Below are 127,527 nucleotides of genomic sequence, written 5' to 3'. Positions count from 1 at the left end.
TTTGAACGTTCTTGTTTCCATTTGTTTAATTTCAAGATCTGAGGTGAATTATCCATTGTTGCTTTTACAGCTACAAAGCTGGAGCACTAAATGATATTCAAAGTCACATTTCACGCTTTAACATTAAAGCACATAAACAGTACCTGAGATTATCATCGCCACACTTTGTGTTGTTGTTCCAGCGCGACGTCGCAGAAAAATAGAAACCGTTTCTAAAGTAGAATCGTCACCGTCGCAGCTGGTTAGGACAAACACTCTGATTAACATGGAAAATATACCTTTTATTGTGCGTCGTGTGTAGTTAGGACACGGTGTAAGTCTTACTTCCTGTTTCATACCTGTGTAACAATGTAACACATTTGCATAATGCCAGTCTATGGTCTTAAATCAAATCCACCTTGATGCACTCTCAAAAGATGAGATTGATATGGTAAATCCGACACCATCCATGTGTATCCAGTGCTGAGGAAAGTTGCTGAAGTTTCAGTTATGGCAATGGACCTTTGGTTTCTGACATGCGCTGTAAGCAGTCGACCAATCAAAACAAACTGGGCCTTCTGACCAATCAGAGCAGAGTCGGCTCTCGGAAAGGAGGAGTTTAGAGATCGAACCGTTTCAGACACTGTGAGAAAAGAGCTGATGCTGTAATGAACTGTATATGATGAAAAAATATGAGTGTTTTTTGACCTTAGATACATGTAAACCTATTGTAGGAAAATTGGTAATAAAATTAGGAACCTTCACGGTCAAGCTGACCCTAATGGCAGAGCTGTTGTCTAGCCTATACTGCACTGATAATACATGAGCTACCTGTTAATTACAACTGTGGTGTGCTTTACAAATGAGCTTATAATGAATCATTTTGGGAACATGAGGGAAATTACTTTAATATTATAACAAATGCTTTCTGTATTATTCACTAATCATTACTCAGGGGTAAAACATTTATAATTCTGTTTCTCTCCTTCTCAGAGCAAGATATTCTTTTCATATCCTCTGCACATCCTATTCCCAACACAGGCTTGTATGAAACCACATCCCATGAGCCAATACATCTTTGAATTTCACTGAAGCATTAACATTTACACTGTCCACATTCAAGCTTACAGCTTCTCTGAGTCATACATAATATCTGCTTGATTTGAAGGAATTCAGCCAAAAAAGTTCATCATGCACTCAATCCTCATGTCATTTTATCCCTGTATTATTTACAGTATTTCGCGATATGAAAATGAGATGTCAGAATGTCTGTGCTTTGGACTTTCTGTACAAGGAAAGTGGTAGATCTCAAATGTCATTCACACTCGTGTTCAGTTTAAAAATGTGTCACTATCACCAAACCCCAAGCTACTCATGTGTCTCAAAGCTATAGCTATCACATGACTCCGGTAGACTTATTTTTTTACCCGTCTCCTGCAAAATAACCATCCACTTCCCATCTATGAAAAACAAGACTTAACATCTTCATGTTTATTTACAAAATTTCTCTGAGAACTATTATATAGTTGGTTACACAGTACAACTTTTAGGCCCTGTTTACAGCTGGTATTGACATGTATTTTGGAGTGGACGAGGCTAATAAATACAGGTGTAAGCGGGGTCTAAAATGCTTTGAGCTTGTCCACTTTCCACCATTTCCAGAGGTAGTCAAAAACACACTCGACAGACCGGATTGCTTTCGTAGTGTAAACACTCGTGTGTTGGAACAGCCACAAAAGACCGCCTACTCTCCGCCTACTGAACTAATGCGTGAACATTATGGGAAGTGCGCTAGCCAGACGGGATTTAAACTTTGTCGGCTGAAGACCCAAGTTTGGTTTGAAGATGAAAAACATACCAAGTCAAGTCAAGTCAAGTCAAGTCAAGTCAAGTCATCTTCATTTATATAGCGCTTTTAACAATGTAGATTGTTTCAAAGCAGCTTTACAGAGATGAGCGTATAATTTAAGGTAACAGAGATTGTTTTGGCTTTATAGCGGTTCTTTAATAAAGTTATTTTCCAGCTAAAGTTAGTTAGCACAAGCACCAAGTTGCATGTTCTCTCAGCATTCCTGATTTCTAACACCTGGTATTAAGATGCGTTTTGGTTGATCCGATCACAAGAGGACGAATCTAAATACAGGTGTAAACGGGGTGTAAAACGCTTTGAGCTTGTTCACTTTCGACAACTTCCATAGAAAACACATTCGACAGACCGGATTGCTTTTGTAGTGTAAATGCTCATGTGGTCAAATGTGTTTTAAAGGCTGCAAAAGACCGTCTGCTCTCTGTCCACAGACCTAATGCTTAAACATTATGGGAAGAGCGCTAGCCAGACGGGATTTAAACTTTGTCGGCTGAAGACCCAAGTTTGGTTTGAAGATGAAAAACATACCAAGCACAATGTTCTCTCAGCATTCCTGATTTCTAACACGCACTCACAGCGTTCGGCTGGTCTTCGGCTGTCAGAGCAGAAACTAAAGCTGATGATCTCCGTGTGTTTCTGTAGTCTCTGTGCGCGTTCATATGCAAATTACGTAAGTCCTCCTCTTGAAGAAATCAGGACAGAAGTGCTTGAAAGTGGACAAAAGAAAGTCTTTAGATCCAGTTGACCAAAACGCATCTTAATACCAGGTGTAAACAGGGCCTTATACAGTTACGTAAATCCAGCTTTTAATGTTGTTTATGTGTCTATGTGGTGTTTTTAATGTGCTTTAAGACAAACCATGTGCAAATTCATAAGTCGACACCATTGCTGAGTATTTTCTCCTTAAAACTGCAGTGAACCAAAGACAGTCTCAAAAACACGCTTTGAAATCGCTGGTGTTTCTGACGTCACAAACTACCTTGTAACCAATCAGATCAACGTGTGATCGTCAACCAGTGGATCTCTGAGCTGAGTGAGTGAGTGAGTGGAGGCGGGGCTCATTTGCATATTCATAGAACCACGAAATACTAAATGAGGCAAGGGTGCAGAGTTACATTCAAGATATTTGTTTTTAAATATGTAATTTTGGTGATCAAAAATTAGTTTTAAGGGATAAAATTATTTACTACAGGGTGACTTTAATCCTCACTGTAGAAGAAATGTCTGTTTTAAGTGTCTCCTAGTACATTGGACATCCTTTGTGGATGGCTTCAAATCAGAGGCTATTTCTAGCAGTCTAAAAACAGTGAATGAAGTGTGGGTAAGAGCGAGCTAATCTGAGGTGAGTAGGTGTCTGAGTCAGAAGAAGGATGTTCAGGAACTAACGCTTGTGTGAATCTCTCACATTTCACATTCATTGCTTTTCAGATGGGAATATCAGAATGTGCCATCAGGGCAGCACATACGTGCATGATCTATATATAAAATTCATGAATGATATAACTGATATTACGGCTGCTACAATCAACATTTAGAAGTGTAAACAAGGTTTAGCCTTTCCAAACCCAAGGCACATCCATTCATTTCAGGTCATAAAAGAGGTCAATATAGCTACTTTTTTGGTCATCTAAAAGGATTTAAATGTTGATGAAATCAAATAATTTTCAAATAAAAACATACATTAAGCCACATAAAAACACTATACAAACTCAAATGCTTGGCCAACACATCGTAATTGTGGTGTTGAATGTGCTTTCTTATGTTTCTGTGCTCTTAAGAACCTTAATATGTTTGTACTATTAAACCGAATGTGTTAATATTCTGACTTAATAAAGGAAGCTATCAAATTATCAAAAGAGTACCTCATTTTCTCTTGCACGACTATGACAGTAGTTGACCGGAAGATAAAAAAATGTCCATATAAAATATTTGTCAGTGAATATCTGCTTTAGCACCTCTTGTTGCAATTGTAAACATGCAAAATGTACACTTTCAGAAAATAAAGTACATAATTGTACCTTTAGGGGTACAATGGCTTGTCACTGGGGCTGTACCCTCAAGGGTACAATATTGTACCTTAACCTTTAAAAGAAACGGTACATATATGCACCTTTTAATGCTTTTTGACCCTCAAAAAGGTACATATATGTACCTTGAGGTTCAATAATAAGCCCTATGGGGTATGTTAGTGTAGATTGTACCTTGGGGTACAGAAATGGACTCCTACTGTACCCCTATTTCTGACAGTGTACTTTCTTTAAAAAAAAATCTAATGCGTTGCATTTCTAGTCACAAATTATGATTTTCAGAACACAACGATCACAAAATCTTTAGTATTTTTGCTTACATACTTGTATGTAGGGTATGTTTCGTCCCTTACGATGAATAGCTGTCCCACACAACATATCTATATTTTTTTTTACATTGTGTATCACTAACCTAAACTAAAGCCAAGAAAGAAATAACGTGATGGACATTGCAAGATATTAAAGAAGGGCTCTCTGGTTACCCTACTCGTTTAAGATCTGTGCTGCTAAACACAAAAATTCAGGTAAAAAGTCACAAAAACAGTGTAAACCAGAAATAGTTTTGTTATTGGCCACACAAACCTGTTCTATTAGCATTGTGAATAGCAAAGTGTTTCCAAATGGCAACATTCTTTCTTGAAATAGAAAATATTGTTTTTGTATGTCTGTTTCTTCTGACAACTAAATTTTAGCCATTCTTTGAGGTATTTTTTTCTTGTACTTTCATGTACCAAGTGTTTATACCCATTCCTTATTAGCGAGGCTCTTAAAAACAGGCAGATAACGAGAGATTGCACATTAAATCTGAAAGGAGACAGAGTAAAATGTGAGAATCTGAGGATGAGGAAGTAAAAGCAGCTGAAGTTACATTAACCATCACCAATTAAAATTGAGGAGGACATAAAATTATGCATGAGGCTGATCACATTTTAACATGTATTTTACTAGCACTGAAAATCGTTTGATGGAATCTTTGCTGTAAAGCGTCCCTGGGAAGTTGGTTGTATTTTGTGGCGAAACAGGAAGGAGACAGGCAGTCTTGCCTAAAATATTCATGAGGTTGTGTGAAGTGGGAACAACGCTGTGCTGTTGCCTGCAGGTTTGAATCTCAGATCTGATGGGCTTTTTAGATCATTGTCTCCACGCAGTAGTTCCTGTACTTTCTTCTCTCACTAATAGACAACAAGAAGAAATGGAGAGGGATGCGCAGCCTCCTGCATCTGTTACAGTGGCCATTAGCAAGCAACATTAATTCAAAACTGTATAAATATATATGTTTAATTTCCTGTGTTAATTTCCTCTTTCCATTGGTTTGCATGGTTTTTGATTTTCTTGTTTCTTGTTGAGTCTTTGTAATCCCTTGTAATGTATAGCCATTTGTTTCAAGTCTTTAATTGTTGGTTCTTGTCTTTATGTTGTGTTACCGTCACGTGTTGCATTTCAATTTGTGTGGATTTCATCTTCTAGTGATCTCTAATTACGCCAGAGTTTTTAATTACATTAAATAAAGTCATAAAATATACATCCACACCTCAACTTCTCTCTCTACCGCCAGCCGTCACAGTGCAATTATAAGTGCTATCCAAAATAATTCCTGTAAATACTGTACATGTTGTTACTACACTGTAGTTATGTAATTTAAACATTGTAATTGAATTGAATTTTTGCAGTATTTATTTTCACAGCACTAAAATGGTGCACATGGTGGTAAATCACACAGTATATTTTGAAGTACCTTGCAGAACCCTGTAAATGCCATAATGCACGACTCCTTTCTATTTGGTTTCCGTCTGTTACATCACACTGTACCGTGGTACTGTCACGGGTTGTGTGATAATAACAAACGCACGACGAAGAAGATGAAGAATAACAATCCACACGGTAAATTCCAACAGAGGTATAGCAGTCCAACACAATGCAAACATTGACGAGACCCGACAATGAAAGACAAAGAAAGCTGAACTTAATGAACACAATGACAAAATCAAATGAACAGCCATGACAACAAATGAACTAAGGAAAGGTGAAAACACAAACAAAAAACAAGTACTACCACATTACCATTTTTGGATGAATGTTACAGTTACTCTAGTAATTACTATAAATTGTGCATAATTACAGGCAACTAACCTTAACCACACCTCAATCCTAACCCTAACTATAGTAGTTAATTATTATTACTCAGTACTTACAGAATTACACTGTAACACAGACACCTTAAAATAAAGTGTAACCTAATTATATATAATGTATTGTTATTACTACATGTAACAACAAGGACACTGTAAAATAAAGTGTTACCTAAAGTTTTTTTTTTTTTTAATTGGTATGACATGCTAATATGGTAAATATGTTTATTATGAACATGTGCATTATAGCCTATATAGTGAACAATTTAATGGCTTGAGTAGTCTAATTAGGCTATATGTTTAGTCTAACCAGGATATTTTTCTGATTTACAGTAAGAGTTGTGCTCTTCAAACATATTTCAATGCATAGGCTAGATGCAATATACATTAGCCCTAAATCCTACTGAGCAATACGTTAGTAGTGTGAAAGGCAAAATAGGGAGCACTGAAAATTTATTTCAGAACATGTCTAATCATGATGACTATAATTCTAGCAAGCTACTGTATCACCCAGAGGTGTAGTGCAGGGTATACGCAGGTATACGGCGTATACCCACTTCTTGTTCAGTCGGCATTGCGTATACCCACTCCTAAACCCCCTCTGATGTGGGTGTGAAAACACCCAAACTGGGCCGTACACACCATTGAGGATGTTTTTGAGTGTAGCCTATAGCCTATAATGAAAGTTGTGAAATAATTGCCTAATATTAACATTAATTTGGTGCTGCAATGATTCGCCCATCGCGACGATAACCGACCTTCTCATCTGAGCTGCTTCAGCACTCAAACACCCGCTCGTCAATGTCAAAATGTTTGAGACCAATCAAAGCAAGCGGGATTTATGTTCACAGAAGCGCGAGCCGAGCGCGAATCCCAACGCGACGCTTCACGCTTCAGTTAACGATCATACAAGTAGCTAAACTGATTTTTATTCTGGAAAAAAATGATTGTTCTCTCCTCTTACACTAAACCTATACTCTAAACCTACAATATTTGTATCATATTGACAGCGAGGGGTCAAACAGCTGTTTTTCGATAGAAGTTTTAAATGACCGACAGAAATAATCCGTTTCAAAGACACTGGAAACTATAAGCTCAATTTAACAACACAAGCACCCTATTAAATATATTTTGCCATTATTATATAATGTATAAATGTATTTGTATAACGTTACCTCGAATGTGTTAGAATATTTCCCCAGTATCAGCACTGAGACTGTGTGTATCACTGTTTGTATCACTCCGCTTGTCTGTGTTTGCGCAACTTGCATCATTAAGCCAGAAGGTGGCGACAAGTGACTGTCTTTATGAATGAGCAATTGAACCATTGATTAAATGAACAGATTAGTCCAAAAACATTGATTAATTTAGGAAAGAAAGTAGCTGAAACTGATCTTTGATGCTCATACTAATTGCTCGTATGCCTCTGGACACAGCAGGATTGCATTGGCATTTGTTTGAAATGTAACATCTAGATGCAAAATAATCCATGAATCATTTCTTATTTAAGACCATTCCCGTTTCAAATATGTGATTGTGTACTGTCAACAATAAGCATAAACATTCTGAATTTCCATTTTGTAGTGTGGATCATTCATTGCGACATTTAAACTGATTCTCATGTTTAAAAATATCTGATCAAATACTTAATGCTCCACTGACATGCTTTTAAAGCTACTGTTGTCCATTTTTTTTGGCCTTCAAAACACCTTAAAATGCACATGTCGAGATCAGGAAAATCTATATTCAAAAAATCCCTAGCAAGATAATTTTTGGGACCTCGGCATTTATAAAACCCTGCGTATGCCCCTGCACCCAGTAAAGACAGTGATGCAGTGATCCCTTGAATAGTTATCCAATTTTCATATGTGGATGGACTAAGGAATAGTCACTCAAAATTCATCATTATTTTGTATTAATAAATAATTAAAAGCCAGTATTAATAGCAAAAACTGCCCCTTTTCTGTGGCTAATATTAATTTCATAATGATCCTTTATCTGTGAAGTCAAGCAGCAAAAGTTAAGTGATAATGTGTAAATACTACTGGCCCATTTTGGGGTGAACTAATACGCAAGACTAGTATTACATGTCACTGTTTATAACACACAGCATTCATCCTTTGCTGGGCCGCTTAAAAAAATATTGGGGGCTTAAATTAAGAGTATACCCACTTCTCCAGGCACCACTACATCACTGCTATCACCATCTGAAACCGTCATTGTATTGCCACAGTACTGGTACACTAACAGTCTGAGAATCAAACACAAATAGATTTAAAGATACAAAGCAGTGAAATGGCGAACTTTATTATCAGCATTTCGAAAACTCATTACCTGGCCGTACAACAAAGGTAATGTGTGTGTGTGTGTGTGTGTGTGTGTGTGTGTGTGAGAGAGAGAGAGAGAGAGAGAGAGAGAGAGAGAGAGAGAGAGACTTTGATCCTCCTCCTCCTCATCACCTGGCTCGGATGCTTGTCTTCTTCGGTCCTCCTTCACTCAGCGCACAAAAGGATTCAGACTACAGCAGCTTCACAAGAAACTGAACTCGATAGTGTACTGTACACACACACACACACTGCAACTGAAGAGCAACAAGAGGCATTTGAGCAGCAGCGGGTATTTTCCACATAAACACTGAACGGCAGACAGCAGGAGCCGCACGCCAAAGTGTGTCGCGTGTTTAGGACATTGAGGACTACTGCGACTTCTCTGCTTTCTGCCTTTGGTTTCTTTCAGTCATAAATCGATTGTGTGAAGAATATGAAGATGTCTCCCCCGGACAGGAGGAAATACGCGCGTGATCTGGCGCTGGAGATCGCCATCAGACTCCTGCTGTTCGGAGTTTTCGTGTAAGTACACCTGCATTTGCTCAATGCAAGATAGTGGAAAATATGACGCGCTAGTTTACACACGACTTAACTAACCAAGACAACCTTCCAGTATTTGGAAATAAATATAACAAATTTAAACACAGTTGCATATCACGGTATATAAGACTGATAGGGTGTTTCATAAACATCATCCTTTCCCAGGTTTAAAGTTTTGATAGGTTATCAAATGTATTTTAAATAAACCATTAGGCTACTATAATGCATTTTTTTTTTAAAGTATTGTTAATGCATTATTTGTTCTTGTAAATAATTATACTCACACACAGTTATATCTTAATATTTTGGCTGTTCATAATTAGGCTATATAATAGCCTATTCTTAACCATGAATGGGTTAAGTGTTATAGGCTAAGTGAAGTTAGAATTATTTATTAAAAAAAGGGATGTGTAAGGGATTACAATTTATAAGATATGGAATGCATGATAATGACTGGCTTCAGGTGTTACCAGGGAGATTGAGGTTTCTCAAGATGCATGGTGCAAAGGCAAGCACCGTCACAACCTGCAGAAACAACAAGAAGATGAGAAATCCTGTCTATAGCAGGAGACAATCTTGCGCTCAGTGCAAACAGGTTGTTGGAGTACAAGTTCATTCAGGGATTTCTGATAGGAAATATACAAGCGAGCGACGCACTTTTTAAATGAATTTATAAGCCTGTGGAATTATAAGAACTGAGCTGATGTGCTAATGAGATGACTTACTGTGATAATATGGAATGATAATTATGATAATAATAATGGAATGAGAAGATGCTTGGAGGGAAATAAAGCGTGAGACTCTCTGTGTTTGGCTAGATGTCCTAGTGTCCTGCCATGATAAACAGTTCTCAGTTTCTAGAAATCTGTACTGCCAGCTCACAGAAATATAATCAGCCATGCTTTTCATTTTATTCTGCGATTTGATTGAAATCGCTGCAGATGTCCAAATGTCCAGATAAGCTTAAGCAATGTGTGCACGCCTTGCTGAAATTTATTGTGATGTTGCAATTTGAAGAGGAACATTTGGAAGTGTGTGCTTGTGTCTGTAGTGGGGGAATAAATGTGATGTTTTAGACCTGAGGAAAGCTGGCGTTATACAGTTAGGACTAGAGCTTGAAATGGTCTTGAACGAGGAAACGTTACACAGAAATATCTCACATATCATAGAATGACAGCAGAAAAAAGGCAAACGTTTCAGGGTTGAATAAAGAGCTTCTTGGCTGGCTAATGTTGATGATGATTGTACAGTAGTGTTTACTAAAACAAGCATCACTATTACTATACGCATGACTCATCCTGCAACATTTATGCTATAGGCATTATACATTTAAGGAGAAACCCAAGCCATCTCTAGAAACCAGAAAATCATTTGACACTCACATTTTCTTTTCACTGTGGTGAATTGACATTCAGTTTTGACAGTAGCCTTCTTCATATCACATACCCAATGTAGTAAACTTGAGTTAGCATGTTTATATGATACCTGTTCCTGGCACCTGATTACTTCATAACTGCCAGGTGTTGTCTGTTGCAACAAGAATCCATTGAAACCCCTCATTGTCTTCACAATATGAGTCCATTACTAGCAAAGCTGGCCTCCAAGCACAACATCTGCTGTCTGTCAGCGATTCCTTGACTGGCCCAGATTTGATGTGCCCTGAGATATCAGCCATCAGGAGACGACGTGCCTTCTGAATGCTGATCACCAGATATCATGTTCATAGTGAAGCTCAGTTGTGTGAAAAAAAAACTAAAAAACCCTAAAATTCTGTCTTCATTTACACAGCCTCATCCCAAACCTGTAAGACTGTTTTCTTCTGTGGAACAGAGAGGATGATATGCATGCCTCTTCAGGGTTTTTTTCTTGTTTTTTTCTTTCTTCTTTTTGTCCACTCAATGAAGTTATTGGGATCCAATGTTGTTTTGGACAATTTTAACAAAATGGACATAACATTTTTGGGTGAACAGTCAATTGAAGTTTGCAAAACTTAAAAAGTGTTGACATGAAATTATTACCCTAAAGAGCCATTTTACCTGATTTAACCCATAAAAATTGGGCAGTGGCTATTTACACTAAGTGAAAATACCATATTTTATTAGTGATAGCTGCTATTTACACTAAGTTTAAATAGCAATAGATTATATTTACACTATGTAAATATAGCTGTATTTTCAAAGCAATAAGTTTAAATGTTGCTATTTATACTTATAAATAGTGCAGATACTATTTGCACCTCAGTGCTGTTGTACATTAAACAGTATGCAATAATAACATAGAGTGTAAATTGTTATATTTATTGAAATTATTAAATTGATGCCACCTTATTAAGACAATAAAGCTCTCCCTGCACCTAACCCTAACCCTATGAAAGCTTGTTTTTGCCACTGAATAAAAAATAAAAAAGGTAATTGTAAGTTTTATCTCACTATTCTGACTTTTTTCTCACAATTGGGAGTTATAAAGTCAGAATTGCATGAAATGAAGTCAGAATTGCGAGATATAAACTTACAATAGCGAGTTATAAAGTCAGAATTGCGAGTTTATATCTTGCAATTCTGACTTTATATCTCGCATTCTGACTTTATAACCAAAATATGAAAAAAATCTAAATTGTGAGATAAAAACTTGCAATTATCTTTTAAATTGTTTTATTCCGTGGCGGAAACAAGCTTTCGTATAACCCTAACCAATAAACAATTTATTATTAAACACACGTTAGACACTTTATTTCCACATTTCGAATTGTTTTCTTAATTTTTATTGAAAATAATTGCCTTTCCGATCCAATATGTTATGGGAAAAGGGAGTAGAGCAAGTTGGGGTTAAATGGGGTCTAAAATGTTTTGAGCTTGTCCACTTCCAGAGGTATTCGACAGCGCATTCAACCGGATTGCTTTCGTAGTGTAGAATGTGTTCGAACAGCCACAAAAGACTACTGACCTAACGCATAAACATCAACATTTTCATTTACATAAACATAAAAGTTTTCTCTGGTAGTGTTCATGTGTAAATTGTGTGAGCTTATTTCGTCCATTAGTACAGGGGGAAATTTTTAAATATTTCCCTGTCAATCTTGTTGCTATGATGAGTTTTATTCAGTGAAAACTATATGACTTCATTATTTGCTTAAAACAACTATTGCAATTTTGCTATAGTGGTTCTTTGAGGGTTAATTTGACATAGTGCTCCGCATGTGCAAGGTCCTGTGATTGTGCCAGTTTTGCAGCGTAATATCTGATCAATAGAGTTTGATACAAAGAAAAAATCTATCTTAAATAAGATGTATGACATTAATGGTATGTGTATTCTATTTACTTTATATCAACAAGACAAGGGTCCTGTAATAACATGTGAATAACATCCCTATTCCCTGGCACTGATGAACACCATTCATAACTTGACTAAAATGCCCTGCTTAAATTATTGGTCTCTCCCTATTTAAGATAAGTGATTTAGTTGGGTGTATGGCAGTTATAAATTATCTTATGAAAAGATTAAATGTTGTTGGTTTGAAACTAATAAGAACCTTATTATGCATCATGATAAAAAAAAAATGGTAACTTAAAACTGATCACATTTAAATTAACTATAAAATAAAATTTTATTTAGTATCGCAAAATCAACCTAAATACATTAATTTCTACCAACAAAATTATTTTTGATGGGTTAAGGTAAGGTAACAATTGTAGGTTACCACTTTTTACATTGAATATCTAATGCAAATTAGAAAATCATGTACTGACAATATACTAACGGCAAGGTCTCTGGAAAGAGATTTATTATGCTTTTTCACTTTTTCAACTTAAAGGTGCTCTAAGCGATGTTGGGTGACGTCACTTCTTGTTGACGTTCGAAGTATTGTCAAACAAAACGGAGGCTCGACCCTCCCTCCTCCTCATCCCGTCCCCTCTCCCTCCCTTCCGTGCTTCCTGTTACCCTCCTGTCCAGCAAAAACAGAGCCACCTGAATGTCGGATTGGAACCTTCTCCCAGCGGAGTTCTCGCCACCTTTTGAACGCTTTTCTGATGTAAATTCGGGACTTGGCGTTCATTCTCCTTTTCCCTATTCTTTGTTATTTGTTCATCGAAACATCGTCTCTTTGGTCGTGTGTCGGCCATATCAAAATTCTCAAGAATATACAATTTTAACATTAGTCACTGTTAGGACATCTCTCCTCTAGCTAACTTCCCTCTTCATGCTTTTTTCTCCTCCACTCCCCACACCCCCCCCCCCCTTCATGTGCACGTGCACTACCCCCCCAACGCCCACCCCCCAAATCATTCTTGTCAGTTATTGGCTGGAACACTGTTTGTTATGTTTCGTGGTCCAGGCTGGGCCAGTTTGTTTTTCTTGCCGTTTGTGGAGCCTGGGCTGTCTACAGAGACCACGTTTTTTGTACAGTGTGTTCAGGGGACAGGCAGCTAGCGGATAGTGAGGAAATGTTTGCTGGATGTGACAAACAATGTTTTGGCCTAAAAAACACGTGACATCGCTTAGAGCACCTTTAAGCTATTGTGTAATGTTGCTGTTAGAGCATAAAAAGATCTGAAAGGTTACAAAGTTCGAAGTCCACTCCAAAGGGAGATGGACAACTTTTTTCAGAACCTTATGAAGTCACAATATTACTCATTTAAATAATCTGTGCCCATGGGATACACAAAAAAGGGGACGAGGCCTGGTTGAGCTGCACTAGAGAAGATGAAGAGTGTTGCTGCTATGTTGAAGAGACGCTCCCACCCTCCTTCTTAAGGCGGACAAACTTAGAGTGCTTAAAACATTTTTTTTACCACTGTTCCTGAACATTGTAACCCTAACATTTATCTGTGTGCTGCACATTTTATGGAGAACAGCTTGTTTTCTGTTGCTTTTATAAGCTCTCGCTTTTGAAAGAGGGTTCACCGCTCCTTAGGAAAATTAACCATGGTTTTGTTACCGATTATTGTTTGTATTACCTTAGTTTTACGACAAATATCACAATTAAATGGTGGATAACATAGTATTTATAATGTATAAGAAAATTACAAAAAACATACCACTCTGCAAAGTCCTGTGCATGAAATCTGTTCTTCATGATCCTCTTGTTCGTTAACATTGTCAGGGTCTGAATCGGGCTCGAATTGGTTTGAAATTGACACCATCCTTATCCATAGTTACACTAGAGAAGAACCTGTGGTTATGGAGGGGTGGGACATTTCTCAAACACCGGTAACCAATCACAGCACATCTCGTATTTCAGAAGGAGGGGCTTCATCGAAACAGGACCTAGACAGCTCGTTCGAGACAGACTGGGGAAAGAGGTGCTGTAATAATGTAAAATATGTGACAAATATGTTTTTTGAACAAAAAAGCATTAAAACATATTCTAGTACACCCCAAAAACAAAATCAAGACAAAAAAGGGCATAATAGGACCCCTTTAATGTTCCTGATCTACCAGAGCATCAAATGAGGCCTGAAGGAGCAGAAAGTCCTTATTCTGGAACATGCAGATACCTAGAAGTAAAGGTTTGCTTGCTGGAGCTTGAAATTGCAATCTGGCTTTTACTTTCATTCTGTGTTTGTTTATTTTAGATTAAATTGTTGAATGTTCGCTGGTTCCCGCCTCGTTCTTTCCCGATCCTTTAACTGAATTACAAATTCACTTCATTATTTACTCCCCAAACCACCACAAGAATACTGTACCTTTAGCTATGTTCTGAACACATCGATTCCACACATTATGGAAAAAGACTGAACTATCTTGCATGCATCCATTTGTATGTTAAAAGCTGCATTTGTGTAAACTGTTGTACTGAAAATAGATGTCATTAAGAATACTTATTTCTCTGAATAAGTATGAAGTGGATGTGTTGCAGTTTACATAAATTTTAAGGTTTACAAACAGAGCTATGAATGGATTTGGATGGATATTTGTGGCCTCAAACAACAAGCCCAAAAACACTGTTGATGATGGTTTAGTTAAAATTGCAGAAAAAAACGATTATTTGGTCGCAATATGACAGAACGTCACTTTGGTCACCAGGTTGTCAATCATCACAATTTCAGAAGTGAATCGTGTTGCTTACACACAGAATGATAATTTAGGGGACTCACTTTTTGTTTGTTCTGTAGGGTTGTGAATTGAGAAAAAGCTGACTGGCTCCATTTTTAATAAACGACATTTGGTCCCATTAACAGAACTGAATAATGGGTCTGAAAGGCTGGATATTCCAGTGTTCACATCATCAATCAAGGATAGAACATTCTGGACTCCGCTTCTCTTAGTGCAATCAATCTGACATTGTTGCGCCACCTTCAGTTTTTTTTTAAATCATCAATGCTCTTCCACAGGGTGTCCAAGCGCTCATTGTGTCACACATCAGCACTGGCTGGTCATGTGGTGCCGTCATGTTTCTCTAACAGCTTTCACAGTTTATCAAGTTTCTTTATTCAAAGACGTTATTCAACACCCTAAGACTTATTTTGTATCTCTAATAGTATATTGTTGTGTTATTATTTACTGTAAACCTTTTATCCTTTTTGTTTCTGGATTCTCCAAGAATGCATCAAGCCATTATCTGTTCTTGCAGGTTAGCTAGTCTGTTTCTCATTTACTAGCTCCCCTCTTTTTTCTTTTCTTTTCTTTTTTTGTAAAGAATCCTTAAATTAAATTTATAGTTTATGAAATCTAACTTGGCATTTATTAAAGTGCAAATGAGACATAAACAGGTTTTGTTTTCTCTAAGGCTTTCCCAAAATTAAATCTCAACAAGAGACAGATTCATGCTCCGAGACAAACATGAGAGGTAGCATTTACATTGTCGCTAGGGGTAGACACAGAAAACGAAGAGAAATTAATGACTCTGTCAGGACAGCTTTTTTAATTTAGACATCTTAGAACCACAATACAATGTAATATGGAAATAATTATTCAACCCCACACCACAAGAGTGTGATTTTACTTTTGAAAAATAGCAGAAAAAGGCATTTTGGACAAATGTTTTCCAGTGAATAAAAGTATGAGTTTGTGTGCTGTTTATATTTCTGTTCCATAATACTCCCGTTGCTTTAATAGAATCCATGCTGTTGGGCTATTTTTTTTTTCATGAAAAATATCATTACATAAAAAAAAAATAAAAAAAAAAGGTTTTGAATTGCGTGGTATCTGTTGTAAATGTAGCAATATTATTAACGTCATTTTGATATGGGATATGAATCTTGGGGGGTGGAAATGAAAATCATTACTCAAAGTGCCTGTGTATACAGTAGTGTGTTAGCGCAGGATTTTAAAAAAGCCCTCTTGATATGCTTTGACAGATACAAATTTCTCTCCTTTGTTTTTAGTTGAAGCAAGAAGTTTGTGTGGAACATAATGAATAATTTGGCCTATATTAATAAAATAACCTGCAGTCCAGGGGGCCGGTGTCCTGCAGACTTTAGTACCAATTTAGTACCAATTTAACCAACCCTTGTGTAATTTGCAAGTAATTAGGCTTGTTTGAGATGCCTCACATTGAAAGTAGAGAAAATAATATGAAATTGATAATGTAATATGTGCATTTAAGAAGGACAGACACGTCGGGCATAGTGGGATTCATGTTTATGTGATGATTTGCTCTTATCGTGGTCGTATCTCTCTATTAGTGTTACTGGATCTTAGTGCTGCATTTAATACTATCAACCTCAACATTCTTTTGAATAGAGTCAAAAATGATGTTGGCATTAGTGGAACTGCATTGGTATGGTTCAAATCATACTTATCTGACCATTACCAGTAAATGAAGCTATGTCATATTGATCACAAGTTCAGTATGGTGTACCACAAGGCTCAGTACTAGGACCGTTGCTGTTCGCTCTGTACATGCTACCCTTAAGATATCATTAGGAAGCATGGCATTAGTTTTCACAGTCATGCTGATGATTCTCAGCTCTATATTTCTGTCGAAACATACCAATTCATAAAATTAACGGAATGCATAGTTTATCTGAAAAATGTGATGATTCTGAATTGTGTGGTATCTGTTGTAAATATGTAGCAATATTATTAACATGAGTTGTGCCTGTGCCTGTGTATACAGTAGTGTGTCAGTGCAGGATTTAAAAAAAGAATCTTGATATGCTTATAGCCTATTGCTTATATAAGAAATTTCACATGCAAAATCCAGTAATTTCAAATAGGAATCCACTAGTTCGAGAGATTTCAGTTTTCAGTCATGTTCAAGTTGGTAATGCTAATTCATTGAATGACCAACAGAAAGCTGCTTGGTTTAAAAGTGACTTTGGTGTGAGCTGTGCTTTATACATCACTACATTATTGACAATGGACATGTTACTGAAATGTCTCTAATGTGACCATATACCTTTAGAGTCAGTATCCATGCGAAATCCTTGTGGTTGAGTGGTTGTTTTGTCACATCTAAAAGTGTCACTGTTGGGATGCTTTAGTTTCTACTCTCATTTTCTCAGGTCCACACCGGTGTGTGTTTCGAATAGGGCAAACCACGGGAGACTTTTGCTTGCTGCCAATTCCACACAAAAACACTTTGATACAATGTAGTATCAAAGCTTGTTCAGAGGCTGTTCAGGTCGGATATATTATTGTATTTTTCCCAGCAAAGCGCTTGAAGAGAAGCAGAGAGAGACGTATCACAGAACAAAAAGCATAAATCATCACCACATTGAACAGCGCTTATGAGAAAGTTGATAGATTTCTGGAGCACCAACCCACTGTCTGTATTAGTTTCTATCACAACTACATGATCGCTGAAGAGGATATCTCATGTAAAAGATGTTTTCAAGGCATTGAAGCTGAAGAAAGATGCTCACTGTTAGAGGAGGCCATCTCCACAATGTATATAATTGCTCCATAACATGTTCAACTCATCCAGGTCCCAAAGACCTATACACTGATCAGCCATCAGGAGATAAAGAGGTCATCAATGAGGATCTCAGTTAAAGTTACAGTGCAGGAGAAGAGTCTTTGTTACAGCCGCTGCTCTTCACCAGCATTTACTGTAAAAAAGGACTGCTTTGTTTTTCCAAAGAGGAGAGATGTAAGAGTGGTTTCAAAGGCTGAATCAGATTTTACTTTATTAATGTTAAAGGGATGGTTCGGAGTAAAATCAACCTAGGGTCCTTTGCACCATGACCTCGAGCCAAACACCCCCCAGAAGCCTTTTTTCCCTTGGTTGAACATTATTAAAGTTAGAGCTTATTTACAGATATCAGCCGGATGGCTTAGTGCAGGCGCTAATGGATCCAAGGATGTATCCCGTAAATTACCGCACTAATAATGCCCAGAATGATACCAAACTTCTACAGCAGTACAAATAGGTTCTGTACTCATAAAACGAGACATTGGAAAGTTTGTAAGTACATCAGGAGTTTATTTAAATAACACTTGCCTGACGGCTCATGCTACTACTAACCCAGACGTCGACGTCACTTCAGTGGTTTGAGAAAAGCCCATAAAAGTGTAACGACGCTTAGTTCCAGGAATGCACTAATATTTTGTTGGTAGTACCAGTTTGCAACAATTATTAGTTAACACTAAGTTGTCAACACTTCGGAAAAAATAACTAGTCGTTACACTACATCCTTATGCATCGCTTTCTGCCAGGACTTATACGTGCTTTTCTCAAACCACTGAAGTGACGACGACGTCCGGGTTAGCGGTCTTTTGAAAAAGGGTTTCAAAGTGCAAGTTTTTGAAAACGTTCTCCGTGTAAACAACAGAAACGTGAATCTCTGAAGACGATGATGTCATGCACATGCATATTACATGTTCAGTCTATAATGTTTCATCGCCATCTACTGGCCTGGCAGAAGAATACGGCGTTTTTAGTCGTTTTCATGGATCCGTGTGAATGGGGATCATTTTGACAATGTTGTCGTCAGTACGCGGAAAACTCAAAGGAAAAACGTCTCCGTTTTAAGCGCATCGTTGTTGTGTAAACATACCCTAAGTCATCTTAAGCCATACGATACCTTTGTGTGATGAACAGCCCCACGTGTAAGTTAACATTTACAACATTATTTTGAGAGTACATTTTTGTTTAAGTTGTTACTCACCCTAAGCTGTTGTCTGACTTCAGAAGGCTTGGAATATAGTGTGCAAATTGTAATATGGTGCTTTCCCATTCTTTTTAAAACAAGAGTGTCAGTGTCAATTTACTGTAATTTGTGTTCCACCGAAGAGAAAAAAGCCATACCGATTCAGAATGACACAAGGGTCTGTGAATGACTGATATTTAAATTTTCAACTTATCCTTAAAATCCTTCTGCTCCCAAAAGGAGGGTTTCCACTTTGCCAAAAAATCTGCTTGGCCACAACCTTTTGTGATCCAGCGCATTTATCAGTCTGTGCTAGAGCTGTGAAGGAAATGGTCAAATAGTGAAGTGTGCGACTCTCTCTTTCTGAAGACCCCCGTCATCTGGTGACATTTCCTTTGTTCTCCAAATTGGCCCGGAGATATTTATTCAGTCCTGAGAGAATGTGCGTTGGGCTTATTCATGATGAATTTCCAAAGGGACACTTTGTTAATAATACAAAGGAATACATTTTCATTTTTATGTACAAGGATTCATAAGAAAAGAAAGTAGATGCATTGAGATTCGTTTCAAGGAAAGGTTTTGCTTCAGAATGAAAACAATTTGAGGTGCCTAAACATTCACTGAATATAGGAGATATTTCAGTTATAGAGAGGCTCAGCTGCCTGCGGATTATGGGATTTTTTTTTTTATTACAGTACATGTTCACTGGCATGAATAGGCAGCTTGCATAGGGTTTTTTGAGATTGACAGAAAAGCACAGCGAGAGTGTCACAAGTTAGAAATGAAAAAGTCAGTCAGCCGTTAAAATGAAGGTAGTGACGTCTCAAAACATGTCACAGTGACATTTTAAAATCTGAAAATGTCTTCCACACAAGCAGACTAATATTCACGGTCCTAATCACTTTAAGACTGCTACCTTGTCCAGTATAATCCAAACACAGTAAAAGTACAGATTTTTTTAATTTGTGAAAATGATTATCCATTAGAAATTGAGCAGGGGTGCTTTTCCAAAAGCCAACTATGTTTGCAAGTACCTTCGTTACCAATAGAGTTACATTTTGCAAATAAAAGCACCATTGGTGTTTATAGGCTGTTGAAACCTATTCCTTTTGACCAAATTCGAAGGCCTCATCCCAGCTATCAGGGAATGCTCTCAGAACTGTGACTGTTATTAAGTGTTAGGAGGAAAACATTATTTGTACATCATTCATAGAAGGTTTTTTTTGCTCTAAAATATTTGAGTTAGTTTAGTTTGTCTGACATTTTTTTAATTGTTAGTTGGTATTTCCCTTGATGTATTTTGACAGCCTCTGTGACAAAAAGAGTGAAACGTGAATTATTAATAATTCCCTTAATATTAAAAAGTTTTAAAGTTGACAAAACAGTTCATCTTAATTGACTCTTTACCCAATATCTCTGTGTAACGTATTTTCATGCTTAATAGTGTATTGCTTAGCAACATGCTAACATTATTCAAATGAAATACTACAATACCTACTTGACTTGGTCACTTATTTTATGTTAGGTTACATATTATTTAGGATGCTGCCTATATAGGCAGCTGTGATGGGTAGAAAGTGGTGACTAAGGGACCTATTGTACTCTATCAATGTCACTTTTCAGGATGGAGGGTAAAGTAAGATTGAAGTGGAATTGAATCAAGGTAACCCTCCATCTGATATCGGACCACATCTGATAAAGAGGGCAATTATGTTGTCACAATCAAGGGGAGTTCAAGGCAGAAACTGAGGAAAAGTTTGATCAGATCCTCAAGTGGAGCTCTAACCCTCCCGGCACAGAGAAAATCACCCTAAACTATAAAATGAGAATGCGTAATAGCTTTCACCCAAGGTCACACAGGTATTTTCTGCAGGAATAGGATCTGTTATCTACTTTAGGTTTGGGCAAAGGGGAGTATAAGTGTAGTCTGTGGTTTATTCGCTTGACATTTTCATCCTGATTATAAAGGTGCACTCAGGGGGGTCTGGAATACCCATAGACGGCTATTCGCTAACATTCCCATTAATCTCAATGGCAGATGCTCTATTGGTTCAGGATCCTCCCGAGGTGTGCGGTTTGAAATCTTCCGTCTTTATACGGATAATAACCCAATAAGCAATAACCCCCCTTAGGGTAAACAGAACAGAACCAACATGAATGTATTGCAGATATCATTCATTAATTTTAATTCGGAGTGGATCTTCTGTCGGATAACATCTCCAAAATGTTAAATACCATTAAATGACTAGTAACCAAAAGTCCAAATCATAGTCTCTCCTGCACCAATTTAAATGATATAAATACTAGTGTAGAACATTGCATAGAAACTGTGTCTATTCCTCGTTTAGTGAGATCAAATAATAATTCTACTGCAGGATCTAGGAAAAATCTAATTGTTATTAAAACAGAAAATGTTGCTATTAGTAAACAATTTTTTTTTTAAAGCTAGGTCTTCTAAACATTAGATCACTCACACCTAAGGCAGTTATTGTAAATGAAATAGTCACAGATAATAGCTTCGATGTACTTTGCCTTACTGAAACCTGGCTTAAACCAAATGATTATTTCGGTCTAAATGAGTCTACTCCATCTGGATACTCCTATAAGCATGAACCCCGTCTGATTGGTCGTGGCGGCGGTGTTGCAACAATCTATAGAGATATTCTCAATGTTACTCAGAAAACGGGTTATAAGTTTATATCGTTTGAAGTACTTGTACTAAATGTTACGCTCTTAGATGTTAGAAAAAAATCCATATTATCTCTAGCCTTGGCTACCGTATATAGACCGCCTGGGCCTTACGCTGATTTCCTAAAAGAGTTTGCAGATTTTCTCTCAGATCTATTGGTCAATGTAGATAAAGCATTAATTGTTGGAGATTTTAACATACACGTAGATAATTCAAATGATGCGTTAGGGGCTGCGTTTATAGATTTATTAAATTCCTTTGGGGTCAAGCAAAACGTCACCGGACCAACTCATCGTCTTAATCACACACTCGATTTAATTATATCATATGGAACCGATCCAACCGATATAGATATCATTCCACAAAGTGATGATGTCACTGACCATTACTTGGTAACTTGCATATTACGTACTGCTGTAATATGTCATGCTGCGCCGCGTTATCGACCAGGCAGAACAATCCTTCCATCCACCATAGATAATTTCTCAAATTGCTTATCTAATCTGTCTCAGCTGCTGCCTGAACCCAAACAAACAGATGAACTAGAAGAACTAACTAGCACTATGAGCACTATTCTCTCTGGAACATTGGATGATGTTGCACCCATTAAATTAAAAAAGGTCAGAGAGAAAATTAAAGCACCATGGTACAATAATACTACGCATGTTCTAAAGAGAGAAACCCGTAATTTAGAGCGTAAATGGAAACAAACTAATTTAGAGGTCTTTAGAATCGCTTGGAAAGACAGTATGTCACGTTATAAAAAGGCCCTAAAAGCGGCCAGGGCTGAGCACCTCCGCAAACTAATAGAAAATAACCAAAACAATCCTAGGTTTTTATTTAACACAGTGGCTAGACTAACAAATAAACAGATGTCACCTGAACAAAATATTCCGTTACAGTTTAGTAGTAATGATTTCATGAACTTCTTCACTGAGAAAATAGAAAACATCAGAACCACAATTGTAAACGTTCAATCCTCAATCGCGCCTTATAATTCAGCCTCAATTATCACCCCGCAAGAACAATTACAGTGCTTTACAACTATAGAACAAAAAGAGTTAAATAAACTTATCACTTCATCTAAAACAACAACATGTTTATTAGATCCTATACCAACTAAACTACTGAAAGAAGTGTTACCTGTAGTGGAAGAGTCTCTCCTCAATATTATTAACTCATCTTTATCTTTAGGTCATGTTCCAAGAACATTTAAACTGGCAGTTATAAAACCTCTCATTAAGAAACCACAATTAGATCATAATAATCTAGCAAATTATAGACCCATTTCAAATCTTCCATTTATGTCTAAAATACTAGAAAAAGTTGTTTCCGCTCAACTGGGCTCTTTCTTGTAAGAAAATGATATCTATGAAAAGTTTCAGTCAGGATTCAGGCCGCATCATAGCACTGAAACTGCGCTCGTTAAAATCACAAATGATTTACTTTTAGCATCTGACCAAGGCTGTATCTCAATACTAGTTTTACTTGATCTAAGTGCTGCGTTCGATACTATAGATCACACAATACTCTTAGATCGACTACAAAATTATACTGGTGTTCAAGGACAAGCATTAAGCTGGTTCAGATCATACTTATCTGACCGCTACCATTTTGTCTATTTAAATGGAGAAAAATCGATCATAACTCCAGTAAACTATGGAGTGCCGCAGGGATCTGTGTTAGGCCCTCTATTATTCTCAATATATATGCTGCCACTTGGTAATATTATAAGGAAACATGGAATTAGTTTCCATTGTTATGCTGATGACACTCAAATATATATTTCATCACGGCCGGATGAAAACGCTAAATTATCCAAATTGACAGAGTGTGTTAAAGATATAAAAGATTGGATGACGCGTAATTTTCTTTTATTAAATCCAGACAAGACAGAGGTAATACTTATCGGTTCAAAAAACCGCCCACAGAACCTCTCACAATACAACTTTGACATCGTAGGATGTCCTGTTACTTTATCCTCTACAGTAAAAGACCTGGGTGTTATACTAGACTGCAACCTGTCTTTTGAAAATCATATTTCGTATGTTACAAAAACAGCCTTTTTCCACCTTAGAAACATTGCTAAGCTACGTAATATGCTATCAGTTTCTGATGCAGAAAAGTTAGTTCATGCATTCATGACCTCGAGACTAGATTACTGTAATGCTTTATTAGCTGGTTGTCCTGCATCCTCAATAAACAAGCTACAGTTAGTCCAAAATGCAGCTGCTAGAGTTCTTACTAGATCAAGAAAATATGATCATATAACACCGATTTTATCATCACTGCATTGGCTACCTATAAAGTTCCGTATTAATTATAAGGTATTGCTACTGACTTATAAAGCCCTAAACGGCTTAGCTCCAGTCTATTTAACGGATCTTCTATCGCAATATAATCCATCGCGCTCTTTAAGATCAATAAATTCGAGGCTTTTGGTCATACCTAGGATATCCAGATCAACCAAAGGAGGGAGAGCATTTTCACATTTGGCTCCGAAACTCTGGATTAGTCTTCCTGATACTGTTCGTTGCTCGGACTCACTCTCCCAGTTTAAAACTAGATTAAAGACGCATCTTTTCGGCCAGGCATTCATATAATATTTTTAATCTTACAGTTCAAACTACAATCCGGCCTCTAGTTCATAAATGCCAGAGGAGAACTGGCCCCGACTGAGCCTGGGTTCTCCCAAGGTTTTTTTTTTTCTCCATTAGGTCACCTGATGGAGTTTTTTCGGTTCCTTGCCACTGTTGCCTTTGGCTTGCTCAGTTGGGGATATTTTGGGGATATTTAATTTTATTCTATCAATCAATAAATTCCACTAGAAACAAACCTTGTTGTATTATTTTATTTTAATTTAATACTGTGAAGCTGCTTTGATACAATCTGTATTGTGAAAAGCGCTGTACAAATATACTTGATTTGATTTGATTTGATTTTAATATACAACATAATTCAAGAATTTAGTCTGATTCAAGGGGAATCAGAATACCAAATCCTGACTGAAGAGAGGAGGAGCTGGAGAGGGAGGAGGGTAATTCACTCCTGAGAAACTCGATAGCTGCTGATAGTACTGAAGGAGCTTATATATGAATACAGTGATAGGCGTCGTATTCATAGGTAGACGTGGATCAGCTGAGAGTCACTGATGCATGTTAATTGCAAAAAATAAATAAAAATTATTTCATCAGAATACATGTCTAATTTTAAATTACCATCAATGTAGAATGATGTATTGTGAAGTCACTGCATCTATACCAGGAGGGGCTAACGGGTCCATGCTAAGCTGTCAAACCCTGGTTTGCACAAGTTCACACTCCTCCCATTTGGTGCACAAGGTTACTTTTGGTTGCATCTGAAATCATATACTCCCTGAGTAGGTACTTGTTTTGAGCAAGTAATTACTCTGTGAGTGCTAACAACAGTATGGTCTGTCTATATATTATGAATATGTGTAGTGTGAATGTAATCTGGATATTTGCCATGTTGTCATTATCACATGACTCACCAGCGTCATGTTATTAACAAATTCTTTCCGGTGGCCTCATGGGATAGTAAAGTGTCCATCGTATCCAAACTTAAGTATCTCTCCGGAAGTAGTAAGTCATCCGGTACATTTTCACTTCACTTTTCACTTCTCCCATAGTGTACTTTTGCAGAACATTTTTTTTTTTTTTTTAATTGAACATTGGTGGAGCAACAGATTTTGCGTGAAAATAAATCATAAAAGTGGTTTGTTTTGATTAAAAATCTTACAAATGTATGAGGTGGCAAGGTGGACCTTTTACCTCACACATGAGCTAAAAGGCTCAGCATTATGGGGAAAAAAGGCACAACTTATTTATAAACTAAGTAGCCGAAGTTGCCCACACACTGACAAAATGTAATCAGACCCATAAAAAAGGTCTAAAAATGTATCTTTTTGCATTTTAAAAAAGTGCAAAGTGTATTAAAAGCAGACTAGAGAGCAAACGTTTTAGCTCATAGCTTTCTTCAGTGCTCATACGCACCTGAAAAACTGACTAGGCTTTTCTTTTTTTGAGCGCATATTTTTAGTATACAAATTATATATACAAATGCTTTAGCTAGAGTAATATGTTTTGAATAATTGGTGCCCTGGACAGAAAACAGCACTGCCTTATTTGTGGATCTATCCAAGGCGTTTGGTTCAGTGGACCATGAATTGCTTCCGAACAAACTTAGTGCTGGTTTCGGGACCAGGGACGGTGAAATGGTTTGGAAAATATTTGGCAGATTGTTCATGTGGAGGATCACAAAATCTGATTTTCTTGATATATCTAAAGGGGTCCCCCAGGGATCCATTTATATACAAGACATTCAAGCAAAAAAAAAAAACACTTTTATGCTGACAATGCTATTATTAATACACTTGCTCCATCCATAACACAGGCGGTGCAAGCGCTTCAGACTGCATTTCAGTCATTTCAAGTGCTCTGGTGAGCTTAAAATTGGTTTTAAACTCTCAGAAAACTAATTCACAAGGACTTGATAATCTTAGCATTTTTACATCAGCTGTTGAAAGGGTACCCTCTGACAATTAATTGGGCATTTGGATAGACGATAAAATTTTATTCAGTGTACATATTGCTAATCTAATCAGGAAGCTCAAAGCGAAGATAGGCTTTTATTTCAGAAATAAATCTAATTTGATTGACTATGGGGACATATTATTCATGCATGCAGCCTCCTCCATCTTAACGAGCCTTGATTCAGTGTACGTTTTTATTACAAATGCAAAATCCCATACTCATCATTGCATTCTCTATGAGATGGTGGGTTGGACATCACTAACCATACGTAGAAAACAGCACTGTAAATTTGTATCTATAAAGCAATGCTAGGTAAACTTCCATCTTATCTCTGTACCCTTCTTTCTCTTAGTTCTGGCAGTTACCAGCTTCGCTCTTCCAAGTGTTTGCTTTTTAATGTACCTCAAGCTATTACAGAACGGAGAAAAAAAAAAGCATTTTCCTACCATGCACCCATGGGCATGGAATAATCTGCTCAAAGATCTTAAACTAGCCAAATTTGTGTCTAGTGGTGAATTTAAAGGCATCATAAAGAGAGTGTTAATGGAGGCTTGACATTGTTTTTGTTGAGAGGAGACTATGTTCTAATATTTCTGTTCTATAGTCTACATGTTGTATTTTAAAATGTTGTCTTACTGTATGGCTGCTGATTTTAATCTTAATGAGATTTCCTGGTAAAATAAAGGTTAATAAATAATAGTATCTAATTAATACTTGTTCAAAACAATCACTTAAAGGATTAGTTCACTTTTCCAACGTGATGACGTAATACGTGGCACATCTCAGAGATGGTACAAGATGGGCATTTGTGGTTAAAAAGTATATATATATATATATATATATATTTTTTTTTTTTTTGAAAATGACTGATCGTTTTGTGAGATAAGACCCTTATTTCTCGACTGGGATCGTGTCGAGACTTTGAAGCTGCATTGAGACGGACATTTGAACCTTCTTTGAACATTGGTATAGTTGGTTGCCATTGAAGTCCATTCTGTGTAGAAAAATCCTGGAATGTTTTCCTCAAAAACCTTAATTTCTTTTCGACTGAAGAAAGAAAGACATGGATATCACATCGGGGTGAGTAAATTATCAGCAAAACATTTTTTGAAAGTGAACTAATCCTTTAAGCGAAGTTTGTATTTTCTGTTTATTTTTGTTCAATATACTGTCATTAAAACCTGTTCATTTAAAAAATACAGGAACAAAATGATTTAGCAAAAAGTCAAGATTCTGAAAGCATTGAATGAGATCCCATAATAATTTAATATAGCTTTAGAGTAGTAACAATACATATGATATTTTATGATATGATTAATATCACATTTTTAAATAATTATAAATATGGTGATTATCTCTAAGGTGGACACCCAACTTAATATATGATATTTACCAGCTGAATCTAATCACCATACCATACTTTTACATATTCCTACGTAATTGAAAAACTGTTGCTTTAATTACCTTGAACAAGAATGAAACAAGACCTTTGTCTCAAAATATAGTAAATTTGATCAATTCATGTTTACATAAATCTACAACATTTAAAAAAAAACATTAAATATTAGATCAAATTAGCACAGAGTCAACGTTGCTGTCCGCGATCTCATCAAGGATCTGACAAATTTACACGTGCATTATCAAATGCGTTGTTAAAGGTGATCTAAGTAACTTTTTTACCTTAACTGAACAGCTTCGGAGTCATTGGAATGGTTATATTACTTATTTCGGGTTGAATGGTGGTCGTTTCGCACCCCCCTGGTGCCCGTGAGTGGAAAATACGCACTTGCAACTTTGAGCCGGCGGGCCGCCGGCCGCCGCGTCAGGAAGTATCACGTGATATCAGGTCTCGCGATGTAAACAATTGCTTTACAGCCAAAAGAAATCTGCTAAAATGCTGTCATTATTGCGCTCCCTCACGCTGTTCGAACCCGAGTGAAGAAGACGTTTTAATGAATGTCCCATCTGCTTTGATGTCGTTGATCTACTAGCCATGGTGTCTGAGAATCGCCAACGAGTTTTTACAACAGTGTTGTCAAATATCTATTCCGAAGCTGTGGGGGGAGCTCTAGAGAGAAACCTGCGAGCAAAAAGCGAGAATACAGCGAAGAAATCCCGAAACTACTGAGCCCTGCTTCAAGAAAAGTGCTGAGCCGAAATTTTGTGCCATCTAGTGGTTGAAAAGAGAATAAAGTCAAATGCGCCTTTTACCCCAGTGACCCTTTAGCCCCGTTGTACCTGAATTTGGACATACTACTCGGCTCACATACTGTTTTTTTCACCTATAGAAGGGAAGTATTCGATTTCAGATGCCGCCACTGTTTTGCTGGGGGATATAAAAGTGATCTTGGACTTTACATAGACAGTGATTGGTGTAGATTCAGGATCACACAAAATATTTTGCTCATCACGGATGTAGCTAGACTTGGTCTAAAAGCCAAAATAACAGCCAATAAACAACCCAGAAAAAAGGAAGCTCTGGTTATAGACACAGGACGCAGTCTTTGAAACTAGACACGCGTTATTTAGATCATTCACACCTGATTCAGATCATCATCTGCTCAGTTCAGTTCTATGAACTGTGTGTCAGATACTGTAAGAGACATGCAACATTTAGTCTCCAGGGCTCAAACTGAAAACCGCTGCCCTAAGGGATGCCTTTTTAAAGGACATCAGCTGTTTCTAGGCCACCCATATAACTGGAGTATTCATATCAAGTGTGTACAACATACTTAAACAGAGTATTTGTCCAAATGTATTCATTTCTTTTCAAACGTTTTCAAAGTAGAAAAAAATTGCTGAGTTTACCTTGATTATACAGGAAAGTAATAACCCTTCATGCTTAAAGTTGGCATGAAAAGGAAGTTGCAATAATCTTTTCTTCCTTATTGTGATGTATATTAGAGTGAAATGGCTTCTGGAACAAGAAAAAAAAAATGTGGTGGGACTTGATTCTGTCCATTGGGAATTGACTGGATGGTTGTGGTTTGCTATTGGTGGATCTCATGAGAGTGACAGGTTGCCCCGCCCTCGTCATCAGAGAAGAGAAGAAAAGAGAAGAGAAGCTGCAAGAGGGAGGGGAAGTTATTCTGATTCAAGATTATGAGGGCACATTAATTTAAAAAAACTAGAAAATAATAATTATGTGCTCGGATAAATCATTTATAATAAATACTGTAATATTCCATGAAAAATAAGAATTGTCAATTTTGATTTCACAGTGACTTTAAGGAATGTGCTGAACCCTCATCTGCCTATGCACTCTTATTCATGAAATATTAGGGCTTGCTATTTTGTGTTTTTGTTTGTTTTTTTTGCACACGTTGAATAATGCATGCAGTTCTGCTCCACTTTTTAAAAAGCACTGAAAACTATTTAAAAAGGCTGACAGAGTAGTGTTCATCCTCATAAAAAGTTTGCTTTGTGTGAATGCTGAAATCATCATGTTTGACTTCCCTATCAGAATTTAAAATCAGCAAAACAACATTACTGAATGTTACTGCTACTGTAAAAACTGACGTTACAGGATATAGTCGTGAATAGCTTGTTTCCAATGTTTTCTACTCTCTGGGTTCTCTGGGTAAAGACCAAAAAATTGGTATTCTCTGTTAGGATCATGGAGAGTGTGGTAGATTTTCCCCCTGCGAACCGAGTGTCCTTGACACCTGAAAATATTATACTCAATTGAGTTCACCTCTGAACGCACGGGTTAACACCTAAGCGTAGCTATTCTTACTGCATAAATAAAATGCCTAAGAATTATAGTTACCTGACCGCAATCTAACCCCGTCTAAGAGTCTCACAAAGAGTCAAACAACGTCTCACTTGGTAGTAAGGTCTCTAGTGTTTCGCTAAATAACTTGTTCTACTGACTAACTTGCTGCGCAGCAATAACTAAACAGACTCCAGACAATACCTTTGAATTTAATCACGGCCGGAGGATCTCAGACCAATTTCAGAGAGAATCCCACCAGCAAAAATAATACAACAGTTTTTATAGAATAGGAGCATGGCAAAAATGACATGAAACATTACTTAATTTCCCTACAATTTGATTGGTTCTTCACATGCAAACCCTTCTGTTACTAGGTAGGAGCAAACTTAGATCTCAAATCATTAGAAAAATTGAAAAGGGTTAGAAGTTCAGTTGATTACTCAATATGTCATGAGACTATTCTAGATATTGTCTTTTTTGATATTGTCTAGCCAGCATCTCAGAATTTTCCACTGGTTTCGACACAATCTTCAGAGTACATTTTGTTCAAGTGGTGGAGTGTTAGGCCTAAAGGAGAAGTAAGGTTAGATGTTAGAGTTATGATTAGTTTGATATACAGTTTACTATTTTATTCATTAAAAAATCCATCACAAGAGCAGTGAAAAAGAAAATGCTGGATGCAAATTAGGATTTCAACATAAACTGAATAATCAAATTGTCCAGTCAAGTTCAACAGTATTTTAATGAAAACTCACTTGGTGATATGACCAATAGTAATATAGTATTTGCCTCAGCATTTGATGTGTTAGGCTGGTATATCACACTTATGCACTTTTGCACAATTTTGCTGGACTGATGGACTGTTGGACTGATAGACTGTTGGACTGATGGACTGTTGGACTGGACTGGACTGATGGACTGGACTGGACTGGACTGGACTGCTGGACTGGACTGCTGGACTGGACTGGACTGATGGACTGTTGGACTGTTGGACTGATGGACTGTTGGACTGGATTGGACTGGATTGCTGGACTGGACTGGACTGGACTGGACTGGACTAGACTGGACTAGATTGCTGGACTGGACTGATGGACTGGATTACTGGACTGGACTGGACTGATGGACTGTTGGACTGGACTGGACTGATGGACTGGACTGATGGACTGGACTGGACTGCCTCACTGGACTGGACTACTGGACTGGACTGGACTGGAAGTAACTGATGCAGGAATGACAATTGGGAACAGACAGTACAAGACTAACTGTAAAATATAAATAGATAGGGAGGTTAAATAGAAAAGAAACCAAGCAGGGTAAATGAAGGATGGCAGGTGAAGCAAATGAACTAATAACCATATAACAAAAGGATGATGTTCCTGATGTCAATAATCACACAACAGTGGAAAAATGGCTACGGGACAAGCAACTGAATAGGCCTATAATTCTAACGATGAATTACACATTCAGTCTGTTGGTTAGACAGTTATTACCCAATAAAAGTGAGTAAGTCATTGTGATAGCTCACTTTTAATGGGTTAGTTCACCCTAAAATGCCCTTCTTTCTTTTTTGGACTACAGAAGGAGAAATAAAAAAAATGTCCCACATGTCTCGTCCTTATGATGGCAGTAAATAACGATCAGCATCAAGCTTTAAAAAATATGCAAAAGTATCACTGAATGGTCCCATGCTGCAACACGCGTCTCATATTCCAAGTGTACTGGGGGTGTACGATCGGGTTTGGTGAAAAATAAACTGAAATTTAATGCATTATTTAAAGGTGCATTGTGCAATATTTTGGAGGATCTGTTGACAGAAATGCAATATCATATACATAACTATGTTTTCAGTGGTGTATAAAGATCTTACTTAATGAACCGTTATGTTTTTATTACCTTAGAATAAGCCATTTCTATCTACACACACCGTGGGTCTGCTTACATCGACATGTTTCTACGGTGGCCCTGAACGGACAAACGCGTTTCGTCACTATGTTGTTCTTCGTGCAGAGAAGCGAGCTAAAGTCAGCGAATAAAACACTGACACAGTGATGAACAAGTAACAATAATATTCGCAATAACATAATTTTACTGAATAATTAAGTAAACATAATTTCTTAATTATCTTTGTAAATAAACCTCATTGCTTAGCTGGCTACTCTCTAACTCTCAGACGACGAAATCACTTCCTGTCGGCCACCGTAACTTCTGTTTGGGTTCAATTCACAACCTCACCACTAGATGAGGCACAAAAAAAAAAACTTAATGCACCTTTAACGGAAATCCTGACCTTTCCAAGAAAAACATTTTCAAGAAAAAAAGTTTAAGAAATCACGATTAATAGAAACACTAAATGAAATACAATCCATGTACTTTTCTTTTTCCTTTTTTCTCATTCTGTGACACTTTTGCATCTTTTTATGAAGCTTGAGGCTGGTTGCTATTGTTTTTTTTAATTGTCCTTTTGTCTTCCAAAAAAAAAGAAAGAAGGGCATATGGCATAGAAAGCCAGGGTAAGTAAAAATTACTTAATTTTCTTTATAGGCTGAACTAATGTAACTATAGTCCACTCTACTTCCTTCTTTAATGACGTCACTAGAACCGTTTTTTGACTAACCTCCGCCCACAGGAATGCTCCCTCAACTCTACCGAAATTCGTTTATGTACTTGCGCACTTATAACTTACTGTGTTTACTCAGCTCTTACGGTGATTTTCTGAAGTAAAACTGACGCTTCATCTTTTGTGTGATGTACAATAAACTTTATTAAACTCATCAGTATATGTTTGATCATCATTCAGACAGCAGACTTGTAGGCTATTAATAAATAATGGATACATACAAGCAGATGACAAATACGTTATAATAACCGTAATTAAACTACTAAACTATACCTGTTTCATCTCTATACAGCACTCTGACTCTGTAGGCATTATTGTCAGAGTCGAAATGAACACCGTTACTGAGAGTTTCTGATATTATCATCATTCCGTGAGATGAAATTATCCCGAGAGACTGAGCGCGAGCTCATGAAGCTCCGCCCCCTGGGTCGTGCAGCAGCAGCTTATTTGCATTTAAAGGGCACACACTAAAACAGCGCGTTTTTCTGAGCCCCAAAAAATGACAATTTAAACATGCTGTAAAAAATGATCTGTTGGGTATTTTGAGCTGAAACTTCACATACACACTCTGGGGACATCAGAGACTTATTTTACATCTTGTGAAAAGGGGCATAATACGGGACCTTTAAATCCAAAAACATGACCAAATACAAGATAAACAGAGACTTGACTATAAAACAAACTCACCTCACCTAAAACTAGACAAAGACAATGAGAGCATGAGGGCTAATAATACACATGAACTGATAACTAAACAAAGAACACCTGAACACAGTGAAGCAATAAACCATTGAGGAAACACAACTGAAAAACCACATGACTAAACCAACCAATGAGTATACAACACGTGAACCAAGGGAAGCAAATAGGCATGTTGGACATCGGCTGGATGAAGCCGATCGGCGAGAGTTGTCGTGTGCAGACGGGAGGAGCTGAAAACAGAGATGTGAAGTCGGACACTTTCTGCTTCCCGTAGTGAAGCTCACGTGGTGTTTGCATACTTTACCACAGCTGAAGTGAAATAAATGCAATATTTGTCAAATAAACAGATGTTTCAGATACGTTTCCATTTAATATAAAAAAGTAAAAGACATCCAAGCATGAACATAAACAAAACCCAAAACCTAACGTGACAACTAACCCTTTAAATGCAATTCTCTCTTGTCAGATTCGGTGATCTCTACATGGAATATCTTCAGTACCTATAAAACCTAAAAAAAAAAAAAGAAAAAAGAAAAAGATTTATCTTTCAACTTTTACATTCAGTATCAGCAAACTTCCAGTTTCTAACCTTGAGCCCCTGGAGCAACTAAAAGTAATACACCTTACCAAACTACAGTTACCAAACACTGTCAGATTGAGTAAGGAGTCTTTACACAGGACGTGCTCTTGCATTCAGAGAAGCCCAGTGTGATGGAATTGACTTCAGGGGTCTTCTGATGCCTATTTTAAAATTTGGACGCATTTTAACTTCACACCAAGCTTAAAAAAGATGTGACAACAGATATACAGTGGAGGTCTGCATTTGCCACAATTTTTTAATTGAGGATGGGAGAGAAAATAATAAATGATTTCTGGGACAGAAATCAAAAAAAAAAAAAAAAAATGTTTTATATATATATATATATATATATATATATATAGTAATAATAATAAAATAAAAATAAAAATAAAATAAAAATAAAATAAAATAAAAATTAAAAGTTACTCAAATGTATATATGTTTGAAGGTACCTGCCGTGACAATGCAATGGTCAGAAGCGTTGTGTGGGAACTGGTAAAAATAGCCTATGACACCACAGTGAGGCAGAATCTTAAACGGGACTGAAAAATCAGAGTAGATCTAAACATAAAAGTTGTGGGTGGGAGTGGGAAGAAATATAACTTCTACAATATAACAGATCTCTACTGTGTGGGCTACATCAGTCTGAATGTGTACATAGGGCGAAAATTAATAAAAAATAATGCAGATAGAATGGAAGATTGTGTCTTCTCCTGCAAAAGGGATTGCAGTGGAGTGTAGGTCAGTCATGGACTTCTGGTCAATGATTTTGTCTTTTATTCAGCCTTCTAAAACCACTTACGGTACAATACATTATAAGTCATGGCTAATGGTTAGAGAGTCAGACTGGTAACCCGAAGGTCACGGGTTTCATTCTCAATAACGACAGGAAATGACTGAGGTGCCCTTGAGCAAGACACCTAATCCCCAGTCGTGTGTGTGTGTGTGTGTGTGTGTGTGTGTGTGTTCACTATTCACTGATCCTAATGTGTGTGCACTAACTTGGATGGGTTAAATGCAGAGGACAAATTCTGTCACTTTTCACTTTATATACAAATATATAAGTTAGTCAGTTTATTAATCATTATATTAATATGATATTATTACTGTATGTCATTACAACTCATGAAAATATTTGTTTAAATGTATAAACATTTTATTTAGGAAGTGGCTGCATTAGGAGCAGGCTCAGTTAATAGGCCTTTGTGAAGAGACAGCTAGTAACTTAAGAAATAGCTTTACTTTCTGTCATCCTTGTGTAGGACATTTAAGTGTCACCTCCCGTCAAGCTAGTGGTGTGATCACAGCCGTGACTAAAGCATACTTGATAATTTCCATTAGAATTAATGAAGCAGAGCAAGTGTGTGACTGTGGCTTTGTGATTATTATTGATGCAATCTAGTGTTGCGTTGAGTTACAGCAGCGACTGTGGCAAGATAGAAGGACAACAAAGAGGTTTACTGTGAAACTAAGGATTTGAGCAATTACTTGAATTTCTCTCAGGATGGGAGACAAAATGACCAATGACGAGCCAATTTGATCCAGTTTGGCTCAGGTAATTGTACACTGTTTGAGTGACTGTGATTCAGCAACTACAAATGAACTGTTCGACACTTGCTGTAATTTTGGCTGAAAATATCCCAGCAGGGTGAACCCAGCTAAAAAAGCAATAACCCAGCATGTAATTAAGTTGATGATGATTTTTTAAAAAGTCGATTAACAACCCTAGTCTATTGTAAACACGACTCAGCACATGTGGAGTAAACTCTAGTACTGCTAAAAAAAAAGTGTTCTCGCATTTTAATTTGTTGTCGTACAACGCAACTTTTATGATGTTCAGCATCATTTAACAGATGGTTTAGTGGCTAAATGATAAATTAATTCTTAAGTCTTCTTTTTTTTTTTCAGAGATAAAGTGTGAAAATAGGCCATGCATGTTGTGATCTGTCAAATATAAAGAGGGAATTAATCTATTCAAGAATGTCAAACGGGTGCATTTCCCGAACAACGGCGTATAACTCGCTGCTTAACCACAGTACGATGCACCGTTGAAGAAATCAACTAGCTAGTCACGACTGTTTCCTGAAACCATATTGTCGCAAAGTGGTCTTTCAACCACGTTGGTTTATGACGTCACGCACGTGATGGAGTAATAACTTCTTTTAATGAATCAGTTTGAGATCGAATTAACGCTAGATGTTTTGATATAAATTGACATGACATCTGAGGACTATTTCTCATTTTTCTTAGTTATTTTTCTTCATTTCCAGATTCAATCATAGGCTCGTTCTTAGAGCATGTTCGCACATGCGCACTCTTCAAAAACTACGCTTTAAATCTCTTGACAAACTAAAAGACGTAAATGACATTTGTATTGACATCATGTATTCTAAATAAGAGATATAGATTGTACTGAATGTCAGCTTGCTTATTTTGCTCAGGATAAGGATTTATTGAGTCCACATGTCATGCAAACTAGAAACTCTGCTTCTAACCACAGGTCGAGAGCTGTCGCTCCAAACACACAACTTTGCGATGCTGTTTGCGGATGTTTGTTAGAACAATGGTTTCGGGAAACACAGACTCGTTGAACTATACTGATAACGACAGAACTTGCGAACACAGTTGGCTAACGATGCTTTCGGGAAACGCACTCCAGATTAACATTTTGAAATAATACAAATTTTTGATTCATCAGTTGCTCATTACAGTCACATACATGCAATTTCCTGCTTCCATTTTTGCATTCCTTACTCAAGCCATTTCCTTGAGTGCTTGCACTCTTTTTATACTGTGCATACTTCACATAATGACTGTCTTATTTATTAAACAGTAAAGATGCAAGAACCTGTCATTTGTTTTTGGGAGCACAGAGGAGCAAGCAAACCAGAAGTAGAGCAGCAAAAAGAGAAATAAACTCTTTTATGTGTCAAAAAATATTAAATGGGATATTACTGCAATTAAAAATTCTCTATAAACACAGCTGGAGTTTAGGTTAAAATTTAAGTAGGCTTTTTCTGGCTGACTCTCATAGCTTACAGTACATCAGGCAGAAACTGTTTAAAGTAAAATAGGATGCGTGCTCTACTTTGCGTTGTGCCTGACAGCACACCTTAATAATAAACTAAAAAGTAATACGTTTGTCTTCATCCTGACTTGTTTGGGGAACATTCGCTCTACTTTTTTACATTACATAATGCTTCTCCTTCGCTCTCATGTGTGACAGCAGTCCTGCCCACTGAGAGCCATGCAGAAATATATACCTTGCTATAAATCTCTTCCTGCTGACATAATTTGCTCGGATGGACAGAAATGCAGATATTTGTATATTCATATTTGTTTTGTTTTTTTATTAATTTGTGTAATTAATGTAATTTAACAGATGTAGGAGAAGCTGGCTTTCTGCTGCTTGCAAATGGTGTTTTTTGAGGAGACAGCTGATCGAGCAATTCATTTGCAGCTCTGACTACACATCACTCACGCTCGTGTTCAAGGTTAAGTCATTGCTACTGTCATGCCATATATGTACCTAATATTTACTGCAGCCAAGCCAATATTCTCATCTGCATTTGTAGCAATGGCAAAATCATTTGCAAATGGGTGGGGCTTTAACCGGAAGTTTGTCAACCGTACATTAAAAGCCCATTTTAAAAGTAATTCTGTTCCATAGATTCTGTTATAGATTCCAAGTATTAGAAAATCTGACATAAAAACAAGGTGCACTTTAATGATGGAAAGAACTATCCCATGAAGCATCGCAAATGATATATAATAACAATGGATAAATGTATAACTATTGATTTAAATATGTTCATTATGTAAATTAAATCATTACATTTTACATTTACCGCAAAATATGTATAAACACAAATAAAGTATTTGAGAGAGCAGGTAGACAGACAGGTTTGTACTAAAGAGTTTTTTTTTTGGTGTGATTTGCTTGTTTCGATTGACTGATTGGTGGATATATTTTTAGGAATTCCAGCATGAATAATGCGGGCCGATGTCTTCATCAAAAGCATATACCATCGATTAACAACCTTGTAGCTCACAGTAGTTCCATCTTCAAAGTTTTATAAGTTCTTGTAAAAAAAATCCATTCCCCTATAAAATGAATGAGATTTTTACTTCCGGGACTTGACCGTTTCGCTCTCAGTGTGCAAGACAACCTCACTTGTTTGCTGCTCCTGCTGCTGTTTGAATGCGTTGCACTCTTTGTTCATAGTTTACACTCTTCACTTTACATATCTGTTATTGTGTTGTGATTTAAAATGTTTATCAAAAATATCGTGCTGCCATCTGGCTCACATTATCCAGCAAACACAAGGATTGGCTGCATCTTACGGATACTGTTATTCGTTATTAATATGCAAATGAGCCCCGCCTCCACTCACTCACTCAGCTCAAAGATCCACTGGTTGACGATCACACGTTGATCTGATTGGTTACAAGGTAGTTTGTGACGTCAGAAACACCAGCGATTTCAAAGCGTGTTTTTGAGACTGTCTTTGGTTCACTGCAGTTTTAAGGAGAAAATACTCAGCAATGGTGTCGACTTATGAATTTACACATGGTTTGTCTTAAAGCACGTTAAAAACACCACATAGACACATAAACAACATTAAAAGCTTGATCTTCACCACAGGGGGACTTTAAGCATTCAAGAATTCAGAAACACAGCTTACATCTTTCCAACAGCAATCATTATGACGATTGTATTGACGGTGCACTGGAAAAAAAACGATTAAATGCATTTGCTAATAGCAACACCCCAAAGCGGTCGTGTTGTAGCGTTTTGAGCAGCAACAGTCTAAAAACACCTTTGGAATCAGTCGCTCATCTCTGCTCTGGCTTTTGGATCTCCATGTGTGAGGATGATTCTTGAAATAATAAATTAGCCAATTAGTTAGGCCTCTGCAATTACACCAAGCTATTTTTATCATCTGTAGATTTCTTCTCTGAACGTTAGCTTCAGATTCAAACTCTGTTGACAGTCATGAAACATGAGATACCAAACATAAATCATGAAGTATGTGCCGACAATTTTTCTTAAACCTAATAGCTCAACAGATGATAGTGTGGCTTCTTTGTAATTAATACTTGTCTGGTAAACAGCATGGAACGAGCAGTATTACTGTAATTAGCGGTTTTTACAGCTGCTATAAACAACACTTCATCTTCACTCCACTAATACATGTGTGCAACTCAGAGTAGTAGTTTACTAAATTATATTAATTGACTAAATTGCCTTCCAACCCAAATGTCATCCACAGCTGAGAAGATTTTTAGCATTTCTGTATTCACAGCTCTTCTCCCAATGGATTCCCTTTGATTGTAAGAAACTGCTCAAACTGATTAGAAAACGAAACCCAGGATATGCAGTTGTGCCTCCTCCTTTAAACTGCGGACAGATTCACATTTAGATATCACTGTAAGAGACTACAGTGTCATCAGTTTGACCATGACTGTCATTAATCACGACAGGTTGAATTATGTTGTAGATGCTTAGAGAGGAACACTGCTGGAGAGCTGCCAACTATCAGTCTCAGCAACAAAGCGGCAGAAATGCCTCCTGGGAAAAGGAGGGATAAAGAGATATTAGCAAATGTACAGTATTTCACAAGTCTTTCTCTGCGGCCTTGTTTTTTTCCTGATTATTAACAAGACATAGAAAGTCTCTATAAAAAGGCATTAAAAACACTTGATAAAAAAACGCTATCCCACCACTACTGTCATGTTCTAAAAAACATAGACTATTGGATTTTCAAAATATGATCAATTTGAAAATGGCCTGTCTGATATACAAGGTTTTACACTCCCTCGCTCCTCCACCACTGAAGGACTTTATCAAATCTAAAGAAAATTCGCAGAGGACCACGTGAGCCTCCACCAGAGGAGACATGATAATACCCCACAGGCGCACCACCTTCGGTCAGACGGTCCTGTCTGTCCGAGGTGGGAACCTGTGGAATAGTCTTCCTCCAACACTGAGAGAATGCCCTACATATAGCTCGTTTAAAGTCGAGTTGAAAAAATGGTTATGGGCAAACCAAAGTTGCACACATTACTGGGTATGTTGTATCTTATTCTAAATTTCTTTATTTTGTAATGTGTACATGGATGAGTGTTTGTGAAGCTGAATGAATTTTTAAGTCTTATGTGAATATTGTATATAGGACTTTTGATAATTTATTGATAAACGATGTACTTACTGTAGATGTAAATTTTATTCTGCAATGTTTTGTGACCTGTGTGATCTTAGCCCGTGGGTCTACGGATGGAAATTAGCCTTTGGCTACAATCCGGCATGTTTACATGCATGTATTCCATGTTTGTTCATTAACATGCACTGTCCCAATCAAATAAATAAATAAATAAAATAAAATAATCAGCATCTTGATATGCCACACCTGTGAGGTGGATGGATTATTTCGGCAAAGGAGAAGTGCTCACTAACACAGATTTAGACAGATTTGTGAACAATATTTGAGAGAAATAGGCCTTTTGTGTACATAGAAAAAGCCTTAGATCTTTGAGTTCAGCTCATGAAAAATGGGGGCAAAAACAAAAGTGTTGCGTTTATAATTTTGTTCAGTGTATGAGTTCAGTTGAATGATAAAAATTACCCTACTAACTTGTTGCTGTTGATCAGTATGTATGAAGCTAACCGTCTGCTGAAATAACAACAATATTAACGATAACATGAAAGAGGAGCGTGTGATTTATCTGTCTAAAAGGTGAGTTTATTACTCTAGCAACAGTATAGGGTCCCAGTGTGGTTTGTTTCATAATCATCACTGGTTGGCAGAAAGTAAAATGATAAGATAAAGATCCCCCTGAAGGTCACTGTGTGATTCGCACCCTACATACAAAACTGGCATTTTGACTTTTGTATCTATTTGACCGCCTTAGTGCAATAAGCAGTGAAAAATAATTCAATAGTCAGATGTTGTGTGAGCGGCAGCTTTATAAGGATGCACTGCACACGGGTGTGTGCGCAGCGTGCAAATAAGAAAGTGAGTTATCTTCTATGGCGTGAAAGGTTTAAAATCGTTTGCATCTTTAAACTGATAAGGCTTTGAAAACTTTTGAGACGGTGCAGCACTGCACGGTCACATGAGCAGAACCATAATAGAGATGATAATCCAATCTCTACACTGTAAAAAAAAAAAAAATTGCTATTTACTTAAAAAAATTATGGTAACGATATTACACATTATATTTTTGAGTAGTTTTTAAGGCTTGATTTCTTTCATGGAATCTACCTGAATAAATCATGTGAAATCCCCTAAATTATTTAGTCTATGACACAATGAATTTAATATATTTTTAGTATAATATGCTTTTTTATTTTAAGTTGACTTTCAAAAGTGTGTGAATTAGAGTGAATGGGAACGACCTGTTTATATTTGATTTATGTTGTATAATTAAAAGACTGTATGCTGCTAGCACAGCACAGAAACAAGCTTGTTACTACACTTGCATCATAGCAAAAATATTGCTCTATGAACAACATTTGTTACATTTAGTCATTTAGCAGACGCTTTTGTCCAAAGTGACTTACAATTTAGGACAATTAGGACTAGGACTGGTAGGGATGTAGGCTCGTAGTAGTGAGTGAAAGTAGGAGGGAGCTGAGCCTGTGATAGATCTGTAAGCAAGCGTCAATGCCTTGAACTTGATGCGAGCAGCGAGTGGTAGCCAGTGCAGAGAGATGAACAGAGGAGTGACGTGGGCCCTTTTTGGCTCGTTGAAGACAAGACGAGCTGCAGCCTTCTGAATCATTTGTAGAGGTTTAGTTGCACATGATGGAAGGCCAGCCAGAAGAGCATTGCAGTAATCAAGCCTAGAAATAACCAGGGCCTGGACAAGAAGATGTGTTGCATGCTCACTTAGGAAAGAGCAGTTACTGTGTTCACAACCTAACCATAAGCCCTACTCTTCTGCACAATGGTAACGATCAAAACTTCAACATAATACATAGAAACTCTTTCAAATGTCAAACATACCTGAACATTAAACATTAACAGATGTTTCCCTTTACTCAAAAACACTTCATTTCAATATTTACACTCCATTTCCAGCCATGTGCAAAGCATGCTGGGAACTATAATGGTATCTCTAAATAACACCGCATGATTGAAGTAATTCTCTTAAAATAAATAGGTAGCCTTTTTTCCTTCATTTTATCAGCTTAATCAGTTCCTCAATTCAAGCCTTAAAAGTGTTTCCTTCAAAAATTTAGGAAAATGTATCTCTTGGTTTTATTAGTGAAATATTCTCAATATTTTCTATACAACACTGAACCACAATTTTCTTAATAAAATATACACAATCACCTTAATTTTTTTAATGAATATTACAATTTCTACCAGTTTATTGTATCTACCGGCATTTCGACCACCCCTGGAAGTGACAGCCATGTTTAAATGTGTGAGTGAATCCACTAAATCAGGGGTGACCAATCCTTCCAGCAGAATTAAATACACTTGAACCTGCTAATCGAGGTCTTTGGGATCACTAGAATCTTACAGCCGGTGTGAAATCCATAATGGCCCTCCAGAAATGATTAAATAACCCATCCCTGCTGAAAAATCCCATCCTGACCAGCTAAAGAATTGGTCAAACACTAGAGGGAAGACATGGAGATGAAACCGAAAGAGACCAATAGTCTTTCCTCAGTGCCCCAGCTGCTGATATTAATTGAGTAGTCTGAGAAAGTTTCAATAGCAGGTACCGGCTGACATGATCCTACTGTGGTATTTTTACTGCTTCTATTTCTGGACTGTTGAACATCTGAAAGAAGCTGCAGGAATCCCTCATTAGTCTGAAGACTGAGGTGAAGCCATAGAAATGGAATACAACAGTTCTTGGATCAACTTGGATGTCCACTAACTGCAGATTGCACAGTACATAAGTATTTTTACTATATTTATAAAGTAGCATGTGGAGCATTTATTTAAAAAAAGTAATGTGCTGTGTTGTTTTTACATAATATCAGTGCATTTAATTCAGTGGAATAAAATCATTGCACTGCAGAATTTGCATTGTTTTTGCATGGAAGCTAAAGCTTTTAGCAAATGTTTTGTGAAAACCTTTAGGTTGATATTGTTTTAGGTTCATTTTTTTAGCCATTAGAGAAAGTAGTAATTTTGAGTCCCTCTTAGTGAAAAGGAGTGAGTTTTGTTTCAGTTTTGGTTACGGCCACTTCAATCTCCCTGTAATATCAATTAGCACATAGTGACTTTTATTTCACAGAATTCAGGGCTTCTGGTGCATGCACTTATTTTCTTGAGCAGATAAATGTCTTTGGATAGGCAAGAGTGCTGACGCATGTTGTCATCTCTGACATTTGCTCTGATGAGAATGAGAGTGCAAACAGTGCTAAATGTCATCAGAAGTGCACCACATGGCCTGACATGAAAGACAGGAAAATCTCACATGCAATCTGTTCCTCTTCCTTCAGAGCCGAACCATCACAGCAGGCAGAAATTCCCAAAGGCTTTGAGATCTCCAAGGCATTGTCAGGGGTGTTGCAAATGCCAGTGCTGTGACAGATGTTTGATATTCAGAGCTATTTTTCAGTGCATTAAACTGGGATTAGAATGTAACATGCAGCACAAATTAGAAAACCCAACTTTGTTTCTCCTTAAAGGGGTCATATAATGCCATTTTTGTACAAGTTAATATGATTCTTTAGGGTCTAAATGAAACGTTTGTAATATACTTTAATTAAAAATTCTCATTAGTATTGTAAGAAAACACTCATTTTACCTGGTCAAAAACAGTTCTGTTTTCAGCACGCCATTTAAGTGCATGTGTCTTTAAATGATAATGAGCTTTGCTCACCCCGCCCCTCTGTTCTGTGGGGCGTTTTGGAGATATTTTGGATATATTTTGGAGAAAGAATGGCAGCGGGAGTCTCTGAGGACACATCTGTGCAACCGTATCAATTTGAACCGGAGTCGGACCCGGAACAAGATGATGGCCCCGAAGAAGTTCGACAATTAAGGCTCGAACAGGACATTTCTGAATGGTTGATTAACGTAATGTCACTTTGATCTATCTTTGTGTGTACTGGTAGGGTAGAGTAGTGAGATACGAATGCTATGTTTTTACTGATGTATACGTTAGTTCATTGACAGATTGATGTTTACACCCAAGAACAGAACACCACAATCGCTTAGACGCCATTCTGCTCCAGCGTATCAACAATGGCGGACTATGATGACAGCTCGCTCAGGGCAGGTCTGCGTTGAAACGCTGCTGTCAATTAACAACCGTGGGAGGGGCGACTGACTGTGTGACGTCACACGGTCAGACAGCTCGATTTGAGACAGGGGAAAACATATAAGGAGATTAAAAAAACAACAACTGTATGGCGTTACAGAAAACTAGCTGTCCAGTCCAGGCTTCGCCGAAAATGCGGTTTTGAGTCCTGACAATTTAAGGGTGTGTGAGTTTGTTTATAGAATGCAGTTGTCACTGCTGTAAACTCCCATATATCAAAAAATTATTTAATTAGAAACCATGGAAACAAACAAGGAACGAGAACTCAGGCAAACAGGAACAGGGAACACCAAACTAAAACACAATGAAACATAACTCTTAAATTACACCCACCTTCTGGAAGGTGCCGTAACAATAAACAAGGTTAGATAGAGGAGGAAGGGCGGGAGATCTGGAGGTGGGTGCACAGATGGAGACCAAAGGGAACCGGAAGGCCCAAGGCAGATCCGAGTAGCTGAGCCACCAGAGGACGAGCCGAGGGACTGAAGGGAGCCGGTGGAGGCAGGGCCGAGAAACTGGCTTGCTTAGGCAGAGGAGGTGGGAGAGGGAGGCTGGGTGGGACTATCAGCGATGAAGGAGACTTGGAGCCGGGTGAAACCAGCGGTGACAAAGGAGACTTGGAACTGGGCGGGACCAAGCGTGCCATACAAGACCCCCCGGTGGTTGTTCCCAGTATAGGTCATAAACCAGATGAAGCGGATAGAAGATTACTTACACACAGTAAGCTAGAGTGATAATAAAACATTCAACAGCATATAAATCAAAACTGCCTAATGTTACTGAATGAAATTGCGAACCCATGAAAAGGAAAGCTTTGGGGGTGTTGATGGACTCGATTTACTTCATCTATGTTCTGAAGTCTTTTACAAAACCCCGGTTTTCTTAGCTATTTGTTCAAAAGGTTTTTTTTTTCAGAGAAGCTTATCCACATTCAAGTGTTTATAGAAAAAAGAATGCATGAAGCTATAAAAATGTTTGTTGTTGTTGTTTGTTTGTTTAAAAGCAGAGGCTCTGTTCTTTGTTTTGATATATTGACTCTTTACATATTCAAACAAAACAAAATATTCTGGAGGCTATGAACATTTTTATCAAAATATGGCTTGATATCAATGTACTAGTAGTATAGCTGTAAGTGTACTATTTCAATACTACTTGGGACTATAATGGCCCACTTTTTAATGTATAAAAGTTTACTTTTAAGGATACTTTAAGTGTAACAGTAGTAAACTTTGAGTACACAACTAGTTTACAACTGTTTTTTGTTTGTACTGCAACTATACTACAAGTGAACTTATAGGTATACTGATAGTTTAAATACTTAAGTAGATTTGAAGTAAATTCCTATGTACACTACCAGTGAACTACACAAAAATCCACATACTCAGAATTAGGAACATCTGTTTTTTTTTTTTATAAATCAATATTTTCAAACAATGTAAGTTTATAAGACAGTATGTAAAACAATTTAATAGGGAACTAAATCAAAAGAGTAAACACAACTACAAGCCAAGTTTACTTAGAATACTTAATTATACTTTAAGTATATCTCAATCAAAAGATTGAGTACAAGTATAGGGCAAATATACTTGGACTTTTCTGTCTCAAGTATACTTAAGTGCAATTTTAAATATATTTCTGAGAAGTACATAAAAAGTAGACTGAAAGTACCCTTTCTTATTTTTATCATTTAAAAGTATAATAATAGCACACTTGAATAAACTTATTTTTTTGTAAGGGACAGCTGGTAGTTGGTAGACAGCAGTAGAAATCTACTGATAAGAACATCTCAGTTTCACTCTCTCCCTCTCTCTCTTTCTCTGAGATAAAATGACTGAAGTAATATTAGATAATAGCAAGATAACAACAGCACAGCAGTGGCACAGCTGTCAGATGTGGTCTCACCTGGGTTTGTGTGGGTTGAGTTGAGGATTCCACTCTTCCACTTGCACATTTAGCCTGAAATGTGCCGTAGTTGCATTTCTATTGTTGACACTGAAATGTCAGGTAAGTGCAGATTCAGAACTTTGAGAAATCCACCAGCTATGACTCCTCATCCACTTTGAAAAGCACACTTGCCAACTGCAGTCTTGCAACTGGAGCTAGTGGCTTCGATTTTACATTCACAGTTCACAACCTATTTTACTCCTGACATATTTCAAGTAAAACAGGATTTTCATGATAAAAAAAAAAAAGTTGGGAGAAACTTTGATTGAATTGTAAAACTATGGCAGTAAGTATTTATTAGGTCTTCTGCACAGATAAATGTAAATTTGAGATCACATCTGCTTTCCTTCCAACTATAGACTGAATGTCTCATGCAGGTCAAATCTGTGGCCTAGTTGAAATAAGCTACATTTGACATACTGTAGCAAACCCACTTCCATATGCAAGCAATGTTTTCAATGTGAAATAATAATAATAAGACAAATTATGAAATTAAAGCTAGCTCTGAGAATGTCAGAGATGACATAGATAAAACAATTTTGGGTCCCCCAAAGAACCTTTAAGTGAACAGCTCTTAAAATAACAATTTTTTTCTTGGTGTGTAGAACATTTTAGTAATCTGAAGAACCTTCTTCCATGATAAAGAACCTTTAGTGCAATGGAAAGGTTACATGAATGTTGAAGGTTCTTCATGGAACCATAGATGCCAATAAAGAACCTTTATATTTAAGATAGTTGATGCAAGTTTGTTGCAGTTGATATTCAGCTACATGCAGACTGTTGAATCAGTCACTGTCGAATAATCCATTAAAGTGTAGGATATTTATTCAATGTAGTTTTCAGATCAATTGACCTTGTCCTAGCTTTTGTTGCTATTTTATCTGCCAACACCCTCCATTTATTACAATCTTACACTATTCCAATTTGCCTGGCGGTTGAAGTCCATAATTTTGATGTACCAGGCAATTATATAAATGTGATAGGAATTGATCTGATCCTTGCTGAAATGCTCAGCATAGTTGGTCACAAGAATATATTGTGTTTTGGGAGCTGAATGATACCATGATACCTGGAGCGATCTGTAGTAAATCAGCAAATTGCTCAGTGAGTGAAGTTATTGGCATCGGTGTAATGTAATCCATAAAAAGTAACTTATGGCCTGGTTTCACAAACAGGGTTTAGATTAAGCCAGGATTATGTAAGCCAGTCCAATTAGGACATTTAAATAGCTTTTATAAAAGTGCCTTAGAAAAAAATAATTACTTAATTTTAAGATATGTTGTGTAATTGTTCCGGTGCAGCTTCACACAATCAGCAAGGTGCATGGAATAAAAACAAAGTTATTTTTGGGCAATACCAGGAACACTTATGACATCAAGGGGTCAGATCAAACAAAAAAACGGAGCTGAAAAAGTAATACTGTTTTTATTTTGCCAACGCATTTCGGCACACAGGCCTTCATTGGGGTTAAAAGGTTACAGGTGTACATAAGTTCTTTTAAATACAAACAAGGACAAAATTCAAACATATATAAGGGTTGGCACTGCGTATGTTTTTTACAAAGGTCTTCAATATAGTTGTGTACTGTATATCTTCACAAAAAATATGTGTGTTTGTTTATTCACATTATTAAACATTTTATCAAAATGTAGTTTTTATTTTGATAAATAAATTTATCAATGTATATCTATATACATATGTGACCCATGCTGGCAAAATGTATATATAATTGTTTAAGATTTTTTATTTATTTACAGTGTTTAGTGGAAGCAAACCATTTGCTTGATGAGTTTTGCGATTGGTGGATAATATATCATCTAGTTTTTTCATTGGCTGTTTGCAAGTTTGAATTTTGTCCTTGTTTGTGTTTAAATGAACCTATGTACACCTATAACCTTTTAGCCCTGATGAAGGCCTTTTTAGCTAAAACACGTTGGCAAAATAAAAACTGACCCCTTGACATCACAAGTGTTGCTGGTATTGCCAAAAAATGAACATATTTTAAGTTATGTCAATGCAAGTTGCTTTCAGTTAAAACAGCTCAAACATGCATTTTACTTTCTGCCTTGTCTGTGAACCCGGGGCATATTTGTTTTAATGTATTTTAAAATGTACACTAAATGTAAACATTCATTTTTATAATCTGATTACCTACTTCAGTCGGGATTGCTTTAATATTGCATAGGAAGTCTATTGTCTTCACTTAAAATTTACAAAAAAAATCTAGCAGTGTAATTGTCAGGGTTATGTTTTGTTTTGTCTTAGTTTTCATCATGCTCAGTTGCTGTTTTTCTTTGACCAAGCTTTCCCATGTTTTTCATTGATTCGCCCCATTGACCCGTGCCTTGCTAATGATCTCGTTAGCTCCTTTGTTTCCCCTTGTATTTAATCCCTCAGTTTCTGTCAGTTCCCTGTCCTGTATTGTTTATTGTTTATGTTGAGTGTTTGTTCTATTCTGTATCTTCAAGTTATCTCCTGCGTGTTTTCCTTGTTTAGAACTACATTTAAAAGACTATTTTGTTTACTTCCTCGTCATGCGCTTCACTACAGCCACCCTTCCATGACAGGATACAGGACCCAACAAGGACTCAAATAGAGCTGGCAGAGAGAAGAAGATGGGCTAGAATCATCTCCTCTTCCCCCTCCATCATGACGGTCGGCCACTTGGCCAGTTTGTAGAGAAGTTCCTGATGTATTACCATCTGGTAAATTGGAGCACCCACATGCTTAAGCTCTTTTTTCTGCGATGGACTGGATGACGAACTGTATCAGTTCCTTCTTCCGGTAGATGCAGTTTGTCATTGCAAGAATATATGAACTATGTTCTCTGGCTGAATGGTTCAGATTTAATTATTGAGGAAATCCCGAGGTCCTTTCCATTGAATGAAATGCCTGAGTCCATTCCAGAGAGTGAAATTCCCGAGTCTGTTCCAGAGCCTGCAATTCCTAAGTCTGTCCCAGAGACTGAAATCCCAGAGTTTGTTCCAGAGACTAAAATTCCTGAGTTTGTTCCAGAGATTGCATTTCCCGAGTCTGTCCCAGAGACTGAAATCCCAGAGTCCTTTCCAGAGAATGAAATTCTCTAGTCCGTTCCAGAGACTGAAATTTCAGAGCCGCTCCAGAGGAAGCAGTTCCAGAGCCCGCTCCAGAGAAAAGCATTTCCAGAGCCCGCTCCAGAGGAAGCTTTTCCTGAGCCGCCTCTTCCTGTCTGTTGTGATCAAAGAGGTGGCAATTTCCCTATATGTTACTGCTGCTATTTGTGTCTGGGTCACACACACACATTCACTCTAGCCGCTGAGCATAGTCCTGAGTCCACTCCAGCATATGAATCCACTCCAGGGTCCGCTCCAGCCAATGAGCCCGCTCCATAGTCCGCTCCAGCCAATGAGCCCTCTCCAGAGTCTGCTCCAGCCCATGACTACAATCCCAGAGCTCAGTCACAAGTCTAATCCAGCTCCACAGCTCAGTCACGAGCCTGCTCCAGCCCCAAAGCTTAGCCAGGAGGCAGCTCAAGCCCCCAGAGCTGAGCCCAGATAAAGCAGCACTGTCCTTGATTGCTTCTACCATCTTGGGGGAATGGGTGGCATACACCACCATAGCTCCACCCAAGACAATTTGCTATACATCCCCGGCCATAGTGGCAGAGCCTGGCTGGCTTCTTGCACTACCAGCGCCTCCCTGGCTCCCTGAGCTACCTGTGCCTCCTTGGCTCCTTGAACTACCGGCGCCTACCTGGCTCCCTGTGCTACCAGCACCTCCCTGGCTCCCTGTATTGCCGGTGGCACCTTGGAGGATCCCTGGCCTACCGTCACTGCCCGTGACCTACTACCCTCCTATACATTGCTTTATATTCCAGACCATAGTGTCCGAGCCTGGCTGGCTTCTTGCACTACTTGCCTCCCTGGTTCCCTGAGCTACCTGTGCCTCCTTGGCTCCTTGAACTACTGGCGCCTCCCTGGCTCAACTGTGCTACCGTCCTCCCTCCCTCCCCAGTTGGACTCCTTTTGGCGTGAAGTCGCGCTTTCCTGGAGGGGGGAGTAATGTCAGGGTTATGTTTTGTCTTAGTTTTCATTGTGTTGCTGTTTTCCTTTTACCTAGTTTTCATGTGTTTCATTTGATTCATCCCATTCACCTGTGCCTTGTTAATTATCTTGTTAGCTCCTTTGTTTGCCCATGTATTTAAGCCCTCAGTTTCTGTCAGTTCCTTGTCCTGTGTTGTTTATTTTGAGTGGTTGTTCGATTCTGTATCTTTAAATTGTCTCCTACGTGTATTCCTTGTTTAGAGCTATAATTAAAAAACTATTTTGTTTACTTCCTCGTTGTACACTTCACTACTGCCACCCTTCCATGACAGTTATTTATCTATGTATAAATAGTGAATAAAATATTACATAGCACTACTTAAACAATGATACACATAAATGACACTGATTATAACTGAAAAACACCACTGTACATGGAGTGCTTGGAGATTGATGGACATGACACTTACAAGCCATTTCATTTGATATTCATTATTCTGTTTCTTGCATATTGCTATTTGTAAAAATAGCCTATAAATATTACTGTAACTATTTTTGCTATAAGTTTAAAAGGTAGCTTTTAGCATTAGACACACACAATCATAAACACAATCATAATATCAGTCTCGAAAAGCACCAGCTGCCATTTGTTACTACCCTACCCTTGATCTGTGCAATGTTGGTCACTGTGATTTTGCCAAGTAAGACGTGTTCCTGGATCAGCATCTTTTATTGATGCTGGAACAACATGCCTGTCCAGAAACACAGTTCTAACCCTATCCCTACACCTAAACCTAACCCTACCCATAACATATCCATAAAGTCCATGTAGAAGCGCCTAACCACACACCTGAACACATCCATCGCGGAGCTCCAGAACCACACTTCGCGGAGCACTCACCCCTCAAGCCTTACCTTTGGGTGGCCATATCTCTCGAGGGCTTTGGGAAAAAAACCTTCAAAACTCAGATCGATGACAGGTCTTGAGGGACCCTACCATCGACCCAAGATTTGTGGCATTTAGCCCCTACTGTTCACTGTAGACTTTTTCATTGTAAATACATTTACTCTACAATATAAAACACATTACTTAAAACACATCACTACATGTTTATGTATCAGGATAGGTATTTCAAATGTAACATTTTATGAGGTCAGTTTTAAATGTCCTGCTTCTTTTTTAAACAAATAATATGTTGTTTTAATTCACCAGTTTAACATAACCACTGAACCACTTTTGTTATGTCAAGAGAATAAGAAAAACAAGCAAGCAAACAAGCCAGAAATATATTAATACAGTGTGGGCTTTAATTTGTTTTGGAAAAGTCATTATTTTTACCATTCCATAAAAGTTCTAGGCATTCCCACACATCTGCAGCTTAATTGGAATGGAATGCAAATGGAGATGGACTCAAGTTGAGTTAGCTTAGAGGGAGACATTCAGGACATTTTGAGTGACAGTCAATTTGACTATTGCCAAGTTGTCTATCTTGGGAGCAGATTTCTCTTGGGAACCATGCTGAGAAACAGATCTTCCAAAGTGCCACTCACAGTCCACATGCACTGTGATTAAATCCACCCCCTTCCACTCATCCCCACAGTGGCCTGTCCAACATGCCCAGTTCCAGAGGCACTGTAGCCAGGCTTGGCTTCACACGCATCAGCAGTGTGCTCTGCTCTAGGCTGACAGCAGGGCCCGGTAATCCGCTTGAGTAACTCCCAGATGCCAGGAGCACATTGCTCTTGAGTTACTGTACGATACCTTCTTCATAAAGTAATGATTAGGGTTAAATAAGAATCACTGCTCATGTGTGACTTATCATCCTATCAATTACACTAATTGCTGGTGTTATGGAACCTAAATGAGAGCCTTGTCGCAAGCTGCCTGCCCTTATTCTGAAAGCCTACTGTAGTAGTTCACAGCTGTCCAACTTCTTGTATTACTGCCAGTATTTTTTAGGATGACCAGACGTCCCAGTTTTCTGGGATTTGATCACCTTAAGTTTAGTATATGACCATGTATGTGTTTGTTTCTTTTTGTTTTTCAAATGCTTTTTGTCTCTTTCATCAGTTATGTCATCAGTTATGTGTTAGTTTTGATTTATGCTCATGTTGTTTCCTAAGTAATTATTACGAGTCGTGAACACAATGATTACAATATATGGAAAATTTTGCATTGGTGCATGTTGATTCAGAGTTTGCGTCATCTGAAGTTCTCGCAGGAGTTGGAGTGTCTTCACAGGTGTTGGGTCATCTAAAGTCTTCGTAAGAGGCTGGAGCTGTCGTACTCTTTAGTTACCTCAGGATGGGCATTCCGAGATAAAACAAAAGCAAATGGAAAATAACTAGCATTGCTGCTGTTCATAACATTTCAAGCAAAAGATAACCATGTGCATTTGATCTGATATAACTGGAGTACAAGGTAATGAGATATGTTATGTGAATGCTTGGCTAAAGATATGTGCCTTTAATCCAGATTTAAACTGGGAGAGTGAGTCTGAGCCCCGAACATTATCAGGAAGGCAGGAAGGTCATGTAGTGGCCATGACTGACCATGTTCTTTCAGAGAGAAGAGGTTTTCTCCAAGAGAAGATGTTTTCTTTCCAATCAAGCCATACTTGTTGAGTTGTTTTTCTAATTGTACTGTCAATAACTCTAACATTTAACATGCTAAGTGAGGCCTGTAGAGTCTGAGATGTAGCTCTTTGGTGTTTTGCACTTTCTGACCTTGGGGTGAATTTGCTGTCTTGAATGTTTTCCACTTGTGAATAATCTGTATGATGGACTTCAGATTGCTTTGAAATGGCCTTGTAACCCTTCCTAGATTGATGGGAAGCAACAATTGCTTCTCTAAGATTGCTAAGATTGCTGATGTCTTTCTTCCTTGGCATTGTGTTAACACACCTGGATGCTCCAGACCAGCAAACTGCCAAAACTTCTGCTTTTATAGAGCTGGTCACACTTGCTGACGATCAATTAATCAAAGGCATTTAATTGCTACTTACCCTTTTAACCCTCTGGGGTCTAAGGTGTTTTTGGGGTCCTTGAGATGTTCTGACATGCCCTGACATTTTTGCTTTTTTCAGTTGCTTATAAACATATTAATGGCAAAAAAAAAATACACACTATTTAGCACAAACAGGACTACCATGAAATGTGAGCAACAAGAATGTACATGTCTGCATTTTTGAGAGAATAATGTTTATGCGTGGTTATTGAAAAAACTAAAAACTAAAGTTTCTGAAATAAGGCCATAAAACACATTCTAAATATGTGCCAATAAGACTTTTGTCTAATGGATGTCATTGCCTAGTGTTTTTTCTTCAAAATAAAGTGAAAATCACCCTGCCTTATCATTCACATAACACAATACATTGATTTGAATTTTGCAAAGCACTTTCTGTTTGGAAAGGCCATATGCGGAGTGGGCGTCAACGGTCATGTATATGTAGTGGTTCACACCTTAGGAGACAATGGGGCCCGCATACTTAATTAGCCATTCATTCAGGTGAGTCACTGAGCCACAAGAATGCAAGAGCAACAGTTGGAAGCATCTCAATTCTTCTTTATTTTTCCTCATATTGTGCTTGCAATTTGGCCTATAATATCCAAGGAAAACATGTCTAGTAATTGTGCAGTTAATTCTCATACTGTATTTTCAGTTTTGGAATATTTATGCTCTCCCCAAATTTGTCAATAATAAAACACAATAAAAGTTATTTAAAGAAAAGGCTTATATTTACCTTTTAATAGTTTGTTTACATCTACCTTATAAATATATTTTTTTTATTAAAAAGGTTACAATTACAACAACAATTCAAGTGTAATCTTTCTTTGTAAAAACTAAAGTATACATTTTATCATACATATTTCAAAGTTAAGGATTTGATTGATTATTTGATAACTTTATTTTTGACAAAACATATTATATTTAACATAAGCAAATATTGGCAAACAAAAGCTTATTTGAGGTGGCAGATATTTTACATTAAAAATGTATAATCTATCCAAAACTAATCAACGAAATGTTGTCTTTCATATGTCTGTAACATAGGTCTTTCATTTTTATTATAAGAAATATAAATGTTAATTTGCAGTTTAAATCCAGGAAATTTGTTCATGAAAAAAATATTAAAAGTAAGATACAATTGATACAAAACGAAATTCGTTTTAAAGAAAGGATTTGTACTTTCTGTTTTGAGGTCTCTGTGAAAGTTTGAAAGTCTTTTAGTGATTTTTTTAGAGCGCTCGCGTCCATAACGGAGAATATTGTCTCGTAATATTGTTTTTTCCTCATAAATGCGAACACGAAAAATAAAAGACGACTTTTAAGTAAAACTTACTCCGAAATTGTGTTCTCGGCGGAATTCGCTCTTCAAAATGCTGCCGTTCGTCGTCTGAGTTACAATCTTCCTCTGAGGAAAAGGTGCATTCTTCCTCGCTGTCCAGAATCATCTGAAGGGCATCTTTATTACCGGAGAAGCGTTTCATACTCAAAACGCGATGAACTATCAGTAAGTCTGATGAAGAAACTTTTTTATGGCATTGATCGAGGGGCGTATGCGATGCATACTAGATCACCTAACTATTTACATGTGAATCGCGCCGGGGGCGGGGCGGCCTCAGCACATTATAGAGATAATGAAGCAGAAGGAAAAACGGTACCTCTCCTTGCTTTCAAACGGATTACATGAGTTGAAAACATTTGTTTTTTATATAAATTACTTCATTTAAAAGAGGAGATTTCAAGCTTCATAAAGACATATCTCACGTGCCTGTGTGAGAAGTATTCGCTGAGTTATGATTCATTTTCGGACGCGTTTCAGAATGGACTACACGGACAGAAAGAAGGCAGAACTCGCTTCGTGTTTATTTTTCTTTATTTGTCGAAAAGCACAACACTATGTTTTTATTGTGAGTATACACAAAAATAATACACATTTAACAGAATCGATTGATGTATGAAACTTGTTTTGTAAAATCAAAGTCAAAAGAGTATTTTGGGTCTTAATTCAACTCATAAGGAAAAAAGCGAGCAGATCACGCCGGCGTGATCTCCGACCTCTGAGGGTTAATTCCTATGGAAGCATGAAGGGTGTTCATAGTTTGTCACACATGTCTTCTCCATTTGACCTAATTTTTTTTGTTAAATAAACCATGGCACAGTGTAATATGTCATGTGTTGTTGTTAATCTGAGGTTGTATTTACCTAAGTTTAAGACTTGCCAAGGACCAGATGATTTCTTTATTATGTCCTGATATGTAAAACCATAGAATTCAAAAGGGTGTACTTTCTTTTTCACATGACTATTAATTTTTTAACTAAATTGATTTATTGAACAGTCTTGGATGTGTGTGTTTGTGGTCTACAGAAGGAACAAATAAAGATAAATAATTACAAATAATATTCAGATAACATGTATGTCACATCGCAATCACAATGACACTCAGCAAGGAAATCAGTAAACATAATACAAATATATGGTTGATATAAATGTCAGTATTCTTAATCACAATTAAATGAACAATAATTCGGTAATACAATTAATAAATCACTGCTATAAAACAATTACATGAAACCATAAACCATAATCCGAAACCATAGTGGACGTTATCGAGTGCACTCATTCAATCCCATAATGCACCGCAATAACGAGTGTACAATTGATGTATGTTAAATGGCTAGAGAATACTCATAATGCACTGTGAAAGTCACGCATTCAATGAATTCCAGCGTCTGACCATAAGACGCAGCTGAATCATCCATCCATAATCTAATGTGGCTACACCATAATATCATACAGGTTTAACTTCCTTTTAAATGTATTATTAAATTGTTCAATTAAGGTTTATACATGCTAGTTACCATGACAGAGTTCAAGATAAATGTTTTCATTACTACTGGAGCTGACAATTTGCTAAGTGTCAAATAATTATTAAACAGCAAGCACAAACTATGCAAAAACGGTAACCTTTCAGCGCACTCAGTGTAGTGTAACCCTTCCTAGATTGATGGGAAGCAACAATTGCTTCTCTAAGATTGCTAAGATTGCTGATGTCTTTCTTCCTTGGCATTGTGTTAACACACCTGGATGCTCCAGACCAGCAAACTGCCAAAACTTCTGCTTTTATAGAGCTGGTCACACTTGCTGACGATCAATTAATCAAAGGCATTTAATTGCTACTTACCCTTTTAATTCCTATGGAAGCATGAAGGGTGTTCATAGTTTGTCACACATGTCTTCTCCATTTGACCTAATTTTTTTTGTTAAATAAACCATGGCACAGTGTAATATGTCATGTGTTGTTGTTAATCTGAGGTTGTATTTACCTAAGTTTAAGACTTGCCAAGGACCAGATGATTTCTTTATTATGTCCTGATATGTAAAACCATAGAATTCAAAAGGGTGTACTTTCTTTTTCACATGACTATTAATTTTTTAACTAAATTGATTTATTGAACAGTCTTGGATGTGTGTGTTTGTGGTCTACAGAAGGAACAAATAAAGATAAATAATTACAAATAATATTCAGATAACATGTATGTCACATCGCAATCACAATGACACTCAGCAAGGAAATCAGTAAACATAATACAAATATATGGTTGATATAAATGTCAGTATTCTTAATCACAATTAAATGAACAATAATTCGGTAATACAATTAATAAATCACTGCTATAAAACAATTACATGAAACCATAAACCATAATCCGAAACCATAGTGGACGTTATCGAGTGCACTCATTCAATCCCATAATGCACCGCAATAACGAGTGTACAATTGATGTATGTTAAATGGCTAGAGAATACTCATAATGCACTGTGAAAGTCACGCATTCAATGAATTCCAGCGTCTGACCATAAGACGCAGCTGAATCATCCATCCATAATCTAATGTGGCTACACCATAATATCATACAGGTTTAACTTCCTTTTAAATGTATTATTAAATTGTTCAATTAAGGTTTATACATGCTAGTTACCATGACAGAGTTCAAGATAAATGTTTTCATTACTACTGGAGCTGACAATTTGCTAAGTGTCAAATAATTATTAAACAGCAAGCACAAACTATGCAAAAACGGTAACCTTTCAGCGCACTCAGTGTCCGAATTCACTCTCTTGTTTTCACTCACTTCTTCAAGTGGACAATATTACTGGAGTAATGTAGGGAATAGTAGACGAGGGTATAGTGGTGATTTCAAACACATCCCAAGATCTCTCTCTCTCTCTCTCTCTCTCTCTCTCTCTCTCTCTCTCTCTCTCTCTCTCTCTCTCTCTTTCTCTCTCTCTTTCTCTCTCTCTCCCTCTCTCTCTCTCTCTCTCTCTCTCTCTCTTGGTTTTTTGTCGCCACCTAATGTACCGGGGTGTGCAACATCAGGCCATTATGTACTTCAGTTTATTGAAAGAAGAACTTAAATTATACTAGTTATATTTTGCACTCTAACCCTGTGTCTTTAAGAAGTGTAATGACTGCCTTACTACTTTCTCATCTGTCCCTAAAATCCCTGTTGAACTCCAGCTCATACATTTTATCTCGCAATATATTCCTTTCTGAATTATCTTTTTTACACCTCATTTTATAACATTTATAACTTTTTCAGTGATGTTACAAACATCACATTTATCTGACATGCATTTTCCCATTTTAAAAAGGGTTAATTTAATTCCGGTATGTCCTAGCCTTAACCTTGAGAAAACCACTTCTCTTTTGTAATTTCCTTTAAAAGCCTTCACCCTTATCGAATTCTGTGTATTGTAATAACGTCTCCCTTTGCTATCTGTGTCCCATTTTAATCTGCCATGAGTCTCTCACTGCTGTTCCTATTATTGATTTGACCTCACCTTTTCCAAAGGGAACTTTCATTATTTCTTTATACATTCATTTCAGTGCAGCCTTTGCAATCATATCTGCTTTCTCATTGCCCTCCACACCAACATGAGCTGGAAGCCAACGAAACTTTACAATAATTCTTTGTATTCTCAACAATATCATTTATATTTCCTTCAATAAATCACCTCTTTTTGTTTCAATTGCATTCAGACTACTAAGAGTTTTATATAGTTTAATCATTAGTCCTTCTCTCCACATTGAATCATAAGCTTTCTCAATATCAAAATACACTATATAATCATAACCTCTTTTGTGCTAATAGCTTTTTCTGCCTCATTACCTCATTTCACTAAGGCATCTATCGTAGATCCTTTGTGAAAGCCATTTTGATGTGCGCTAATCATTCCTCTTTGTTCTAAATAATATGACAATCTGCGAACTATTACCTTTTCCACCCTTTTACACAAATGAGATGTTAATGCTATAGGCCTGCAATTTCCTGCATTATCTAGTTTTTTTTTGCCAGGCTTAATAAAAGGATATATCTGGGCACTTTTACTCCATATCTTATTAAATAAACTTTCAATACTTTGTCAGGCAATTGTCTGAACATTTCATAGCACATTAACTGGCCTTGTCCTGGAGCCATATACCCACTTTTCTCTAAAGCCATTTTCAACTCATGTAGTGTGAAGTCCATGTCAAGAGAAGAATTTTCACTATGCTTTTTCTTTAATATTTCTGGAAATTTCCTTATAATATCCTCTTTCCATTGTTTGCGCATTTCATCTTAGTCACTTCCATTTTGTATGCTTGCAAACTTCTTGCCCAAACGGTCTGCTTTCTCCTTATTTGTAATTAACAAATATTCTTCATCAACTAACACTAATTTTGGCATATTTTCTTTTCCCACTCATTTTTTTAATTATTGACCAAACATCATCCAATTGTATTTCTCTACCAATAGAGGAGCAGAATTTTCTCCATGTTTTCCTCTTGAACAACGTAATTATTTTCTGTGCCATAGCTGTCTTTCTTTGATAGTCATTCAAATTCTCTTGACTCAATTGCTTCCTTAAAATTCTAAAAGATCTATTTCTATTTTCTACATTCATCATTCCACCATGGAATAATTTCCCTTTTTCCATTCATTGTGCTTTTAGGAATGCATGCTGATGCAGCACTAACAATCATGTTAAAATCACTGCTTCTGCACAGCTGTCTACACCACCCTCCATCTATATTGTTTCAGTGGACTCTTTATTCATGCATTACTTTTCATTCACATAAATTACTCATATTTCCTGAAACCAAAGCAAGGTCTATGAAACTGAGTTTCTTGTAACATCCACTCTAGTGCCACTTCCATCATTAAGACTGCAGAGAAGTGATCTCTCATCCATTAGTTCGTCAACCATTTCTCCATTTATATCTACATGATTGATTCCCTATAGATTTTTATGGGAGTTAAAGCCACACCATATTTCTCTTCTATCAACACTTTCTAAAATCCCTTTGAAATATTTGCAATTGATAGCTTCTTACAAGGATTGTAAAAATTTATTACTTTTCTGGGTAACACTTTAGAATACTGTTCTGTCGTTTATGAATAACTACACAGGAACAAATGAGAAACACAATATTGACATTCTAGTAACTACTATTAACTAAAAAGAAACTAATTAGTAAATAATATGTAATGTCGAGTGGTTCAGAAACAACAGAGAGCAGGATCTAAATGCAGTTAGACATTTATTAACAAAACGTAACAAATGTAAATCCAAGTATATAAGATGAAGGTAAAAACAGAAAATTCAGAAACAAAGGGAATTCCTGGCAAAGGCAAGTTAAGCAAAACTGAACTAAACACAAACGTTACAACCATTAAGGACAAAACCAGACAAGGAACATGAGAAACACTGGGATATATATGCACAAGGGCTGATTAACAAACAAGACACACCTGGGAACAATCAAAGACCGAATCAACAAGAAAAACTACAAAACATGGTGCAAAACAGGAATTAAAGCTATAATATGTAAGTTTTTTTGCCGCTAGGGGTCGCTAACCTCTTACAATAACAAAGGCGTAGGTTGATGACGCAGTGATAAGCGGAATGATGGGACTTGTTATGCCGAAGTTTGAAGGATCTAATAATGTTTATGGATGAGTGAATACATTGATGTTTTTAACATGACTGTGGTATGAAGCAGGTCGCGATTGATAATGAGAGACAGAAATCAGCGCCACACACGAGTCCCGTAGATATAAAGGAATAAGGACATTCCATTCTCTGTCAAGTTGAAGTTTGTCATGGATGTGGAGCTCTTGGCATCTCGAAAACACCATGCTGATATTGATCCTCGTTTTTCTTGCCATGGTCCATAATGTTTGAACGAAACAACAACAGCGTGAGCATGCGCTAGACGTAACGCAGTTGTCCACGTCTGTCGCCATAGTTACTATGGCAATACGAGCAGAAACCAGGGATAACGCGGATATTACGTCATTGACAAGCGACAAGTGAACAGGGAGTCAGGGATGAGCCATTATTTAAAATAGGAATTTCTGTGAAATTAAAAATCTTTGGGAACTTTTGGGATATTGTAAGTACACAACTGCAGGAAATATATCACACTGTGCAAGTGATTTTTGGATATTTTATTACAAAATTCTTACATATTGTAGCTTTAACATAAAAGTCCACACAAGACCAGGGAAAAACAAGACAGGAATCATGACAATAGCACTAAATGAGGTAATTCACTATTAACTACTCTCTTTTTTCCTATCTCCCAGAGGACTACTAAGAACTACTAAATACAGATTCATAATTAATGAGATTAATGCACTATGTATAATTAATTCTAAAGTAAAGATCATGGTAACCCACTTCTAGTGACTCAAATATTACCAAATTCTTTAGGAAGAAATTACAGATTATTTGGAACAGTATTCTAAAGTCAATGGTGTAAAGTATTTGAGTAAAGTTAGTTACTGTACGTAAGAATTACATTTTTTTTTTTAGCAAACTAGTTTCAAAGATATACGCAACTTTTATTCTCTACTTGACTACATTTTAAAATTAATATGTACTCTGTACTCCAATACATTTGTAATGAGAGTAGCACTTTATTGTACAGTCTTGTTCCCCATGTGCATATTATGTAGGCTACTTATTATAGTACAGTAATTACAATAACTGGGTAATAACTAGGTACTAACCTTGAACCTACTCCTACCTAACCTTAACCCATGTAGTTACTTTATATTAACCAGTACTGTGCCAATGCATTGATGAAGTGAACAGTTGGATGTGCCAAAACTTTCTTCAGTTAAACAAAGACAAAACTGAAGTCATTGCATTTGGAAACAAAGATGAAGTTATCAAGGTGAACGCATACCTTCACTCTAGGGGTCAAACAACTAAACATCAAGTCAGGAATCTTGGTGTGACACTAGAGTCAGACCTTAGTTTCAGTAGTCATGTCAAAGCAATAACTAAATCAGCATACTATCATCTGAAAAATATTGCAAGAATTAGATGCTTTGTTCCCAGACAAGACTTAGAAAAACTTGTTCATGCTTTCATCACCAGCAGTGTGGATTATTGTAATGCCTCACTGGCCTTCCCAAAAAGACCATAAGACATTTGCAGCTCATACAGAACCAGAAAATATGCATCACACCAGTCCTCAGGTCTTTGCACTGGCTCCCAATTACATTTAGGATTGATTTTAAAGTATTATTACTGGTATATAAATCACTCAATGGCCTAGGACCTCAATACATTGCAGATAAGCTCACTGAATATAAACCCAACAGATCATTAGGATCACATCAGCTAGAAATACCAAGGGTTCATTCTAAGCATGGCGAGTCCGCTTTTAGCTATTATGCTGGAACCAGCTTCCAGAAGAGATCAGATGTGCTCCTACAGTAGTCACATTCAAATCCAGACTCAAAACACTTCTGTTTAGCCGTGCATTTACTGAATGAATACTGTGCCACTGTGCGTCCGACTGATTACACTGTATTTTATTTCTGCATCCTACTTTTGATTCTAAACTCAAATGGCACTGAAAATTGGATAAGAGACAAACATAAATTACTTAATTGGAGAAATTGAGAGATGAAACCATGCTGATGACCTGGGTCTGTGGTGGAGTAGTGAGTTTGATGTGTCAGTTAAACTCGAGGTTCTGTGGGGTGCGGACTGGATCTACTCCATTCCTAGAGCTTCCGAACAAATGGGTTTTTTGGGGTGCGGACTGATGGGGCAGTGACCCAAGGAGTCAGTCCTAGAGCTCCTCCTGCCCAATTTTAGGGAAAAATCGGGTCTATTGGAGACGTCAAATATATTTTTTAGGCGTGTCAAAAGATCACCACAGACACAGTACAATCCACATGGGATAATCTCACAGTATAACAAGCAGCTGTACAACATATGATACACCAGTGTTTTGCCAGTTTATCTCTTTTAATTCTTTGTATAACTGTATCCACTGTACGTCCGTCCGACTGACTGCACTCTATTCTTCCTTTTGATTCTAAACTGAACTCAAATGGCACTGAGAATTAGGTAAGAGAGAAACATAAACCACTTAATTGGGGAAATTGAAAGAGAAACCATGCTGATGACCTGGGTCTGTGGTGGAGTAGTGAGTTTGATGTGTCAATTAAACTCGAGGTTCTGTGGGGTGCGGACTGGATTGACTCCATTCCTAGAGCTTCCGAACAAATTTTTTTTTTTGGGGTGCGGACTGATGGGGCAGTGACCCCAAGGAGTCAATCCTAGAGCTCCTCCTGTCCGATCTTAGGGAAAAATCGGGTCCATCGGAGAAGTCCAATGGAATTCTTAGGCGTGCCGAATAAACTCCACAGACACAGTGTAAGAGTAAAACTATATGCAAAATAAGATAAGTTTGTTCTATGTATCATCTTTTTACTACTTTAATTCATTTTACTCTAATTCATTTTATAACTGTTTTAATTTCCCTTGCTTTATTTTGTGCTTATTTTCTATGCAAAGCACTTTGAATTGCCATAGTGTGATTATTTTAATTCTTTTCTATGTAAAGCACTTTGAATTGCCATAGTGTATGAAATGTGCTATATAAATAAACTTGCCTTGCCTATTTCCTTAAGTAAGTACACTGCAAGTACATGTAAGTGCATTTACTGTAAAATAAAGCTCAACCATAATGAGTAATGCAATTACACATAATGGGTGTGTCTCAATCAGCTCCCTAGTTCAGTAGTCAGGGCACTGATCAGGGAGTCGGCCATTTTAAGGGCTGCCTCAATCACAACATCCTTTCAGGGCACTGAAATGTTCGCTCCCTAAAAAGTCCCACAATACACTGTGAAAACCAGGGAGCATCGATGCTCACTAGATGTTCCCTTAACTGAAGTTCTGAAGCGCGAAACTTAAATCATATGAGCCAATCACTACACATAACGACACGCCATTAATTTTTTTTTAAATACAAACTATTATTTTAGTATATTTCAGCATAAACATACATCGCCAGACAGGTATTGAATATAATCTTCCCTTTTTTTCTAATATATTTAATCTCCAATAACTCTCTCACTGCCTCTACAATTGTCTTGATTATATCACTTTTTCTCTATTGCTGCATTGCCACATTCCCAATCTTGCAGATGAAAGCTACAGATGAAAGCAACTGTTTCCTCTCAGTCAGGCACGTTCGACGTAGTCGACGTGTCGACTGATTGGGATCACGCCAGGGAGCCTGTCATCTTTGAGTATTGTAAAAACGAGCCAATGGACATTGGTGTGCGTGAATCGCATCACACGCTACTAATTCCCATCCCTATGAATGGTCTGCAGCGTGGGGCCTGAAGGACGAGTTACTCGTCTATCTACCTCTGAAAGAGCTTAGATACTATTACTTCTGTGAGAGCTCCCTCTAAAAAGAAAATGAGGTACTTCAGATATTCACTCCCCCGCAAACACGGGTCATCCTGTGTCTTGCGTTGAGGGGTCGAAGTCTCGGTACAAGTCCCTCCCTTCGAGTGCTACATAGCCAGTTGGGTTTCAGGTCAACTAGAAAGGAGTAACTCGTCTACGGACTGAGGAGCTTTTTTCCAGTACGGAGGTGAACTTGGTTTACACATTTCTCAACTGAAATGTGTCCGGTCGGTGCTTAGAGGTGAGAAAGGGTCCCACTGAATAAACTTCAGAGGCTCCTGGGGCATATGTGAGACGCAGCCCTCACATGTCACAACTCGCCCGCCACCTCCTCCTGGGGTCAGAAGCTTCTGAGGTCACTTCTTCCACTTAAAGGGATAGTTCGCCCAAAAATGATATTTAAGCCATGATTTACTCACCCTCAAGCCGTTCGAGATGCATATGTCAATCTTTTTTCAGACGAACACATTTTCAGTTATTTTAGAAAATGTCTTAGATCTTTCAGTGGTTATAATGTGAAGCAATGGGGTCCAGCAGATTCAAGTCGCAAAATGTGCATGCATCCTTCACAAAAATAATCCATCCGGCTCCAGGGGGATAAACGAAGGCCTTCTGAGGGTAATCCGTGCAGTTTTGTCGTAAAAATATACATATTTAAAACTTTATAAACGAAAATAACTGGCTTCCGGTGGCGGTCGGTGCGCGTTCATGGAAATGGTTGCTGGCTTATGACGTAAGACGTAACGCAGGAAGCGTCGTGACGTAGACCGAGCGTGACAGCGCAGCTAGAGAGCAGAGCAAAACAAAACTCTACGTTCGCTCTACGTCACGACGTCATTCATCTCCATGAACGCGCGCCGACCGCCACCGGAAGCCAGTTATTTTCGTTTATAAAGTTTTAAATATGTATATTTTTACGACAAAACCGCACGGATTACCCTCAGAAGGCCTTCGTTTATCCCCCTGGAGCCGGATGGATTATTTTTGTGAAGGATGCATGCACATTTTGCGACTTGAATCTGCTGGACCCCATTGCTTCACATTATAACCACTGAAAGATCTAAGACATTTTCTAAAATAACTGAAAATGTGTTCGTCTGAAAAAAGATTGAAATATGCATCTCGAACGGCTTGAGGGTGAGTAAATCATGGCTTAAATATCATTTTTGGGCGAACTATCCCTTTAAAAAATTCCAGCCTGCTCAATTGTGCCGCCCAGGTGGCCTCACGACAGCTTGTTGCCCAAGAGAGTAGAGACTCCATCCCCAGGCGTTCCAGCTGTCTGGATATCTTCGGGGCCGCACATTTACATCTTTTGCCGCTCTGATTTGTTCCCTTGCTAGTTGTTTACTCCCTTAAACACGGAGACACTGGCTCACAGCTGACACCAGGGTCTACGCAAAGTGCATTAAATCCCCAGTGAGCCATCTTGCACATCACTGTGTTAAGTCAGGTAAGGGGAGCAGGTTCTTTAGTTGCCCCGTAATGGCCCAACTAGGACTTCGTTCCCTAGACAGCCTTCCTGACTCATTCCTCTGAGACTTCTCAGGGATGGGGCACCGTTGGCACCCGCACCGAACCGGAGAAATCCAGGTTCTGTTGTGGTGATTCAGCTATCTACCTCTGAAAGAGCTTAGATACTATTACTTCTGTGAGAGCTCCCTCTAAAAAGAAAATGAGGCTTGCTTACGATCTGAAGTAGAACATGTTCATTGTTGGTGTTCTTAAACAATAGGGTGAGTGTTTGTAACCGAGAGTGTTTGATCACTTCTTTGTTTCCTTCCTGCAGAAGATGAGTCGGAGTGTGGCTGCTCCCCTCCATCCTGAAAATGATGTTGCCATTAAAGCACATCAGGATGCAGTTGAGATATAGGAAGTACGACTTGATCGTCAGGTTCCTGAGCAGTGCAAGGAGATGAAACTTTCCTTGCCGCCCCCTCTATACCTTCTTGGGACCTATCTCCAGTGCTACTGCACTCTGATACCTCACATGAGTACTACAGGTAGTTGAGTTAAAAATCTGTTTTTAAAGAAACAGTTCTCCTTCTTGCTTGCTCTATTAAGAAGATAGGGGACCTGCACACATTTTCGGTCAACAAATCGTACCTGGTTTCAGGCCGGCTAACTCTCACTAATTGAGATCCCGGCCTGGATATGTGCCCAAGGTTCCTACCTCTCCCTTAAGACGGGACCAGGTGGTGAGCCTGCAAGTGCTGCCCCGGAGGCGGACCCAGCCCTGACTTTTCTCTGTTCCTCCCGCTGTGCGGTTATATAGGACAGAATGCAAAGTCTCAGGACCTCTTCAGCTCTTGTCTGTCTCGGAAACCAGCAGAAGGGAAGGCGGTTTCCATGCTGAGGTTGGCCCACTAAGATTAGTGTGGCCATCATCTTGGTGAATTCCTGTATATCTAGCCTTCCTTTGAACCAAACATACTCCAAAAGCAGCACTGTGTTCACCACCACAGTTTCAACTGATTTTAGCATCTTTACCACATTTACCACACTCGTCTTCCCCTCCATATCTAGCACATCTTTGCTTTCCTTTGCATTGTGTCCCATTCTTTGGCAATCGAAACATCGCATTGGGGCTGGGATATACTCCCTAAAATCATAACTCGAGTAACCCACTCTTATTTTCTTAGGCATAGCCTTTTCAAACTCCAGGAGTACTGACAGTGTCCCTTTCTTTGCATTTGTAATCTTGTAGATTTCATCACCTTTCCTCCTTTCACTTCTCGAATTATCTCATCCATCGTTTTTGTTAAAGGTACATCATAAATAACACATTTAAGCTTCGCTGCATTATTCCTGGGATGTGTACATTAATTCTTTCTCTGTTCAATGTTTCAGCACGGAGGATTTATCTCTTTGCAGTTTATCTTTAGCAAAAAACAGTAGCCTCCTGTTGCGTAGATATTTATCATCTAAGCAACAGTGTAAGTGGGCTAAAGTGCAATAAACTTATTTGAAAGTTATCATCACTTTCCATTACGCTTGTTCATCCTCGTCCATCAGACTTGTCTTTGCAGCACTAGTTTTTTTTTTTTTCATGCCATCTCCAATCCTAGAGTTGAACTTTCAGAACTATTCAGTTGCATCCTGCCAAAACATATAATCACTATTACCAAACAGTAAATAATTAACAGTAAATCATGCATAATTACATGCAACTAAACTTAAAGGAGAACTCCGGTCAATTTTAACATTGAGCTCATTTTTTTGTAAATTTGGAGTGCTGTCAATACAGAGAACAATGACAAAAATTGGTGTTGCCTACACCGTGTTATTCTCTTTTTAAATCATCACGCGCGTGAACTCGACAATCGACTACTTTGGACTTCGAACGAAAACAGGATGTAAATACAGGTATTTGCGCTGGCTGAAATAACATCACTTTTATTCATATCTTTCACATCTACTGCAGTCAGATTCACCGTGTTCACTCTGAAGGAATCATCTAACATGGCTGGGCACTTGTAATGACACATCAAGGATGTTAAGAGGCTAAAAGCAGGTTTAAAACTTGCCCCATTGAAGTCAACAGGGTGCAAATTTTAAAAAGAGGATAACATGGTGTAGGCAACACCGATTTTTGTCGTTGTTCTCTGTATTGACAGCACTCCAAATTTACAAAAAAATTAGCTCGATGTTAAAATTGACCGGAGTTCTCCTTTAAATTAAACCCGGAAGCAATTTAGTTACAGTCCTGTTTCCCATGTACATGTACTTATTAAAATTAATTACAATTATTGGGTAATAACTACGTACTAACCCTGTACCTATCCCTAACCTTAACCAATATAGTTAACCAGTACACTGTAAGAACATGTAAGTGCACGTACTGTTAAATAAACTGCAACCCTAAACCCTTTTCTTAACCCTACCTCTATATTAGGTATATGTTGTTAATTTATATTTCTCAGTACGTAAATGCACTGTATAGTTACACTGTAACAAAGACACCTTAAAATAAAGTGTAAGCATTTGTTCCTTTGATGGTTTCACCTTGATGAGTGCCAGATCTGTTTGAGGTCTCTTTGAGGTCTCTTTGAGGTCTCTTTGAGGTCTGTTTGAGGTCTCTTTGAGGTCTCTTTGAAGTCTGTTTAAGCCTGAACACCTTGTAGGACTTATGCTATTCAACGCATGAAGCCAACAGAGTTCTTATACTGATTTGTGTTTGTTTGTGTGTATTCGAGCGCCCCCCGCTCAACAGACATGTTTTATGTGATCTGCTGAGCGTCCTGGCAGTATGTCTCTGTGGCAGCATGTCAGGAAGCCAATGTGAGACAGTGAGAGATAGAGCAAGACAGCGAGAGACGGGGAGAGAGGGATTCCCACCCTCCTACACATCCGTCTGTCTCAGTGTATCACAGTGCTCAATGTTGACAGTTATTATTACAGAAAAGCTATATTTATATGCACAAGTGCTTAAAAACAGTCAAACAGAATAATTGTATAAACAATATCCTGTAGCCAGTCCAAGAAGTCTAGAATCTCTAATGCATGCTGTAGAGAAAAAGCATTGTTTTTCCCAATGTGAATGCCCATTATTTAAAGGTGAAATTTGTCATTTCTGTTCCACTTTATGCACCAAATGGATTTGCAAAATTCCCCAAAACAGTTATGGCCCTTTCCTCTCTGTCCCCATTTACTATACCATTGCTCAGACAAATAGATTGTCCCTCCCTAAACTCACACCATTGGTTAAGCCAGAGGTTGACAAGTCGGCTGTTCAAAAATGTTCAATGTTTAAGAATGTCACAGAAACACAGTCAGCATTTTTATATGCACACCAGCATGATGGTTATAGAGAGAAATCTGCATGCACGTTTGCATTCACTGTGTTTGAGACATACCCTCAAAGCTTGTATGCATTATACACATCCCTTTTCACACTGTCCAAACTCAAGTTCACTTACCATGCTCTCATCATCCGGCTTCACGAATATGAAGGATACTCTGTGAACATGCCAAATGACTGAAAGAAAAAGTGCCCCAAAAACATTCTGTTTGGCTGAACAAACAATCTGACACTTTTTATAATACTGTTTACAGAGACCAGGGGTCTCATTTATAAAACTGTGCATATGACCTTACTAAAAATGTACGTGCACCCGAAAGCCAAAAATGGCGTACGCAAAAAAATATTCAGACTTATAAAAGTCTGAATATTTCCCAGTCAGCGGAAGATTGTGCGCACATGCGTCTCCACCCCGAAATAACCATATATGGAGCTTACAACGCCTAGTTTTACTATGCAGATCTTCATCTGCATATCATTTGCATATGATTATTCATCCACGTGATAACGTTTAACGGTACAAGACACATTACATTAATAAAAATCAAGTAGTTGCCTATCCTTGCCTTGTTTTTGAATACATAAATCAAATAGTGTAAAATACATTTCAGAGAAAGTTTTTCTCAATCTTTTCCACTGGCCGAATTGTATTTTTAATTGATTTATATTTTTAATGGAAACAGATATGCCTTGGGCATTATTTGCACGAAACTATTTTCTCAGACAATCTGGTATTATCATGATAAGCAATTATCTCTGTGGTTAAAACATTAAAATGTTGTAGCTTCTCAGTAATGATTTCATGTTTAAGTGTTTAACTCCATAATTTGAATGGCATATTTAATCTAAATGTTTATCAGAAGTAAAACATAGTTTAAATCATTAATTTATTTATTTAAACTGTTATTTGCGTCAGTTTCACTAAACGGCCCAACGCGCTCGCTGGCGCGGACATTTAAGAAGGGATGGATATTTGCTTCAAGTGACAGCTTCAAGTGATTTTCTGTCTAAAAGTGACCAAAAAGACACTTAACTCCAGCTCACCATCGGTGTCGCCAAACTGCTCCATCTCTAAAACGTTCGTACGCATGGGTCAGAGTTTGCGTGCAGGTGCGCACATATTCCTGTCAAGTTTGTTTTTATAAATCACAACTTGTGCGTTGGAAGTGGCGTACGCACATTTTCAGCCCCGTTTTGTGCGTATGCCACGTTTATAAATGAGGCCCCAGGGCTGTCTCACGGTCTGGTGAGGTTTTGATCAGCAGGCATGATGAAGATGATGAAATTTAAACAGTTCTTTATTAATAAACTAAAATAAATCAGAATACAGACACAGGCAGAAGATTAAATCAGCCAAACTTCACTCACACGACGAGAACCTTCAAATGAACAGAGAACAGAGGAACTTAAATACATAATGATAATGAAGTGCTGACAGGTGTGCTAGTTAATGAATGTCCATGACAACAGATTATGTGAAACTAGAACAAAGGAAGCAGGTACTGAAGAGAAACAAACCAAGAGTCTATGAAAATGAAACTAAAGAGCATAATTGTGACAGGCTGTCACAGAGATCTCAAGACAGTGTTTTCAGTGATATTTTTAAAGGGATACAACTGCATACAATTGCATACAAATCATGGTTTCACTTTATTTTGATGGTCCCTTAACACATTCTGTTGATTATAAGTAGCCTAAGTAACGTTGCACTTGCATGTCTACTAACTCTCAGTAGAGTGTTAATAAAGTATTAATTGATTGGTAGGGTAAGAATAAGTTGACATGCAGTTGCAAAGTTACTTATAGTCAGCAGAATGTTCAAAGGGGATCATCAAAATAAAATGTTACCAAAATCATTTACAGCACCTTAATCATGAACATAGCTTGACATTTAGACCATGATACTGGGTATTCAGGTTTCTAAGTTTCACATTCATGCACCCTTATAAACATAAATAAATAAATAAATAACGGGCTTGTCTCGCACTTGCGCATCAGTCACACTTATACCTAGATGAATGTACCATCCAGCTTGTCCTGAAATTACTTTTTGGACCATATAGCAGTCAATTGGATATTCCTTTAATACGTTTTCTGCCACAGATTTTCCCCTCAAACTGAAAGAAATGCAGTGCATAACATTTTCTGTGGCTGTATAAGGATGTGAACATTTTTAGAGGCAAGCACTGTTTCATTTATAATTGGTCATTTGTTGCTAAATATTTGGCCAGGAGCACCTAGTTCCACATTGTATAACTTTGGTACTGCAATAAGGGATAGCCTCCCAAAAGTGCATTTAAAGAGACAATACAAGGTAAATGCAGTTTGAAAAGCCCAAGAAACATACCTCAGCATTTGGTTGGATGAAAATATCCATAGTGAAGAGTTATGAGCCTTATCTTTCAACCTGCAAAAGACCCATATTCTTTTCTGGTGACACTGTCACTGGAAATATATTCAGGCTGTTGTTGTCTAGATAGGCTTCAAACGTGAAGAGATCAGAAAATGTTGGATTATTTTTATTATTGTTTATTTATTTATACATATTAACCATTTAAAGTGTATTTAATAACTCACATTACTTATTTTGGATTTGAAAAGGAAATTCTTTTTTGTTATATAAAATCTTTCAAACACCATCTGCAGTATTCTAGCGAATTATTCACAAACTGAATTATGCAAAGCCAGAATCTGTGCTGAATTCAATTTGCACAGCAGAATTCCCAATCTTGTAAGCTGGTTGTGAGCACTAGGTTGTGGACGATGCAGCAGAGCACTTCATAATTTGACACTCTTAACTTGGACTGCACAGCAATCCAGACACCTGAATCATTTCTTTAAAATGCTGAAATGCTGGAATTATTTGATGAATATCTGCTGCCAGCCCAAATAGAAAATGTACTCAAACATCTCTTTTAAATGAAATTCCAATTACTGCTGTTTTGAAAAGTGAAAAAAGTGAAAGTGACATGTGACAACTTATCTAAGCTGTCCAACATTTGCATATTATTCTGCCTAGACATTTCACTCACGGTAAATGTGTTCACATGTGCTATTAATGTAAAGTAGGCTGACAAACACAAACAGCAATCTGCTTGAACACATAATGCATAAATAATGGTGTCCTTGTTGACCATATAGTTCAAATATTCACAGTGAAGGGTGAAAAAACTATATAATGGATATAATAACTGGTTGACCTTCTGGCTGCATAACATCCACCAAGCATTTTATGTAGGCCTACAGTATTTACACAAAAGACCTGCAAAAGTGTTGAGTATTTTTGCACTACAGTATTCCTTTAAAAAAAACTTGTATAGGTGCAAAAGTATTATTGGAATTAATTAATCAGTCGTGCCAAAGCATCTCAATCACGTTGAATCAGGACTCTGATTGCGCCACTCAAGTGTTGTTGTTTTTTTTGTTTTGTTTTTTCTGTTAAAGCATTTTTACTGTGGTTAATTTATTCCTGTGTTTTGGGTCACAGTCTTGTTGTATCACCCAGTTTCAAATGACAGAAAATTCTTGCAATGTGTCTTGATCAACTTGAAAATGAATTTTTCTGTCAATGATAGCAAGCTGAGGCAACAAAGCATGACGGCTCTTCCACTATACTGCCTTTTTCTCCACACTTAGCATTTTGTGTTTTATTTCCAGAAAATATTTTGCCAGTAGCAGTTGCTCTTTTTCACTCTCAGGATGTGCAGTATTGCTGCAATAATACAGTAGTATTATTACAGTATGCTGTATTTTTTATTTTTTTTGGAGATCATGTTTTCCTCCTTGATGTTCTCCCATGAACATCATTCTTGCTCATTGGTTTGCGTCATAGACATGTTAGCACATTCCATAGACATTCGGTCTTTAACTCACATGCTTCGTCCGAAATCTCATACTGTATAGTAGGTACTACATTTGGCCGACAGTTAAAAAAAGTTTGTTCTATATAGTATGAATGTGTGTAGCATGAATGAAATTAGAAAATTTCGCCATGTTGTCATTGCCATGTGACCTACAGCCTCAGTTGCGTTGCTTCACTTCCATTCACAAATCCTCTCCTGTGGCCTTATGGGATAGTAAAGTGTCCAGTGGTTGTGAATCTCACCAGAAGTAGTAGGTCATCCAGGTCATGTTCGACCTACTGTCTTTATGTTCTTATATCGCAGAGCAGTTCTTGTGTATAGCAAACTCAAAATGTCTGAGTTTAAAAAAATATATAAATATAGTGCAGAGTGGCTCTGACAAACACCTCCAATCTCGGCTCATTGCTTAAGGGTAGTTTAATTCTGACTCTAATTAGCTTTTAGACAAGTCATTAGCCTGTAGAATGACATATTTGTTCATGTTTTAACTGTACTGTACTGTACTGTACTGCATGACAGAATAATTAAACACAGTATCCAGTAACAAGTTATTCTGAATTAGAAATGCTGCCTGAGTAATATTTCTCTCTTCAGTGCTTCTGTCCCCAGAGGATTATGGCTTCTCAGTTTCTATCTTGAAGCTAAAACAAAACAAAGCTAAGGAAAGAAAGCCCAGTCTGTCATCTTTTTCTGTGTGGCATATGATATGATGAATAATTTCTGTTCACCTCATAATGCCTTTCACATCAGTTATTTACATTTATTGTAATCTGAAAAATATTGAAGCGCTCTTATCTAGTTTGAATGAGAAGGCAACAAACCTTTAAAGGCTGAGAAATACATAATATTATTAATATTATTATTGTCCAGTGTGTGTATATATAGATATCCTGGAATAAAAGGTTAAACAAAGGCATATGTTAAACCTAAGACAAGTCCCAGTGTCACAGTCAGCATATTTGCAGAGATACTGTACATTATAATCTCTTCAGAAGTGAGTTTGTGGCTTACATGCTTTGACTATTATCAAAATCCAGACAAATTATGGGCGAGACTATCAGTATGTAGAAATATTTTCAAAATGTTGTCCTCAAAGGCAAATACCAAAATAAACTCAGACTAGTGCTAAACATTTTCTAAATATTCATGTTTTATTTAATTTTGTTTGAATTGAGGGCCATTCACACATGATGCTCTCTTGCATTTCGCCTGCAGAACCAGTAACCCAAAAAAAAAAAAAAAAAAAAAATCCAATTTCCAAAACCAGTTTAAATAAAGTGAATAACTGAGCAAATAAAGGCACAATATATTTGTATGTTTTCCCTGTGCTCTTGTTTGTTATATTTTGCAGCGAGTCTAAAACCTGTATGCTGTTCTATGGATAATGGTTTGGATTCTTTACACTTTGATGTTTGATGTTTTTATCCAAAGCAACTTGCATTGAATTTAAGTATACCTTTAATCAATCAGTGTATGCATTCCCTGGGAATATCCACCTTATTTTTCAGATCTCTAATTCATTAGCCACTATAGGTATAAGTGTAGTAAACTGCCTGCTACAAGCCATGTGTTTATGGTTATGACCACAAATTAAAAGAATATGATAACAAATATCAGTTTGCAATATCAAGCAGCATAATGGACTGTTTTTGTGCAGCTAAAATACTGTAACTGGAAGTGGCTGACACTGAAAGCCAAGTTAAACATGCATGTGTCCACTCTTATGTTAAAAATAAAGTAAATAAGGCTTGGATACTTTATCTTCCACTGTCCTAACCCTAACCCTCAAATCCAAGCCTTATACCCTGCTCAAACTCTCCTGCAGGTCATTTTATAGTAAAGCTTTACAGTAAAACTGAAGGCAGTGCACGGTCTCATCCTCTCTTCTTCTGTCTAGGTTCACAGAGTTCCTGGAGCCTTTTGAAAGAGTTATCCAACCTGAAGAACTATGGCTTTACAAGAACCCTCTGGTGGAATCAGACCACATCCCGAAGAGAGTCATGTTTGTGAGTGCACATCATTCATCACAAATATTATGGCAAATTTAATCATGCTTTCCAGTAAGGCTGGATTGCTTTAACTCGTCTGAACACATTTTAACATGATGCATGATTGTTCATTAAGTTTCCAGACTGCTTTCATATTACTGCTGAAGAGGAGCTTCAGAGACACACTATAGGCACATTTTCATTATTCCACATTGATTTCATAATAGTTTGATGGGTTCAGTATGATATGAACACTTCTGAGGGTGTGCATGGCTTTAATTCCGTTTGCTAACAGTGTTTAGTGGCTTGCACTCACATATTATTACAAAAAGCAATAATCATATTCATAAAAACATCCAATACAGTCATTACACAAGTCTTGCTATTATCTCCAGGAGTCTGCCTATTTTCCTTAATGGTCTTATTCAATAACCACTTATGTTGGTGTATTTTAATGGTGTGTTAAAAGTCGTTATCAAATACTTTTCAATATCATTTGTTATACACTACAACACATAAAACAAAAGGAACTCTTTAGATATTACAATGCCAAAACAACAGATGTTTCCACCACACATTATTATAGAAAAGAGTCATGTGCAACTTGCATTGAATTATTGCATTTTGCAGAAAACTAGTGCCTTTAGTTAAACTATATGGTAAGATAAGTAAGGGATAATGTAGAGCGAGGCGGTTGTTATAGCGAATACAACCCCTTCAGGCTGATTCAAGCTCCGCTTCCCGTCAGGGTCCTGATCAGCCTGTCGGGGTTGTATTCGCTATAACAACCGCCTCGCTCTACATTATCCCTTACTTATAAACTATATCTGTAATATCAGTACTGTAGATAACTTACAGTAAAAAGATGGCTCAATAATAATAGTATCGAATAGTAAATAGTAAAGAAGTCCAATAGTAATACAAAAAGGCAGCAACACGTACAGTTGGTTTCCCCCTCAATTTGTCTAACATTTAAGAAAAAGGATTTTAGTAAAAAGATATATATATTATTGAATTTCCAAAAATTCATATTCTTCCTTCAGATGAGAAGTGGGGACATTTTCAGACTAAAGATATTTAAACTCATATATTACCCATATTCACAGATGTTTAATTTTTCAAGTACTTATTGTAAAGGGCCACGAATCTGTGGATTTAACATTTTACAGGCATGATCTTGCCCTTTTGTGGATTTTCTTTAAGGCGAGACACGGCAGGCAAAAACATTGTTTGTTTTTTTACTGGTCAATTTTGAGATTTTTGGATATTTGTCTTCAATAACATGTCTTCATTCAGACTGTGGTGAAAAAAAGTCTGAAATACACATTTAGGTCTTTATTTTATTACACTTTGTCTGTTTGCGTCTGTAGATTTCGCGTAAATTCAACAAAAGTTGTCGTTGTAAATCCTCCCGCCGATCCGCGATCTCTGTCTGCTCTGTCATCACAGAAAAAAAAAAAAAATGGAAAGCTCTCTCTTCACTGTACAATGCTGTCGGATCCAAATATGGTCATTTCCTTTTTATCAGCAACCAATCACGAAAGTAAAAGGGCTGAATGCGCAATCTCATTGGCTGATGATAAATCTTTAAAGCCCGTTTTCTCAAAATGACCTTTCTCTCATACTCCAAGTACGAAATCTCCACTTCAGTAGCACCTATATACACCAAACTTTCCAGTCTTGTACCTAGTTATATTATGAAGACATTTACAGAGGGATTTGTAAATATATTATTCCTAGCCTGATTTATATAACATTTTATTACAAAAACGTGGCGAAAATCATTTTTTTAAGGCTATTGACAGTATATTCTGATTTACAGGATAACAAAAGTAGATATCCATAAATCCCTCTGTAATTTTTTCCCCATCTAATATGTGAACACAATGAAAAAATATTTTTTAATCTGGCTTTATCCAATACTCAGATTTCGTTTTCTAAAATATATACAAATTAGCGCATATTTAATTAGATATTGCCTAATTTGCATATTTAAACATTAAATTACAGAAAACTTGTAATACATTTTTTTCTTATCTTAATGTAGGTACATTATCTTAATGTAGGCAACTGGGAAAGTTTCATGGTGATATCTGCTAGTTAAATTTTTTACCCTATTCACCTGTAGTGTCTCGCCTTAAATCCAGAAATTTGAACAAAAACATCTAACAGTTTGAGCAGTTTTGTGTGGGAGGCGGAGGGTGTACACTGCACAAGCTTTTATAACCTCGAGATATAAAGACATTCATGAAGTGGCAGAAGAAAAAAAAACTTTGATTTCATCTAGCCTATTATATGCTTTTGGACAGAAAAACAGCTTCGTCTTTTCTTTTTTACCATAATCATGTCGGCTTTGTGAAATAGGATGCAGCAAAGGGATATTGTGTTCATTTTTCTTTACAGGCTATTTCATTCCTCACCCCATTGGCTGTGATATTCGTGGTGAAGATTATACAGAGGACAGACAAGACAGAAATTAAAGAGGCTTGTTTAGGTGAGTACCTAAACCATGCCAAAGATATAGTCAACAAAGTCAATGACTAATGTACATCATTCAAATCTGTACAAAATGAATGTTTCTACCATTATTACTTAGGTAAACATGAAAAGTGACTTTTATACTGCATGAGTGATTGTCTTTTCTTCCCTATTGTGACATATATCCGAGTGAAACCACTTCTGGAAAAGAAAAAATATAGGGTGAGACTTGACTTTGTCCGTGGGGAATTGATTGGATGTTTTTATGGTTGTGGCTTGCTATTGGTGGATCTCATGTGAGTGACAGGTTGCCCCGCCCTCGTGCCAGTAAACATGTCATCAGAGAAGAGATGTCACTGCAGGAAGGAGAGGAAGTTATTTTGATAAACATTTCAAGGGCACATGAATTTAAGAAAAAAATGATGATCTATTGAATCTATGAATCTATTAATCTATTAATAATAATTACTGCAATATTCCATAAAAGAATATAATTGTCAATTTTGAATTCATGGTGACTTTAAGACAATATGCAGGCAAGATTTTAAAACATTTTGATGTACTGTACTATGAAACTATGAGATTCAAAGCTTTCTCCAAAGCTGCAAAAATGGTTCTTAAACATGATGCCCACAATGCCTATTGGACAATCATAAACTCGATCTGCCCAGTCACAGTCAAATAATTTGTTTATTGCATGTTCCACATGCAATCACTGTGCTTTTTTATAAAGGCCTATTTAAAATGATTACATACACTCTGCCCTGAAACACACCATGCTTTTTTATCATACCACAAATTCCCAAAGAATCTAAAATGCTATGGTTACACATGCTCTCCCTTGTTGCCTTATTTGCTTGTTCAAGCTGTTCCTCAAAACCGTGTTTCTTTGTTTAATCAACCATTTGTCTCCACGGTAATCCCACATTCTGCTGAGAGTATACAAAAGTCAACACTATGGGATTTACATTACACATTTAACATTTAATACTGTTTGCCTTAAGCCTCAACGAGCAGCCTGGGAATGCAATGTTTTTTTGTTTTTTTGTGCAGGGCCAACACACTCTTTTCTACTCTACAGAATTGTATCCTTCACACCACAAAAAAATCCACTCTTCTACCATTACCTACTTGAATCAGAGGATTCTGGTAAAGGGTTGTGAAAGTAATTTCAACCCAAATTAATTCTCAGAACTACTCTTGTACTCCATACAATGAAAATAAACGCATCTTTACTGTCAGTCACAAACTATTACACAAAAAAATACCAAAAGAGCACCATTAAAGCATATCATGAAAGCCTTTCCTTCACTGTAGGTCTTAAATTTCATTCAATCTTACTGAAATATCAGCTTCAACACACGTCGAACCTGGTTTGACATCAGTGATGCCAGATGCCACTGTCTCCACATGTCTTGTGACTGAGTGTGGAAGTTTGAAATAACTTTTTGAATGTGATTTGAGAGCAAGATTTTTAATGAATAATACTTAAATCTGTCTGCTTCTCACACAAAGCTATTGTATGAGTTCAGAAGACTTCAGAAGCAGCACAAAAGTCATGTGGATTTCTTTTATTTAAGTTAATTCTGTAAAACCTAAAATGTTGCTAACATATTTTTTACGGTAAATTTCTGGCAACCACAGCTGCCGTTATTTTACCGTGAATTTAACAGATTATTATATATATATATATATATATATATTTTTTTTTTTTACAGTGTATTATAATAATCTCTCATGCCTTCACACGCGATTATGGATATTACAGATACTTTATGGAATAGTCCAAACTGAACTGAGAATGTTGAATGTCGAATGAGTGAATGAAGTCAAAGCCATTAAATAAAAGCTGTACAAATCCAATTTTCTACTAAGATGACTGTTTTAAATTGCACAATTACAAAAGAGCCAGGAGGACATAAAACTGATTTCATTATGGAAAGACAAACGGGACCACAATGTGATCTTTCAGATGTGAAGTGTTCAAAAAGACGGCATTACCCAGTATGGGTGAGAGAAGTAATGACAATGAACATTTAGTCTCAGGTGGTAAAGTACTTGTGTTGAGGGTCATGCATCACGGCAAGTTATTTCTTCCCTTCAAATCAAATATGTCAGAGATTCTAATGAAGTGTCTCAGATGGTGTATTGTGAGAAGACACTTCAAACAGGTGACAAAGGTGAATCAGAATAGAAGCTCTCACTGTTAATGATGTTTCATTCGTAGAGGAGCTTTCACAACTTTCTAATCTTGACGTTGTTCCCCTCAAGCTTAAGAATTAAAAAAAAAAAGTTCAAAACAGTCCAACTAACTGTAACTGTTAACTAAAAGTAACAAATCAGTGTCAGTAAAATGTAACATAAATTCTAGGTCAGTCACTTCACTTAAGAACTGCACTGTGTATACAGTAATTATAGGCACATTTTCTCTTTGTTCATAGACTAGAGTGTTGACAGCTTTTCAGCTTGCACCAATTAGTAAATTACTAAAAGAAACCAAATGTTATTTTGAGGAAAAACAGGAACTGTCTCCTACACCTCAGAAAGGTACTGTGGTTGTCCAATAGGTGTTTATGAAGGTGTTACATTAAACTTGTCAAGCAGTTTTTTGATTACGTAAATGGAAATTATTCAACATTGCTGCCCTAATAGTTCAAAAAGACCCCATACAATCATAATTAGAGTTTGCGGGCCCTATCTTAAACCCGGCGCAATGCAGTGCCAAGTGCGATACAAGTGTTTTTTGCTAGTTTCAGCCCTACACAGTTATCATTTTCACGTCCTGCGCCACGTTGTTTAAATAGAAAATGCATTTGCGCCCATTTGTGCGCCCATGGGCGTGCTGGTCTGAAAACGAGGTGTGTTCTGGCACATTGTTGGCACATTGCTATTTTGAGGCAACAGAAATTGACCATTGACCAACTGAAACCTGGTCTAAAAGCAATATTTTTGTATTTTTTTGTTGTTATTTAAAGAACGTGTTAGTAATGTGCGCCTATAGGCGGGTCCACAACGTGCGTACACTCTGCTTATTAAACACACAGGGACGCACAGCAGCACACAAACATGCCAAATATTTAAAATAAAAGGATTATAATGTAAAAGATTATTATTCTGTACATAAAGATATGGTGGAATCCGGCTTGTCCCATAGATGGTCTGCTTGTGCACTTTTACCTTGCGCACGAGCAGTTTCGTTTGTGCTCTGGAGACGGCTTCGGTCTTTCCACTATCAAATTCCGTCATGTAAATAGCGAATCTGCCATGGCGCGAGTGCAACTGGCATTTAAAGGGAATGGGAGATGAGACTCTGATTGGTTTAACGCGCGTAAATCCCAAAACACACCCATTACTCATTAAGAGAATAGGGACAACCCTTCTATGCGCCTGGCGCGCCGACCATTTTTCCCGTCGCTAAACTAGCAAAAGTGGATTCGGACACGACCTAAGTGAGTTTGTGCCGTGTGCTTTAGACCATGGGCTTAGATCGTTAAAATAGGGCCCTGCAAGTCATTAGAGGCTAACATCTATATGCTAATATTCAAGTTGACAATACACTTTTACCAAATTTACATTAGTGCCATATCATAATGCAAAGCCTACAAGTTAATAAATAAAAACAGTTATTATAATAACATTATTTTTTCAATTTGGCTTTTAATGCTTCTAAGGTTTTGGAAATAAATAATCAAGCCAGCATTAAGAATCATAAAACGATCAATGTTATCAAATGGCTCACTGGTCTTGGTTAGACCTGGTTATGTCAGTGGATATAATGTAATACAATACGCATTTTATGCTTTGATTCGAGTCTGAACTGCACAGTGCTTTAACATAACCTTCATCCCTTCAACATTTTTTGCTTCAAGCAAATGAACAGACTTTTTAATGGATAGAGATACAGACAGCAGAAGTAAAATTGGGATGGTAAAGTATAGCACAGGAAGCTTTTCAGAATTATTTTTTCCCACAGTTAATTTTCAGTGGACTGTGTGGCTGTGTGTGTGGATACCACCTCAGGGAGTGCCGGTTATATCGCTTATGCCAGGTAAAGGATTATTTAAGCCTTTAGGCCTAAAATAGTTTAATATTGCTTATATTAATTCTTAATGCTTTTGAATTATGGCTTGTCTATTCATGACCAGTTAACAATAGAGGATGAATGGTCTAATCAACTTTATGTATAAAAACATATAGTACTCTCATAGTGCTCTCTCCCACTGATCACCCCTCCTTTTTACTACACTTTTTACTACTTTTAGTTTGCACGTTTAATGTAAAAATGACAACCTATGCAATGCCACTGAAAACCAAAGTGACACATTTCAGAGAAAAAAGATAAAAATAAAAATGTCTTAGGGTAACTTACATATGTAACCCCATTCCCTGACAGAGAACAAGACACTGCATTATGGTGTTGATGCTAAAGAATTAGAATTAGCCTTTATTGTCATTGCATCGGGATAGAAAGGAATTTCAGAGACTGCTTAGCGGTGCTGCAATACATACACACATTTAAACAACTCAATCACATTCCATTTATAAACCTAAGTGCAGCAGTTAAGACAAGAAAGTGCAAGTTAAAGGTTTCAAACACATATGATCGATCGTCACTGTCACGTACGAGTACTCGAGTACTCGTGCTCATCCCTAGTACAGACGTAGCCTCGGCCACGTCTGCACCATGGCACCATGGCCCTAGAGGACCTGGATGCATGAGGGAGAACCAGAGTGGACAGTGTGTCATTTCTTGAAGTGTAAATAGGTCCACCTCCACCTGGCCAAACACCCTCCATATCTGCTCCACCCTGCCTCGACAGGATGTCTGCCCTCAGGTTTTGGTGCCCAGTGATGTAAACTGCTCTGAGGGAGAGCAACTTTCCCTGGTCCTGGTCATGACTTTAACTGGTCCTGCTGGTCCTGGTCATGACTTTAAACTGACCCAGCAGGGGCTAACATGGGTAGCCTACCAGAAGATCATAGATCAATATGGTTATGGGGACTATGTGAACGTAACTGCTGACCGATCCATGGCGGTATAATCATGGAAACAACTTCTGTGCAAGAGGACTTGTAACCCAGCACAGTCGTACCTACTTGCGCTTGCGGGAAAAACTACAACGTATGCAAAACATGACAGCAAAACCAAAAGATCCGGGAACCGACCCGACACACACTGACAACCTGGAGTCTGGGATTGATCCCGTTATGAAGGAGTGTGGCCAAAGCGGACTTATCCGACGCCACGCGCCCGATCCGACTTCAGGTAGACGAGCACCCTTCGTCCAGGCATTTACCGTTGCCTCATTCAACGTGCGGACCCTGGCCGACTCAAAACCACGCCGTGGCCGTGCAAACATCAGCCACAAGCTGGAGCAGATCATCGCCGGCTGCAACTCTACCAAAATTGACATCATCACCATCCAAGAACATCGACTCAGCTCAACAGAGCCGATCACAACAAAATGCCGAACAGACGGCTGGACTCTGGCTCATACGAACTCAACACACGATTGCCATGGAGTAGCCGTCCTTTACAACAAAGGAATAGCTCTACTGGTCCGATACATTGAGTACAAATCAGATTGCATAATCGCCACACATCTAGAAGGCAACCCACAAATGTGCATTATATCTGCCTACGCGCCAACAGACTGCGATGATAAACAGCCAAAAGACGCCTTTTACAATGATCTCAAAGATATCGCCCTCAAATAACCACCACACACACTGACCATCATTGCAGGCGACTTAAATGCCCGCATCGGCAAGGACAGTCAAGACACCAACCCTAGGCAAGTTGGACCTCATTGCATGCACGACACAACAACTGACAATGGCGAACGCATGCTCGAACTATGCGAACTAGCAGACCTTTGACCAGCACATACACACTTTCCAAACAGGAAAAGTCGGCTACTCACCTATTGTTCACCAAAGGGCGAGTGGTCACAACTTGACCACATGTTGATCTCGACAAAGTGGTGGAAATAACTCAAAAACTACCGCGCTTACAATACAATCGACGTCGGCTCCGACCACAAAGTAATGAACGCAAACTTCAAACTGAGCCTAAGAGCACCAAAACAACCAACCAACAATCGATGCAAGTTCAACTGGGAAAGACTAGCAGAACCGGAAATCAAAGAGTCTTTCAATTGCGAGCTTAAAAATCGGTTCAGCTTGCTAATGGACGAAATGGAAGCCCTACCAAGTAAAACTGCCAAGATCCAGCAACACGCTGACGCACTGGATGCTGCTCTACGCGATACAAGCGAAAAAGTACTTGGAAAGAGGCGCAAAGCAAAGTTTGCGAGCTGGGTTACTGCTGAAACTCTCACACTACTCGACATCTGCAACAAGGTCAGGGCAAAGTACAAGCGAACACGACTGCCCTCGCACAAAATGACGTGGCAAAGCCTGCAGAACCAAGTGTCTGACGCATTCACACATGATGAAGAAGCGCATCTAGGCCACCTGCTTGAAGCGCTTGAGAACGCAGACAAGAAGAGAGAACACGGCAAAATCTGGAAGATCGTCAATCAGATCTCAGGTGACGACAACAAGGCCGACCCAAGCAAAGTAAAGAAACTCGATGGATCAATGCCCAAAGATAAAAACGATCTACTCAAAGGCTGGCACGAGTACTTTGATTCACTGCTAAACAACAAAAACAAAAACGCAGATCAAACAGTCCACCCAGTTCCATCACCCGACTGTACTGACATCAAAACTGCTCAATTCAATCGATCCGAGATAGAGCAAGCAATCGAAGACCTAAAGCGCAACAAAGCGCCTGGACCAGACTACGCAATGACAGCTGAAGTGCTCAAAGACGGCGGCGATTGCATAGTCGACGAGCTGCTCTATATCTGTCAAATGGTCCACGAAAACTGTCACGCACCCACTCAATGGACATCGAATCTCATCATACCTCTGCCGAAGAAAGGAAACCGGCAGCTAATGACAAACTGGCGCGGAATCACCCTGACATCAATTGCAGCAAAAGTGTACAATCGCATGATCTTAAATCGAATTCGTCTGCCCATCGACATTATGCTCAGAAAGAACCAAGCAGGCTTCAGAACAGGCCGCAGTTGCATCCAGCAAATTCATATTCTGCGACGAATAATGGATGGAGCATATGCACAAGATATCCCACTTTACATCACATTCATCGACTTCAAGAAGGCCTTCGATTCAATCAACAGAGAAATGATGTTCGCCATTCTCCGACACTACGGCATTCCAGCAAAGATCGTTGATGCAATTCGGGTGTTGTACGATGACTCGAAAAGCCAAGTATACCTGCAAGGCCAGTGCTCCGAGCCATTCAAAATCACAACAGGTGTACTTCAAGGTGATGTCTTAGCACCATTTCTATTCATCATAGTCATCGACTACGTCTCAAAACTATCAGCTAACGAATTTGGATATCTTACACACAAAGGCAAGGAAACAGACGGAAGTTACAGAACTTTACGCGCATCAATTCGCGTGCTAAGTCACAAAGTGAATGACCTAGCTTTTGCCGACGACATCGCCCTACTTGAAGGAAACGCAGAGCAACAACAAAAACAAGTCACCGCACTCAAAATACAAGCACGCCAAGTAGGCCTAGAGATAAATATCAACAAAACCGAGCAAATGCGCCTGAACATACAGAAAGACGCAACTCCTGCTCCCGCACTCAAGATAGATGACCAAGAGGTAGCCATCGTAAATGACTTCAAATACCTAGGCGCCTACGTAGGATCAACAAACAAAGACGTCAATGTTCGAATCGGTTTAGCTTGGGTAGCGTTTCACAAACTCAAATCCATCCTAAAAGCACCCAAGACCAAGATCAACTTCAAGATTCGACTCTTCAAAGCCGCTTGCATCTCCATCTTGCTTTATGGCTGCGAAACATGGATCCTCACTAAACATCTAGCGAATCGACTCGACGCATATGCAACAAACTGTTACCGCATCATGCTTGGTATAGACCAGAAGAACGATCATATCACAAATGAACATTTATACGAGACGGTTCAACAGGTGCCAATAAGCACAACTATATGCGATCGCCAGCTTAAGTTCACAGGCCACTGCATTCGCATGGCAGAAGACGAACCGGTCAAACGTTTCATCTTATATGAGTCACAGATCAAACCAACAAATAGGCGCGGGGCACCACGAACATCGTACCGTGAACAAATATCACGCCACATCACCGACAAAAGCATGATCACTCTCAGCGAAAAGGAAATCAGCGAGTTGGCAAAGAACCGGAAACAATGGAACTGTCTTTTTGCCGCGCCTAGGCAAAAGAAACCGAAAGGAGGGAAACCTCTCGTCGACCTCTAGCCCAGCTCGACTGATGATGATGAACTTTCCCTAAGCCCACAGGAGGATCTGGTGCACCAGTTTGAAAAGTGGGCACAAGCTCAGCCCCCCTGATGATTTATATACAATTCCACCGATGTGTAGTCTGTACGGACAAGCACATGATCACGTAGGTCTGGGAGGAAGTGTTTCCAAGCTAGAAAGACAGCCATCATCTCCAGGCAGTTTATGTGCCACGAAAGATGATGGTCCCTCCACAGACCCTGTGCTAAACGCGACTACTCATGATCGCTCCCCAGCCCATGAGAGATGCATCTGTCGTAAGAATCACGCGATGAAAAGGAGCTACCAGCATAGGACCTCGGGACAAAAACCAAGGTTCTTTCCACATCGCCAAGGTACGAAGACAACTGCGGGTAATCTTGATCATGTGGATTGGGAGAAAAACCCCTTGGTCTTGAGCCACCACTGCAAGGATCTCACGTACAGCAGGCCAAAAGGCATCATGGTGGACACTGCTGCCATCAGACCCAACAGCTTCTGGAACTGTTTGACCGTGAGTGACTGGCCTAGCTTTAGCTTGTTTGAGGCTGTGAGGATCGAAACAGTACAAGCAGGGGACAGATGTGCTTACACCTAGAAAAGTGGTCCTCTGTGCTGAATAAAGCACACTTTTCTTTGCGTTCAGCCTTAACTCCAACATTTTCATATGGGACGAGGACGAGATCTAAATGCCGAACTGCCATCTGCTCTGATTGAGCTAATATCAATTAATCATCAATATAATTTAATATGCAAATGCCCTGGAGTCACAGTGGAGCCAAAGCTGCATCCACACATTTTGTGAAAGTGTGGGGTGATAGAACTAGACCAAAGTGAAGAACCCAATATTGGTATGCTTTACCTCCGAAGGCAAACCTCAGGAATCTCCTGTGTTGTGGAAGGATGGATACCCCCACATCCTTCTTCAGAACGATAAAGTGTCGAATGTAGAACCTGGACTCTCTTGGGTGGAGGAACACGTTCTATGGCCCCCTTGTCCAGGAGAGTTACTACTTCTTGTTCCATTACCAGAGCCTGCTCGAGGCCAACCACTGAGGGAAGGACTCCGTTGAAATCGAGGTGGGCAAGAACCAAATTCAGTGTATGCAATTTGGGATGCAACTCTCTCTTTCTACTGCACTCTAAACGAGGCTATCTCCTTGGTGGCCCGGAGAGACAAGTCTGTGGCCTGGCGCAAAACTTTGACTGCATCCGGGCCCACCCCCTCGCCTTTATCTAGGTCTCGAAACAGGTCAGCCTGGTACGCCTACAAAAGCGGCATGGTATGTAGACACACACCGGCCTGACCTACTGCAATGTAAGCCTTACCAACCAAAGCAGAAGTTGTTCTACATGGGTCGGTGGGTTGAGGGACAATGCCGTATTAGAAGACAGATAGTTCTTGAGCGTCTGTTCCACTTTAGGCAGCGCATCATACATCCAGTGGTTGAGGGCAGAGAAAAGGCTGGCCCTGTCTCAAACCCTTCCACTAGATCCATTTGCGATCCCCATGATCTGAACAGCTGGACCCGAACCATGAGGATGGCAAGCTTAGGCGCTCTCCTTGAGCAGACGCAGCAAGAGCCACTCACAATGAACACAGTCAGCCCCCCCGAGAGCTGACCGTTCATGCTCCGCTCCCAAACAAAAAATGCATTTAAACTGTCGTTTGTTCACCATAACTTCTTGCTAAATGATGTGATATAGTGCTTGAACAGACAACAATAAATAGACAAGGACAGTTCAACACAGAGCGCTTGCTGAAAGCACAAAAGCTGACATTGTTTGGTCCATGCACTCTTTATAGCCGCCTGGTCATGACGTCACCCCACCTGTGACGTCCCGCCATTCCATTGGACTTTTTTTCACATGTGCTTCAGGACGCAATCATGCAGAGACGACCCCACAGCGTCTCTACTATGACGAGTTCCCTCAAAAGGGAAGTTGAAGCATTTGTAAAAATTATGATTTTCCATTCCCACAATTTCAGGGAGCATTTCCTATTTCAGAATTGAAAGTAAATGTCCAATGAGTTCCTTCACAAGCCACAGTTTGGGAAACCCTGATGCAATGTAATGTTTAATGCACTGTTTTTAAAACAATGTGTGTGTTTTTTTTTATAATAAAAAAATATATATATTTATTTATCTTTGTATTTTTATATCAATATGGTACAAGATTATTCTATTCAAATCAGTGTGATAAATGTATGGAAGCTTGTCTCCTAATTGCCACTGGATTAAAAAAAAGGTAATTGGGATTTTTTATTTCCTAATTCTGAATTGTTTCGCAATTGCTCACAATTTTGAGAAAAGAAGATTTGCGTGGTATCGCGGTTGCTAGTTATAAAATCCAATTCTGAAGGGATTAATTTTTATAACACACAATGGCGTAATCACATAATTCTGACTTTATAACTTGCAATTGCAAGTTTATATCATGCAATTCTGAGAAAAAAGTCAGAATTGTGAGATCACAATTACCTTTTTTATTTTTTATTCAGTGGCAGAAACAAGCTTCTATATTAAAAAGTTATGTCAAAAGTAATAAAAAAGCATTCAGATTATGTCATCTAAAATGTGTAATGTAATAGATTGTTACAAATTATAATTCTCGCAATGTAATTTTAAATCAGTACAATTTGTGATTATTCTACCCTTCATTCTACCCTTCAACTCACTCTCCATTATTATCAAGCACCTGAAAAGTGTACCTGAAAAGGTTTGACAGTTCACAAGAAATTTCAGTTGAAACCTACGACAAAGAAATGCTGCACTGTAGTCAACAATGATCTTTTTTTTTTGTATATATATATATATATATATATATAATATAAAATGTGTACTGTGCTAGACTTACATATTGTTACTATTTTGTTGCTTTAACTGCTTTTATTGTTCTTATTTGTAAGTTGCTTTGGACAAAAGCATCTGCTAAATGGTTAAATGTAAATCTAGTATTTAACAGGCATCAATCATGAAGACAACTGTTGCTGTTTAGGACATAATATAGTGGATTGTTTAAGGCTGATGTCAGATTAGAAAGGTCACTTAACTGTGAATGCTGTTTAACAGAGTCATTATTAATCTGCCTGTCTCTTGTTTTCTCTATTTTGCAGCGGTATCTCTCGCACTAGCTTTGAACGGCGTCTTCACAAATACCATCAAGTTGATAGTTGGCAGGTAATGTAAAAACATGATTTCTGTATCATTTCCATAAGAATTCTATACCACTTTAGAGGATTGTTCCGGAGTGATTAAAAACTGGAATCACTGAAAGGATTTTAGACTCATCTTTAAGTATTCTTTACAAAAAAAACCCCAAAAAAATCGCAGCTACAGTAAGGCACTTACAATGGAAGTAAACAAGGCCATTTGTGATACATTTTAAAATACACACTGGAGGGGTGAACAAAGACAGACACAGGGGTGCAGAATGCAAGCAAATGTTGAATAGATTGGCACAGTTAGAAAACAATGGTGGACTTCTCATGTTTCGTATCATAGTTTCTTTCAGTGCTGTGTCAGTAGCTGATGCTATGTGGAACACCCTTCAGTTATTATGATTGTCTAGAATCACAGCATTTTACTGGCTGATGGTGCTTGCACCACCCATCGAGGTACACGTCACCTGTATCTCAAAAGGACATACTCGCGACATCACTCCTCATATTTCTTTTCTTCAGTCATTATCTTCCTATTCTCACCTTAGAGAATAATTTTCAGACAACCTTCTTTGAGCGTTTCGTTACAAATGATGACACATATGATGTGTGTGTGAAGTACTTGCTCAAGCAGCACTTAACTGCCTATCTGACTGTTGACTCTTTCTGAGGAAAGAAGTACATTCTGTGACTTCTGCTCAATGTATCTTGCTGGGTTCAAACTATACAACATGGTTAAACCAATTTCGACGTGGTTTGTCTCGCTTCAACAGAGTGCTTTCCACGACTGTTGTCCAGTACTAATGGAAAACTCCAGTACTCAGGCAGGAAATACTTTCTCTTTTGAAGAAAAGAAACAATAGAGGAAGTGCCTCCTTCCCAGGTAGAGTCTGACTTTTACAGCTGATATTTTATTAATTCTGCTGGGCCAGCTCCAAATAAAACCGTTTCAGTGGTGGATCAATGATTCACTTGGGTAACCCCAAGTTGGCATTCTCACCACAGAGATATTCAAGTTACTTGAAAGGGATTTTGTACTCTATTAATTTGAACACTCCCTGGTTTTTGACGCAGGATATCTGGCTAGGTGTGGCCTGTGATCAAGATGGATGCCTCTTTGGTAGGCTGGGACATGGTCTATCAAGTCCGTCCGGCCTACTGAGTCTGAGAGGGCGCCCATCTCTGTTTATGGTTTTTCTGACATTGAAAAAAATCCTTCTGGACTGTCGGACTGCCCCGTGTTGATCAGAATGGACAACATGCCAGTGACGTCTTATCTGAATCAGCAAGGGGGAATGCATTCTCACTCCCTGTAAAAGTTAGCGAGGCACGTTCTGCTCTGGGCATAGAACAAGTTTCTGTCTGTCAAAAGATTAAATCCGATTTGAAGCTTGTGACATATAAACACACATCAATCCGATCACTTTATCAATTTTTTCAATTGGAGAGTGCCCATGAAAACATGGATATGTGGTGTATCAGCTTAAAATTGAATGGCTGCTCACTACAGAGACATAAAGCTCCCCCTGTATGGACCTTATCAGTGAATCTAGAAGATCCAACCACACCCTAGCCCTAACCTTAACCCTATCCCTACAACTAAATTAGGTTGAGCTACATACCTTAGATCCAAAGAGGTGGACCCATTTGATTAATTTGACTCTGCAGTGAGTTCCACTAGCAATACATTGGCGTGATTCTATACAGGCTTCAGATAACCATCACACCTGGAGGGTGTTCCCTATAGTACCAGCTACTGATGCAGCATCTAGTTCCCTTCTCAGGGAAGCAAGGTCACACTGAGATGTTCTATTGCTGAAGGATGGTGGAAGCTCTCCTAGCGTCTTGGGCTATAAACTGGCTGGATGGCCAGTAGGCCTTGAACAGAATATCGTAAAAATATTAAAAAAATACAAAACATGGATAATTGCAAAATTTTGTACATATAAGTGGTGTTTATTATGTAGTTCAGAGGTTTGGAAACCTAAGTTCCACCTAAATAAATACAGTGATTTAATAACTAGATAATAGATCATCCATCACTAGATATGATTATTGTGCTAGATAGACCCATTTCCTTGCCTGTGATTTTCAAGCAATCCTGAAGAACTTGATTAGCTGGTTCAGGTGAGTTTGGAGCTAAACTCTGTGGAACAGTGGGTCCCCATGAGCAGGGCTGAAGACCTCTGCTGTATAAAGATCTATTTGGACAGGGGTTCAAGACTCAATTCCTGGAGGGCCACAGCCCTGCAGAGTTGAGGTGCTTTCATGCCATGTCGTAATTACCATAATTTCTAGATTCTTACTTGTAAAAAACATTCACATCCTTGTAGAACTTGTAATTGCAGCTTGTAAACTGGTAATTTTCTGAGAGTTCCAACTTGTACCACATGACCGCTGTATCACCTGGTACAGTATATGTGTGTTGAACTCTGCAGGGCAGTGGCCCTCCAGGAACTGAGTTTTGCACCCCTTTATTATGATATATGTGCTCTTACCATTGGCTGAGATCTTTGATGTTGATCTTGATCTCAGGCCAAGGCCAGACTACTTCCACCGCTGTTTCCCTGATGGCCAAATGAATGCCAAGATGCTGTGCACTGGAGAGCCAGACCTAGTGTCTGAGGGTCGGAAGAGTTTTCCCAGCAGCCATTCCTCCTGTAAGTGCCAATTCGTAAGCTTAACACATTGCTTGATCTGCTTTAGTTATACAAATCATTTATTTGGCTAAACTTTCAAACCTGTATCCACCTTATTTTGCAACGCGGAAGTAAATACGATCACGTACTTCCTTTTAATGTGTCAGACTTCCGTTTTGCTAGCCGGTAGGTAAGAAGCCATGTTATGGGAGCACGCACAAAACACTATTATGATAACACCGTGATGGTTAATATTTATCACACCAGCGGTGGGGGGATGAAATGAAGAAGTGGCCTGACATTTTATGAGAATATTTTCAATTATTTTGTGTTGTGACCCGGAGTAGATGGGTCTTCAATGCGTATCTCAGCAGCTCGTTTAACAAATGCCATCTCTGCATATGCTGTGAATTTGGGCTGCTTATGACGTTCATATGGCAACGCAATGTGCGCCATTTCACCAGATTTGTAACGTAAATAATCTATAAACCTATGCCAACACAGGAGAATACATCAATATGTTTCTATATATGCAAACTGTTCGTTCATCGTGACTTTAAAATAAAAGTTTAAACCCTCATGAGTGTGCGTGTTTTGATGTCCACATGTTATTGTTCAAGAAATTACAGTGGCTGTAACATTTCTATTGTTAAGAAGTGACCAAATATTAAAGGGATGATCTTCCATGGGTCTGCCATTAACGAAGTGTAAAGAGCAACTGTACAGAAATTTTGGTAGCTCAAGTACACACAAGAGAAATACATAAACTACTGCTGCATTTAGAACCTTTAGTAATTTAAAGGTAGGGTATGGAATTTGCAAAACGGCCGGCATATTTTGAAAATACACAACTCAAATGGTCCTACCTTCTTTCCTCCAACGCTGGCCCTGACTCCACCCATTCATGTGGAGGGAGGGGGATGGGGGAGGGGGGTATGGTACGACCGTTTGATTGACGAACTTACTGTCCAATGATTCTAGGTGGTCTTGGAAATGATTGGCCGGAGTTTTTCGAGTCCTGCCTGTTCCACAGATGATCAAATTGCTTAATTTTCATTTCAGTGCTTCTAACTCAGTGGCTGTAAGTGGGTTAGGAATAGGATTTCAAGTGATTTTGAAAAAATGGACAAAAAAGAGAATCACATACCCCACCTTTAACATGCACAGTTTCACATGTAACGCATCGTGTCACATTAAGCATGTGCGTGCAAAGAACTCAAAATAGTGATTGAATGGTTAATGCAACAGATACACTTAACTATTTGACTAAAACATAAAAATAACAAGCAACTCGCATTACCAGCATGTTCAAACATTACAATAATGCTATTAACCAAAGTCGAGCTTCTTGCAGCGTGTAGATCATAGGGTGCCCGACGTCCAAATTCAGTTCTGGTGCGTGGATTATGCTCAAAACAAATATCTTGCATGTATTTTTTACGCTTGAACCAGTGATTATAGCACACCCTAACTGTGCAAAGGACGCCAGTCTGTCTGTAGTCCATATTAAAAAGTATCTAGCCAGTCAAAACTACACAGTCGACGCAAAACAACGGGCTCACAATACAACTACGATTAGTGGAAGTGGCTTACCGTAAATCTAACACATTATAATTAAAAAATGACGGCGCCTGCTCTTGCGTGAAAAATAAGGTGAATAGGGGAGAACATTGTCAGTTGTAACAGGCAGCAGCTGCTCCAATCAGAACCAAGCTTGCAAGTGATGCAAACAGACATTTTGCACATTCTCATTCTCCATATCGGGAGATAGCGATATGGTGGCCGATATATTGTGCATCCCTAATGTATATTTCAATCATGACAACTCTCTGAATCATTTTAATGAATATGATAATGTATTTGGTCTTGGCGGACTAGAGTATTGACTTACTACACAGATATGGTGCTGCTGCATGAATAGGCACACATAAATTCCTCAACAAGACAAAAAAACAAAGGAGATGATACAAATACAAGCCGATATGCCATCATGCTGCTATATGTGAAACATACTTCTGTATTGATAGAAATATCCTAAATCATCTCAACAGACACATCAGAAAGACAACAGGACACTACAGCAGACCTATCGCCAAGATCCCTGTGCTTGGGCCTGCTTTGCTGAATTGCTTAAAATCTAGAGGCTGTCTGGGCTAGCAAAGCCCAAATATATTTAACTAGTGACTTGCAAGTGAGCAGTGTGTACCTGGGTGCCATAACCTTAGGTTTGTTTAACTATTGGCCTAAACCAGTTATAATATGTGTGCCTGAGCCAATAGGGCTCAAACTTAACTAGTTAGAACATACACTATGTGTTACTGTAACAAATGAAATAACTTTGCAAGCTGATAGAGATGGAAGAAAATTGTCTTGTAAAATGACTCATTTTCATATAAAACATGGTCTCATGCAAGCTATGTTTGCTGTATCCTCTTTCCTGTTGCTGCGTTACTGTCACGGATTGTCCTGGTATAATACTTGAATACATGAAGATGAAGATAATTAGGCAAGGCAAGGCAAGTTTATTTATATAGCACATTACATACACAATGGTAATTTAAAGTGCTTTACATAGAAGGAATAATTAAGCAGTCTTTAATAAATCTGCAGGGTAATCCACAGAGTAAGAGTAGCGAAACACACATCCAACATAGACAAGACCCGACAACAATGAACAGAAACAAGGGAACTTAAATACAAACAAGGATGATCACACACACACACCTGAACTGAATGATGAAATCAAATCTGTGACACAAGAGAAACTGAGAAACAATGCAAATGAAAACAAAGTCCCCCATGTCCGTTACGAAAGTGGTGCGATGTCCGACCCAGGTGGAGCAGAAGGTCCGAGGGACCCTGGCGAGGCCGAATGCCTGATGGTCCATGCTGGACATGAGAAGTGGAGCATTAAAAAATACACAATTTTTGTCATACCATAAAAATAACCTGTAGCCCATCTGAATTATATAACAATTAAGCTATCCATCTCATTGTTGCCTAGCAAAATTGAAATCTGGGTACCGTCTTATGTTTTAAAATCACGTACGGGGGAAGTTTGGTCCCGTCAGCAAGACATGCAAACATGACAGTCACGCAGCTCTTAGCTTTTCTTTGACTGTTTGTGTTTTTAAGATTGTCTTTTTGTGCTCGCGATCTTCTAATGTTATACTCTGACACACCGTATTTCTTGGCACACTCGTTTAATGCGTATTTGGCGCTGCCTATTGTTGCGGGTGTATCTTTGAAATGTAAAAGTCTAGACCCTGAATATAAGACAAAACTGATTTTTCAGATGTATTTCTAAGAAAAAAACATTTTCTTATATTTGGAACAATATGGTACTAGTGACTGTAGTAATGATTTTTCAGCCTTTTTGTCTAAACTCATCTAAAAATGTCCTCCATTAGCCAACTCATTGTTGCATTTGGTCGGATTTGCACTGCATGAACAATCTCACTGCTTTCTCTTGCTAGCTCATGCCAATGCCTATTTCATTTTTAATGGGTTCTCATTTAGGCAAAACTTAGTCACTGTTTCCTCAAGCAACAAGGTTGCCTTAAATTAAAAAATTAAAAAATAAGCAATGCTTTACATCCGAGTGAACAAGACGGAGGGAAGATAGCAAGGGAAGGGCGCCAATCAGCTTGTGCCATGCAGTATGTGATAATGGTGTGAATGCTTGCTGATTGCATGTAAAGGACCTATCAGCCGGCACCATCAGGATATGAAAAGTGATTAGATATTGAACAACACACAGCAACGCCAACTGACTTTTTAAGGTAATTGCATCAAGTGACAACAACATCTGCTGTCAAGGACACTGAATGCATCTACATACAACAATGGTTCCAAACCCTTGTCCTAAAAAATGTTAAAGAAAGCTTAAAGAAAGAAGAATAATCATTACTATGAAAGCCGAACATCATGCCTGCGTGCCATCTGTACAAAGCCTTTAGACTCGTCTGGCCTTATAGTTCAGCACAGGGATCTTGCCTTTACAGCAAAAGACTATGATATTGAGTGACTCATAAAGGATCTCAGAATATAAATACCATTTGTTGCATGGTTATAATCAATAAAAGTATCTGTATTTTATGCTTCAGAGGCATTTGGTATGTATATAGAAACTGTTCAAAGTGGTTGCATAGAAGAACAAAGGAAGAAAACGATGAAGGAAAAGTTGTTTTATAGTCTGCTACTCCTGAGGTTTGGCCGTGTGGATTAGAGTTGGTGAATTTATTAAGCTGGAAGACTCTTTGGTCTCAAATGTTATGGCGCCTTGGCACTTACTGCAGGTAATCATTCTTTATTTCATCGTGTAGAGAGCAAATGCTTGTAAATAAGTGCATTTATTCCATATTCAGTGACAGGCCAACAAATTTAAACAGAAACTCCAAAGTCTGACTTTGTAACGCATACATTTTTTAGCCTTCCCCCAAGACCTTGACTTCACTAACAGAAGGTTAACACTTCGAAAGTCATTTTCAGTTGCTTTTGTCAAGATAGCAAACTGACTTGAGAAGCAAAAAGACTTTTGTTATTGCCCCTCCTATTCATCAAAAGCAAAAATTAAGCCTGTCTAATTAAAACTCAAGTTTACCCTGGTGCAGTTTTATCAACATTATAATGTGTTCCCTTTAAATCCTATAATGAATGAATGAATAAATGAATGAAATGAATCCTGAAAAATACTTTTTGTATAGAAAAATAGACACAAATCCAAGGCAATCGAGATGCATCAGTGTTGTTTTATGCTATGTTTGTTAAATTATGTTTTGTTGTTTAATAAAATGAGTAAGTGTGGTCCAAAGTCTTACTGAGATTAAGAATCTCTTTTACTAAAGCATCCTGACTCAGATCCCATCCTCTAAATTAAATAAGGATGATATGAGGCTAATAACAGCTTAATGGGTAACACCATTGACATTAGCTGAGTTAAAGTAATTATAATAAAGTAAAAGACCATCATGATTAAAGAATTTTTGCAAAGACAGAGCAAGAACGTAAGTAAATTTTAAGGTTTACCCTCTTTAAATTGAATATATAGCAAACTGTTAGCTGAAATATCCACAAAATTAATATAAAGAGTGAATGGTTTATCTGTCAATCAGGTTCATGTAAAAGTTGTTTTTGTTATTATTTCAATAGGGTCACGACACATTTTCTTTTAAGAATCATCATTCTTTTAATTAATTTTTAATATTAAAATAAAGTCCCAACCTGAAAAAGGTCATTTCAGGGAGGTATCCCGAAGATCCCCCCTGAAAAAAAAAGGAAGGAGGACAAGGATATGACATTTCACCACAGAGTTGTTGTCCCTAAAATATATTAAAACATAATACATCATTTGTATAGGCTATAGGCCTATATGCAATTATTTGTTAATAATGTTACAATATGTAGATTACTTTTACTATTTATATAAGCTGCTTATACTATTTACGTTTATACTATTTATTTATATTCCATTGCAGCTTTAAACAGGTCTAAGGAGTTTGTTGTTTTCATGTAGCCTTGGCAACTAGCCGGCCTGAATAATATGCACATGAATGAAATGAAACTTGTTGAACTCACCTCAACATGTCTTTTACAATCATTTAACCCGCCATGGGCAATGCTGAAGTCACTGTTACAAACTGTACAGCGTGCAAGACTATCATTATGTTTTACTCTTACAAGACAGGGGTACACTTTCGTGTATAGTCTGGCGTAAAATGTGTTTTATACTTAAATTTTTTGGGGCACTCTCCCTCTGCCATGGCGCTCCTGTGTCTACATCATAGACAGTAAAAGAAATGGACACAGCGACCCCATTGGATTCAACGGAGAAAAGTGAAGTCAATTAGAAGCACTCACTTCCTGATGGCTGAGCGTACTGCGCAGACTCAAACTGAGCTTGACGACGTAGATGTGACGTGAGCAACCCGTCTGTCTTCTAGTAGCTGTGCCAAGAGAAATCTGAATCATTCCCTTCAGAAACTTGCAGAGACGGAGAGTGTGAGTAGGAGGTGTCCATGAGCAGCAGCAGGAGCAACTTCTGCTAAGTATTCTGATTAATTATTTTGTCATTTTGCCTCCACGTCCCCCCGATTGCCCGCGAGCTTCTCCTCCTGTCCATACGGTAATCTCTCTACTGTGCGACAGAGAGTCGTGTGGTTATGACGCAATCGTTAGCCTATTTTTACAAAAACTGCTTCTACGGGGCCATAACGTAAGATACAAGGTAATGGAGCCTTTTATACATTTTTGTGTTTCTTTAGAAATAAATAATGGACAAATGGAGTCTTTAAACGCCTCAGATGTAAAGTTATTCGCTGTCAAAGTGACGCCAAAATGAATGGGAGTCAATGGAATGCTTACAGCAGGTGATGGTCTGCTAATCAATGGCGGCGCCCGGGGAAGCTTCAGTTTTTTCTGAAAGATTACCCCCCTGGTCTAGATACACTGAACTGATTAATTCGGTTTTAGAGAAGAGATAAAAGCCCACCCACAATGACAATTGATTGGTTGATTTACCGAAACAGGCCAATCAGATGCTCTCTATCTTACATGCGCTTCATGAGGCACACACGCACACTAGCACACACACACAAGGTCTCTCGCTCCCTCTCCCTCTCTGCTGTGCACGCGCTACACGGTTTGGAACACAGTCTCTGTCTCCCATGTGCGCTCTTGCTCGCTCGCTCTAGATTCCGGGAGATTTTAACTCATTTGCGGGCATCAGGGAGCCGCTATCAATATGCGGAAGAGTCCCGGAACTTCTGGGAGACTTGGGATGTCTGCAATAAGATGCCTTCTCATCATTTGCTACCTTTATTTTATTATTCAATGAGTCAATATAGACTAAAAACCTGTCAATCCCTGAGTAAGGTTTTTTTTTTTTTCATGAATGTAGACATGCAGTATATTCCATCATGAAGTTCAGAAAGCTATTGCAATTTGTTAGTTTACATAATAAAAAAGGTGTAAAAAAAAAAAAAACCCGTATACTTTATGATACGGTGGTAGTTGGCTACCATATCTATAAATAAAGGCTTTAGATTAAATGAAATTGAGGTCAAAAGTTTATCATAAATGCAAAAATCCTGTGGGAACTGCTTTTATGTCCCCACCAATGTCAAAATTTTGCAGAAGTGCAACCATCACTACATCACTTCACCGAACTGGGCTTTATGGCCAGATGGAGACCTCTCCTTAGTAAAGACGTTTGCACACACACACAAAAAAGGATCTAAATGACTCTCACACTGTCAGGAGCAAGATTTAACTTCAATTCGAAGCATCATGTCTGGAGGAAATCAGGCACTGCTCATATAGTACAATCCCTGCTGTGAAGCACAGAGGTGTAGCATCACGCTGTGAGGTATAGGGAATGAGGGACTGGTCAAAGGAAAGGAAAGCTGAACACAGCAAAATACTCAAATCTCAAATTTATTAGCAGGGATTCACATTTTGCTGAATTAATATGTATGAAGACCATTAATTGCATTTGCGTAATTTTTTATTTGTGGATATCCATGCTATGTCATAACTGTTTAAATCTGATGGGAGAACCAAGATATCTTAATTAACGTTTACAGGGGTGAAAGCATTTTAGCATTTTAGCAATTTTTGGCATTTTAGCAAATGCCCAAAACTTGCACCTGATAATTTCTGTGCACTAATTGAAAGTATACTGTATTGTGTTACGAGATTTGAACATTATTTTCTAGTGCTTTTCATCTACTGTAAGATCACTTTACAATAGTAAAATGAAAGTAATTAGGTAGGTAAAACATTAAGGTTTGTGTCTAATGAGAAATTAGCCGCTACACTTTATTTTGATGGTCCCCTTTAGACATTCTGTTGACTATAAGTAATGTTGCACCTTCATTTTTCAACTATTAGTCGAGTATTAGTAAACTGTTAGGGTTAGTATAATAAGGGGTTAGATTAGGCCAGGGTTAGGGTTAGTAGAATAAGTTAAGATGTAGTTGCAAAGTTACGTATAGTCAACAGAATATCTAAAGGGGACCATCAAAATAAAGTGTTATTAAATGAACGTCCACAAAAATATTATAATCCATATATATAAATGTTTGCTGCCCCTAAATGAAAAATATAGGCAAGAAAAGCAGTCTTTGCATTGAAAGATCAAGCTCTAATTTCACTTCAAGTACTAATTTCACTTCCAAGAGTGAGAATAATTTGATTATGTTGAGGCGAAGAAATGAGGTTTCCAACATTTATTTGCAGCCAAGATATTCTCTTAATTTCCTTTTCTTCTCCAAAAGTTCTTCGGTAACCTTAATTTTGAGCCTGCAAGAAAAATCCTCTTTGATGATCCGACTATCTCATTAGTTTCCTGTTTATTCTTGCAGGAATTCACATATTGCTGTATTAATATGTATGAAGAACAGTAATTGTGTTTATCAGTGAAATGTTAAAACTATTTAAATCTGATGGGAGAACTGAGATATTTTAATTAACTACGTTTGCAGTGGTGACTGGCAAGAACAGCTGCCCACTGACAACAAAAATCTCATCTAAACAAACCCTGTATTAATTACTTTATTTATTTATTTTGCATGAAGATTATGAGATTGTTTTCCCCACACGGGTAGTTTTTGTTAATGAACGCTGTAGGCCTACATTTAGGTTTGTAACTTGAGAATGATGCCTAATTGGATGAAGGGATTGATCTTTTGAGGGTGTCAACTAATATCACATTTTAAAATGTTGATATTATACCAATTTCTGTATTTTAAGTTTAAACAAGAAAAGCCATCTAATCCCACAAAATGTCTCAAAATTCCTTAAATACTTTGCTAATACATACAGATGTTTTGGTAACACTTTAAAATAAGGGTATATTAATAATCATTTATTAATACCTGAATTAATACTTACTTTAACCTGAACTAATGATTAGTGAAGGCATGACTAATCAAGAACGAATAAAGAGCTAACCTTCCATGTGGTTTCATGCGTGAATAATGACAAACCATAATGATAATTAATGCATTAATTAACATTTAGGGGGAACTAAACTAAACAGTCTCTTTAAGAATAAACAAGAAGTACTCTGACTTTGAATTAAACGTGAATAATTTAATATTTTCATAATGTAAAATTTTGCCATCTGCGGTTTCATTATAACATATATTGGATGGCACATTAGTTCACCATTATTTACATGGATCCTTGTTATCAAATGTAGAAAATACTAAATACACTAATAACTCACCAATAATTTGATACTCTGATTTACAAGATTATTTCAAACTTCAAACTCATCCTACTCTGGCTTATACCCAGCTATACAAAAGCTAAAAAAAGATTTTAAAAAAATTGTAAAACGTAAAAATAAAAATGATTTGTTCCCAAAATAAATACCCAAACAGGAAACATATACTCTACAGTTAGTGGAACATTTGCTAGGTACCACTTACAGTTCATTACTATTAAAGCAGGGCTCAGTAGCTTCGGGATTTCTTCGCTGTATTCACGCTTTTTGCTCGCAGGTTTCTCTCTAGAGCTCCCCCCACAGCTTCAGAATAGATATTTGACAACACTGTTGTAAAAACTCGTTGGCGATTCTCAGACACCAGAGGCTAGTAGATCAACGACATCAAAGCAGATGGGACATTCTTTAAAACGTCTTCTTCATTCGGGTTCGGACAGCGTGAGGGAGCGCAATAATGACAGCATTTTAGCAGATTTCTTTTGGCCGTAAAGCAATTGTTTACATCGCGAGACCTGATATCACGCGATACTTCCTGAACGCGGCGGCCGGCGGCCCGCCGGCTCAAAGTTGCAAGTGCGGATTTTCCGCTCACGGGCACCAGGGGGGTGCGAAATGACCACCATTCAACCCGAAATAAGTAATATAACCATTCCAGTGACTCCGAAGCTGTTCAGTTAAGGTAAAAAAGTTACTTAGTTCACCTTTAAACAACATAAATCCATAGTCATAGTATCATTCTTGATTAGTTAATGTGTTCACTAATCATTAGTTCATGTTAAAGTAAGTATTAATTCAAGTGTTAATACATGATTATTCATGTACATTTATAAAAGTGTTACAAATGTTTTTGTTCTGTGGTTTTCTTTATTTATAGTGAGTTTAATATTTTATTCAGTATAATAAGCATCTGTAGGCAACTGAAGATGCAATTATAACAAAAAATCTAATAAAAGCAAAAGGCTGTCATTTCCACTTATAACTTAATTACCAAACTTGTAGTCTTGCCAGGAGGCTTAGTGTCTGGTAATGGGTCCCATCTGGCCAAACACTCACTTTGCTTCTTAGAGCTGCATCACTTTTGAAAAAGCAGTTTGCATTTATCAGCAGAGACTTTGAGGCTTGAGAATAGTATATATATATCAGCAGAGATTGGACAGATCAGTGACCACCAGTAGTGCAATTACATCTGCATTTTCTTCAAGCTTCATCTCTCCTGAAAGGAGGCTTTTTCTCTTTCTTCGCACCCCTTTTTTTGTATTGGATCTTTTGATGAAGATCTTCTGGCTCTAATGCATTTCCTTTGTGTGCAACAAAAGAATGTCGATCTTCCAGTGGTCTTCTGTGGTTCAGTTGGCGTCTTTTAATTTACACTCTATAGTAACAGGTGTCTACCCTAATGTACAACCGTTGTTTGCTGTCTTTTTTTACCCAACTGGTCTATTATGTGCTGGCACGTACACAGGTTTGAATACTAAAAATCATGTTTATGAGGAATAAAAGTTTCTTCCATCTTTGGGATAAAAGAGTTCTCTGGACGTAGGATAGTTTCTATTCCTAATGACCAGCAGCTGTTGCACAAATCCCTGTTAATAATGTTTTTAAGGGTTTTCTTAGCTTAAGGGGTTTGTGCAACTGGGCCCAGAAGAACCACTACAACTGATTGCAATCTTCAACCAGATGGAACTGGATTAACTATTTTGAATGTTACGATCCCAATCTGACTTCTGATCGTAATGCTGTATGAATCATAATCTTGCACTGTTCGTTTGTTGGACAGAGGAGAACTGAGCGACTGAGCCTGGTTTCTCCCAAGGTTTTTTTTCTCCATTCTGTCACCTGATGGAGTTTGGGTTCCTTGCCACTGTCGCCTCTCGCTTGCTTAGTTGGGGGCTTTGGAGGATGACGAGGGGTTGGCAAAGGGTTATACACAGGAGATGATGGCAGGAGAAACCAGGGAGGAGAATAAGGTGGGAGGAGCCAGGGTGGAGACAGGAGGATGATCCAAAGCCCAGCCAGGATAGAGGCCCATGGCAGAACTGATGGTGGGAGGAGACAGAGTGTAGTCAGACATCCGAAGACCCGCAGTGGAGCCAGGATAGTTGGTGACCCAGGCAGAGCCAAGGAGCCATAGAGACGGGGCAACACTGATGGTCCTGAAGGCCGAGGCGGAGCCATAACAATGGAGGGACCGAGGTGGAGGTGGGGTGCCAGAGGACTGAGGCGGAGCCGGTGTGACCAAGGACCAAGGTGGAGCCAGAAGGAAGGCGGAGCCCGATGAAGCCCAAGGGGTGGAGGGACGAAGTGCAGCTGAAGACTCGGAAGTCTGTGGGGCTGCAGAGCGATGACTAACCAAGGCGTAGCTGGAGGGACAAAGGAGTCTGGTGGAGCTGAACATAAGCGTTGAATGGAACCAGGGAGTCCATTATATTACTTAAGCTTGTAGGGAGCAAATTTACCTCAGGGGTCAGGGCTGAGGCATGGTTGGGGCCCAACATTGTGTGTCTTCACACAGTCTAACTCCATCTGCTCTTACTCTTGCACCTGGTCAGACATTGCAACTAGCCCGGGCTCCAGGACGAGTATGGCTTCAGCTCTGGCTACGAAGTGACCTTCTTCATCCACGGAAGGTCCTTGGTGGGTTTTGGCTCTGGTCTCCCAAATAAGGGATCAGTAGGACAGGAGTGGACTGGGAGGGCTATGACTGAATGACATTGTCTTTTACTTCTCCAACCGTGAAGGGTGAGCCATAGAGCGTAGTTGGCGTACTGTGCCAGGATGCAAGATGTTTCTCCCATGGGCATCAGGCGGATTAGATGGTTATTCAGCCCACTCCAAAAGTATACCTTGAGCGTGCCATCGTTCCAGGACACCAGGTGGGCTGAATCATCCATTGAGCTCATAACAAGGGTCTGTTCTTCTGTAATGGCATGGTTCAATCAAACGAAGGAGAATATCAAATTCAAACAATATTTTAATAATAAACCAAAATACTCAGGAGATCATACAAATATACAGAAGAACAAAAAAACACACGTAGTGTCAACAAGAACCGACAAGAGACTGAACTAAAAAGGGGGTATATATACACAGGACTAAACAAGTAAGTTAACAATGGGCAGGTGGACACAATTGGCTACTGTGGTAACTATAGGAACACACTAGGAAACTACGTCAACTAAAGAAGACAGAAAATTAACCTGCTAAAAATTAATCTGCTACAAAATTAAAGTTGTTTTGAAATCTACATCTTAGCCCTCTACAGCATAAATGAATGTGAAATGCAAAGAGTGCTTTTGTTACATAATCGCACATATTCAAAATTCCTAGACTTCTTGCGATAAGGGAAACCTAAAGTTGCTCTCAAAGTTATATCCAGTCAAAATACATACCTGTCTTCGATTTATTACAACCCAAATCTAATTGTGTTAGGTGAAACTTTTAAAGACTGTTTTCACAGATAGGTTGTTTATTGTCTTTAAGATGTAGTGATTTTTATGTAGTCATTACTCTTAAAAAAAATTCTCTATGGAAATATGGTTTAAGATCTGCCATTTAAAATATTCTTAAGAAATGGTAATAAAAGATGGTAATAGAAAACACTCTATTTTTGTTTAATTGCTTTATGCAAAGAGACCCCATCCCGCTCCATATCACTAATTCACATCATCAAGCCTGCATCACTGGCAAGGACATTATGAGTTGCCCAAGGCTACAAAGTAAATAATTATTCATGGTTACAATTTTGATTGTAAAACATTACATGTGGTGGGATGGTTGCATTTCCTATTAAATGGGAAATAAGTGTGCGTAACCTAAGTAGGATCACACCATTTAAGTGAAGAGTTGTTGCACCAATAGGTGCTTTAATAAGGCCAATAGTTTGAACAGAAAATAAGGTGTCTTTACTATGTACTTATGTAGTAATACTATTGTGCTATTCTTTAGGCCTTCTTGCAATCTGATTATATCGTATTTGTATGCACAGGAGAAGTTCTCACAAAAATTTCTGCCTCACCAGGCTCCTCTGTCTCACACATCCAACGTTCACTCTCACCCGAATACTGATCACATGAACCTGTCCCTCATCAGCACACCAATCAGGACCTGTATAAAAGCACACACCTGTCACTCTTTGTCTGGTCTCCAATACGGATTACGGACTACTTACCTTCTCTACTTACCTGTGAAGTTCCCTTGTGAAACAGCCATCTCCTTATGAATCTCCAGGGCTCTCCTTGTGACATTCCACTGATTTTACACTGAAATTATATTTACCTGTCTCCTCACCATACTCCGCAAAGAGGCGTGTGTTCTTTCCACTCTCCGACTGCTTGCCCAAGGATAGACATCTGTATAAAACATACCCACAGCACAACCTTTCCTTTACAACCTTTTGTTACTCTCAGCAAACATATGACGCTCTCTTTCTGTGTATATGATGGAATATAATTAAGAGGAAATATTTATGTATAAAATTTGATGATATAGGCATCCAGATGTGATTTTTGCATACAGTATGTGTAGTTTGTTGTTCCTTCCTTTTTTTTCTTTTTTTTTCCTAAATACATTTTTGTATGAAGAAATTAGATAGTTAGAAATTAAATAGTTTGCAGGCAGATTTGCACAAGTTTATGAATGAGACCCACTTAATTATGTTTTTTGCATAATTTATTGCATAATTTTAAACATTGTACTTTAAAAAAATATTTAATTTGATTTAGCATTGACATTTTTTATCTGTCATTGTCATTGAGAGTTTTTCAATTTGAGGCAACATGAGTAATTGAAGAAAGGTAATGCAACCAAGGTAGACTTGATGCAAATGAGAAGCAATGCACCAGCGGGAGGGCAGACAGTCAGTCTCTAGTTAAGCATGAACACCTAGTACCCAACAAACAGTGATTTGGGCAACCTCCGTCAATGCAATCACTGTCAGTGTAAATGTGAACCCCTGGTTAGGAAAACCGACATTGTGTGTCTTACGATTGTTACAGAGAGTGCGCATAATCACTTTGCAGAATCCAATGTGCAAATTTTGAATTAGCAGCTTGGATGCCTAATTATTTGTTTTCACACCTTATCAGTTTATGCTTTTTAATGCAACATTGCTGGAGTCCAAATCTCTATTCAATCTCATTTATAGTAAGTAGAAGCTGTAGTATCTCAATAAATGAGATGTAATACAGAGTTTAAAAATGCAACAGCAATAAATCTATCTTGATTCTTTAATGCTACCTCAGGCTGCCAGGGCAACAGGTTTGCAGAGAACAGGAAAGTAGGAAGAATGCTAGCAAATCCCATTTTTATTTATGTTTTTCCATGGAATTCAGAGAAATACAAGCTCTGTTCTGTGCTATACAACAATGTATTTATATCCCAATGTCTACAAAATGATTATAATCGGTTTTCACTCATAAAATTCGCTTGAAATAAATGGAAAAAAAAATTAGCTCCGGTAATTTGGTTTGGAAAGAATTGAGGAGACATATTTGATTTCATACTGAGATATCTGACATCTGATTTCAGAGCTTGGTATTTTGCAAATCTGAGCACATTTTAAGAAATTGTTGAGATCTCATTTGAAACTTTAGAGCAGACACATGTCAGATTACTGTTATTTTTATATTAGGATTAGACGGCATTTGCTATCTATTTAATATCACCGCTGTCTAGCAGACAGTTTTGATATTAAAAAGTTCACTTCAGTCATTTCCTACTGTATATGGTTTCTTACAGAACTTTGCATTTACTTTTACTCTATATTTTATTTCTCTCACCTTTTGTCTTAGTTGCTTTCTCTGGCCTGGGCTTTACCTCATTTTACTTGGCGGGCAAGTTGCAGTGCTTCACAGATGCTGGACGTGGGCGCAGCTGGCGTCTCTGTGCCATGGTCCTGCCCCTCTACAGTGCCATGATGATTGCGCTGTCCCGCACCTGCGATTACAAGCATCACTGGCAAGGTCAGAGGTTTGCAGCAGTGTCCTACAAAAACACACAACTGCTTAATACATGCGTGTTAGCATCTGGCAGTCAGAGCCACTACATTTACACTACAAAAATGGTTTGCTTAGCAGCACAGTGATTTAGACCATTAATTTAAAAACATTAATTAGATCATATAGATTACTGAAATATTTCACTACATAAATGTACTTTTAAAACATTGTTTCTCAAGTGTAATAACACATGCAATCTTGGTAACACTATTTCAGTGGTCCACTTTAGATATTCTACTAAGTAACGTTGCAACTAACTCTTATTAGAGTATGAGCTTGTCTTCTTAATATCTGCTAACACTTTATTTTGATGCTCCTCAACAGACATTCTACTATAAGTAACTTTGAAACATGTCATCTACAAACCCAAACCCTAACACCCATTAATCTAACAGTCTACTAATACTCTGAGACTTAGTTATATAATATGTATTCAATATAAAGTGTAACCAAAATGTTTATTCTTTCTAGCATTTATGACATTATTCACTCTTAACCCGAATTAGTTGACTTTACTCGCAAATCGCGTGGAAACCCGTTGTCTTATACCACTTTAGTTTTTACACAAGCAGAAACTAAACATGTTGAGTTGTATTAACATATAACCCTAACCTTTTACACAAGCTGAAACTAAACATGTTATGTTGTATTTACATGGTTTAGGATAATAGGTTTACTATTGGGTCCCCAGCATGCATTGCAAGTGTCACCATTGTTGAGATTCATTTACAATTCTGTTGGATTTCCTGCTGTAAAATCACAGGACCTTCATTATTGAAAACACAGACATTATGATATTAAGGTAAAGATCATATGAGGTGCTACTGACTTTAGTGACTTATAATCTCTATTGATAACAACATCAATAGGCAGTTATAGTCAATTGATCACTTTACTCTTGGCTTTTTGCTATAACTCTTGTGCCTTTTAAAGTCACAGTTAAAGCAGCCAGAGAAAATATGTTTAAATATCAAAGGCAAGAGCCCAACTAAAGCCAACACCTTTCACCATCATGGTGACTACAAATGAAACAATAAATAATCAACATCTAAACCTCTGTTGATTCTCAACAAGATCTTTTGTAGACGTCTGACAGAAATAAAGTCAGTCTGTTTAGTAATAAGTTAAGCTGGTAATGTTCGACTCTTCGGTTCAAACTTTATATGGCGCACTCTGCGCACTGTCACCTGTTTAAATAGGCCACGCCTCTCCCTTACAGAAGCTTAACATAGCGAGTTATCTCAGCTTAACATGATTAGTGCAATGAATCTTTCAGCTAAATAGTACAAACAACTAATGTTGTTTAGTAATGATAGCAGGTTTTTACTAAACATAAAAGAATAAGTAATGATTGCTCGTAAGTTTAATTAGAAACAAAATCTGGGTTTACAGTGTTGACATCTTTACTCGATCTACCATTTAAATAGTTATTCCATTAAACATGATAATTAAAAATATATATCAAGCTAATGAACTTTTTCCAGGGATTAATACAGATCGAACTTTCTTCAATACTTGTAGAACATAACACTGAGTATGCATGGTTTGTTGGAGTTACTTCTTCTTCGAGATAGAGACAGATAAAGCATCAGCAATTGTTTGCAAGCTTTGACATCTGCTTTACAGCTCACTGGCCTGCTTCTAGATGTTTTACCCATACAGTTATTAATCATGTCTGTGTATCATCCAGAATCACACTGGCGCACAGCCATACTGTCACCATCAATAACAGCCTCAGACAGGATGTGAAGCCACATGATGTATCCAATGAATAGTCTGAATCACCAAAGAAAGCATGACATAATATGATGGAAAGGGATGTATAATCGATGCAGAGGAAAAGAACACAACATGGCCCATTGGTTTTCAGAATTCCTGAAACAGCAGGCATGAGCACCAAAATGATCTGACAAGACAAGAGCAAACACACCACATTTAAAGGCAGTACTGACGAGCTTCAGGTGTGCTGTGCTGATTAGCTCATCAGCTGAGAAGCTTTGCCCAGCAACGCAGAAAACACAACAGGAAAAGCAAGATGAACACCTGCGAACTGTGACAGTACCCCTCCCACTAAGAACGCCTCCTGGCGCTATCAGAGGAACATACCTGTCGATTGTAATCATCGATAAGGGAGTGATCCAATATGTCCCTTGCAGGATCCCAACTTCTCTCCTCCTGACCATAACCCTCCCAGTCCACCAAATACTGGAATCCACGTCTCTTCCGTCTCGAGTCCAGAATACGTTTGACCGAATAGGTGGGTTCCCCATCTACAAGATGCAACGGTGAGGGAACCGGAGCAGGCTGATTAACGGGGGAGTGAAAAACGGGTTTTATTCTGGAAACATGACAAACTAAATGAATTCTCCTGAGAAAGTTTGAGGCGGACTGCCACTGGACTAAGAATTTTAGTGACAGAGAATGGGCCAATAAATTTGACAAGTTTATTACAAACGGAGCGGAGAGGAATATTCTTGGAAGAAAGCCACACTTTTTGACCAACGATGTAGACGGGAGGCTTCGACCGGTGGAGATCGGCCTGAGCCTTAGTGTGCGCCCTCACCTGCAGAAGAGTCTGTCTGGCTTTGCCCCCAGCAACTTACAAAACTCTCTCCAAAATTTGGAAAAAAATTGGGGTTCCCTGTCAGAAACCACATCCATCGGGAGGCCATGAATGCAAACTACGTGGTCAATGACAGCAACCGCCGTCTCTCTGGCAGAGGGTAATTTGGGCAGAGGAATGAAATGAGCCGCCTTCGAGAATCGGTCCACCACGGTCAAAACCACTGTGTTCCCTCGAGAGGGGGGCAGGACTGAAACAAAATCTAGCACAATGTGTAGCACAACAGCATGATCACCAACACCACGTTAGATTGCTCTGTAGGAAAAGATTATGGCTGTATAGCAAAAAACAAAGGGCACTTTGTCCAAAAAAGTTAGTAAAGTATAGTTGTGGCTCACCGGAATAAGTGGCTGGTGGTGGTAGTCGTGGTTCAGTGTGACAATCGGTGTGTTCTCTGATGGGGGGAACAGGTGGTGGGTCTGGCGCAGTGGAAGATGGCGCAGCGTCAATCTGCTGTAACTGGGTAGTTAACTCGGACACCTGCGCTACCAAGGCCTGGACCGCACGACCGGTTGCAAACATCCGCTCCTCTTGACGTTCCATTCTAGCGTTGTTGTTAGACAAAATGTCTATTAACTCAGAAGCTTTCGCTGGATCCATTAAGTCAGATCGTTATACCAGGAAATAACTCGCAAATGTAGAGAAGTCAGTTTATTTATAAACAGAAAATAGTTTAGCAAGATGGTCAGAATCGTGGTTAAATGGGCTGAGCATCGTCAGCTGATAGATAGTCCGATGGGAAATCCAGTAAAGTGATGCAGAGATCATTCAGACACGCCGAAACAAACGGCAAAAGCAAAACAGAGAACTGGAAACAAAACTGGACGGGGGGAAACAGCAGACATGAGCACCAAAACGATCTGGAAAAAAGATATCATGCGTTGTGGTCGTGTCTAGGCGAAGATCCACCATCTGATCTGGATACGGCCTGGATCCAGTTGATTATAGTAAACCTCGGAATAAGCAGAAAGACTAACATTAGCGTAGATGCCATTCTTCTTATGATGTAACGAGTACATCGGGTGTTACATGGTTTATCATTTACACTAGATAGTGTTACATTAAGCACCAACACTTCAAAAGAATTATATTTGAAACTAGACTTCTCAGTAATTCTGAAGATATTACTATAGATTACAACAACACCTCCCCCTTTTCCTTTCAGACGTGGCTCGTTTTTATAACAGTAATCTTGGGGGTGGACTCATTTAAAGTAATGTAATCGTCTGGTTTTAGCCAGGTTTCTGTCAAACACAGCACATCTAGATTATAGTCTGTAATCATATCATTAACAATAAGTGCTTTTGAAGTAAGGGATTGAATATTCAGCAACACGAGCTTTATCATTTGTTCATCTGTATTATATCTATTTTTTATTTGTTGAACATAAATTACATTTTTACCCTTAAATGGGTTTGGGAGTTTTTTGTATTTCCTAATTCGGGGAACACAGTCTCTATATGATGATATCTAGGTGAAAGAGGCTCTATGTGATGGGATTTATCTGACCTCAGTGACGTGAGACAGCTAGCAGACAGTCGGTTTAGCCAGTCTGTCTGCTTCCTGACCTGAGCCCCAGATTGTCATGTTTGAGCTCTAAGACTATGTGCCATATTACTAGAGAGAAGAGCAGCACCATCCCAGGAGGGATGAATACCATCTCTTTTCAACAGGTCAGGTCTGCCCCAAAAACTTTTCCAATTGTCTATGAACCCTATATTCTTTTGCGGACACCACTTAGACAGCCAGCCATTGAGTGAGGACAGTCTACTAAGTATCTCATCACTCCAGCGAACACACCTGTTATCATGTTTCTTGTCATGTAATGTGATACCCTCGCCACTAATGTGATAATGTCATGTGCTTCTTTTGCTCTATGTGTCTTTTTCTCATTGGTTAATTGTTTAATTGCTTGCAGGTGTATAATGTTAGATTTAGTCTTTGTGTATATAAAGCCCTCATGTTCCCATTGTCTCTTGTAAAGCTTTGTTTTTGCGTTACCGCTGTTGGTGAGTTTATCTCCTGTTCATGCTCAAGTCAAGTCTTTGTTTATTTTGTGTTTGTTCACGTTTTGTTTAAATAAACTGCACATGACTTTAGAAGACTTAAAATACATGCACATATTATAAGGAGTCATTTTAAAATACATTCTCAGGGCTTTTTGTCACCTTTAGAGCTCCACAGCATTCCACCCATTCACTTTTATTGTGAACAATAACTCTTTTTGTGTTCCACAGAAGAATAGAAGTCATTTTCATTTCTGGATGAACTATTCATGTGTGTCGTTCTAGCATTTTCAGACAGGGCAGTGTGAACATGGCATTTTTAAAAGTTACTACAGCAAGAATAAAAAAGTGAAATCCTTGAAATGAATGACAGCAGAAAGGACTGTTTTCCTGCATATAAGCAGCTAGCCCTGTTAATTATCTCCAGAAAAGTGTGTATGTCCTAGATTTGATGTTGCTAAACTGTAAATATGCATATTAACACAACATATATATTTATTTTGGTAACACTGTATAATAACTTTCTTTAATAAATAATTAACAAACATTATATAATGCTTAACAGATCATTAGTTAGTAATTATATTTACACATAGAAATATGAGATAATGTGCTTGTTAATGTTAACTAATGAACTTATTAAATATTACATAATTATTAACAGATCATGATTTAATGTAAATAAAATGGTAACAAATCTCATTAAACTTCGATTCATTTATTACCTAATGCACTTTTGTACCTAATTTACACATGTTGCGAAAAAATGGTTTAATTAGTCATTTTGAGCACTTCACACACTATTCATGTTAACATATTATTCAATAACTCATAACCACAGTCTGTAAAAGTCATACATTTGTTGTTCATTTGTTGTGGTGTGTATTTTTTATTTTTTTTATTTTTTATGAATCATTTATTCATTATTTGTTCATGTTTTTGTAGTACACAATCTAAAGTTGAAACTTCATTATTTGTAGATTATAGAGTGTTTACTAATCATTTAGTACATATTAAGACACTTTTTCCAAGGTGTCTCAATGGCAAAAAGTGTCCTGAAAAATGGACAAAACCTGGAAATAACCTGAATTCACCCTATTTACACATCTTTACAAGTCATTTACAACCCCAAAATCCAGAAAAGTTGGGACATTTTGTAAAATGCATTAAAATCAAGAATCTGTGATTTCTTAATTCTCTTTAAACTTTAAGTACAAAGAAAGATTTTCAAAGTTTTCATTGACCAACTTAAGTGTATTTAGTAAATATAAACAAATTTTGGATGCAACACAAGTTTTTCAAGAGGAATTTTTGCCCAATCCTGCCTTATACAAGACTCAACAGTCCGTGGTCATCATTGTTTGATTCTCCTTTTCATTATGGGCCATACATTTTCAATAAGAGACATCCATCAATCACATCCCTTCTACGGTGTAGAGTGTCTAGAAACCACTCTGTTGTAGCTGAATGAGGTTTATTGATTAAATGTACAGACTTTCACAAAAGTAATTGAAATAGCTCAACACAACAAATACTTCAAGTGGTTTCCCAAAATTCAACTGAAAATGCAGCTTTTAATGACTCAATGCAGTCTCAAAATTATTCAACCCCCTGAATAGAATTTCTCACAACAGCACAAATCTGCAAAACAGGTGTTGTCTCAAGCACACCTGATTCAACTAATGAACATTAAATACTTGAACTGGCTAGGTTTGTTGAGTGTCACATTTGACTGCATGTTAGAAATAAGAATGGACCCAAAAGTTAAGAGAAGATATCATCGCCCTTCACAAACAAGGAACAGGATACAAAAAGATAGCGAAGGCACAAAATGTTCCTAGAGACACTGTTGGAAGCATAGTTCGCAGGTTCAAAGTTAAAGGAACAGTGGTTACACTACCTGGATGGGGCAGAAAAAGGAAGCTATCAACAGCTGCAACCAGATTTCTGAGAAGGCAGGTTCAAAAAAAACCTTGAGTGACTGCAAAAGACCTGCAGCAAGACTTGGTGGCAATAGGCACTGAGGTTTCAGCTTGCACAGTAAGGCACGTACTAAACGCATGCCAGAAGATGTAGCCTACACCACTACTAACCCAAAAGCACAAGAAAAGTGTTCAAAATCCTATAAATAAGCCACAGAAGTTTTAGGATTCTGTTCTGTGGAGCGATGAAACAAAACTGGAACTTTTTGGCATTATGGATCAGTGGTGTGTCTGGAGGAAGAACAATTAAGCATATGCTGAAATGAACACTCAGCATGGTGTGGCTCGGTGATGCTCTGCGGCTGCTTTGCATCCTCTGGCACTGGAAACTGGCAGCTTGTGGAAGGAAAGATGGATTCATTGAAGTATCAGGAAATCCTAGGAGAAAACGTCATGCCATCAGTGAAGAAGCTGAAGCTTGGGTGTAATTGGACCTTCCAACAGGACAATGATCCCAAGCATACCTCAAATTCTACCAAGGCTTGGTTTCAGAAGAAGTCCTGGAAGATTCTAAATCTCAAGCACCAAACCCAAGAATATCACTGAACTGGAGGCCATTGCTCATGAGGAATGGCTAATATTCCTTCCTGCCAGAAGCTGGTGTCTGGTTGTACATGTCTTTTTCAGCAGGTCATAGCAGCAAAAGGGTGTTCTACTGAGTACTAAAGATGCTTGCCAAGAAGGGGTTGAATAATTTTGAAACTGCAGAAGTCATTAAAAGTTGCATTTTCAGTTGAATTTGGGGAAACCACTTAAAACATTTTTTGTGTTGAGCTATTTCAATAATTAATGAGCCATTTTCTTTTGTATGATTTGTTCATTGCAAACAGCTGAAAGACTGTAAATTTGCCAATAAACCCGATTTGCATTTGGGGTTGAATAATTTCAATTAAAACTGTAAATAATGGTCAAAGAGAATTAACAAATCACAGATTCTTGATTTTATTACATTTTGCAAATTATTATTATTATTTTTTTTTTTGAAGAAAATACTTGTTTGTTTTCATAAATTATGTAATATAAACCGTTTGAACCATGTTCCCTTATAGTAATCAAATTGAACCCTTTTACACTGTTAACCCCTTAACCAATCCTTAAACCCATACTGCCAAACCTGTCCTACCTTACCCGTATCACACGTCAATGGCAGCAAGAGTGTTTTGTAATAGAATATGAACACATGAAGTACATTATACATAACAATTTTACGCAAGCATATATAGTTAAAGACACCCAATATAAAGTAAGATCAGTCATTCATATATTGTTCAATTTTCTGTTGAATATCCAGATAACTCATTGCTACCAAACACCTTTATGCATTTGTACTTTTGTAAATCTAAAAAAAGTGCATTAGGTATTATATAAACTGAAGTTTAATGACATTTGTAAGCATTTTAATTTACATTAAACAATGATCTGTTAATCAGTCAACGTGTAATGTTTAATAAATTCATTAGTGAGTAAACATTAAAAAGCATATTTCTAGTTATGTGAATATATATTAGGCTAACTAATGTTCTGTTAAGCATTGTATCATGTTTATTAAGGATTTATTAATGAAAGTTATTATGAAGTGTTACCTTCATTTTATTTATTTATTTGGTAACACTTTACTTGAAGGGGTGTGCATAAGACTGACATGACACCTTCATAATCATGACATGACATGAATATAAAGGAGGTTGTATGCATGTTTATGACAACTGTCATTAAGTGTCATTCGCTCAATTATGAAATTTTTTATGCAAATATGACATTGTTTGAGATGTCTTTGTTATGACAACTTGACATAAACCAATACATCATAACCTGTCATGAATGTGCCATAAACATGACATAGTAGATTAATTATCAAACTTAAGAAACTACTTAGCTTTATGGGTTAACATTACATTAAACTGTCATGAGGTTGGTTTTGACATTGGCTGTCATGAGGCCATTATAACTGTGTCATGAATATATTTTGACCACTTTTTGTTTTCCAGTATTCCAGTATTAGTTATACAATAATTGGTAACACTTTACAATAAGGTTCATTAGTTAACTACATTAGTTAACATTAACTAATAATGAACTGCACTTATACAGCATTTGTTCATCTTTGTTAATGTTAATTTCAAATTTACTAATACTTTATTAAAATCTTGTTAACATTAGGTAATGCACTGTGAACTAACATGAACAAACAATGAACAGCTTTATTTTCATTAACTAACATTAACAAAGATTAACAAAAACAGTAGTAAATGTATTGCTCATTGTTAGTTAATGTTAGTTAATACATTTACTAATGTTTAATAAAGGAACCTTATTGTAAAGTGTTACCCAATAATTTGACAGTATTAACACTTAATGACATTTTAATGACAAATTCAATTTGTACCACTGGAAAAAAAAAGTGGTCAGAAATATAATGTAATGTTAACCCATAAAGCTAAGTAGTTTCTTAAGTTTGATGATTAATCTGCTAGGTCATGCTTATGACATATTTATGACAGGTTATGTTGTCTTGGTAATGTCAAGTTGTCATGACAAAGACATCTCAAACAATGTCATCTTTGCATTAAAAATGACATAATTGAGCGAATGACACTTAATGACAGTTGTCATTAACATGCATAAAACCTCCTTCATACTCATGACATGTGTCATGTCATGATTATGAAGGTGTCATGTCAGTCTTATGCACACCACTTCAAGTAAAGTGTTACCATTTATTTATATTTATTTCCTCGTCACCTCATATAGACTCCTCATATCAGTCAAACAACTGCTAGCGGATACTTATTAGTGTGACTATATGGACCTATCCCCTAGAGCCTGCTGGGTAGTAGAACAGAACTAATCTGAACAATAGTGGCATGGACCATTAAACTCGATGGGTCCAATCTGGTCCAAGTAAATACAAGCTGTGGACTCATAAAAGCTTGCCCTCTAGCATAGTGATTTAAAGGATTAGTTCACTGCAAAATGAAAATTCTGTCTTCATTTACTCACCCTCAGTTTGTTTCACACCTGTATGAATTTCTTCCTCCTGCTGAACACAAAGGAAGATATTTTGAAAAATGTCGATAACCAGACAGTTGATGGACCCCATTTATTTTGATAGTAGGACAAAAAATACTAGGGTGCTAAATACAAAAAAAAAAAAACTGAGGGTGAGTAAATGAGGACAGAATTTTCATTCTGAGGTGAACTAATCCTTTAATGAGTGTGGGTTTGTTCCAGGGGCAATTGTTCAGTCCATCCTCAAAATTATGTTTCAGTCATTTGATTTGATTTTAGACTGAACTTTTTGGGAATTAAATAGCTGTGTGGTGTTTATAAACGCAGGTTATACAGCTGTGTGTCAGTGCGCACTGCAGCTCTTTTTAATGGCGGTGCTTAACGGCTTCCTCTCAGGGTGGCATTAAATGGCAGAATCCATTTAGTGAATTGTGTTTGCTGCAGAATCTTAGGTCCGTAGCAAAACATCCTTTTAAAATGTTGTAAAATCTTATAAAATACAATCTGTCGTCTTTTTGTTTTTGTTTTTAATTATTCATGGGAATGACAATAATAGAATGAAAACATATGTTAAAGACAGACAGACAGTTAGAAAGCTAGCTGTAAGGATGGATGAGATTTATTGTGACTGTGTCTTACTTTGTGAACCTTGAATTGTCCCTCACAGATGCATTTGTTGGGGGAGTGATCGGCCTCTTCTTTGCCTACATCTGTTATCGGCAGCACTACCCACCCTTCCTCCACACAGACTGCCACCTGCCATACGCTAGTCTAGCTGTAGCGACCACCCACAACATGCCAACCTCCCAGGATCAACCTCTGCCCACTGATAATGCCACCAGCCTGCCTCTGGAGGGCATGACCGAGGGGCCAGTATGACTAATAGAGACCCACCGAGGCTCACAATCCTCTGACCCCCTACCACACCGACGTGGTATGAACCACACTTGACTGACACTTGCACATTCCAATGAATTGGACCATCCCATTTCATGTAGTTTCTTCTTTTTCTTCTTCTCCTTCTTCTTCTTCCTCCAATCATTAAGCAGAGTTACAGCTGCTGCTTTCAGATCTGTTACACTTTATTTGATCACTGGCTATAAGTATTGGCAAGTTGGAACCTGGTGCAAGAATCTCTCTCTAACGAAAAAGTACCATGGCAAGTAATAAAGAGTACCATGATAGATACAAATGGTAATCATTCAGTGCCATTAAACAGTATGCTGAGGTATCTCTTGTATAACCATCTGAGACTTTTTGTAAGGGCTGCCTATGATCCAAATAGCAAATTGGTTCTCTGAGAGATTCTTATTCTAAAAAGAGGTTTCATTCATAAATCTCTAACCTCGGATTGGAATCCCAACTCATCAATTCATTATTTGCACTGGTTTCCTTCATATTGTTTTGTGTTTATTCAGTAGCAGGTGTGCATGCATGTTAGCGGCTCGTGTAAAACTGTGCCATGTTCTGTAGCTTTGCCATGTACCGTGTGCCAGGCACAGAGGAATTAGATGCAAGAAAAGACTCACTTTTGTTTTTTTGTTTTTTTGACAGTACTATGATCAAACCATAGGTTTTGTTCACTGAATGTTTTAGAAGTTCTAAGTAAATATCATGGTGTAAGAATTTGGTAATCATTCAATGCCCAGCTGTCAGATTGCCATCTTACTCCCATTTAATATAATCAGTGTACCTAACCCAAGCTAACCCTAACCCTATAAAAAAATCTAATTTTTGTCCCATTGCAATTATTAAAATGTTAAATTATTTATTAGAAAAAGGATAGCTCTGATTCCAAACTCTGATTGAAAGAGCCAGGTTTGAAGCTCTTGCAACAAGCAAATAAAAGTTCATCTGTGACCACACATGCTATATGAGGTTCTGAATCCTGTTCCCCCACCAAAACAAACCACTGCCATATTTCATGTCTCTGATGTACTGGTCAGGAGTCTAAATATATAACAAATAATTAATCTGTTATAAAAGTTTCTAACCATTTGTATATGCAGCTGCAACATTATCACTATAATTCCAGTGTAGACAGACTCAAATTGTTGTTGCAAATCGAGCCGTGACGCATCAACATATGTTATAAAAGTGTAGATATAACATACCCATAATGCGTCTTTACTGACTTCACAAACTGTACTCTGCTACTCTGTTGTATTTTTATTCGCATTATGTTGTAAAACCTGTCGATAAATATCGACCTGCTACACTTGAGCTTCCAGAGATCTTCAGCCCGTGACATTGACAGTCTCCGCCACAGACACTCTCTCTCACTGCATTTCTTCTTTTACTCACTTTATTTTTCCTCTTCTGTATCTTAAAGGTTCTTCATTTTGTGTCCTTCAACCTACAGGTACGCTGTTTCAAAATGCTTCCTTTTTATCTTTAAAACCACATACACTTGCAACTGGCATACAACTAATACAGTTTTTGAACACATTGCCATGTTAATACCAAGGTTTTTTTTTTTTTTTTTTTTTTAAGTACCTTGTAAATACTATGGTATATGAATATTGGGTTACACTTTATTTTAAGGTGTCATTGTTACAGTGTAATTATACATTTAAGTACTGAGTAATAATAATGAACTACATGTACTTACTATAGCGTTAGGGTAGGATTAGGATTTGGTTGAGGGTTAGTTGCATGTAAGTATGTATAATTTACTGTTATTACTATGGTGAGTACATGTAACATACCCAACAAGGACACTGTAAAATAAAGTGTTACCGAATATTGTAATCATAAAATACCATGGTATTAGCGCCTGACCACTGTACCATGGTCTTGCCACTGTGCATATTAGCAAAGTACTTTTTCAGCTTTTGTCTTATTTTCTCCTTTCCACTGTTTGATCTTTACCTGTTCCATTATCTGTTCCTTTTTTGTTTGTTTGTTTTATTATCTTTATCCATCCATTCTCCAAACTGCTCATCCTCTGTAGGGATGCTGGAGTCTATCCCAGCGCCACAGGCAGGGAAACACCATGGACAGATGGCCAGTCCATCACAGGACACACACACACACACACACACACACTTGCACTCACAATCACACATAAAGATATTTTAACATCTCCATTTCATCTATGTTGCATGTCTTTGGATTGTGGGGGAAACCGGAGCACCCGTAGGAAACCCACACAGACCCAGGTAGAACATTATCTCAATTTTTATATTTTCTCTCACTCATCCTTCATTCAGATTTTCATGAACTGACATTTAATATCCTTGGGATGATTAGAAACTTGATTTCAAGGAGGTAATGTGAGAACATGGTGAGAAAATTAAGCACTTCTGTAATCATCACAGCAATCTGCCAAAATAACCAGTAGCTCACAGTAATTGTTCCCATAGTTCATTAATTCATCATCTCCACCAGTATTATTGGATTATAAATTTGATTTATAGTCCATTTTAAGGAATAGTTCACCCAAAAATGAAAATTCATCTCAGCCTAACCCATGAATAAAAGGACAAAAGCCCATACACAAAATGATTATTTTGAAGAGTATATGTTCCTTTCCATTCATCAACACTAGTTAATACATCATCCTTTTGCCAAAAGGGTAATAAGCACCATAAAATTATATTGTGGTATTTTGCTTGAATGAATCTTTCCCTTTTGAGGTCCACGAAAAAAAGTAAAAGTGTACAAGTTTTAAACAACAGACATAAGGATGAGTAAAAAAACAAATCACAGAATAGCATTTTTTGAACTATTCCTTAAATAATGAACAAAGGTCAATAAAAATGAAGAAAAAATAATAATAATAATAATAAATTTGAAAGGGTACTTCACTGCTGGAAAAATGGGCTTTCAATAAAACTTTTCTGCCTATGAAGTAGAAAGGCTTAAACATTTAAAAAAATAAAAATAATTGGTGCTACCTGATTAGAGAAAACAAAGAAAAAATGCTGTTGTCTTCCCATTTGCCAAATAGGTAGGAAAACTTCAGCACCCATAATGCACCTGGGAATGTTGCGTCCAAGGCCAATCCCACCAGTCTACTATGGAAATGCTTAACCAGAGTCTAAACCTAACCTTATCCCCACTTTGCTTTAGTAGGAAATACTTCTTAGCAAACTTTTAGTCATAACGGTGTCGACTTGTTTTGTTCCCGGTTGCAAGAACTCAAAGAGAAAACGTTTAGTGGGAGTGCATACAGGTGAGAAAGCTGTTGCCATAGTGTTCCATTTTTACCATAATGCTGTTTAAAGAGTAGAATTTTCAGTGATAAACCTACTCTTATAATAACTGTTTTGTTAATAACCCTCTGTTGATCCGATTGTCCGCAGGCGGGGATACAAACATGAGGAAGTATAATCGGTAGTTTTCACGAAAGCCCAGGAGCTGTCAAAAATACACGGAGTGATGCGTTTTGCTGGCAAATAAACGTGAATTTATCGGTCCGGTAACACAGAGAACTAGTACACATTGCTCATTTACATATACTACAGACATTGTAACAATACAAAGCTGGTTGAAAATCGGCAAAGTTACACATTAAATTAGACTTATTGCGATTGTCTTAAAGGGATGGTTCGGAGTAAAATCAACCTAGGGTCCTTTGCACCATGACCTCGAGCCAAACACCCCCCAGAAGCCTTTTTTCCCTTGGTCGAACATTATTAAAGTTAGACCTTATTTAGAGATATCAGGTGAATGGCTTAGTGCAGGCGCTAACGGATCCTATGATGTATCCCGTAAATTACTCCACTAATAATGCCCAGAATGGTACCAAACTTCTACAGTAGTACAAATAGGTTCTTTACTCATAAAACGAGGCATTGGAAAGTTTGTAAGTACATCAGGAGTTTATTTAAATAACACTTGCCTGATGGCTAATGCTACCGCTAACCCGGACGTCGACGTCACTTCAGTGGTTTGAGAAAAGCACATAAAAGTCCTGGCAGAAAACGATGCATAAGGATGTAGTGTAACGACGAATTATTATTTTTTCCGAAGTGTTGACAACTTAGTGTTAACTAATAATTGTTGCAAACTGGTACTACCAACAAAATATTAGTGCATTCCTGGAACTGGGCGTCGTTAAAATACATCCTTATGCATCGCTTTCTGCAGGACTTTTATGGGCTTTTCTCAAACCACTGAAGTGACGTCGACGTCCGGGTTAGCGGTAGCATGAGCCGTCAGGCAAGTGTTATTTAAATAAACTCCTGATGTACTTACAAACTTTCCAATGCCTCGTTTTATGAGTACAGAACCTATTTGTACTGCTGTAGAAGTTTGGTACCATTCTGGGCATTATTAGTGGAGTAATTTACGAGATACATCATAGGATCCGTTAGCGACTGCACTAAGCCATCCGGCTGATATCTCTAAATAAGCTCTAACTTTAATAATGTTCAAGGGAAAAAAGGCTTCTGGGGGGTGTTTGGCTCGAGGTCATGGTGCAAAGGACCCTAGGTTGATTTTACTCCGAACCATCCCTTTAACAAAGTGTTATTAAAATGTGTTACACTCATTTAGAACAGCATATTTTGCAACTTAGATTGCTTTAAAAGATCATGCATCTAGCATTGTTTTGTTTAATGAACAAAACAAAAAAATTACTGGAGTTAGGATTAGTCAGAGTTAGGTAAAACTGGATTGTTCACTGCATTATAAAATGATACCAAGGTCTTCAGCCCTGGACAGGTACAGCACTCTGTCCCATCTGCCATGCCCTGATATCATTGGTTGTTTGTGCTGTATGTACAGTCTGCTATACACATTTCTGTATGGATTTAATATCTGGAGGACCTATCATGTTTGCCAAAATATGCAGTATCCATTCAGAGCACACTGTGTGGGATACATTATCCCATAATGCAATGTAATCGACTTGAACTACTGTTTCCTTAGTGAAGAATGTAACTTCAAGTGATATAAACAATGTCTGTGATTGAAATCTCATTCTTGACTCATAATTAGATGACTGGATGACTCGTACTGAATTAAACACACAATAGTGAGGTCATGTCACAACAATACAGAATAATCCAGTTTGAAGTGTTTCATTTGGTATACTATGAACTATTTCACAATAACATAGTAGGCGATATGTATTATATTCTGTGTGCAGAATGCAGAATGGAGAACACTATTATTTCTTGTATCCCTCGGTAGGGTCAACATCACACAGCTGTTCAATCCAACACACAAAATGAATCTATATATGAAGCAGATTCTGCCCGCGCATCTCAATTCCCTTAACATCTGCTGCAGAAATTATTCTCAGCTTATGTCAAAAGTGTTTCATTAATTTTAATGAAACACTTTTGAACATCATTTCAATAACTTTGATGAAGATGGAAATGATCTGTTTAATAGCTGTCCTCATATTGTCTCAGTAGTTGTGTAATAGTAGCAGAGGACAAAATAAGGCTAAGCTTGTGCAAAATGATCTATTTTGTGTTTCAGTAGCAAGGCCAGCATGTTTAATATCTTTGTCAGTGTTATTCCCCTGGAAAAGATGACGATTGATTAGTTTAAGTTTGTTTCAAACATCTTCTTGCTGGATTTATTTTTGGAAGCAAAGAACAAAAGCATCATCCAAAGGACGTTTCCCTGAGAGTTTGGCAACACAAATAGTAATGCAAACATTTTTTCCCCTGGTTGGCATACCTGATTTTCATATTTTAGAGAACAGTTGTTGTATTTATATGTTCCAGTTCTGAATGTATTGAAAATAGCATTGAAAAACAACAGTGGTCTAGAGTGATGAATATATTTTGGTGCTAAATGCAAATAAGGTTACATAGTATATATAAAAAAATGTTTTTAAATAGTTGTATTTAGCATTGATACATCATGTGTTTGCTGATCTGCCATCACACAGAAATGATCATTTGTGTTTTAAAGGAATGTCAAATTACTTGTATCACCATCTGTATTTTATTAAAACTGTACACAATCCTTTTTTTTTTCTTTTTTTTTTGCAGCAAAATGTTTATGTGAGATACACCCAATAGAATGGAAAGCCCAAAACAAACAGAAAAATGGCCATGATTAAATAAGTATTATTAAAAGCTTTCTGAGTACAATACTGAGTTAATTATCTTACAATTTGAACTTCGAAACTTTTTTTTATTCTCCAAGGATGTACATCCATAAATTTACAAATGGTATATTAGAAAATATAAGTACAAATTAAAACATGCACAGTGTTACAGTACAACAACAAAATCCTACTGATTTAATATCTAAATGGGAGATTCTTGCATTTAGTGCTGTGGAATGTGTCTATCATATTATTTAATGTTTTCCTTCATTTTCTTTTGGGATCTGTAACCCATGAAAAAAGAGAATGTTTCAGAAGTAACAAATCTGAGTCATGTACATAATGTGATTTGTGTTGTGCAAAGATCTTTTTATATGTATTTGCAGATATTCAAAATACATAAATACATGTTTATGCAGACATCAGAATGTTCTAGTTTCTACGGCAAGTCCTTCTTTTATACCCAACAAATGTTTCATAGTTGTCTTTTAGACAGAGGAAATGAAGTCTCTAATATTCCACTGTCATTGAACACGGCATGCCAATTCCATTTGTGACAAGAAACCATTTTATATGGAGAAGCATGCCTGGCTTCAAAAGCACTTTGAATTGTATTTTGATGATTATACTTATACTGTATGTACAAATAATTGTAATCAAACAAAGAAGTGAATAAAGAAAAGAAAGTGTACTTAAGGCAGTATTTTTTCTTTCAACAAACAGTGAAGCAGCCTGAGTTTGTTTCTCTGTGTTCTCATTGAAAGTGTTTGTTGTGATGCATCATGCAATCATGGAATTTAGGCTTACTTTTACAAGTCTTCGAGCTCTTCTATCGAGTGTCGCCACTCATGTTTGATCACAAGTACAATGCTGTACCAGGTGAGCTATCAAGCAAGTTTTCTACATCAAAAAAGCTGGTTATGTGATGCAAATGTGAAAATGTATTGGTTTACAAATGATGCACTGTGTTTTGAGGTCATTGCATAGTATAGTGTGGAAAGGATTTCCCCACCACTAGTGTTCATTTCAGCAGGAAATTGCAGTGAAAAGTAATTTTCCTCTAGTTTACCTTCAGTAATTACATTTATGATTAGCTTGTAGCTTGTGCTTATGCAAGAATTTCAAGACAATCTTCTAATTCTTGTTGCATCATCACACTTTTTGCCGTGATGTCAATTTATAATGATTATTTTTTTTTTGCCATAAACAGTCACACTGAATTTTAAGCATTACCATTTTCAAACCTGCATTACTTTGTGACAGACTCATAAAAAGATAAGCAGTGAAATGTGCAGCACAAACTGTTAAGATCAAACTCAAATAATCAGGGAGCTTGTTAAAAAATAAACTTCAGTAACTCATTTCTAATGCTGAGATCGTTCAAAAGGATACACACACACACACACACGGCCAGAAACAACACAATGCTTAACAAACTCTGCATCTGGTGTTTAAGAATAATTTAGCATCTATCCTACCTGGTGCCTAATAGAATAGACAGAATAGAAATTGTGATCTCCTGAGCTCAGCACTGTTCCACATACAGTAGTTCATTCATAGACTACAATGATTTTGAATTTTAGGACACCATATCGCTTGTCAGACAATGTGGAGCATTGATGAAACATATAGTCACTTTATTATTTATTATCACAAATATATGACAAAACATTAATGTTTTCTTTAAAAATTAGGGTTAGAATTTCATTGAAATGCCTGAACATGTCCATCTGAGTTTTTTGGCCAGTGTCATGGAATGCGGTCAACAATTCTCAGCTACGACCTCCCTCTTCTGAGGTAAATGAAATGCAGCATTTCTTTGATAGGGGGAGTGTTGTGGCCTCAAAATTAAAGGTGAATGACACAGACATAGCATTACAGGCATTACTAAGTGGTTGTCCTGCATTCTCAATAAACAAGCTACCATTAGTCCAAAATGCAGCTGCTAGAGTTCTTACCAGGTCTAGAAAATATGATCATATAACACCAATTTTATCATCTCTACACTGGTTACTTATTAAGTTCTGGATCAATTACAAAGTATTGCTACTGACCTTTAAGGCCCTAAATGGTTTCAGCTCCTGTGTATTTAACTGATGTTATATCGCCCTACAACCCATCACGCTCTTAAAGGTCACAAAACTCGAGTCTCTAGAACGCTAGAATATCTGAGTCCACTAAAGGAGGGAGAGTGTTTTCACATTTGGCTCCTAAACTCTGGAATAGCCTTCCTGATAATTGTCATGTTTGGTTGGGTTTTGGTTCAAGTTTATGTTTTCATGTCTTTAATTTTGTAGTTTGCCGTGTCCATGTTTCATGTTCCTGTTATGTGCTTCCCTGTTTATGTGTCTTGTTCTCATTGGTTCATTGTTTGATTATGCACTGGTGTTCCTTGTTAGTCATTAATCTATCTGTATAAATAGCCCTCATGTTTCATTGTTCTCTTGTCTAGTATTGTCTTTGTAACCTGCTGTTGGCGAGTTGAAGTCCGAGTTTAAGTCTGAGTTTAAGTCCGAGTTTAAGTCCAGTCAGGTCTTTGTTTATTTTGTATTTTGTTCATGTTTGTATTTAAATAAAACTGCACTTTGGTTCTCCTGCAACTCGCCTTCAGTGGACGTTACAATAATGTTCGGTGCTCAGACACACGCTCCAAGTTTAAATCTAGATTAAAGATTCTAGACATCTAGACATCTCTTTAGCCAAGCATTCACAAAATGCATCTCATAACCTTGTACTCCAGTTATATCAGATCAAATGCACATTACTATCTTTTGCATATGTTATGAACAGCAGCTATGCTAATTATTTTCCATTTGCTTTGTGTCTACCTACGGATGCCCTTTCCAAGGTAACTACATAGTACTTCTAGCCTGACAAGCCAGACCCACATCAACATTTTGGGTCTGGGAACACAACTTTGGCAGGGCTCAATCCGAGGGGTGGGATAAACGGTTGACTTTCAAATTCCAAATTCAAGTAGGATAGCGCTACAACCAACCAGGGCCCGGTTTCCCAAAGCGTTCTTATCTCTAAGTAGTTCTTAACCTATTCCTTAACCTCTCTCTTAACCTTATGGGACGGTTCCCGAAACGTTCGTACACTAAGTATATCTTTTGTAAGTCACACTTTCGTAAGGTTGGTCTGGACCACTCTTAGCTTTACCTTATCACTGTTGCAGGTCTAAATGAATATAATTCTGAAGTTTTAATACACCCAGACAGTATTCAATTAGGCTAATTCAAGTGTTTTCATGCAAAGAATAAAATTGTCATTACACTGATTGTTGTTAGATTTTTAATTATATTATTATACAATATTATTAATTTAATTAAAACGCTCTTTTAAAGGCCAGTGAAAGCATAGGCTACTGTCAGTTAAGTCCTATTCGGACGCTAATATTGTTTCTCATGGGCTCGTCCGGTATTTTAAACATTTACAGGGGTGAGTCGGTGATTTTAGTGCCGTCCGAATCCATAATATCAGTGTTTTTCTCACCCAATCCGCGTAAAAATCCCTGGCCAAATTAGTACCTTCTGTTTTTTGACACACAGGTCATGTGGTAATTTAATTGCCGTCTGAATCCACATCTCCGAGTTTACAAGAGATTCAAAATTCACGGTTTAAATCCTTTTTGATCACTGCCGAGCACCGTACGCAAGATGTAAACTTTTATTACTGAAATGCTGGAAAGTATTTACACAAGAACAATATTTCATCGCAGCTCCACCTCAGCGAACAAAAATGGGAAAGAAAAGGCGGCACGTAAATTTTTGAAAAGGTTATTGTGGCAGCAATAGGCTATATGTTACAATTTTAAAATATGTAGGCTAGGCTATTATAGGCTATTATAGTTTGGATTATTTTTTAGAATATCCAATAATCATAATAAATTGCAATTTCAACTATTTCTGAAGTGCTTCTTTTATAAAGATCACCGCTTTCTCACATAAACAGCCCCTGCACGAGAGAATAATTGATTCTCGAGCCATCGATTTCAAACAATTCAGCACCATCGCCACGGACAGCACCCGGTAACGTCGCACGTAAGAAGGTATATCTTAAGCAGCTTCCTAAGGTATGGTTCGGGGAACACACTTAGGAACATAAACACCTTTGGTAAGATATATCTTTCGAGCTCTCTTAGCGCGCTAAGAGTGAGCGTTATCGGGAAACCGGGCCCAGAGCTTTTTCCCACCAGCGGAGCTAGTTGATAGATTAAACTTTTAAAAACTCTGAACACATCTTCCTTTTTTAAGAGTGACTTCAGTGCTGTTCTTTGTTCTTTTCTCAAAGAAAAGCTTAACTCCAAGTCTTCCGAAAGACCGCTGTTCGCCAGCAGCAGCAGCAGCAACTCTTCTTTGTTTTTAAGTAGCAGGGAATTCACGTGGAACCATCACAATTCTGCCGTCATTATGTTAAGCCCGCCCACCTACTCTATACACGATGTGATTGGCCTGACTAGAGTTTGTTTTTTCCAGCTCGCAAGCCTTTTTTTCTTCTTTTTTTTCCATTCTGTCACCTAATGGAGTTTTGGGTCCTTGCCACTGTCGCCTTTGGCTTTTGGCTTGCTTA

At 37.8% G+C, this 127,527-nt stretch overlaps 1 protein-coding gene across 1 annotated transcript; it reads left to right on the top strand.

The window, feature by feature from the left end:
- The first annotated feature begins 8,519 nt into the window (after positions 1 to 8,519).
- plpp4 (phospholipid phosphatase 4) lies at positions 8,520 to 119,702 on the top strand. The gene is made up of 7 exons (XM_084093287.1): positions 8,520 to 8,851; positions 74,355 to 74,463; positions 76,849 to 76,939; positions 88,412 to 88,475; positions 90,992 to 91,116; positions 106,114 to 106,284; positions 116,608 to 119,702. The coding sequence occupies exons 1-7, from the start codon at positions 8,763 to 8,765 to the stop codon at positions 116,817 to 116,819; spliced, it is 861 nt and encodes a 286-aa protein (XP_083949413.1). The 5' UTR covers positions 8,520 to 8,762; the 3' UTR covers positions 116,820 to 119,702.
- The last annotated feature ends 7,825 nt before the right edge of the window (positions 119,703 to 127,527 follow it).

The sequence above is a fragment of the Abramis brama genome (assembly GCF_963993115.1).
Source record: "Abramis brama genome assembly, chromosome: 19".
Classification (NCBI taxonomy): Eukaryota; Metazoa; Chordata; class Actinopteri; order Cypriniformes; family Leuciscidae; genus Abramis; species Abramis brama.
This window is presented reverse-complemented; position numbering and strand designations above follow the sequence as displayed.

Coding starts and splice junctions, on each gene's coding strand:
- plpp4 (XM_084093287.1), top strand. CDS start 8,763: ATGAAGATGTCTCCCCCGGACAGGAGGAAATACGCGCGTGATCTGGCG. Junction 76,940..88,411: donor AATTAAAGAGGCTTGTTTAG/GTGAGTACCTAA, acceptor TCTATTTTGCAG/CGGTATCTCTCGCACTAGCT. Junction 106,285..116,607: donor TTACAAGCATCACTGGCAAG/GTCAGAGGTTTG, acceptor TGTCCCTCACAG/ATGCATTTGTTGGGGGAGTG.